This window comes from Varroa destructor, unplaced genomic scaffold, assembly GCF_002443255.2.
Source record: "Varroa destructor unplaced genomic scaffold, Vdes_3.0 BEIS01000004.1, whole genome shotgun sequence".
Classification (NCBI taxonomy): Eukaryota; Metazoa; Arthropoda; class Arachnida; order Mesostigmata; family Varroidae; genus Varroa; species Varroa destructor.
The window spans coordinates 22,879,318-23,023,496 of record NW_019211457.1 but is presented as its reverse complement, the minus strand read 5'-3'; the positions used below and the strand labels follow the sequence as shown (position 1 = coordinate 23,023,496).

The 144,179-nt window shown below is 40.1% G+C and overlaps 4 protein-coding genes and 1 long non-coding RNA gene across 28 annotated transcripts in view; 2 read left to right on the top strand and 3 right to left on the bottom strand.

Moving 5' to 3' along the window:
• Positions 1-2,071, top strand: part of LOC111250301 (excitatory amino acid transporter 3-like) — a 152,352-nt gene extending 150,281 nt beyond the window's left edge. For 13 of the 14 annotated variants that reach the window (XM_086986969.1, XM_086986970.1, XM_086986974.1 and 10 more), the window contains one exon: positions 1-2,071. This exon is cut by the window's left edge and continues 106 nt beyond it. In XM_086986969.1, coding sequence (XP_086843095.1) covers positions 1-42 — 42 coding nt within the window. In that variant the 3' untranslated portion in view covers positions 43-2,071. The other variant, XR_015326325.1, reaches the window with a different exon arrangement.
• Positions 2,072-3,848: 1,777 nt separating this feature from the next.
• LOC111248945 (uncharacterized) lies at positions 3,849-9,883 on the bottom strand. The gene is made up of 4 exons (XM_086986659.1): positions 9,851-9,883; positions 8,410-8,817; positions 5,679-6,010; positions 3,849-5,637 (listed from the first exon to the last, which is right to left on the bottom strand). Exons 1-4 carry the CDS (start codon positions 9,881-9,883, stop codon positions 4,455-4,457), a joined length of 1,956 nt encoding a protein of 651 aa, XP_086842785.1. The 3' UTR covers positions 3,849-4,454.
• Positions 9,884-17,607: 7,724 nt separating this feature from the next.
• Positions 17,608-25,706, top strand: LOC147755972 (uncharacterized). 2 transcript variants are annotated; one of them, XR_015326330.1, is made up of 3 exons: positions 18,562-20,569; positions 21,819-24,971; positions 25,125-25,706. It is a non-coding gene; the product is annotated as an uncharacterized LOC147755972 (long non-coding RNA). The 2 variants fall into 2 exon arrangements; XR_015326329.1 differs by having other exon boundaries at positions 17,608-24,971.
• Positions 25,707-44,990: 19,284 nt separating this feature from the next.
• Positions 44,991-99,533, bottom strand: LOC111250307 (uncharacterized). Of its 5 annotated transcripts, XR_015326326.1 has the most exons (5): positions 99,080-99,533; positions 93,566-93,681; positions 89,785-89,826; positions 51,500-51,943; positions 44,991-46,639 (listed from the first exon to the last, which is right to left on the bottom strand). XR_015326326.1 is itself a non-coding variant. In XM_086986988.1 (4 exons), exons 2-4 carry the CDS (start codon positions 93,679-93,681, stop codon positions 88,824-88,826), a joined length of 168 nt encoding a protein of 55 aa, XP_086843114.1. In that variant the 5' UTR covers positions 99,080-99,533; the 3' UTR covers positions 85,027-88,823. The 5 variants fall into 5 exon arrangements, 2 of the variants coding, with proteins under 2 accessions (XP_086843113.1, XP_086843114.1); XR_015326327.1 differs by lacking the exon at positions 89,785-89,826; XR_015326328.1 differs by lacking the exons at positions 89,785-89,826; positions 93,566-93,681; positions 99,080-99,533 and adding exons at positions 47,063-47,305; positions 73,094-73,847.
• A 22,060-nt stretch (positions 99,534-121,593) lies between these two features.
• On the bottom strand, positions 121,594-143,450 carry LOC111250171 (uncharacterized). 6 transcript variants are annotated; one of them, XR_002673209.2, is made up of 6 exons: positions 143,163-143,449; positions 142,322-142,684; positions 134,388-135,302; positions 130,715-130,808; positions 129,684-129,758; positions 128,796-128,934 (listed from the first exon to the last, which is right to left on the bottom strand). XR_002673209.2 is itself a non-coding variant. In XM_022805001.2 (5 exons), exons 1-5 carry the CDS (start codon positions 143,326-143,328, stop codon positions 122,460-122,462), a joined length of 1,680 nt encoding a protein of 559 aa, XP_022660736.1. In that variant the 5' UTR covers positions 143,329-143,449; the 3' UTR covers positions 122,328-122,459. The 6 variants fall into 6 exon arrangements, 4 of the variants coding, with proteins under 4 accessions (XP_022660735.1, XP_022660736.1, XP_022660737.1 ...); XM_022805001.2 differs by lacking the exons at positions 129,684-129,758; positions 130,715-130,808 and adding an exon at positions 122,328-122,555 and having other exon boundaries at positions 128,795-128,934; XM_022805002.2 differs by lacking the exons at positions 129,684-129,758; positions 130,715-130,808 and adding an exon at positions 125,457-125,693 and having other exon boundaries at positions 128,795-128,934.
• Positions 143,451-144,179: the final 729 nt, after the last annotated feature.

Genomic DNA, 144,179 nt, shown 5'->3' with positions numbered 1-144,179 from the left:
AAAGATACGGATAGCAAAGATACCGTAATCACAGCTATGTAATGATCGACGTCTCATCTATCAGGACGAAGAGGCACAAGGTCCGATTGTGGTGTTCATATGGTAAAATTTTTAGACAGCCGTTAACAACAATAACAATAAAACAATTCGAACGGCAGCAATCACGGAGCAGAAATTTAAATAAATGAGTGAAACATTTGCATAAAAGTACCTAGACAAGTGGGAGGTTGCGCGGCGGATATGGGAAAACTTTCGAAATCGATTATGAGTACCGGTGCGATAGTACGATTCCATCATCTCAATGCAATGCTACTTGAATGATTATAAAGCTAAAGAGTTCCATGATTTGTGGCCTGTTTTCAAAAAGTCATATTCTCATTGAAAATATAATTCGATCTTGGGGTTTGACAGCGTGGCCTAATACAATGATATGAACCTATCGGGCAGGAATAAGTCAGCCAGCAACTGTGAATAGGCATAATAGTTGTAATTTAAGGTTGTCTATCACTGTGCCACCGTTATATTAATAGTGGCATGTGGTCGCTACATAAATGCCATAGTCGATCTTCCTTTTATGGTAAGGTCCTAAGGAAAACGAAGCAGCCAACAGTAGACTGGTACTTCTGTAAGGCCAACTAATATGCTCAATAATATCGAGTCCTTAAGGTGTGCCGCTTTTTTAGAATAGCACAGAATAATAACGTACTTAACATAAACCTTTCGTTTAAAAATCGGTTTCCCCATTCTGAAACTCCAGGATATCCAATTGCCATTGAATTTTGCATACAGTGTTATGTGGAATCGTACACTTCGCTTCGTTAATCAATTAGCGCGTTCTTAACATTCAATCACGAGTGTACATTTTGCTGTAAAAAAACAAATATAGCCTATGGGCACAAAGTTGTCAAAAGTAAAGGTCTTTCGTTGATACAACGCTTTGTAGAAGCTTTTCTCGTAAAATGATCATCGAGCCTTTGTCGGTACCGTTACACGAGCATTTGGACGTTTTTAAATACGCGCTCAAGTACTTCAGACCGATCTTCCAACTTCCAACGCCCATTTGTATGACTGGTATCTGATATTTTACTTTAGAAATAGATCTTTCTTTGTGTCTGTTGATATCGTCAGCGATGTTCAGTATGCGACATATTTAAAAAAAAATTAGACACATCTTATTGAGGCCCCTGCATAAATGGATGCTATTAGTCTAAACAGGTGTATTGTAAATTGATGATGAATATACGTATCCGTATATATATATATGTAAATTTTAATTTCACCAAGATAAGTCCGAAATGATGATACCGAATGTGAAGAAATCTGCAGAACAAATATCCTTATAGGAAACTATCCATGTAGGTTAGAGCAAAATTCATAGGGTTCTTTATTCGAGAAACGTAAGGACACGCGGATTTACTTCGAAACGAATAATTGTTGTGTTTCAAATGACGTTTAAACATAGTTGGAAGAACCAATGCATGCTGGCTTATAGAACGCGACGGCATTTTTTTTTCTAATCAATGGGCGACGCCATAAGCACATGAGCAAATACAACACTAATATTTAGAAGTTTATTAATTTTTTGCTGTTTAGACCGTGCAAAGAGATGGACTCCGTAAGACTACTATCCGTATTGATCCTTACATATAGAAATATAATCTCATCGATTTTCTTTCTTTGTCAGTCTTATTCAGCGACATTCTTACTAACCTATTTTTCGACAACCATATATACATATATATATATATCAATAATAATTATTACCCATATAAACACAAAAAGTGCCGTCAATATGAGCAGGGTCACAACTTACCACATAGCCATGTACCGCCTCCGAAGCATGTAATTATGTGACCCATCACAAGACCCGATTTACCTATGAGTATCGATTAAGTCTAGCAGAAGGTACGCCTGGAACCATTATGAACGACAATCTAATTATCTGTTAATTCTCTTTCTGTTTAACTGTTTACAATAAAAATAAGCAGAAGCACTAAAATGCGACAAAAGTTCCAAGATTTCGAAAAAGAAATAAAATGAAATTGATGAAGAGTGTTGTTCACAAAGACTACTATCCGTAGTATTTACCCAGATTGGTTTACTCGTTTGTGCTATCCCGACCCTTCGAATGACCCATCGGCAGTCGATAGCTCCTGTCTGCTCGTACTTTCAACTACACTACAGACGATAGTACGCAATGGATAGGAGTTCTGACGTATCCGTCCTGCCAGTCGAATCAACGCGACTGAGAAAAATATATTCTAGGTATTTAAGCCCGTTTAAATACCTACGGAAGGTATGAACACGAATATAAGGGAAGGTAGCCAAACCTGCGCGGTAAATCCAAGTTATCGTAGGCTGTGATTTTGTAGGATGTAGTATACGATGGCGCCTTTTTTTGATGGTATAATCTATTGGCCCAGTTACGTGCTAAGTAACGCAGCGATATTTAAATTATGATTAAAAAGAAAGAAGAAGAAAAGGAAGATGTCGTCGTGGTCGTCATTGATCACCGAGTCTGTACATCTTGAGGCCTACACCGTTTCAAAAGCATGCCGAATTGACTCCATAAACCTAAACAACTGGCAAAAATACAACAAAAAGGTTAATTAGATCATTTCATTAACTGTTCCTTGTCGAATTGTGCTTTTCTGAATCGTCGGTTGTCTTATCATCAAACAGCGTTCCGGTAGCCGCTACAGCCGGACCAATGCAAAGGTGTGATAATGACCAGTAATAATAAATTGGCACCCATCGAATCATTGTGTGCATTTGGGCCGCCCATCGGATCGTCCTGCATGAACTGCAATACTATCGAAAGGGATCAATAGCTGTAAAAAGCTGTCTACGCATGTGTACATTCATAGAGTAGACGTACATCCTTGTTCACCAGCCGTCACAACTTGGCTACTGCAGTGGCAGGGCGAAGATTCGCCATGATGAGACCTTAGAATTCGTGATTTACCCTATTATCACCCTGCGCAATTGTATTTGATAGGTGAGGCTCTTATCGCGTTTCCTGCCTATAACTGGTTTGACGTAATTTACTATAAATTACATGTCGTTGGACCTTTGTGTGGGTGGGTGGGTCTTCATACTGAGAGACCTCGATCTTGTGCGCAAAAATCGCTAACCAAAATCACCATAGAACAATACGGTGATGTTCGCTGTTGCTTATTGACATTGCACTAGTATTGTTGCTGGCGTCACGATGAATAACAAATACGTCTTTATACCAGTGAACAGATCTACTAGCGTCTCTATCACCAGCAAATGAGAAAAGCTAATGCAAAATATTATAGAAGAATCCCTTTCAGTAGAATATAATGAAAAACATTTCGAAAACCGAGCGTACGTGTGTGAATTCAATTAAGGAGAGTTACGGCAAATGTATATTGACTCCTTCAGTTACTCCTTCCCGTTACTTACATATCTGGAAGTACCAATGTACAGGGTAGTAATAATATATATTGTATCTAATAACTAGAACCCAAATACAGTGGTTTTCCGCGCCACGCTACTAACAGAGGTCCTTAGCTAATAACAAAAGAGACAGGACAGGATTATACTGTCTACACAATCACAATGAGTAAAGGCAGCGAATATGAGTTAATCTGCTATAGATTCTGGTTGGAACTTACTGGAAGTACTATACCATGGCATTGATATACAATTTAGCATTTCTATGATAGATGATCAGCGAATATGCCACGAACTAATGACGACATCTGTTGTGACAACGGAAACAGACAGCCGCTGAAAAATGATTGAAGTGTTCTAGTTAGAAAGCAGTTAGTCTAGTTGGACACGCCAACTATCTTTTTTGGCTGAGGTAACGGAAAACATAGGGGCTGGAAACAATATAATATTAAGATACATTTAATTAATTTTATTTTTTTTAATTTATTTAATTAAGCTTTAATTGGTGGCGAGTAGCTCGAAAAACGAACAAAAAGTTCAACGACGATAAAAACATAATGATTAAGAACTATCAACATACAGAAAAATTTGAATCGTGTAAGTTTCTCGTGCGAAATTTCGCAGTATTTTTCAAAATCTTCGGACGTAAATCTGGCCGCTTGTGGTGGTCTAATGATGGGATGATCGTGGATGGTAAGTCCGTTAATATCGAAACTTACATGGTTGAACAAACCATGAAACGGACTTTTCTAGAAATGTTTACAGCTCACCAAAAAAAAACGGCTTTATCAATATCTATACAGCTAGTATGATTTTTTGTAAAGTTTATGCAGGATCTAGGAAGCTAACATATCTCGTACACGGTCTGGAAGCATATGTAGTGAACGGCTTAACTGTTCTTATCTGTTCATTATGACTTAATTAAAGGTTCATTAAAGCAGACTGCAATTATTTATCTAGTGGAATTTTAGTCACCATTTATTTAAAGTTTGCCTACGGTAGGATACCATCACTGTTGCGAGGATGCCGTTTGTTCAGAATCTGCCACGTGATATCGCCGACATGAAAGATGATACTGAGTAATACCAGCAAATTGTTAGGAACAGACAGGCAGCAAGCAGGCCAATTATCATTTGCTCAATCTGAGAACGGGACCGTACAATCTCCATCGAGCGAAGAAGGTTAGACGCCTGACCTTGCGGGCAACTATCATCACGGTCGTCCGTATCTGGTTTATTCCCCCTTGACTGTGCTGTCCTGGATTTCGCATTACTCATTCGGCTTTTTGGGGTCTGGGACTTTTTAGGACCAGCTCTTCTTGACTGAGGAGCTTTTGACTTTCGTCCCTGCGATTTTCGTCCTAATTGTGATTTCCGTCCTATTTTAGACTGCTTTTTTACTGCTCTTGACTGGCGAGCGGCAGCACCCTTCAACATACGTTTAGGCTTAGTTTTCTGAGAAGATCTTTTCTTGGACCCGTGCTTGCTTCGTTTTCTTGTTCGTACATTTTGCGGTACAGGAACAGCCTCGTTATCACCACGGCTGTGCAAATCTATGGGGTAATGTCTTCTGCTCACTGCGCCTAGCTTTGACCTTCGTTTGCTAGATTGGTGCTTGGCACCCTTTTTTGAGGGTCTACGCCCCTTCGTAGCTGGTTTTGACTTTTTAGGTTTAAAATTAGCCTCGTCACGAGCGGGACTAGCGTCTTTCGGAGTGACATCCTTGCTTTTTAACGCTTTGGAGCCAGGCTTTGATCGCCGAGTGTTTTTTGATGGCTTCTTTGAGCCTCTAGATGAACTGGTTCTTAGTGACTTGTGGGAAGACTTGGTCCTTATGGACGGTAACCTAAGTAAAGATCTCGATCTTCGTGACTTCACAGTTTTCTTCTTCGAGGACTTTCGTGAGGCTCGCTTGGGTGAGAATTTTCGCAATGGCTTCGAACTTCTTGTTCCAGACGTACTTGAAAGTTTAGACTTCTTCGGTGAAGACCTCACTGCGTATTTGTTGAATGCTGGTTTGGACGTTTTAGACGAAAGCTTAAACTTTTTCGGTGAAAACTTCGACGAAATCTTAGACTTTTTCGATGAAACCTTTGGCTTCTCTGATGATGGCCTAGATTCTTTCGACGATGGCCTAGATTCTTTCGACGATGGCCTAGATTCTTTCGACGATGGCCTAGATTCTTTCGACGATGGCCTAGATTCTTTCGACGATGGCCTAGATTCTTTCAATGATGGCTAGATTCTTTCAATGATGGCCTAGATTCTTTCAATGATGGCCTAGATTCTTTCGATGATGGCCTAGATTCTTTCGATGATGGCCTAGATTCTTTCGATGATGGCCTAGATTCTTTCGATGATGGCCTAGATTCTTTCAATGATGGCCTAGATTCTTTCGATGAAATCTTTGGCTTTTTTGATGATGGCCTAGACTCCTTCGATGAAATCTTTGGCTTTTTTGATGATGGCCTAGACTCCTTCGATGAAATCTTTGGCTTTTTTGATGATGGCCTAGACTCCTTCGATGAAATCTTTGCTTTTGATGATGGCCTAGATTCTTTCGATGATGGCCTAGACTTTTCGATGATGGCCTAGACTTTTTCGATGATGGCCTAGACTTTTTCGATGATGGCCTAGACTTTTTCGATGATGGCCTAGACTTTTTCGATGATGGCCTAGACTTTTTCGATGATGGCCTAGACTTTTTCGATGATGGCCTAGACTTTTTCGATGATGGCCTAGACTTTTTCGATGATGGCCTAGACTTTTTCGATGATGGCCTAGACTTTTTCGATGATGGCCTAGACTTTTTCGATGATGGCCTAGAACCTTTCGATATGGCCTAGAACCTTTCGATAATGGCCTAGAACCTTTCGATAATGGCCTAGAACCTTTCGATAATGGCCTAGAACCTTTCGATAAAGGCCTAGAACCTTTCGATAAATGGCCTAGAACCTTTCGATAATGGCCTAGAACCTTTCGATAATGGCCTAGAACCTTTCGATAATGGCCTAGAACCTTTCGATAATGGCCTAGAACCTTTCGATAATGGCCTAGAACCTTTCGATGATGGCCTAGAATCTTTCGATGATGGCCTAGAATCTTTCGATGATGGCCTAGAATCTTTCGATAATGGCCTAGAATCTTTCGATAATAGCCTAGAATCTTTCGATAATAGCCTAGAATCTTTCGATAATAGCCTAGAATCTTTCGATAATAGCCTAGAATCTTTCGATAATAGCCTAGAATCTTTCGATAATAGCCTAGAATCTTTCGATAATAGCCTAGAATCTTTCGATAATAGCCTAGAATCTTTCGATAATAGCCTAGAATCTTTCGATGATAGCCTAGAATCTTTCGATGATAGCCTAGAATCTTTCGATGATAGCCTAGAATCTTTCGATGATAGCCTAGAATCTTTCGATGATAGCCTAGAATCTTTCGATGATAGCCTAGAATCTTTCGATGATAGCCTAGAATCTTTCGACAATAGCCTAGAATCTTTCGATAACAACTCTGGCTTTTCTGGCGAATGCCTAGATTTATCTGGCGAATGCCTAGATTTTTTCGATAACAACTCTGGCTTTTCTGGCGAATGCCTAGATTTTTTCGATAACAACTCTGGCTTTTCTGGCGAATGCCTAGATTTATCTGGCGAATGCCTAGATTTATCTGGCGAATGCCTAGATTTATCTGGCGAATGCCTAGATTTATCTGGCGAATGCCTAGATTTATCTGGCGAATGCCTAGATTTATCTGGCGAATGCCTAGATTTATCTGGCGAATGCCTAGATTTTTTCGATAACAACTCTGGCTTTTCTGGCGAATGCCTAGATTTTTTCGATAACAACTCTGGCTTTTCTGGCGAATGCCTAGATTTTTTCGATAACAACTCTGGCTTTTCTGGCGAATGCCTAGATTTTTTCGATAACAACTCTGGCTTTTCTGGCGAATGCCTAGATTTTTTCGATAACAACTCTGGCTTTTCTGGCGAATGCCTAGATTTTTTCGATAACAACTCTGGCTTTTCTGGCGAATGCCTAGATTTTTTCGATAACAACTCTGGCTTTTCTGGCGAATGCCTGGACCTATCTGGCGAATGCCTGGACCTATCTGGCGAATGCCTGGACCTATCTGGCGAATGCCTGGACCTATCTGGCGAATGCCTGGACCTATCTGGCGAATGCCTGGACCTATCTGGCGAATGCCTGGACCTATCTGGCGAATGCCTGGACCTATCTGGCGAATGCCTGGACCTATCTGGCGAATGCCTGGACCTATCTGGCGAATGCCTGGACCTATCTGGCGAATGCCTGGACCTATCTGGCGAATGCCTGGACCTATCTGGCGAATGCCTGGACCTATCTGGCGAATGCCTGGACCTATCTGGCGAATGCCTGGACCTATCTGGCGAATGCCTGGACCTATCTGGCGAATGCCTGGACCTATCTGGCGAATGCCTGGATTTATCTGGCGAATGCCTGGATTTATCTGGCGAATGCCTGGATTTATCTGGCGAGGGGCTGCCCGTAAATCTGGACTGCTTCGAAAGATTAGATTTTTTGAACGTAGACTTGCCTGAAGATCTGGACTGTCTATATTTTTCAGGTTTTGATCTTGCACTAAACAAAGACAGTCTCGGTCTTTTGGATTTTCGTGAAGATCTTTCAGAAAACTGTTTCTCAAAGGGTCTTGTTGACTTTTTGGGTGGCTTGTTAGGTTTATGCAACGACGACAGTCTTTTCGATATTGAGGGCTTCGTTAATGCCCTAGACCTACGTTGCTTCAACCTATCGTCTAACTTCGGTCTAAACCTCCTGCGATAAGGTTGTTTTGATGATCCATGTTTTCTCGTATCACTAGGAAACTCAGACGAGCCAGGCTTATGTTTCCAACTCAGCCTAGACGTTTGGGGGCTTTTGCTTTGCAGGGACCAATTTTCAAACTCGTTTCGAGGACCTCTCTTTCCAATTGATCGGATCCGTCCTACTAGGCCCCCAAGTAGGTTCGAGATCTTACGCTCACGTTTCGGTACCTTTCTTATACGCCTATCACTTCGCGACTCTGAATCCTGGTATGCTAGTCGACGCGTCGGCAACCGTGAACGAGGTTTTACGGAACGCTTCTTTGACGGCATTCTTTTTGAAGTGCGTGATTCCTTAGACGGGCTGTGGCTAGTTCTTGTGGAAATGACCGCACTGATTCGCTGGTCATTATCCTTCTGAAAAATTGGTTCAAGTTCTTTAGCCAGGAGTTTGATATACTCCGGATTATCGCACTCTATAATTACTTCTTCCTTTTTTCGGACTGTGGTCGTCTCCGTCGTCTTGCACTCTTCAGGCATCAGACTTTGAAGTGCAGAAGAAACTGAACCTGAACCACCTGATAACCGAGATCCCTGTGGATACACAGTCACATTTAGTTTACTAATAATAAACGCCTGTTCATTATTAATGTTTCTACCGTTGTATGGGTGCTAGACTTACAAATATTTTAGCGACTCTCAGCGGAGTCGCTAAGAAAGTGTTCTGGAATCGACTCATTGACCTTGGAGGCTGTACGCCTGCACTGTAGACATCCCAGTCATCCCTAATGCTTTTAGAAGAAATTGTCACCAAATATAGCTAACATCAATTAATCTGTTAAAAAAATCAAAAATGCTTGATAGGCTTCTTCACTGTTGTTCACTTTAGGGTCACCGGATACAGACCAACCTTCAGATGAAGCGCAATACATGTATAATAGAGACAATTTCGTATTGTTCAACCTTTCTCACTTTTGGCATTACCCCGAAAGCTTCATAAGCACTTCTGTCGATAAGAACTTTTTGAACTTTAGCGCGATAATACTGCTTGCAAACAACCCGAATCGACTTACGCGATGTCTAATCAGCGTCGAAATACCGCCACTTTACTAAAAATATTACCGAGAAATCGCATTGCAGCTTAGTTTCACCACTCTACACAAGCTTAACCTTTAGTCGAACAGTCTCAATGTGTAATATAATAATATAATTCTTTTGAACGATGCATACGTTCTCCAGCACAAATTAAGTATCCCGTGGTCGTACAGTCAAATGAGACAGCTTCTGAATGAGCAATCTCTATGAGAGTTGAACAAATAAAGATGACTTTGATTACCAACCCACCTCATGTGGGCAATAAAAGGTCATTGCATCATCTAATCGCTAGAACAACGCGTTAGGAGCGGAGCACAACCCGAACGGTCGCGGACGCAATTTTTGAGGCAACGGACATGGTCTTCTACAGCTTCTATGTTTGAGCTCGCGAGGAGGTTCGTCTCCGATTGTCGATAGTTATTATTTGATTTTATCTTCCGGCACAACTACCCTGATAGGCACAAAGGGTATCAGCACCTGTTCAGAGGAAAATCCTGCACACTTAGTACTGTCACTATTGAAGACCGCTTACCTTTCGGGATCTCCGGCCCGACCACGATGGCATCCTGCCAATTTCGCTTCGTTTCTACGATCGAATCACGATCCTCGGAATTTTACTTCGCCAGCCCTATATATAGACTATATCTGTATATATCGTTGAATAGTAGAATAGATATAATGCGTTTAAACGTGCGTAAGCAAAGCTGAGTTTATTTTAGACATGGATACCTTTAATGCTAGATAATGCTCTAACGTTAGGAAAAGAGCGTGCGAACGTTTACAGTATATGCTTTTATTTGCCCCCTAAGTTCATCACTGTGTTAATTGATTTTTGACGACCTGCTATTTCCATGTAAAATGTGTGTACTGACTACTTTCAACAGTAATTCGGCTAGTTGTCTGTTATCGTCGGTCACCAAATGGTACCGCATTCAGTTGCTACATGGGAAGGGACGAAATCGATAGGGTCGGTCATGCACTTCAATGGACAATTCGTCATCGGTTACCGATGCCAAATATTCTTCGCCTGTTTTCAAAGCGCACTCATATGCGCGATGTCTAGTATAACCTATTTAGGCTTAATACTATAATTATTATAAAAGCTCCGCCCCTGTTGAATTCTTCATAGACTATATATTATGAATATGGTTTTTAATTCATGTACTCTATTCCCGTTCAGAACATGCCTGACACCTCTGAAGATCTTTATGGTCGAAATCATATTAGATATGGTAAGCAGATTACCCAATGAACTGTTGCCGTTTATGGTGAAATTTTATTCAATTTTGACAGGAAGAAGTAGCTTCCTCCTAGAGAGATATGTAGACATTTGTTGGCGGTAAGGACAATGTTCCGTATATTTCGGGTAATCGATTGCGTTAGTATCAGTTAGTGGTGGTCTGAGAAACCGTACGAGGAGCTTACAAACATCGATAACATCTCTGCCAGCTTATATAGTCAGCATTAATACGATCAAAAGCAGTTACAGCCTAATGATAAAAAGTAATCGGAGTCAGAACTAGTCATTACTTGTTGCAGTGACTAGGTACGTTGATTTTCCAAGTCTCGGATGACTTAGTAAGACGAAGGTTTGTTACGCTGATTAGAACTGGCCGATAGCCCCCACGCGGGGTAATCTGAACTACCGGCGAAAAGACACGTACTCATTCGCTGAGGGCTTATGCGCCATCAAGTAACCAGAGGTACAAATATTCAATGTTTTAGTTTGTCGGGTGTTGTTCGAAACATTTTTCAATCCGAAATACAACAAGCCATCGATACCTGCAACCAAACCAAAAACGTGTCGTTAACTATTTTGACTTAACAAATACACATAATTTCAATGTTTGCCAATTCTCGAGGACCCTTGAAAGGTTATTTTCACCATAATCAACTCATACTTGATTATTCATATTTTACATAAATAACTTCCTTTATTTGCACAAATGTGTAGCAACTGTAAGCATCGTTAGTGGGATTCGAAGTTATGCCCCGTACACCTTTTCACCTAAAGCCTTTGTGTCTCACTAGTATTGGTATAAACGTCTCGAGTATCATCGGCTGTACTTTGTGAGGGGGCTAATGATTTTAATCACTTCCCGAGTTTTTACGACAGCAAAACTGGCGCGCTGTGCCCTTATCGATTTGTGGGCGGCTTGCTATTTTGAATAGTAAAGATGGGCGCCTAATGCGTTGCCGCCATCATGGCAGAGTCTGGTTCGGTGTCTGTTATATGGTGATGTTTGTAGAAGATTTACGTTGGAGAATTTTCACATGGTAACGAAGGTAATATTCGCAGAGAGGCAAACGTGACCACGGTTGCCAGAGCTCGGCAGAGGCTGTGCTCCAACATACAGGTTCTTTCATTTGAACTAAAAGCGGGATGCTGCACCGTATACCCTGTATGGCCTAATTTCATAGTAGCGTTAATATTTAAAGCCTATGCAAGTGCTTTATAAATGAAGGAAAACATCTGCATTCCGTTACAAAGTTTTGTCGATTTCAAACGCCACTCGAGCACTTGATGTTATAAAATAAGAATGTTCCCGATCGCTGAATACAATCTGTGTCTATAAACTACGTGCAGCGTACCCTTCTATTTGCTATTATTTACTTTCGCTCGTTCCGAGAGGATAGCTTTTCCTTGCGAATCCTGGTCTGATCGATGAAATCCTTTTGGTGTGTTTTTAGATCGGCCAGAAATTATTGTGACACATGCAACGCGACTGTCTCTTACATGTAGGCCTATGTGGTCTGAGGACAAGCGGAGTAATATAATTGAGGAAATGCTGGATTGATGCAACAGTATTCATGTTGTATTTCTCTATAAAAGAAGTTTCAAGCAACTTCGCTGGGAAGTTATCTCTTTTACAACACAGAAATAGCCCAAATATCCTGTTGGGACAATGCTAGCTAACGAAGGAAAATTTAGAGTTTCGAAAAGCTTCACAGTTGCACCTGTAAATTATCAGCGGGATGAAAGTCTTTCAAGACAGCCAAACGGCATATTAATTTTTTCCTTTATGGGAATATGTTACGCAGTGAAGGGACAAGAAGCCATGTTGACTTAGGTGTAGTCTTAGAAAGGACTATTTCGCCCACGCATGATGGCTATTGTCCAGTGGCTTTCAATGAAAAATTACTATCATGGGAGTTCCAGAAGCCCTTTAGAACAACGATAAATGTATTTATTTCTCAAAGCCTAAGCCAGAGTTTAAAAACTCTTGAGGTCTTCCGAAGGGAGCTTCTTTTAGAGACAACACTGATTGTATCTTTTCCCGAATAGTAGAACGGCTTGGCTAAAGAAACTTAACAACAAAGAAGTTCACTACTGATACATCGAAACTTCAGCTCAATTTCTTCTTCTTCTCAGGCACCATAGGTTTAGTTGAGCTTTTTTTATTTTGATAAGAGATTGTTGATTGCTGCCCATATTGAATAATGATACCTCAGTAGCTAGTAGTGGTTAGCTAATAACAAACCTATTTCGAAATCTGACTTGTTTATATCTGGACACATCGTTCATCCACATAAAAAGTATTTAAAATAAACTATTGAGCTTTCACCATCATCACTATCCTTATTGCTTATCTCCGTAAGAATCTATATAAGCTACATAAACTTATTAATTTAGAAAAGTTTGTGCACGCAATGATCTAGACGAAATCAAGAGTCGTTATCTGCTATTGCCTAAGACATCATTATCTAATCACACGGATATACATGTTCATATATCTATCTTGAAAAAAATCAGCAAAACCACCTGATAAACTTACTGTTATAAATGAGATATTCATGGAAGCTTCTTGAAACACTTTATAGGCCAATTTTGTAGCGTAAATGCATATGGACATATCTGTCAAGAATTAAAGCAATAGAAAGTTTTATTTTATATTGACTAGTGAAATACATTAAGTCCTTAAACGGAAACCGTTTGGCGGGTACATTAGCCAACGGGAATTATGATTGCATGGTACTATTACTAGTAGCAGCAAGATCATTAACCCAACGGTTAGCGGGGCTTATTGTGATGTATCATTACTAATGTTTTTTAAGGCGGATAGGAATCAGACTTGATGGAATACGTTTATTTTCTATTCCTGGTTTGCCTCAGTAAGCCTTTTAAGAAGTCAATAAAAAAAGAGCGTTTTTTTGTCGTGAAAAATATCTTACAATTAAATAGAAAGAAGGGAGAGTCCAAATAGAGTCCTTTCAGTAAAATCAGGTTTCGTTGAAAGTTCTCAGCGCGCGATTTAGACAAAAATTCTCGAGTTTAGCAGTTATTGCTTTTGTAGAGTAAAGTCCATGAGAAACTCTATGGCAATTGCTATACGACGGCCTGCAATCGTTTCTCGTTAACGGTAAGAACGTAATCGTATGGCTAACTGTATTTATTCTTAATTGCAGGTTCACTAAGTAAAGCGTTGTGATTCAAATAGACAATCACATCTGCCCAGATAGCCTGCTCTGATAGTATAAAGCTCAACGGTGCACGAAGTAAACGTTTGGTTTGGTAGAAGGTTGACTTACCTTTTAAAGGTGACCAATTTAAGCCTTAAAGATGTTTATTATTGTTGCATTAGTTAGGTCGTTCAAAGGAGGCAACGGTGCTCACCCTATCTTTCGAAGTAGTGCCAGCGCTTAGCATTTCGCTTCCTAAAGGGAAGTATTTCCCGTGACGGTTGCGGACGAACAGAAGAAGAACGCCTGTCTGTGAGAAGCGGGTGTTTCATTCTACCCCTCTTTAGACCTTTGTATTCCACAAACAGTGAAGAACGCCTTACTGACGCCTTCTTAAAAAGAATAGTTTGTCGCGGTAAAAATAAAAGGAGAGCTTCTCGTACCTAATAAGAGATTATCCATACACACACGCATGCCAGACATTCGTACGCAAACAACGAGCGACCTATAACTTAGTAGCTCTGGACTACCCAGAGTACGTGTTTTGGGCGGATAGATACAATTAGAAAAATGGTCACCACGATAATGAACGAATTCTAACTGTTGAGTATTCTCTGACTGCTTTGAAAGCCCATTTTGATATATCATGGGTAGAACTGTGACGGGCGATCGTTCCATATCAAATATGCATTAGTCAAGTCAGTACACGAGAAGTTTTACGAACTCGTACCTTTTTAGTAACTGTCTTTGAATGCAACTGTGGACGGCGCGTTTTAAGGTTCTTTTGGTGCTCTACTTAATTAGCATATGCTCAAAGATTCAACGGAAATAATACTAATAAAAGGAAACCTTCAAGTAAGTATAGCCCAGCTCAGAGGAACTATATGAGGCCATCTCTGCCAGCTAACAATTAATAACCTAAGCAACGTAAAATTATATTGTAGTTTAACCAATAGACTATATTTTTTTAATTCGAATCTAAAATTAAATTTCCTCTTAAAACTGACAAGGCACTTCTTTTTAAAGACGGGTTCCTGCTGAACAATCATCCTTCTTCCCTGGGTAGCTTGGATAATGTTTTAGCTGCTGCCTATAAGACGCCCGCATAGTGGTAATAGAAACCGGCAGTTCTTCTTACTATGGACGCGCTGTCTTATTACGACTGTTGACTTATCCATACTTCCCCAACAGAAACCGTTATGTTCTGCTGATTTAGGAACCCTCGAATTCTGCGTAACGTCACGTCTAGGCAAGACGCTTCTCGTTGCTGATAGATCACCGCGTTGGTCCCCGCCAGATGACCTCTATATCGTCCCTTTATCGGCTACTCCCATACAAAGGACAAAGACGCAGGGGAAACTAGCTATTATCCAGATGGCTGCTAAGAAATAGCAGTTACAAGTCCGCCGTTACGGCAGAGTTAAAAAATGCGACCGGGTTGTCTGCCATTGCCGGGTCTACCAGTTCTCTCCCACGACGTATTTAGCAAAGGTCGTTCTTTGGCCAGTTGGCAAGTAACGTAAGTTATCGTTTGTTGATCACTGGAATGGAACCACACGAAATTTGTGTCTAGCCAGTAAAGCGGTATAAGAATCTGGCCGTAAGCGAGCGATTTAGACAATGCTTGAAAGATTTCGAAAAGTTTAGCTAACTTTAGGACTCGACAAGCGAACCACATTTTATACACGGGGGGGTCGATGTCGTGTCTAACTACATGTTCGACGCATGTCAAAACCGCTAATACCTTCAAAGTTGAAACGGGTTTTGGTAATTAGATGTATGTACATTCAGCTTAAGTGGCGATAAAACAAAAAAAAAAAATACTGATATGGAACTTTAGGAAAAACTTGTTATTAACAGTCAGAATATGTTATTCATAACTTCATAGGTCTGTAACATTGAAGTTCCACATTGATGCTAAAAACAAAGCTATGAAATTCCCGATTTGACTGGCTGAAAGGAAAAGGTCCCGCATTAAATACCCGATCCGTTAACTTTGTTAAACATTTGCCCGCGTCATAACAAGGTCTCACCATATTTAAGACTAAAGAAGTCTTGTCTTGTCCCATAGATTAAGCAGAATAGAATTCATTCGCATACTCTGCAAAGATCGAGGACTTAAGGCTCGCCTATATACGACAACATTACTTTGAAATGTACCTAATCATTTATTAACATAATTTAATTCAAATGGCTCGGTAATTAAGGAGGCTTTATAATAAGGATATTGTAATCAAACAGTTTCGATTATCTTTATTATATTTACGCTACAAAGAAGTATTGGCAACATTTTCGCAGTTTACTAGCGTTAACTAAGTATCATGCAGTCAGCGCCCCCACCAGACAGTTCCAAACCAAATAAACGAAGCTGACCACGAAAAGGCTTAATATATAGATGCCACACTAATTCACACAAACGAAAACCGCTTGATCATATTTTCATCAGTGAAACTCCACAGGAACGCAATAGAGCCGCTTCTAGAGCAGTTGATCCTAGGTGATAAAAGTGGGTCAGGCACGATAATAGAAATTAAAAATGTAGTTCTCAATCAGTGGCAAAATCCAGATTGACGTCCCAGAGCGTGATGTCATGGGTTTAGAAGGTACGACAGGATTGCACATTAGGAGTTGCATGCGACTAGCAATACTATCGACTCGGACCTCTACTGTGAGCAATCGACCGGTCATAATAAGTCATAGATGAAAAAAACTAGTGAATAGAAAAAGCATCGCCTTTATTATTAGCGTATTACAATATCAGACCATATGCTTTTTTAGCTATTTGACAAACACTGGGAGAATTTGTGCAAAAAATTTCTATGCATCCGCCATATATATCACCATCAGCCTATACTTTACTGGGATCTCTGCAGAATTTCTTTACTGGTGTTAATTTAATTCCAATGAAAAAATGCAAAATTACTTAATACGATTTTTCATTGAAATTAAATTAACGGAAGTTCTACAGTGACAAAATTAAGGTATTATCAGGAAAAGAGCAGAAAGGTCGTAGATCAAAGCAACACAAATTTAACTTATTTTTTGCCAACTCAAAGAACATATATATATATATATCGTAATTAAAGGGTTTGTAACGACGGGACCAATGTGTGGGTAATACCAAATTACACCCTAAGAAGTATAAGTTCTGATTGTTTAATGGAACTTCATAGCGTATGCGGTTAAAAACGGAAATTCCGTTAAGCTATCAGTACTTATTGGGGTTAGCCTGAGGTTACCTAGTGCTGTTACAAACCTTTTAATTAGCTGTTAGGTGTTAGCTACTTGATCGCAACTCTGGAAACACATATGCATCGATATTCTGGGGCGTAAATCGACTTTAGAATCTATACATTTCTCATGGTATACTTTGTAAACCAAGATAGACAGAAACAGAGTTTTGCGTTTTGCATAAATCGTTACGCTGTCAACTTCTTTAACCCTTTTAGTAGTTATTATAGGGAAAAATTGGTGTGGCTTATTGTTTTACTATTCTATTTATGGTCATTGTCCGTGCCTTTGTATCCGTCTCCATGCCAATAACATTACGCTGCACTACTCCATCCTGAAAGATACCTGTCTGGACGCACTGCAACTAAAAACGCTCGAACTAAAAGTATATGCGCAGAAACAGTGACCGATAAAGATGTATGGTAAAAAAGCATCTGTCCGTAAGGTCGAACTACTGCAAATGTTGGAGTCTCTTCATGCGAGTAAATGACAAGTGAACTACGACAACTTCTACGGTACGGGAAGATTCGATCTTTGAGATGCGTCTGAGGTCAGAACGGGTCTTGAGTGGGTATCTTCCCTTTCATTGCACTTCTTTCACTCGTAACGAGCGACGGATTAGTTATTGATGATCCGATTCATGGTCAGTGGGGGGAGGGGGGGTCCTCTGTTTTCTTTACAGGTATATGCATAATATAGAGGCAGATACGTTTGGATGTTTACCTTTTTCAATTGCTGCCCCCTACTAATGAAGGAATTCTGCAAGCCTACTGGTCCGTTTTCTGTCAGTTTTGCATCTTAGTAGAGGCTTAATATATCGCTCTTTTGTTGGCGGTCATACAGAGTCAGTCATCAGTCATTACCTAGCTTTGCGAAGTAAAGAGGTGAACGGACGTTTGGTAATTTCTGTGCACTCCCATATTACATTGCGTAGCTAAGTACTACCACCACTGCCAACATGTGCTGACGGCTTATAGGGTTGATCTATATGCGTATATGTTCATCCTCAAGCTTTCTCTATATCTAAAATAGCTTCCTTACGGCAGTAGGGAACACGTACCAGGGAACGACTAAGAATTAACTGCTTTCCTTTACATTTTCCACTGCAGTCTCTCATTCACTGATAGTCCACATCAGTCACAACAAGCCAATGCTAGTCTTATGTGTCTTACACTTTGAACCAACTCCTCGACCGCGACCAGCTACGATCGTACGTTATTAGGTTTCTGGGCGGCAGATGAGGGATCTGACTAGCGTGTGTCATTGGCTGGGCCCAGAAGGGACTGCTAGCCGCTAGTAGATCGATTACCCCCTATTGCAAACGCCAAAACCTGCGCTCTAGAGTCGGCCTTGGGCCAGTACCATATTTTCCATGCTGTTGTCTTGGTCTCGTTGACTATTCGCATCTTGTTGTACCCACGCCCTCTCGGTAGTCGCTCGAGCTACTCGTAAGAAACGGGAGTCTCTGGTATGACTGCGCACTGCTATCTGGTCTCACCTGGCCTAAAGGGATAATTCTTCTCTGCTCTTCGTTTTGATTTGCCGGCTACCCGTTCCAGCGAACTCCTAAATAAATTTTGTTTATAATAGTTGGTGTTTCCAATAATATTCGGTACTAGATTGGATGTGAACAGGTCCCAACGCACGGAAAGGCACAAAGTAAATTATCGTATAGATAAGTTATTTATCTTCGAAATAGACCATGGGATTTTATCACAGAGAACTAAGCTGTGAAATGTGTGCTTGAATTTTTTCGCCAAACCATTTTCAGAGCGGCATCCTCGGGAATTAGAAAGTCTAAAATAGAGCATGGCTACCCAATGTTCGTTTTGTATTTTACTGCGTGTATCTTCCTATATATCGTGAAACGTCTGTACCCTCGACGCAGGCTGTTTCCCTAGGTCCACCTGAAAGCAGTTCATGCTAAGTATAGTTTGTATTTTGCCACAAAATCTGTTATATCTAGTTAGGATCTCTCGCGATAGACTTATTATGCCTGAATCCCTTTCGCCTCTCATTCAAAAGCTAGTCTTGTTTTCAGCTCACCCCAGCAAATTACATCCAGAGAAAATCTGCAAACATCTTTTACGATGCTACTTTTCTATGCTGCGGTTCTGTTGTTCTGTCATTTGGAGACGGACAGGTATGTACCCTCATTGAGCTCGCTTGATCCTCCGTCTTCCAATAACGCTTATCTCTACTTTCATCTTTGCCTCTTAGCGATTACTTGTAGAACGCTACCTGAGATGTTGGCCACGCAACTTCTCCGATGATGATATCCATTAAGAACCGCTATTATGAAAAGCGTAATAGACGTTAAGTGTTTTACTAGGACCTAGCAACCTAACGATGTTAACGCTTTCAGAATGCCTCCCAATGGCTCGCTCACGACGTATTAGCTGTACGTGTTGAACAAAATCTAAACTTTCATTGCAGTACTGTGCCATTAATCTAAAATATTTCGAAACAATCAGTAGCTTTTAAAAGAGTTGCAGCGTTAGATTCATAATACGATATAATTTTTCCTTTTAAAATTGCAAAATTTAATTAAAACGACAGGCGAGGTGTTGCGCATTTTTTTCATCAATGTAGTTTGCAATATATATGTAAGCGATCCCGTCCGTCCTAGTTCTACGACCCTTCAGACTTAATGTTCAGGTCGCCATTGAGTAATACTTAAGTTCTACGAAATAAAAATGTCTGTGATTTGAGCGTGAAATCACTGCTAGACTGCTACCTGTCTGTGTGGCAGGTTTCTTGAGCGATACGTAAGTAGAGAACCTTTCTTTATCGACCAAAGCTGTACGTAGATCACAAAATAATTGGTTCTTTTCAAAACAACTTGAAAGTCTACTTCCGTTTCTTTATTATATGTACATATAGAGATTGAATCTATCTGGTGATAGCTTTGAAACAGTTGGAAAAAATGTTCATCGCTAATCTGTATTTCTATGGTTTTAGCAAGCATTATATTTGATATCTGCACTCAATTGCAGTGCAATACCTGACAGGTATATTTCGCTAGTCCTCTAGGGGATATAAAGAATTTGAATTTATATTAGTCTCAACTTAACATATGGGAGATGTTATAAAAATTTTAGTCAGTTTAAAAACTCTCCTCCAAGTATTGCGTATTGGATCTATTGTGGGTCAATCTCACTCAAATCTAACTGGTCTAAACTTTCATTGCAGTACCTTGCCATTAACCTAAAAATATTTTTCTGGATTAATTATATTCGATTCAGAAGTTTGATCTTAATAAGCCTCCCAATGCTGTCCGGTGTTCGAGCAGAATCGACAGCGTAAACGCAGACCGAATCTCGATCAGGCGGTATTCTGCTTCTTCCAATACTAGTCTTTTGGCAGTACATGAAATGTTGATTATTTTGATCTTCCCGCTATGATAGCAGACGACGAGATCGTAGCTATAGGTCCATCCGTTCGGCTATCCGAGCCGTTGTAATTTTTTTCGGACGAGTGATGGGATCTCTTCAGGGTCTTGTTGTGCCGACCACTGAATGTGTATGCGAGCAAAAAGGTTCGAATTCGTCGCTATCACACGAACAGAGTTGCAACTCGTGCTACATGGCGAGATCGTTTTAATTGCTTTCCAAGCAACGTAAGTATCTTACGTGACGCTTAAACACGCACATTTCTTCGTGCTGGAGCATGAACCACATGCCAGATGTCTCACCTCAGAATGGTACGAAGTGAGCATTGCTTGCCGCTACTGGCATCAAAGCTGCTGCCCACGTACGAGGGCTAACTATTCGCGAATAAACTGGACGTGGGCTATGTAGTTCAATCGGAATTGTCTGTAGTGATTTTTGGTGATAAGGTTATAGCTTGATTTTTTCTTTACAGAAACCAGTGCATAGATTGAAGTAGTTGTTCTTGAAGGTACACTTTCTGGTCAACTAATCATATTGAACGCTTACTGAGATCGAATTTTTCTTAAATCGGCAGAAGCAACTAACGGTGTTTTCTTTCTTTCAAGGTTGAGGCGACTCGAACTGATTAATAATTAAAATGATTTATCTGTGTTAGGTTCTCCAGCTTTTCGTATGTTAGATTGTAGTAGTACGAATCACAGATAATTTTATTTATTTCACCTACACGTTAGTAAACTCTAGAAAATTAAATAGGTAGTAATTCTATATAATGATGCAATAATTTCCGGCAACCTGTAGTTAAGAATTTACAAATCATTATAGATTGGTTGGCAACAAACGAAGTAACGATTTAATCAGCATTTGAATAGGCGTACGTATTTTTAATCTTACCGAATATAGCCGTTCCAAAGTGAGTGTATAGCACACTGAGATAATTCATACTGATTTCGATTTTCGGAAGCGTTAACCGCTCGTTCATAACGCAGTGTCTTCCGAGAAGAAAAAATTAGATTAGAAAAAGAAGATTCAGTTACTCTGCTTACATAGCTTTCTTTTCTAAAGAAATGGTTTTTGAATCGATGTAGATTTCATTTCGGTTATTACTATTATTGCATTTATTTCGATACTAATTACGTTCAATCATTGGCTAGCAAAATGTCTCTGTTGTTAAAATGTGTGCCTAGAGGAAACCATAGTGCTGGTCACATTCTGTTACAGATTGAAAGTATACAATGAGATATTTTCTAGAATTTCGTTTTATCCAACATATAATTAAACAGATACATCATTGTTCCATTAACGAATCAGTCGATAAAATCTATATACAGTAACGCTATTCTCAGCAAGACTGGACCGTAAATCTGTTCGCTGTTGTTCTATCCATATAAATAAAAAAAATCTATATTCAATGAGTGAAAGATATCAAAACAATTTTTTAGCGACCTATTTTTTGTTGCTATTTTGTCGTATTAGCAGAAGAAGAAGAACAACAACAACGTCGTGCAGGAACGTCGTGTATTACTATTCTCTGTTCGTACAGTATCTTGTTGAGTAACTTCTCTGTATTTGCACCTAAATGTGCCTCGCGACTCACGATCAAGGCCGACATTAAATAAAAAAGGCCGATATAAATTGTCACCATGAACAACATCTTGTCCTTTAGCGTCAGGGACTTTATGGCATGGATCATATTTGTCACTATGCTTTCCACTTTATTTGTTTGGGGCATTTTAACTAACTCTATATGGTATATGACAGAAAGCCAAAAGGCATTCACCAGTATTGTATATGGTTAGGGCAATATGCAGGCGGTTTTAAAACTCGACGTCAATCATTAAAAGAGCGATAGAATTGAATAACTGGGAGTTCTTATTTTACAACGGAACCAAGAGGCGCGAATATTAATCTACCAACTAAAAATTTAAACTCAGGAAATAAGCTGACTTGGCAGATACAAATTGAAGATTGATTTTCTGGTTAAAACAAAATTGATATATGTGCGGGTAAAGTAGAGCGTGCTTGATCTCTAAGTCATTTCAAGCAATTAAATATAGCAAATACGATTGAAAAATAGATCAGACGATTAAACGGCATTTTATTTTAAAATTCTTTTCAGTATTTTTTGATTATGGTTTTTTTAATTTTAAAGAAAGGGCTGAGCAATATGTTCACGGTTTAGGCCTTTTTCAAACCTTTAAAGGTTAAATCCTTCTTTATAGGATCATTTAAAATCTTTAAAAACATTTATTGATGTAATTAATATCAATTAGATCTCGATTTAACGTGTTTTTAAATAAAAAAAAAGTAAGATACAGAAAACGATGAAACCGTCACGTCTGGTTTTTCTGCTTTGAAAATGAAGCTACAGACAGAATCTTATTATGGCCGGAGGCCCACAAAAATAAAACTTCGCTTTTACATGTTGGTATTATACAAATACTAACCAGGCTAACGAGATGCTGAGACAAGCTTTAGTTGTGGATTAAGATCTCACTTTAATATTAACATTTTTCGGTACAACTGAGTATTTTAACAGAATTCGATAAGAGATGGGCCTTGAAAATCAGAAAGGGCAAAAAAATTTTTTCAAACTAATGACTATACTTGTCCTGATCAGTAGAAATGACATTGGTTAGAAAAACCACCTATTTCCCCGACGAAATTTGCGCACAACTCTCGCGTTCAAATGTATACGTACAGCAATCTGAAAATGTTTTAAATCAGTTGGTACCGTAGTCCAAGTCCTATCCAATGGATTACATTATAGGACTAATGTCCGAAGTATCTAATTAATCTGAGGAACTTGTCCTGCGTTTTAGCTTGCGTCAAGATATTCGCTTGTGTAGAAAAAAAAAGTGTTACTCTTGACAGCTGTAGCTTACTTTATCGTTTGCTGACTCCATTGGCGTTTGGATAGAATCAAGAAAGACGGAGCGGAGTTTTAACTTTAAGCGATGTTTTTGGGCTACCGAGCATAAGTAAATGCTTCAGGCTTTTTTAAGTGAAAACATTTTGAGTTAAAAAAATGATGAACTACAGTTATTTATAATTTAACTCATTGCCAGGTAATTTTAGTCAGTATTAATTTAAGTCAGACAGAAAGAAATTTGCTCACACAAATACATGTTGAAGGAGATACCTCTTGAATTTATTTGCAGACATCAAGCTGCGGCATAAACATAGATACCGAAATATTACGTTCCTATTGAAGATATATCCCATTTGTTTACTTTTATAATGTTATCAAGAACGGCTTCGAGTACTGAAACACTTTGTCTGCAGCGCCTCTCTGCTGTCGGTTATATGGCCGATCAGCATCGTTGCATTAAAACCCAGATATGAGCCAACGCAGACGAATGGCCTCCTCTAGTAAGTTCTTGATTAAGAAAATGTAGACACAGGAGCGTTTTATGCTCTTCAATTTCGCATGCCTCAATTATAACTTAATACGACAGTCAGACATCACCAGCTACATAGAGATGCGATAAGGATGACTATTCTGGGCAATATACACATAACTGAGAAATATTTGAGCTTTATATTCAAATGGGTTGCACTACCCAACTTTGAGGCCTAGGCTTTAATCACTAGTCTACTATAGTACGTAGCTATTTATTGCATTTTTTTTTTACTAAACGTAGCGTGAGCAGAGTTATCTGTTTTCTGGTTTCGACTACTGAGGCATGTTCACAGTAACAGGGACGATGGCCAATCAGCGGCACTGCCTTAATTGAAAACTAAGGTGTATCCGGTGTACGACTTTTCCGGTTCTGTAGTAATTATGTTACCTCAAGTCACTGAAGTACGATGTACTCAATACATCATCTAAGTATACTGTTAACCTCACTAATTCGATGGACGCAATTTACCCGTTTCGGCGACTCCGAAAGTATTCAGTGGGCTTTTATTGGACCTTTATTGGAACGACTCAGCATACATTCATGGCTATCCGTGGAACCATACTAAGGAAATGCAGCCCTGTGACTACCGGTTTGCCGGTGTGTACAGCCAGACTGTGCAGTTAAGATGAGGGCGTCATACGAAATCGGACGTATAGATTCCCACTGTGGCGTGACGTGACGTGCCACCTTCTTCAGCCATTTAGCGGAGCGCTTCCCGTCGAAAATCAAGGGTGTGGCCCTTTCATTTTTACTGCAGACTTTCCACGAAGCGGCAGACGAAGTCCTCCATATTTTCTCCAATGCCCCCACTATCACCAACTTAGTACAAACAGCAAGCTTCGGCCGCTAAGACCCGGCGATTAATCAACCTGCGTGCAGGTATTATATAGCCACAAACGGCTGGAATAGAAGGTAAATTTATCGTAACTGTACAATTTATACAATTATATACTTCTGCTTCGAAATATAAGGAAGGGTGGGGTTATGTGCACTAAACTTTATTTGATCAGGTCTTTGGAAATAATCAATGCCGTGGGAGAAAAAGATACACCTGTACATTCGCTAAAGGCTGACCTATTATGCAACTGAAAGATTCACTACAAGTTACTAATTTTCTAGGAAATCTTAGTTAAAGAAACTCAGATCGTCGGCTCATACTGCTCCACAATGTGACGAGACACAGTGACCACATGCGCAGCATTCTTCAATCGCACCGAAGGCTATATAGGTATTGCTATTATTCATTATTCCGCCATAATGGAGTTATTCTTGAAAAATTCTGATCTATGATCGTGATTACACATACTGTAAGCATATCTCGACAATATCGTTTTGCCGAACGATCCGTTATCTCAACAAAATGACCCATTTATTTTTTCAGAGGCAACGACATTCTGCATTGCCAATGACGACATGCAGTTTAACAAGTGAAAGCCTACAATGCTCCAGTTTACCCTGACATATATATACGCATTTCTGTTACTAAGCTGATTAGTATTTAGAGCTATATAAGTATTCTTGAATTTTGTTAATTTTTCTAAAAATTAACGCCGACTGTTAGTTTCATGCATGCTTGAAATGAAAGGGGCCACCTTATGCTGGCTCATATTTTGTCTTAAGTGATCATGTAATACGATTTAATGCTGTAACTCTTATAAACGAAACATACTTTCAATTTGTTTTTGAAAAGTTAGTTTTAAGAAAGACGGAATTGACAATCGATTCTTGTTGCGAGCGGCAGGTTTGATAAGATGTGTAACCGATACTTAGCCTTACTATATAGTTTCCTCTTTTGCTTAAAAAATTTAATAAGGCGAATTGCACTAAATTTCTGACTCATTTTTCTGGCCCATATAACCCCTCTTCTATATAGTTCTAACTTCCTTTCAACGGAACATAAATTGGAACTTCTTGTAGTATGTTTTTAAGGATATATGTAAATAAAAACATATATTTTGTTGTATGTGCTAGAAGTATCATTTCTGAGGGTCTTACTCGATATGACCATCCTCCACCATGACTTAAGCTTCGATTTTCAACCTAAAGTTCTTACTAGTTATTTCCATTATATCTCCGATTTGATCCGCAAGTAATCTGTTAATGGTTACTGCTAACTTATGTATAAAAAAGAGCTCAGATGTATTAAAAATGGCTTTTTAGGGTATTCTAATGATTTTTACCTTGTCTATGATCCTTTTGTTTCTCTTGTGGAAGTCTCTTTCGAACTTTTCGCAAACCACATGAAAACAGGCGATAAACCAGATTGTCGATTTCCGGCTAAAAAATAAGCTTTTTTCTTTATTGTCTTGATGGAGGTTCCTTTATCGTGAAGAGACTGAATGATTTTTGTTCAAGTTGCAAAATCTGTTCTAAAAAACTGGCTTTTTTTGTACCAGTAATGTCAAATGAACGTATACTCATTGCGACATGCGAAGTTTTGGTTCTATTCAGGTGCCATACCCTGCGTACGCATACATGCAAGGTATGTACGAATCAGAAGCGCTCATATGCTATAGATATATTCGGCGTTTCTCAGCAGTAACTGAGGGGGATGGGAAGCGGTGGTATAACAGCAAACGGCCGACTTATCCTAGCAGTTTGTTCTATTCTGGATACACTCCAACTTATGCGGTACAGATTATTATCTAGGTACGTTTAAATATTCCCATCCTGGGCCCTATAGCAACGCGGTCTACGAAGCACAAAACGTTGAGAAAAACATGACTGTGTTATCGCCGAATACTTCTATACTTTATTTAGCCCGTCGTCGTTTCACTTAAGAATCATAAGTATAGTTCTATTTGTCAACCGGTTTTTATTCTGCATACATTGGTATATTATAATCAAAATTAGCATTTGTGCATTGGCGCAATTTTCCGCAAGAAACGGAAAGTGGAAAAAAGGGGCAGTTGTCAGACTCGAAAATGAAGAAAGGGTTCTATTCGTTCTCGTATGACCTAACAATGAAAGCACAGCGTTATTCTATTAAGAAGACCCCCTAACTTCTTATTAATCGGAGGTGATAAATGGAACGTTTTATTAAAACATGCGTCTCTGGTACGTGTAGCATACATGCAAGCTTTGTCTAGATATAGATATATGTATAGTTATCGTTATCTGTACTCATACTCATTTGCATTTTTCGCTTGTAGTCGCAAATGTCGTATTGCTCTAATGCATCTAGTAGGCTCTATTTTATATAGCCGGTCAGTCAGTAACGGACTATAACTCTTACGCGGCCGCGACTGTCTATTAATACTTTTGCGCTCCAGCTGGCGTCTATGCAAATGCGCGGTTCTCTTATATAATCCACAAAGAAGGACACTTATGGGAGCAAAGCACGCTCCATTTCCATGATAGGAAGAATCAGCTGTTCCCTGCCACAAACATAAAACAAAGTGCAGGCAAGCAGTGCTTTCTACGCACGAAAAACCCACATCTACGTGCCGTTTGCTTCTATTATAGCGATAGTACTTGTTGAATCAATAACAAATGCAGTCCAATAGCCAGTGTGAGGTTCGCAGACTTACCAAGCTCCGATTCTCTCCAGTGCCTGGGCTACTGTGCTAGTATTACTTCGCTACATTGGGTAGAATACATCCGTTCATCTGCCCAATATCACTTATATACTTTTTATTTTTTACGTCACAGTCGTCACGGTATGTAACTAACGTAAAAAGACGTGCATACATGGAATAAAGGACGCAGTTCTATTGTAAGACGGCAAGCGAATCGTAGCTTCATTCAAGCTGAATGATAAGCGCAGATTTTACAAATGTCTACGAAACACAATTTACCATTCCCAAGGTCTCTATAGAAAAATAAGTCAGGCTCCACAACTATTTGGTTCGTCCTTTTTGTCCTGCGTAACATAGATTAATATGATGCTCATGCTGTTATTATTGTTTGTATATTTGGTTAACTTCGATAAATAACTTAAATATATATAGTTCAGTATGACAGGCTTACGTTGTAGAGCTAAATGTTGGCTTAAGTGGCAGTGCATCTCCGTAAAACATTCTCTATTTAATGATCAACTGCCAGTAAAACACAAATTATTTCCAGACTCGGCCAACGAATCCATATATAATGTAAAGCTCTACTAGGTGTGGACACATGATGAAACACAAAAATACATGAAATGAAAAATAATTTCAGATAAGCCAGATGATCCATCATTTATCCTAATAGATTACTATAATTTTCTGTCCTAGAATATATCTTGTTGAACCTTTCGAACCTTCAGATGCTGAGTTGTCATGTCGCTTCGCAAACCACTAAATCTCTTCGGCTGAATATTATCTAATTGTACTGCACCTTAGAAGTTCATTATATCGTATATCCGCGTGCGCATCTATATAGGCCAATGACAGGGAATGGATTAGGTGTTTTACGTTTGATCCCGCATCTACATGCGATCAATCTACTTGTGCCTGCCTCTACGTGCTTGTTGAAATTCACTAGCAAAACGTTGAAACGCCATATAAATTTGGAATAATTAAATTTTTTAACGGTTATCATAGAATCGTTGAAGTATAAAAACCTAGGAGGAGATACGATAAAAGTCTGCAATATACCCTCAACTCTTATACCGGTCGTTTAAGCGTACCACGCACCGGCTTTCACTGAACCCTATTCAGCTCAGATAGAATGGTATTTCGGCAATTGATGAATCAGCCGATTGTTGTTGCTTAAGGAGCTGACTGAAATTCGTGGCACTCTCTAAACAGAACGTATCAACGACCTCTTTCTAACGACTTACCTTTGTCGACATCCCTAATAGTTTAACTCGCTTAAACATAACTAATACAGCCCAGTACAATAGTGTTGTATGAATATTGCTTTGACCATCGTTTTCCTAGGAATGCTTCGAGGATGGCCTTATTGACGCAATACACTGCCAGTGAAAAAATCACATTCGCAATACGCGGTTCCTCGAATCAATAGAGCCTTTTACGTTTGAGATTGCAGAGGTCGTTAGTTGTGCTAACAGTTAGTAACTCGGACGAACCATTGAAAAAACTACAACTAAGATTTCGAGCGACGTATCCCACTTTTCCCATACCATCTTAATATTTGCCGTCGATTTTTTCGGTCGGTCTTAATGCACATGCAATAGAAGAACCTGATTTTCAGGCCCTTTAGTCCTAAGGACGAGAAAGTCCGTTTGTTTACTTCGTCATCGGCACAGAAGCGACACTAATTTAACTATACACATTCTAATTACATACATATTACATTATATACAAGTAGCTCGTTCGGACTTTCATATGAGTTTCGAGATCCGTAAAGTTTACGGTTAAACTATAAAAAGAAAATTCGTTTACAGACTTAGAGCATCCAAGGGAGTACGTGAGGTAAATAAAACTGGCTCACATTTTTATACGCATTGTTATTGCTTTTGTTTAAGAGCAGGCAGAAATATCTTATCGTGAGTAACAGTATGCAATGTAGTTTTACGGCACATACACTTCAAGGTAACTGTTGCCAAATACTCGCTAAAAACACAAAAAAAAAGACTGAAACTTTTTGAAAGATCTCAACTTCAAACAGGACAAATGTAACAGCTCTCCTGGTTTACAATCTAATAGAATGTAAAAAATAGGAGGTATCGCCTACGGGGAAAAGCAAAGGGACACTGGTGGAATCGGTCGTGCTCTACCGATTAGGAAATATAACCAGATACGAATTGAACTTGTCAAAAGATTCCCAAAGAAAAAAAGCCAAAAGAAAAACACCCTGTTTCCTTTGTTGGTCTCAAGGTGAACGCAGGAAATTTATTCTATTAAGGATTAAGGTCCAGAAATCATTTCGTCCCGCTTAAAATTAAACTTTTCGTTCGTCATTTAGTCCAGAAACTAGTATCATAAGGGTATCACTTCCGCAAAGAGCTAAATTTAAACGAATTTAAATAGCCGCCTGTTTAAAACTTCAGTATGAATACAGCGTAAACATGCTCTAAATTTATGTTGCACTTAGCGAGAAACTATTTAAGATGCCCTATAATTGTAAGACGGAAATATTTTTTTAATATTCCGTCCAAATGAACGACGGGTTAGAACACTGCATGCGAGCCATAAAGCCTTACCAGACTGAGTGAAACGCTACGTGTAAATGAGATCTATGTACCGTCGGCGTAGTCCGCAATCACGGTGTTTGTTGGGAATATTTATTTTAGCTTTCTTTCTGCGTCGAGCACTCCCGTATTTTTTCGTTCTCAGATTGTAAGTTGAAGTAACATAAAATATAATATAATAACTTACTTAAAATTATAGGCAGATGTTTCAAATACGAGCAAATTCTAATAGGACAGGATCCGTTAACACAAAGGTTTACCTCTATTTTGAAAATCCTCCAGCTAGCGTCTTAAGCATTACAACGAGCGACTACATGTAAACAGATATTTAGTAAGGCTTTACTTCTTCTGAAGTGTTTTTTTCTGCATTCAGTAGGTTTTGTGTGCATTTGATACACAACTTGAAAGGTGTATTTCAACTTATTTCTGTAATAAGCACACTTACAGCAACGCTGGTGTGATTTCTCCGTTTTTTTTTTTAGAAAATGACCAAGTTAAACAAACATTGTCAAACAATAATCAATAATTATAGTGAAAAAAACAGAGTAGCCCACTTTCCTATGACAGTCATACCCCCCTAACGCGTGCTTAGGTTGTTCCAACGATCACTTCGGAATGGTAATTTCCTGTTTTGCTTTCATATCAACGGGGTTCTGGATGGCTCACGAAAATGCACTCGCTTTAGCAAACAGATTATGAAAGCAGCTTTACCTTCTGTTGTGTTTTTAACACCATGAGGCCTATACGGCTAAATTGATATTAAAAATAGCGACTCTCACAGGTTTTCAAGAAACCGAGGCTTCACGTGCTCATCTATGATATGTAGAAACGATTAGCGTGGGACGAATAAGGAAGGTCGTTAATATATTATGGTATCACAAGGTTCAGAAAACATTTCGTTATTAGCTAAACGATTATTTTATGTTACGTAACTCACCTTTATTATTATTATCATTATCAGATGGAGCGTCACTTGAAAGCTGAGAAATTTGTAACAGGGCGCCGCCACCGTCCTACAAGAGGCTTGCGCGCTCGATCTACTGCGCACCATCTGTTTTTACAGGGATAGTTAGTTCACAGCTTGCATGGATAAGGAAGAACGGCTTCGTGAGCTTTACCGCTAGCAATCCCATAATTTTTTTAAACGCCCATATTTTTTGCTCTTAGTGAATTTAGGTATAAACAATGCTGGAAGGGCGATACGGATGTCTGCGCTGCTTTTCTGCCAGTTTCGCTCGCCTCCGGCACCATTTAGAAGCATACCCTAGACCACGTTTGCCACCTGGAGGATCGAACAACTGTGTAAGATGTCGTTATGTCCTACGTTTACCTGTCCTGGCTAGGCTGTTGAATTGAAATGCTCAGTCGATATTAACGACTGAAATCAACTCATTAATATTGCCACTTGGACCCACTTTTATAATAAAGAAATAGTAGTTTGTGAATAAATAAAAGCAAATATAGAAAATAATTTTTCTAATTGCTTTATCTATTTTGTTAAGCATGTATCGTAGGCGTATGTCGAGGGCGGGCCCGAACCAGTGATATCTAGCTTCTCCAAGGCACCAAATAGCTTCTAGCTAGAGCTTAAATGACCCCTGTAACGACCCATTATTACTACTGCTTAATACGGGTTTCTTATGTAGATAACACTGTATTGGACTAATTCGGGTGGGGCAACACTAATGCGACCGATCTGCGGTTTTATTGACTAGCATATACTCTTACTAAGTGCGTGCAAGGTCTACGTGTCCGGTTTCTAGGTATCTTCTCAGAGGCTCTTTTCATCGCCGGTCTACTGGCCGCAACACGACACGACGGACGGGAACTCGAACTCTGTCATAGCCGCTTTACCCGAGTCGACCGGCTCAATGACAGCCGGTCGTAGCTGGCCAATCCTGTTATATGGCAGGAGCTGAATAAAGACCAGGACTAAGTGACAGTCTGTGCTTTATAATTCCGTGTAAAAGAGCTGTCAGTTTGTGGGGCTGTTTGATCTTTCTTGTGTGGTGTTCCTTGAGGAAATTGATCCATGCGCAGATTCCTTGGCAGAATCGAGTTCGCTATAGTAGGATACCGTGGGCACCTAGGTAACACTCGTTCAATACGGCATAAAATGGAATCGTCTGGATAGTTGGATTTATTATTATTATGCAGATTTAGATATAAATATGCTACGATGAATCCGTACACCAGTAAAATAAATAGTCGTTTGAATAATAAATTCCAGATGCTTGTATTTTGTTTATGGACCAGACCTTAACGGAAATATACATATATCTGTCGATTACGAAGAAGTCGTGTCTTCAAAGTGTTCTTTAAAAAATTAGCTACTTTAGGCATCATCCGCAAACCAGCGTAGGTTTCCACCAAATGTGTATCAATCTACCAGGGAAATAGAGCAAAAAGCTCAAAAGACTGCGTGAAGGTCTCGCAGTGACAAATAAACACGGCGTTGTTATGGAGACTAGTAGGAATTCATGAAGCATCAGCTTCAAACTTTCGCGAGCAGATACACGAGCTAAAAATGAATTATCTGTGAACATCGGATGTAGCTAAGATACGATGGTTTAAAATCGACCGATCTCAGTAATAGTGTGCAGGCAATGTGGATTCAATAGATTGTCAATGCAGTGCAGTATATCACACGGCTCAATGGATGATTACAGCAGCCAACAGCTGATTAACACACAGGTGTTTCCACTCAAGAGGTAACTAATGCAAATTCTGCCAGAATTTAAAAAACTATGGAAGGGCAAATAATTTTTTCAAAGTAAACAAGGAGCTAGGTGTAAACCTTAACAAATAAAAACAACCACTAGGTAAAAAATTATTGAAATTCGCAAAATGCGCATCAATGGTCTATGTTTAAGAGTTCTTAATCATAGAACTGTCAACAATTGGCAACGCAAGCTGAGTATAGCTGAACGCCAAGGACGCACCCGTGTTCGGGATCATACTACCAATCTTTATGCAGTATAGCAAAACAATAAAACAGCGCCCACTAAAAATGCGTCTATAAACACAGCATCGTATAAGCTAGCTCAACAAGGTTCGGCCACAGCTACGGAACCTGCGGTGTGACCACCGTCTGTGAAGGCAAGGGCAACTGTGCGGCGGCCTATACAAACACTTAGGGAACCAAAACCATGTTCCCCCTATAACAGTTAAAAAATGGAAATTCGTAGCAGTGATAGCAGATTCGACGTTGCTTTCTAACAATCATACGTGAGAAAACTATAAGAACTATGAAAGAAGGGATTGAATTGAAATAAAGCGATCAAGAGATAACGAGTAGTCAGAAACCACAGCATATGCAAAACAGTGACTCGGAAGCGATTCACAATTATATAAGAATACAAAAACTACTGCGTAGGATGTACTAAGCTCTATTGGATTCCCGAACCAAACAATAGTGACGGGCGACCGCCAAATAGCATAAACACTCACTATTTCGTTTAAATCTATGTATCCATCGAAGGACGAATTGCTGTAGCGTAGCTAATTACATCCTTCACTGCTTACTGAAGGCCCACTCCAATCTACTGTCCATGATGTAAATGTTATCCTAAGAAAGACACTCAAGAACTTGAAGGAATTGCAGTTCAAAAATAAGGAGACTCTGGGTAAACTTACTTAAAAGGCTCAGAACTCCTTTTACAATTTCTTAGGCGACCATTAAAGGTGCTCTGAGCAGCTACAGTGTGCCGGGTGCACAAGAGGGAACTTAACGTTAAGCCTACCGACAAGAAACCAGTATCGCTAACTGTTGTAGCATGAAAACTGCTAGAAGGCATCATCTCTGCCGCAGTAGATGAAAACGCTAACGGGCAAAAATTGATATCTGATGCTCAGTTCGCTCACAGACCAGAATGAGTACAGATCCGCAGCTACTGGCTACTACGGCTTCGAATAAGCGAAACGATCAACACGTCTCAGTGTTATGACGCAATGTATTTTGACTTCAAATCAGAATACGAACGAGCCATTTCAAGCTTCTTAAGATATTTCCCCGTTTCAGCGTCGACGATCGACTGGTGAGAGAGATTCAAAGTTCTATGAGCGACTGTATCTTCCGTGTTAGAGGAAAATACTTGGATGTAATTATAGCCATCTCCGGTTGTCCTCAAGCCCCAATTCTGGGATCTTTCACGTATATTTTATGTATAAATTCAATAATTTATATATTAGTAGTTGTAAAAATGCATGCAAATGATGTAAAATTATATGAGAGTCGGTAAAGACAATGACGGCCTACTGTAGCAATATACCCTAGACAAGTTCTTCGAGTAAATCAATAGAGAGAATTAATGATTGAAAAGTGCGCTTTTCTACATCACAAGGTACCGAAATTTTAATCATGCAAATTCTATGTACTTAACCTACATATAATAAGAGCTATCTGCGGTTTAAAGGTTTCCACGAGAATCGATCTATGAATAACAGCTATAGTTCTCCGAGCAGTCACTCTATTCTTACGTTCATTTGTTGTGAAAGACTCGCCTTGCGTATCAGGCTATTCAAACGGACGTGTGCAGCGCCCGCCCGTACGCTGTCTACACTTGGAAGAAAACAGTTAAGAATATTGGAAATCCGCATGCAAAACACGCTGCCGTCAATGCTGAAAAGTAAGACTAGAAACCTTACTAATCCCTGAAAGATTCGACGCCATTGATAAACAGACGCTCGAATGTATCAACAACGTACGATTGAGATACATACTATATAGCCCAACAATACTGTACCAAAAACTGAGACCCAAAAGCGTTGTATAAACGCCCTATTGGCATGGAGAACAATCATGAAGCAACATTTGTTTCTATGCACTATATATATATAACACAACATATATAACTAGCGCAGGCCTATTGTTGTTAACAGACAATTTAAGCGAATGTAAAGAACTCTGGAAACAGTGATTTGACCTTAAACAGGTACCGCTAGGCAATCGCAAAGTACCCCGATGTGTTGATGCGGTCCTTCCGGGGAAGTTGACAGCGCTATGCAAAGCGATCATTTCCGCCTCGTAGTACACACAGTCTTACTGAAAGGAGAATGTTTTAGCTTATCTGGGTTTTGGCATTTAATTTTTTCTCTTGTATATCCCTAGTAATTGGAAGTATAATATTCAGACTGAGGAAGCGCAATTTTCTGAAATCTTTCGCAATTCACAACGACGTCACCACTTAACTATCTGACTGCCTTAATGTGCCTCAAAACGGAAAGGGTTTAACGAAGATTGGGGGAGATAACGTAACAACGAACGGATCATTTTGCGTGCGTTCCGCATTTGTTTTCGATGTTTTTGTTGCAGCATATACGGCGTGTACGGCGAGCACGTCTTACGGTATCAGATGGCAAAATGGCATTAAACTTGTCTAGGTTTTTTATTTTCGGAAGCTCTACAGCCGCAAGCCGATATACTTGCAGTTGTCGTAACCTGGCTACATCACAACATACTAAATGCGTGGGTGTGCATATGTGTGCGTACCCTACATGGGTTTGCTGTGAAACGAAGCTTCTGGTCGGCTTCAGACGTTAGGAGGCTGAAAAGCATCGTGTTACGCGTTTATTATGTAACACGAGTGTACTGAATTACTCATGCTGTAGACCTGGGCAAGAGATCGTATCACTGCAGTGGAATCGATGCGTCATCAATGCACCACCATTCTATCATTTGATTTATGTCAGTTAGTACGAAATTTAGCGAGCAGTGAGTTTATACACATCTCTTGATTAGGATTCAACAACGAACACCAAACGCTCTAAATCAACCAACGGATCTAAATACAGTTCCAAACGAACAGGTTTGTCGCTATAGAAAACGCGCCAAATTTTTGAATTTTCAAGTCTTACCATCTAGGTTATTATTGCCTTTATGGCGCTTTTTTTAGTCCTTCGCGCATCGTACGCTGCAACTATGCTTTAGACTAAGCTTCGACCTTCGCCCAGCATACGCTTCTTTCCTGGATAATATCCTTGTTTTACTATCGGTTTGCATCGTGAAAGGTAAAATGTATTGACTAAAGCTTTTAATTCGGCTAACTTCGTATAAGACGAACACAAATAGGGAAAATTATGAACGATAACGGTATTCCGATTAGGCCATCAAATGAACGGAATAGGCTTTAAGCGTTACGCTAGTAGAAAACTAAGGACTAACAAATTCGTCGCCTCTTTCAACTTTGCTAAAAAAAAAACTCATCATTTCAGTCGTTTTTATATAGGCACCTCACAACATTACCATTTATCCTCTCTATCATACGCTATCTAAAACAAGCTTAATTTGGGTATGATTCACTTAGTAAATAAATCGTTTAATCCCTCCTAACAACATGTGCTTGTAATAACTTTAGAAAACGCTTGATACCTTTCAAGGTCCTACAAGAAAAAGAGTGATACTGCTGATCTTGTCTAGCGTAGCTAGCTACGAACGAGCCATTGCAGGGCGTGTCAATCCAATTTGTACTGAGAGCAAGGCAAGGACGCTTCTGATCCTGTTCTTCGTGGCTCAGTGAGTCTTGCTTTGTACAATATCCGACTGCGTAGTATTCTGCCTATGCTACCTGATATAGGAAGATTTTCACGTCCTTTAGGCCTGGGCACAGTATTGACTCTAACTGGCCTATCAGGTCGTTGCTCACTGCGGTAATGAACAGAATCTGCGCTATTCATTTTACCCGTTTTATTGAATTGTTGCTGTCACTATTTAGGCATGTTGTAAATAAGTTTATTAATATTTAAGTTACCTGGTCTTTTAAAATTTACATTTATACCTTATGTAAAACTAGCTAAGCCAAATTTGCCGCCTATGTTCGTCTTACTTTTCCTGCTAAACTGACAAGCAAGCCTTTTGTCAGTTGTCTCATGTCTACTGAATAGTGCATGATAATAAGGATTGTAGCTTGTTTAAAGCCATGTTAGAATCGACGTAAGCGTATCGCCCTGTAGGTATCCATACATCGAGATCACTTATCAGACGTAACAAAGCCTAGTGCATTCGTTGGCGAAACGACGATCAAAGCTCCAAACTGAGATCGTCGCACCTTCGCGCCTGCGCCGTACGCGACATATAACAGACTGGACCGACATACTGTACGCAATTATTAAATCTCGCTGTGATTAGGACAAGCACGACATTGTAGTGCAGCTAACTGAACGTAACAGGTACCGTACAGAATATAGGTAGTTAAGATAAGGCAAAATAGGACAAAAGGTTGGTACTAATCGTATGGTCAATGTTTAGTCGCATACGTAGGCTGACCCTATCATTCCTTGCTTATGAAATAGTAATGCGCGTTCACAAACGATTATATATTATCGATGACATTAACCTCATCGCTGCTAAGAACTTTCAATTAACTTTGTTTTTTAGTCTAGATTCTAAATACTATTAATCATTCTCTATTATTGTCAGTATTGTTTGCTTCGTAGCTAGCCTTCGCACCCATTTTCCATTGCAGTGCTTCATTTCTTCCAGAGGCTTCGTCTATATATATATATATATAGATTTTTTGTTTTCTCTTACCTATTTCGTCATTCGCACTACAATTTTCTATTTTGGGGCTCAGGCAGTTCTATACACAATTAGGTTTGTCTGCGTACTATAGGATACATGTACGTTTACAATAGAGTACAAGGGGGTCCGCGCTATTTTCAAGGTTCTAACAAAGTCGCACCCCTCCTGGAGTCATATTGCAGACGGACCGCGAAACGATGAGGTCGTTTGATATATTTTGTTGATGTGCACGCTAGGGTCATAGTTTCAGCGATAATAAAGATCCATGGAGGGCAATAATGCTTTGAAGAATGGCCACAGCTCTTAGGTCTGCAGCAAGACAAAAACACCACGAAGGAGAGATGAGGCTTGACTAGACAACTTTCAATTATGCTATTTCTTCATTTGGTTTTTCGTTTTCCTGTTCCGAGTACACTGGAGTACATTGAAGCTTGACATTTATTGGTACCTTAGAAGTAATCCCGACGCATTTTTCCCTTCAAACAGAGGGCTATTCTTTGCTATCGACGATACGCTCTTATATAGCGTCTGCGCCCCAAAGCTGGCTGGTCATTGTTTTAGTTCGCAGTTTCTATAGGGTCCTGGGACGAAACTTGAACACACTTCAAGATGATACAGACGTCCTGTTTTAAGTATCTAAATAGAACGTGAGCGCAATTCAGTGACGTTTACGGATGATTACGGACGAACTTGCGTAAAAAATAATTGGGCCTCTTGTTGGATGAGTTGATACGCCATGCATTGAAAAACTGTTAGATAATAGTAGAATAATAAACAGCACAAACTAGCAGAAGCTAAGCAAATCGCTTTTGACCTCTCTTGTATTTACGAATTCTATGAATAACTAGGTTTTCTTTTAATTTTTGAGCTACAATCCACGTCAAATCGTGGCTACGTCTAGCAAAAAAAAACTTGGGTAAATTTCAATGAAAGCGTCAGTCGTAGCAGACGTGAAGGTGTTCTCACGAGATATGCATGCCCCTGGGGCATTTAACAACGTCTAACCATACCAAGCTTTTCTTCTACAAAGAGCGGTTTCGGAAAGGTTCCTGTAACGAATCTGTCAGCTTAACTTAAAATGTTTACTTACCCTATATGCTAATTGAAAGGATTGAAAGATGGCTAGGAAAAGCAACCCAACCATATAGGGCAACCAATGAACTAGAAAGCTTAAACCAAACCTTGCGTGTTAGACCGTTTACCTAAACACAGGACAAGTCACTTATTTCTACTCGTAATAGGATTAGACACATCTACCGGTTCCTTATGAGCACCGTCGAACCGGTGCCGTGTGAACTTACTACATGAGTGCAATTGCGTAGTATTTCTGCTGTAGACATTGCTTTTCAGGGTAAAATGTATTTCTCGTGAAACAGCTGGTCATTGGTGGAGTTGCAAAAAGTATACAGGAAACCAAAACGAAAAGGCATATATAAGAACCATGTTCACCATGGGCTTATCCGGGACTAATTACGATGCCGACATCACACCAACAATATATATATATATATATATATATATATGAAAAGGTACGTATAATCTTGCAACACTGTTAACTACGCGAATAGCTACTTTGATCAATGACAACGTCGCGTTTTGGGATAGGCCCCACAAACGTTGAAAAGGGTAAGCTGTATATCTCGTCTGCTTATTCTCTGTACAAAGACGCTGCCACGCGTTCTAGGTCTTGTCCTACTCAGTATGGGTGCTTGACGGCACCCTTAAGACTTTAGACTAAACCCTCTCTAAGATAACTTAAAATAAAGGCTGGCTTTAGTAGTTAACTGCTTCGTATAGTATATATAGACAACTAGAGAAAAAAAAAGCAGTTTTTACAGCAAGTGGGCTAGTGGACGGCCAGGCCAGGCGAATGCATCGCGAACAAAAGGTAGCGCGTAACAACTAACATGAAAAAAACAACAACAGCTCAGTGAGATTATGAGTAAGGAAAGGGAAAATTCAACGCTCCGTGGAAAAACAAAGTACCCTAGCATCAAAATTGTTTTGAGGTTCGCGCCATTACAGATGCGTCGGTCAGCCTGAGCCCGAACAGCTTACAATAGAAAAAAGCAAAATTTTCTTGTGAAATGTAATGTGTAAGATACACAAACAGACACCGAGTCTACACACTCAAATGCAGTAATAGACACACAGTTCCTTATATCTGGTTAGAATGATTTATTTACGTAAGTTATGATGCTGGCACATCCAGGTTTACCTACGTCTGCGTCGGATTAGATCGGACCTTAGTGTTACATCATATACCAGGTGTAGGGCCAACCGATACAAGTCTGTTGCCCATAAATCACGGGTTTTCTGGCTGTCCCAAATGTCTGCATTCTGCCAGGGTAACCAAAACGTGAACGTGTTCTGCATAAGCCTGTTCCTATACCGAACTGTTCCATGGATCCCCGTCACATTACCTGGGCTGTTTCACGGCTATTGGGTTTCTGGCGAGCAAGCATAAGTCGTTAAGTGCACGAATTTCGGTGACTGCCTAGCAACGTCGGGTAGGATGTCTACACACTGTTTTTTCATATAAACATAACTCCATAAATCAACATATGTGTGCGCGAACAGCAGCCACAGACAGATATGGCCAACAAGCGTGTGCGACAACTATATTTTGGTGTTCCCTGTTTCACATCATCGACGCCTACCGCACGCTCTCTAATCGAGTTACGTCCAGCAGATAGTTAGTCGTGCCGCTAAACAGCCACATAAATGGAAGAAACAAGAAAATGCTGCCTCGTTGAAGTAAGCCCTTTCCCCTGTTTGGCCTACGTACCAGAACCGCCCTAGTCTGCACGATTCATTTACGTTTGCCTTTGCCTGGCCTCTCTGTGCTTTCGTTATTGCCAAACCTCTCTTTTAAGCTAGTCTCCTTTCCTCCAGCCTTCCATTGAAACACTCGCATAGTTTTCGCACATCTATTGCACAAAATAGAAAAATAGCTATGTCGGCGCTTTGTTGTGAGTCGCAGTCTCCAATTGTTGGAGGTAGATTGCCTAATACAAAGGTAAAACACGTAGAGCTTAGAAGGTAAATTGTTTGTAAATATTCGACGGGTAAAATTTCCTTCAGGAATTTATAGAAGTTTGTCAGGACCTATTGGCTTTTCGATATTAGATACCACTGAAATTGAGGACCAGCAGCGATCGACCGAATAAAGGTAGCTTCAACAATGGGTATTATACCCACACAAGACAACTCTTGATGTTTGTTGTCGAATCCGTATTAACCGTTCTTCTACCCAAGTGGCTTCAAGAGCACACATCTCAGGTAATGTCAGACACGTCCAGCTAGCATCGATGCTGTTTGAAGAACGAGGCTTGGCAGTAGTAGGTATGTTAAAAATACATGCGTTCGGACTTCAGATAGAGCGTCTTGAAAAGTTTGCTATGTTTACATCTTTATTATGAAGTCAGGCCCGTAGAAAAATTTGTACTGTTCATGATCAAGATGCATTACTGGAGGAAACAATCCAAAAATTGTTCTGTTTTGGAAATGTTGACCTTCGTTATGGTCGGGCAAATACGGAAAAGTTGAAAAAATTATGACAAAAGTTAAGCAAAGTTGGTATGTGGGCAGTCATAATATCGCTAGGAAACCAAACATTTATTATCAAATGTTTTGAAGAAAGCTTGCTACATAAAAAGCTCAATGTTTAGGTACAAGACGAACTAACGTAAAAAAACTGTTCGATCTTCACAGAAAAGAAGCAATAGTGGGCCATTTCCTAAACGGTTGATCACCGCTAATGACAAATAGATCACATGGAACAATTATGTGTAGAATAAAGAAAATTCGCTTCGCAACCTGTGACAAAGGCTAAACTGACCTCAAAGATGTTAGGTACTCGGTGCCATTGGAAAAGAGTCGTGCACTATGAGTGGCAAAACGATTCTAACTAGCAACTAACAAGATTACAACAAGTTAGTAAAACGTCGTAAAACGTGGAACTAGTCGACAGAAGAAGTGTCGTCTTCTATCACAAGTTAAAGGATGTAACTTCCCAGCAAAATCTGAGAGAACTTGTGTGGCAAATTTGAATATATCCGAAATGTAGCCCGGATCGTACATTACCACAGGATCATCTGTTTCGGTCTCTACAGATCTCTCTTAGTGGTGTTCATTTTGTTCCAACAGACAGATGCAAAGACCGTCAGTGACAATTTTTGTTCCCAGAAGCCACAGACGTTCTACAGCAATGCATTTATGCTGCTACCAGAAAAATGGCAGAAGTTCATTTAGCAAAGTAACGAATATTTAGCTTAGTAGTATTATTTTAAAATACAGAAAATGTTTATATTAATTTTGGCTCAAAACTATCAACATTTTGTCGACGATCCGATATCCCAAACTAGACGACCGTTTGGTTTTATTTAAATAAACATCTTATGCTTGCGTATAAATGCTCTGTTGGCAAAACGATATTATTTCATAGAGACCGTATTGCACTTGTAAATGCAGTGTTCAGACTCGTGCACCTATATATCAGTCTATAATCACTGCAAGTTCCAGCCTCCCTAGGATAGCATTTCCCGTTTTTCGGTAGCTATGTCATTGTTGCTACTGTGCCGAAGCCCAGTTTGCGTAAGTCGAACAGCTCTTAGCGTATTTGTTTAGCTTCTGGAAAGCCGGAAAAACCTCATGATACTGAGTAATGAATATGCTTCAGTAACTTCATTTCCAGTACGAAAGTCCCCTTCATCCTTTGACCCCCGAGCCGGGTTACGGTAAAAGACGCGCACACTTGAAGTGTATTCGAGGGCCACGTCATTTCGAAATTCAGTAGCCTCCAAACTTTTGACGCGCAGGCATTTATCAGTAGATAAACTGATTATTACTTGCAACTATTTTGCGAGCTCGAACAGCAGGTTTTCGTATCGCGATCGAAGGGAAACGCCCATTCTTAATAAACCACACAAGATCAGTCCTTTATACGGTTTAGTGACCGATTACTGACGACAGTTGTAAAGACATAACTCTATATATACACTTCGGTTCTAGAAAAAAAGAACACAAGTCATTGAAATAAACTCCAAGTAAATGAAGTCAATTCAACCAGTTAGGATGTTTCGAGCAAGCAATGGTCTGGCGGAACCTGAAACTAAACGGAAAACCCGTTTAAGTATAAAGGAATTCCTTATTACAAAGGGATATACTGCGTAACTAGGCTTAACTATTTTTGTATATTACTACATGGAGCACACCTGTAGTTCCTGTTTACCTATCTCTAACAAATCTTATGCGAGTAATAGCTTGGAGCCTCACGGAAGTTTCTTCAGGGACCATCTCTTAACGTATTCCATGAAATCAAGCTGCCTTAATCGTTCTCAACCCAAAAGACTATAATCGATGTCACTCGGAACTCTGCCATTCCTTTCCCTCATATATTAGCGCGCTTGTAAATGGCCTTCCACATTGATTTTTTAATATGACTTAATTTTACATGAATTGCCATCTCTATCGACCGTTTCCGTTGAATAGCTTTTATGGATTTGATTTGTTTACCACTATACAAGTTTTGCTAGTTTTCTGTGATCGTGTGCTAAGCAGACGGTTTGAGTCGAATTTCAATTCAGTTTAATTGTTCCTAACCCTCATTTGCCATGTTATTAAGAAACTACTCCTTAGCTCGTTTGCGCTCTTTGTCAGCACATAACTGGGTAGCAAAGGAGCTCAATTTCCAATGGGAGGAAATAGTATAGCTTGGGCACGTGGTTTACTTGCGGAGTGGACTATTTGGGGTCTTTTTAGGACAGAGCGGTGGAAAGATTTGGTGGAAGACGTTACGCAGCAAGCAAAGAGACGAGGACTCTATGCTGTAGTTGATATTTATGAGACGGTACATCACTTGTTACCGATTAATGGCTTATATAAATCCATTGAAAAAACAAAAGAAATTACAGGCTTTTCAAGCTAAACCGAATAACTATGGTTAGCTTTAGAACGAAACAAATATATTACCATCGGGCGCCTGCATTAAATGCTTGTTAAGCCACCTATGACGCGTGCAACCTTGGACTATTTTGTACACTATTTTGTAAATAAAACCTTTCGCGTTTGAGGCTGCACCAATACTGAAAACGGTTTAGCTACCATATTGCAGTAAAATATGGGGACCCGATAGGAAATCCTGCTCCACGGTTTTCCGGAATATTTCGCAGTTCATCAGTAAAGGCTTAACATACTTCAGACGAAATCACATATGTGTTCTAGCATATGAAAAGAAACCTGGAAATGAGAAAAATGCTCAAATATCGTCCTTGTCATACTTGAGTATTTGTTCTTCTCCTGCTTCTGAGCATTTTTTTGCATGCACTACTAAAGGGGCTATGTAGGCTCATATCTTTAAAAAATCTGGAAAACGCAGAAATTTCTAGCGTACGAGTTTTCGAACCAAAATGGAGCAACGCGTAGAGCAGTAACCAAAGAGAGCCACTACCGCAACTGTAGTTCCAACGGCAACAACGAATTGTCTTCAAAAACAGCAGCTGGCGGGCAAAAGAAGGCCGCCATCTGACGGTCATTTCCTACGTTTTGCAGCCTATTCACTTGGAGTCGTTCCTTTGGCTTGGCTTCTTCGGATATTAATTAAAGCCTCTGCTTCCTTCGCTCTTGAGTGAAAAAATAAAAAAATTTTTTATTGTGTTATGCTCCCCTGAGTGTTTCCGGTCTTTCGTGCAGACATTTGCTGCTAGGTCCGTATGGATGAGTCTCTGAGCGCGCGCACACGCTACGCCATCTGAAAACTTTAAAATTACTAGTGAAGACGGAAGTAGTTGGACTGCAAGCCTGCTACATGATTATAGCCGTCCCTGAACAAAAATGACAGCAATAAGAGCGGCGTAAAAACTGAATTAAGCTGTAGTTTCAAGTTATGGAAACTCTACAGGCTTGACGAAAGCAGGGGTCCTTTCTCGTACACAACAAAGCCAGCAAGCATTGAACAAACATCGACAGAAAAGGTCGCTCGCTATTTTTGATCTCCATCTGTGCGCACTTCTTAGCTATACAGCCGGCAACTAATAAGCATCTAGTAGCAAGCCTTTGACGTCGTCTATCTATATTTCCAGGCTACTTACACCCGTTCGTACCTAGCATAAGCTATTGTTGGACCGGTAGTAACTTTTATCAAAACTGCTACCGATGTTAAGGTTCGCGATAATAAGAAATAATTCTATGCTTCCAGAAGGAGATCTCCTAGAATGCCGAAAAGTTTAAGGTGCCATCCTGCATTGGGTCGTCCAAACCGAGTATTCGGTGGAGGTCGCCACTTCAAGAAAGAAGGACTAACCCCCACAGAAGCCTCATGAGTATTCGTTGGAGGCCGCCACTTCAAGAAAGAAGGACTAACCCCGCAGAGGCCTCATCTGGTTGCCTACTCATAATTGTTTCATAAATGCCCTACTTCCGTATCTCAACCTTCTTTTTGCAAGTTCGACATCATGCAAATGCGATAGCTTTAGCTGAATTCAACGGTGTGGACGTCCAGCTTTCTACCTAGTCCCTTCGCGACCACTTGTAATATTGAAACGTTCATATTCCCTGCAGCAAAACGCTCGAAGACGATCCTCCTCATTTCATTCTAGCTTGCGTCTACCTAATTTTAGTGATTATTTCCGTCAAGTCAATACAGCGTTCGATGACAATAACAGCATATTCTTTATTTCCTGTGACACTTTTGCTGGCATGATAGTACCACATAAATATAGTCGACGCCGTGTATATATATATACTATTCACTGCAGGCATGAATCTGTTTGTTCGTTTATTATTGTTATTTGTTTTATTGTTTATTATTGCGTGCCATGTGTATGTTTAGGTGTATAAAAAAGCTAACCCGTGTCGCGTGGGCCTTGTCGTCATTCAGGCTATTACCATTTGTCTCCAGTCTGAAGCTAGTGCACAGAGTGGCATCTTGTTAGGTAAATCACTAAGACATTGATTTGATCGGGTTCTTAGCTTGTTCAGGTCGCGCGCACTCTAACTTGCTTACCGTTATTCCTACTACCCTGAACATTATTATAATTATGCGATTAGCATCATTTCCACAATCTTTATGATCATTACGGAATACAGACCACAAGTACCAGCAAAAGGCTGTAGGGATTTTTCAAGGCAGTGACTTTTTTCACCGTTCACTTTTTCTTCGTCTAGATCAACTATGAGTATTCCATATATATATATATATATATATATATATATATATATATATGTATATATATATATGTAAATGTTTGTTTGTTTGTTTTTCCATTATTAACGTACGGCATTTGTAACGATATTCATCAGTCATTTTAGTTTTCGCTTGTTTTTTTTTCAGATTTCTATTTTTCTGCAATGTATTAGCTACGATTAGTATGAGGTTTGTCCATGTTGGGACAATTTCTCACAATCTTTCTGTCCTTTTCCGCAGCCCAGATCTTTCGTCCATCCAACTCTTCACGAATCGCTTTATCTTCACATTTGCTTATCAGGTTGACGATTTTACGTTGGACGTTTTGCATTAACAAGCTTTCGGCCATAGAACATGCGCGTCATGCACAAGCATGCAGATCTCACACCTGACGGTTTATATCATTCGGAACAACAGCTTAGACCTTCGAACGTCTTGAACGACTGCGAATACCTATTTTTCATGTATCCTGTACTATTCGTTTCGCTCAGTCATGTCATCTCTTGTGTCTGCTTACCCGTATCATGCGTTCTCTGCCCGTTTTTTTCGTTTCATTATTTAGCTCGTACAAGGCGGAGTCATTGCATTAGTGGCGTCACATTTTTTGGTTCGTTTTCCTGTGTCTTACGTCGTGAGTCATGTTTCTCGGTCTGACAATCCTGCTTCTCGGTTAGTCCTTTTAAATATGCCGCCCATCTCTTTAAAATTTAGACCTGCCACATGATTTTTTACGGACCCGTAGAGCTTCGTTTATTTCTAGTTCATTCCCCGATAGCTCACATCTTCCATCCACTCCATCGACTCGTCTGCAACTAAATATAAACGCCGTAAGCGCTTTGCTTTCATCTTTTGCGCTTTCGTTTTATGACAGCTAACGTGTCATGATTTTTATGTTCTAACGCGTCTGATTGTCGATGCACCCAAGTTGCACCCAGGTATTGGGTAGGTGAGCCGTTAAGCCGGAAGCCCCTCATCCCAGCGAGAGCCGTCGCGTCTACCACTACTGTGCTGTTACCGTGTATGATGAATCTGATGACGGGCATGAAGAAAGTTATTATTAGTGCCTATATCGGCTTTTTTGTTCGGAATTGCCAAATCTAGTAAATAGCCCAACACCTAGAAGATAGAAAAGAAAAGCAAACGATCAGGTGAAGATCGATTAACGGTAGCTACTTGGTTTCATACACTATCAACAGTCTTTTTTTGGCCGTTCTTGTTATTTCTTTATACAAAATGTTACAAACTTTTTTCGAGTTATCTTTACTTTTACATCGAGTCATGCAGTACTTAGACCGTCACTTACTTCAATACGATTGCACGTCGTCATTTTTAAAACCATAGTTTTCTTTTTATACATCCCTTTAATTGGCGTCTTGTCAGCTAGGTAATAAGTACAAAAAGTGTCATCTTATCTAATTAATAGGAGAAACATGACAATTTTATATTACGAACAAGTCATTTAGAGTGAATACATAACGAAAATATGGCACAGGTGAAATTTATTCTTACAGAAACAGGCCGAATAATCAACTAGCTTACCAAAGCTACCAGGCACTGAATGCTCCCCGTACGAGCTCTTTTGCACCTCACCAATAGCATGCGCTTGCCCATCCAGCCTATCGGCAGGTGTCGCAGCTTGGCCAAGGCATAATCACAGCTCAAATCCGACAGCGTGGAGGCGATCGATCTATCTATCTATCCTCTGTCCTTTTGACCGGAAACAGCAGAGGCAGCAGCAGGAGGCTCATTGAACCGTGCCTCTAAGGAGAACCTTAAGAACCACTGCAAACGAACGAGACTAGCGGTGGTAGAAAGTCTAGTGCCCCGTATCGGATTTGTTATGCCTCGAGGCAGCAACCAGGAGCTGTATTATGATGATATGGAGGTGTCAACGAAGGGGTCAAGAGAGAGAATGACCGAGACAAAAGACCACTTGACCTGATAGCAAGCTGTCATTTAATTTATGAATCAGCGAATACATGACGAATATCTCGATAAGTCAGTGGACAACGAAAGATATAGGGAAAAGGTTAGCCAAAATAAATCTATTTGGCTGAATACCTGAGGCAGTAATTGTTGTAGTAATCTCTTATTTAATTTGGGGTGAATTACTTTGGAACCACAGAGATGCCAGTCGACCTATTTCAATAATGCGAGTCAATTGAAACTAACACTGGTAGACGACCCGCGGTACACTACACCTTTACATTTGTCCAGTTTCTATTATTATTACCGAAAAATGTTGTGCTAATGATAAAACGACGAAAATCCGTTTTAATTATAAAAAACAAGCTGTAAATGTGCATGCACTCATTTTACATGGTGCTACTTTTCACATGTGACCTGTTTTACTGGGATTTTTCGTAGATCGATAGCTAATCCTGTTGACCAACTTCGAATGTGCGACGCGTGTATTACTTCCAATGGTCTGTTTCGCACCCAAATTTATTACGTATTTTTCCGAACGTAGTCCTGCATAGCGTGAGCTACAGCTTATAAGACGTTACTGACGATCGGTGTTCAAAAATTTCTCGTTCACTCGTTGCGCCACATTGTATTCCTATGCTATCGTATAACGGAATCGCAGCTCTGAGACAGCCAAATTATGATTAGTCCCACATAGGATAGCCCAATTTTACCGACAGCAGTTGCTCGTGGTATGGTAACGATTTGAACCAGCAAACTGCGCCTACCGTTCTCATCTAAATGCCTTTAAGTTACTGCGGAGATCATAACGAAATATGGGTATGTTCTACATACACTTTATAGATTCCCTTTTGATCTTGTGTGTTTTCGTACTGATGGCATGCCTGCGTCGCGTCCATTTGAACAATTCATTTATGCGATTTATACTGACCAACAGAAAACGTTTTTTTCTTAGCACTAACAGCCTATTAAAAAATCATCATCCTAAAAATGGTCCCTTTTTATTGCATGTCTTCCGCCATACACTCATGGCACATCGACTTCGACGGCAGCGAAACATCTAGCAATGGCACCAACAGCCAGACGCTCGCCTCAGGCCGACGTCATGGGCCGGTGTCTCTACAGAAACAATGTTGTGTCCTACAAAAATGAGCTTCTAGTTAAATTAGAAAGCAAAGGAAGTTTCCCGAAAGATGCGCGTGCTACGTACGTTCCCGCGAATGCATCAGACCAACGGTGAGGCTCAACCAGTTTCATTTCGATATCGAGGGCTAGCCTTCCTGCGGGACTGCATCGCCATCCGTTTCTGTAAGTGCCATCGCAGGCTAACATCCTCACACCTCGCTTTGCCGTCCACCCAAGTCAAACACGCGAGCGGCGAATCCCCAAGACGGAACACCTCACCAAAAAGGAGCATTGCAACGGCACCACTATTAACCGCATAAGTGAGCTACTTTGCCAAGGACTTATATGATTCCACACAGAAGACTTTATCCCCCGTTTAGATGCACACAAAAACACATACTCACACAGGAAAGAATACGTACAAGGGACAATTGAGCTTGCTAGTTAGAGGCGTTCCTACGCGGGGTGATGGCCGACCAAACGCTAGAAGACTCCATCACTCAGAAGAACACTGAGGGAAATAGAAGGACGATGACCGTTGATAAACGGTCGATTAGTTGGACCCCCTTACCGCTGGTAGCATGGGAAACGCCCTAGCTAGCTAGTCATGTGCTCCGTTATTCAACTAGTAAACCACCGTGAATGCTGTATAGGAGGGTGGAACAGATATTGGTTGCAGTCTCCTGCATGCTGATATAAGGAACCATATAAGTCGCATATATATATATATATATATATATATTGTTCCAGCGAATTTCGGAATCGATTCTTTTTGCCTTTCTGTTCTTTTTTGTGCTGTTCGCTGTAGATGCATGTGATCAACTTCGCAGTAAACCTAGAACAAGTCTTAAACAGTTCGTCTCGTTATTATTTAAAAAAGCATCAGTAACAGGCCGAAAGGAGCGTTTTGAGAAATAATATTAAGTAGTTTATTACAATTGACAATATAACCAATGCGGGTAGAGTGGCCGGTGCAAGTTTTTGTATGTTTGCGAAGGTGAGCTATTGCAATGCTTGCTTTTGTCCTAAGCTGCTTTAAAGCCCTGTCCTAGTTATAGAATCATTCGAAGATATCTGTAGGTACGGATACGAATTTTTACTCCTGGCCTCCTTAATTGTTTAGAGCTTTTACGTCCAGTATCGCCGTTAGGCATTCCACCCGACAACTGGCCCTCAGGGCGATAAGAACTATGTCCTGGGTTCGAACTTAAACAACAACGTGTCCCTTAGATTAGAAGATAAATACATTACCCACGAAGTTATAACGGGGAGTCTATAATTAAGTTTATATCGTGTTTAGCTTTCCGCGTCCTCAAATTTCTTTACTTGACTTTTGCAGGTATTAAGTATTACGTTGCTATTGTGGCACCAAATCAAGCCCTATGGGAGTTTGTTACAGGCCATTGGCGTCTTCTGCTGCCGTACACGCAGACGTCTTCCATTATGACTATGGTACGCCCAGATACTCTGGCGCGTAAACAATACCGTGCTGTCGTGCAAGACGCTTAATATATGTAGGTTTAGTGTGCGTAAGCATGCCATGACTTTGCATTGACTTTAATAACAATTCTTCTATTTGATCGTCTTGCATTCTCGTTGGCGATGTTGAACCCCTTTTGCATATTTTTGTTAAATTGCTTCTTTGGGGCAGTTCTGCCAAGATAACAAATCCGATAATAGGTATAATAATAATAACTGGAAATTCCTATGACTTGTTACGAATCGTTGCTATGAGACGTCCTGCGTGCCCCTCTGTATTAACACATAACAAGTCTATTATTAGTGTTTGTTTATTCTGACCATAACAGTTATTTCAGTTTTTGTCCATTTCCTTTTTTCATTGCTCTAGCTGTTTACCTTTACGGAATCTGTATATATGCAGTAGTGACTTTGCGTTATTTGTATTTACCTTCCGATTAAATTTCAGCGTTTTCGATATGAAATGTTCTTCAGCTACAGTGATACTATTCTAGAAAGCATGTCTGTTTAGAGGCGCGCCTCTGCCTGTTTGTAATATCCATGACGGTGTGAATGTGAAACGCACGCCCCACTTAATGCTATCTGCCCAACAAAATTCTATATTAATACGAGCAATGCATGTTGATGGATACGACGTACTTGCTTTAATTACAAATGACCCGGTCTCTTTCTGCGGTAGCACACACCAGAGAAGTTCGACGGCTTTATTTCGCTTCCAACGTTTAACTTCGGAATGAAGTTTTCTACACTCGTTATCATGGAACCATCTTTACCTTATCGCGATCACCGCAATCTTTGATCTCGTATTACTGATTTAGATACGATCGCATAGAAGTTAAACGTGTAACCCATGAAATGCCCGTTCCCATTGTGGGTTACTAACACGGACTCAAATGTGATTGGAGACTGGTAGAAATTGTGTGTTCAGCTCGCGCAGTGAAAGCTGAGAGCTGGGAACCTCTATGCACAAAGAAACTTTATTTGACTGGCGTTAAACCTCTAACAAACGTGTTTTGATATCTCTATATATGTTCAGCCTGTTTATTCTGCTAGAGTCGTCATAAACGACGCGCATGTTTATACATGGAAACTTTCCAGTCTGGTTCTAAAACTTTTGTGACAGGCTGTAGTCTTATACCTGATGTTACACCTTTTTGTTGAACTTGGAACTCGAGCAATGGGCAACCGTCAATTGCTGTCGTTCCCATTATAGTAAACTATACAAAGTCATCATAGCACTCACAAACCGGGTTCTATTGCTTGCCTTGCGCCACCTTCGCAAGTTTATAAAAAAAATGCAATTTCAACAGCTGTATGTATAGTTGAATCTATATACTTCCTCTTAACACGACATCAATCGATTGCACTCATGCCGCTATTAGACTACTAAATTATCGTAGTTAACCTCATAACACACACTCTTGATCTACACGTAGACATACGTACCTTTTTCTTACTCGTTCATTCCCACGCAGTGTTTCTCTTCGTGATGTGATAGACGCGCCTGTTAGCACCTTTGTCTTTTGTTTCTTTTATTCGTCCCTAGAGAAAAATACACATCTATCACCGGGATCGGTAAAACTGCGGGGAAAGATCGATTGACATATGGCATGCTCTAAGGCGATCATAAAAAAGCGTTGACGGCGATTGGTAGACAAGAGCCCGTTGTTGATGGTAGTGGTCATGGACCTGGATCTGCCGGATATCTGCTTTGCCATCTCTTGGACGATAACAGCGTTGCCTGCCCAAACGAGACTGTGCAAAAAGGCAGCGGCGACGCGTAGCTATACAATGACGCAGGACTTGCTTTCCTTAAACGGGTTTTCTGACTGTGGCATGCCGTTTACTAGAACGTCTGATTTCTGATGCTCCGAACAGTACTTGATCAAACTGAAAATATATTGTCAACAACAAACGTACAAGCGGGGTGCTTCTTATTATACAATGTTGTCGTAAAGGGGCTGTGCATGCGTATGTTAGAACAAAAATAACGGAAATCTTTACAAATTTTAATTTATGTATATTTTTATATACGTGTCTATAATCCAGCGGTTAACCGGCATTGGGAAATGACGGCTGTTTTTTTGGCATGGTCTGCATGTTTAGTCGCTACTTCTGGGAACCTGTTTTTCCTCTATATAGTTAGCTTTGAAAACTTTGTTTTGTACGCAGGCACAAACAGGCATACACATAATCGCTCCTTAGCAAAGAAAAAACCTACAATGAAGTACTAATGTGTTGTGTGCTAAAACTAAAGTACACCCGATGATAGTATTCGGTTTTCGCTCATTTTCGTGTGTGCATCAACCGCGAACCTCATTAGTACAACAACGAAATAGCTTTTTTGGTAGGTTCTAAATAATTTTTGGCAAGTTCTAACTATCAGCATCCATAAACGTTTCCGTCACTGCCAACGTAGCTGCACATAAAAACAATTGTCCTAGCCAACCCTTCACCTGCAATGCCTTAGTGGCTATGTCTTCGGAGAACTTCACTATTGCGGAAGCAGTGCGCGCGCCTCGTAGCTATACGACCCTCATATGCGATTGCCTCCGGCTTTTCCTCATTTTTTTTTTGTGCTTATTGTAAAGATATCTTCTTACAAGAAAAATCACTGTAAAAATGTTTAGTATGTCCAGGTTCGAACATGCAAAATCAGCATATTGTACAAACCTCGCTACAATCTTAGCTATTAGCGGGATGCATAGATGTATCTAGCTAGCATAATGTTTTACGTCTTCGTATCAAGTCGTGCTACATATTTAGGGTGGGGCAAAAAGCTCTAGGACGCTTAAAAAAGTTTTTCAGAACTTAGGTAGTCTTTATTTCACATCTGTTAAAAGAGGAAACAGTGCGATAATTTCTGCTATATAAAAACGGTGCTCAATTGTAGCGCACACTCTCCAGTACCATTTCTACGGCTTTATATTATTATGTTACAAGGTCATAACGTTAACATATATTTAAACGCAACATGTGACTGTTGTGATCATTAAAATAGCTTTATTAAGTAATACCAAAATACCCTGTAGTATACATATATTTATATATATATATATAGAAATTATATGTATATATAGAAATATATTTATATATATACATATATATATATATATATATATTTAACAACATTTAAAAAACGCGCCGCTATTCAGCTGAAATATACTTCACAATCTTCTAGCAATTTGTAAATAAAAATCGATTAAGTTTACTTGAGAAAAAAGCGCGGAAAGAGAAATATATTTTACTCTGGAATATTAGTACTTAATAATCAAGTTTTTGTCTTTTGAACGCTACAGTGGTGAGTAAATTCACTGATACTATTAAAGATATTGGTAAAAATATTAGCCAAGGGAGCCTTAAATGAAATAGTGTAAACGTTTCAAAAACGAATACGTGTGACTTGCGGGACTATAATTAGTAAGAGGCCGCCTAGAGCGTACGCGCACCATAGATGAGGCATAATTCAGTCTTTACGGCCAGACGAAACAATACCGAGCAAAATAATGGCATCTTCCTGGAGAAAAATCGGTTTCGGTGGCCGTGTCGACTACGTTCGGACATCTGGGACATCTGCTGCTATGAAATACTCGTCGAAAATGAAATAATAAACGCAGTCCGCCATCTTGACTTCCTGAAAAGACTTATGGATTATTAGCACGGTCATCAAAATCACACAATCCGATTACTTGACAACAACGCCAGACCTTATTGCCATCCCCCAATTACGTCCTGGATCGAGTAAAAGAATAACTAACAGCGCTTTCGGTCCGTTTATTCTACCGATCCAACTTTGAGTGGGTACGGGGTACAGAGCAAACATACACTGACTTCGAGAAAGCGTAGATGGATATATTACACAGGAGAACGCGAATGGTAGGTATATGGCTATCCAGAAACTGCTAAAGCACTAGGACAACTATATCAAAATTAAAAAAGAGTACCTCCGACATATATTAAAACGTCATCGTTCTAGTTCAACTAATTCAAGAGTTTGCCGAATTCACTTGTAACAGCCTAATGTTATAGGAATAGGGTTGTTTGTTATAAATGTGTTGTACAGTTAAATCTGGTCCTTATGCGAGTAATTCACGTATCTCCTGATACTTACACAGGTGCGAAATGAAAACTTTAACGGTCAGGAGACTCTTGCTTTACCTTACATACATGTTACGCTCGAACCTGATTCATTTTATTGTTTATAAACAACTTTCTACCCGAATTCTATCAACGGATTATGTGTTCGTTTACAATATTTTCTCGTCCGTCAACCAATTTACTTATTTTTTTTCCCTAGATATTTTTAGCTCTGATATTAAAGAACTCCTCTAGCTAGCCAGGATTTAAGTGTTTGTCCCTTTAATGTCAAATGCAGAACCACAATTTCATTCGCTAATTATTAAAAAATATCGCATTAAAAAATGTGATAATCTTCATGATCGAGGTCTGGAGATTCTAGTAAAGGTGAAAGAACCATCCATATAGGATCTTGCACTATTATGAAGAAGGGGTTGTTTCAATGCTACTCGGTCATACACAAATCTCTGTTGACCGTTTTATTCTTCTCAAATATTTCCCAGTCTCCCCAAGATGCTTCCAGTTCCGCCGAACGCAAATCGTCACCTTTTGGGACAAAGATCGGGTCTAAATCTGGGCTTGGGCGGGTAGCTACTAATACTTCTGTGGGAACGTGGTGACAACAGCTCTTATCATCGGTGGGAATTACACATAGAAATATGTTACAATGGCCGCGTATCGCGCTATGCCGAGCACGACGTTGAAAAGCAATCAAAAGCCGTATTTCTTTGTGATGTTTCTTTGGATCATAGGGCAGTCAAACTCTTAATTTTCAAGTGAAATTCATAGATCCGAAGTGTTTACCCATGATCGTGTAAATGCAACTTACAAATTGTATAATAGCCGATTCCTTTCAAGGTATTTTTAAGTGATCCCTATCAAGCGGGCTACATCCCCTAGTTCCAATCACAAACCAATTCTCTCCATTGGAGGCTTTAATGTACCCGGCACAAAAATATCATGCTGCTTGGGCAGCTATTCAACCTCGCCAAAAGGCTGAATACATTACGTATGGAACAGGCTTTTCTTCACCTAAAGTTTCGAGCTCGACAACGAATCTGCAAAAACCAGACATCTCCTGTAGAAGAAAACAAACAGCGAATATATAAACAGAAAAAGAACATTAAAAACAAACCTAAGCTACTGGTGTTCCGGATCGGGTATCCGGGTCTTGGCGTCGAGAAGCTTTAGCTTTACCAAGACTACGTAGAGTCTAACATGACATTCATGAAACATTTTAAGACATGTTTATGGCTAACTAAAAAAAAGGTAATCGTTAAAGTATGTGATATTTTTGAACGAATATTTAAGAAATATGTAAAGCCTTCTTTACTAATTATTCCAGCTCGACGTATATGCTGCTTTTATAGTATACTATACTTATGTCGTTACGAAATCGCTCACTTGTGAGATAACAAAACCGATGTTCAATCAAGCAAATATAGGCAGAGTGTAAAACAGGCACGGAATAAGTAATATATGGTTACGTCATATAATGCGAGTCATTTCGCTACAAAAGTACCAGCCCAGTGCGGTATTACGCCTCTCTAGCCTGTATAGTCTTCTAACAATAATGTCTTCTTGAATAAGCAAGCACCACTTAACTTCCTAACCTCATTTAGGAAACCTATCACGCCTTAAACTCCCTGGTTATATAATGCATGGTTTGGTTATATAATGCATTTACGGTCAACGACCAAGGTATCCACCACGTACCTGTCATTCAGACGCGGCCAAACAAACGTTCCTGATCGCACCACAGTTCTGGTGTTCCATAATGGAATTACCTATATCCATTATGATAAAGAGCAGGAATCTGCTCTAAACTGAATAAAAGTATATTGAACCATCTTTTGTACTTATCTAGAGAATCGACACTGATAATTGGTATGATCACTGGTCGCCGTCTAGCAACTCGATTAGTAGACCAAATTGTTTTTTAATAGGTTTTTTTTAGACCGATAATTATGGCTGCGTACAAAACGGGCACGCTGATCGAGGCTTATAATTCAAATCTCAGTAACCTTAACTACCAGGGAATGCCATTTGACAACAGAGCTGCTTACCTCTAAATCTCTCTATTTAAAACTAAATCTAAAACTCAGTCAGCTAATTATAAAGTATTACTGGCAGAACGCCCTATAACTATCTGATATTAATTTCATGCAATAATGTAAGGCCGAATACGCGTAGTCAGAGGCCTACGGTTTTAATATCAACGAGCATGAAGTCTTTTTCTGTAAACAAAGAAAGCGTCCTCTGGATAGACCGTCCATTATAAAACAGAATGGAGGTCTCTCTGTTTCTTTCTACTTCGGTAATGTACCTTGTAACAATGGTTTTTTTTCTGTTTTGATTTGAAAATACAACACATTTGTTCATTATCTTAAATATCGGTTTGTCTTTTTTAAAGTGTTTCTCAAACGGTTTACTCAAAATTTACTGCTTTGTACCACTGTACTCACGTTACTTTGGCGCTTAGCCAAAGTCCATTTGATCTGAGAAAAAATGATAAAAAAAAAAAAAAAAAAACATGATATCTTGATTTTGATTAGAAGTTTTCTGTGGGGTTTGGCCGAGATCACAGTGGGCTTGCATTGTATCTATGGTTCTAGCATTGTTTGTTGTTCATGGTCGACTGAAAAACCGTCAACTATTACGTTTACTAAAAATGATACAAAAAGTATGACTTATTATTATAACGGCTACTGATACCGCTTGTCGTTGAAAAAACATGGTCGTTTATGTGGTAAGAACTTATTTACGTTTTCTATGAAGTGCTGCTTTCATCCTGCTCATTAATGTATCAACATTGACACACTGACAGGTAAAGATCGCGCCTGGCCGCTAGTAGAGTACGTCAGTGTCAAAGCCTCACCGCCCTGATATGGGTGCGAATAGATGAAGTCTTCTAGTAAACGTCAACTATTATCAAGTGTAAGGTATAAACGTACATCGTATTTTGTTTCATGTTTCTAGTTAGCCGGATAAAGCCTATGTCGGTTCTCTTTTAGCCGCTCAGTGCAGGCCCGTCTCTATTTGGATCCTGGACAAACGACTAGCGATCTGAAGGTGCTAAGACCAAAGGGGCGGCGTTGGCTATCGACGACGCTTCAGTAAACGTTTCGTAGCTGAATCACAGCAACATTGAGGTATGTCTGGTTGAGACTTCGTCGAGAACCTCTTTCGTTTTCGCTTTGGAATGTCGATGGGATACCGTATCGAAACCCAGATCACTCAATATATTATAACGAATCGTATAGTGACGACAGCAGCTACGCTGGGATGGCATCCTCGAACGATGCGCTCCCAAACGTGTCGTCTAAAAACATTGTATCACCAGCTGGGGCTTACTTTCTATGCTGATAACTCAAGCCAAGCCAGGACCGCTTCAATACGACACAGACGCATATTGTCTTACCGAATGCTTTACGGACGTATATTTGAAGTCAATTTCAAGAATCATCTAAGTATATATGCTATGGTAATAGGTATCAGTAGCTCATCGTAATAGCGTCCTCTTGTTTGACGGTCGTTTTGCACGTCGGTCGAGTTAACAGGCAATTAACTTAAGGGGTGTCACTTGATACAGCATGTCTATGGACCAAGTTCGAAATCGGCTTTTCATATATTTATAGTGTAAGAAGAGAGTTGCTTCACCCCATGAAGACCCATAACTGCCACTACGTTTCGGTTTCGCATCAAATCGCTTGTGAGCAATTTCGTTGTTGATTTATGACATAAAAGCGTCTAGAACATATTTTTGCTTTACTCACGTGGGCCATGTGCTTTAATGGATATGGTCCATGTGTTTAGAAAATCTATTAAATAATCGGTCGCCAAAGAAGCCTTGGCCGAAACATGAACTGGTCTGCCAATGCCTGCCGTAAATTTGCCCGGTTGGGGAGAAGGGGCGCACGTTCTTCAATCAACATACTTTTAGAGATACACATTTATACCGTCCAGATATGTTCTTAATTGCGTTAATAATGAAATATAAATGCATTTCTTGACATAGGGGCACTTTGCTCAGTTATTATTTAACAATAACATGCATTTGGTGTGTTGAATTGTAAATATACAGGTGAATTTGCATATCCTAGGTAGGCGGAGGAATAGGCAACTGCAATAGAGTTTATCATGGCTTCACGACGAGATGAAAACAAATTAACGGAGCGGCCTGAAACGGTGCGCTTCAGAAGAGCCGGCCGGCCGTCCGAGATATTTCTCCAGTCTTTTTTTGTCAAAGGATGTACGTTTTTGCGATACGATGGCGTTGCCTGTTAAACTGGCAAATAGTAAAAGGACACAAAGTACTTACAGAGTTATAAAGCTACTTTGGATGAAACTGTCCCAAGGATGGCGCCCATATTAATAGAACAAAGTAATCTCCAGCCACAGTTTCCGATGAAAACCATTAAACGTTAGAGATCTAAAAATTGTGTCTATTAGGGTTCGCCTTATTCGTAGGACGCTGCACAATGCTGCCGGCTGTTTTTATCTAGGTATCCATAACAGCTCGAAAGCTATGGGTCTACATGTAAATGTCTCCCTGATTGAATGGATTTTATCTTTTACTATAAAAAACTATAGAAACTGCAAAGTCGTGTTTTATAAAACACTCGCCAGATTAGAAAAACGCTACGTTTACGGCTTCGGTTATGTTCACTTAATTCCGAAGTACATCTGATTCGAACTATGTAACACGAAATGGAGTAAGCTAGCCAGACAACAATAAAAAACAATCAGATTATGTAGCTCAACGAATCTGATAAGGATCTCGATGTAGAAGTTTTTAGACTCGTTCTCGTTAGAGTTAGCCCTAATACATACGTGAATATTCATCATCTAGGGCCTGATATTAACCCGTACGAGGATTATAAGGGCCGACACTGTACTCTGATCAAAGCAAATGGCCTTCGAAAAATCACCGCATATTGAGTCGAACTAACCGATCTGCACCGAGTCTGAATCTCCTCATAGTAGTTATTCGTTAGCCGTTAGGGAATGAACTGAAATGCGGCAAGCCAAGTACCGTTACTATTCATTAATGACACTTCCTGTTGAAAGCTGTAGTTGGTCCGATAGAGGCCCAAGCTGTCTGCTACATAATATCGAATTTCTCTATGGTCTGCCCCCTGATCGCTTTGTGGTAACATACTTCCGTGCTGATTTCAGAGCTGGGTGGGAATTCAGACGTGGACAGTATTTATTTTATGCCGAGAACTAGCTGTATAATGGAGTGTTTAACGGCGGTATCGGGCGTAAAATTCGAAATACTTAAACACCTTAGTAAGTTCTGGTCGCGTGGCGGAACTTTAAAAATGAACACAAAAATTCGGTGTCAACGAACGTACAAACTGAGTTTATTCAGGACACCTACAAAATGTACGTTGGCCTTTTAGCTTTAGCTTGACCTAATTAACCTGACTGTTTGTGTCATGATGACACCTCCTGATTAAGTATGTTATAAAGCAATCCCGCAACAAACTTCTGTGAGCCTTCCTGCTTTGCAACAGTCTGGTGAAACTTAAATTTAAGAGTATTTCTTCAGAACTTTCCCTTCAGAACTTGGCGATTTTACAGTGTTCTACTGCAATAGTCGTTTTCGACCTTATACACGACGTTATACACCTATATCTTAATTATTTGCAAGAGTAACATTTCTTATGCGACCATTTGTATTCCAGAATATATATCATCTCATTCGCCACGCTAATATCAGCTACCAAACTAAAAAAGGTATTCCTACCTCTGGCAGACCAACCTATGCAATACAGAACGCAGTACAAAGCAAACTACGTAATTAGGTCGCCTTGTACAAGTAATTGCTATGACTATAAATTTCACAATATCCTGTTAGTCATTTTTATTTAAAATTTTGTCGCAATCGCAGAGTATATTTTTTATTATCCTCACTCATTATCGAAGAAAATTATAGTCAGTTCTGCTTTCTTTGAAATCGTTTCTGTCTCGTCTGATGTCCTATCCGAGTCCTATGACGTATTCCCAATTGGTGCTCAAAAAACATAAATCGGTAATCAGTAGAGACGAGTTCAGATTCGCTGTCATAAAATTAATCAAAATTTTACTACAGGTAGTATATTTAATACTAATCTTACTGACCCTTTTTGCATACCAACCTCAACCGTCCTCCATCACAATGACCGGTGCTATAAAAAGTGCTTTTTTGCTGTTTCTATGGCGATATGATAATGTTAAAAAATCTAAATTTAAAAAACCAACTGCAGAAACTCAATTGACCGCTGTAAGCATTATTACTAATCATATTATGTTACAAATACAACGTCGACACGATGGCAGGAATATAAGCAACCGCTACAAGCGCCGAAGAAGCCTATAGCTTGTTGAATAGCCTCACTTTCTCACGAAGCTGATAACGTAAACATTTTGTTTATCATCACTGTTGAAGCCAGTCATTTACGTTCTGAGAATGGAAGCTAATCCGTCTTTGACCGCACGCAGCTTCCATATTTGTCTCGCCAAATCAATGCCTTGACGGGTCGTTAACGAAAACTACCCTCGGCCAACCGTCAAAAGCAACTTACGTTTGCGTTACTAACCGGAGTTAGTTGTTTTTTGTTTACAGCTGCACTAGCTGACGGCGGTAGCAGAGAAACGATCAGCAGGCGTAGTTCTTGTAAGCGGTAGAGAAATTTATCGCATTGATTCACCTATAAGACGCAGCGACACGCGTCAGAGCTAACAAGAAAGCCTGTTAGTGTAAAGGCGACGGTAAAAAGAAGAGCAACAGGTAAGTGCTTCTCTCCCGCGTGCGCATAAGATGGCCTTAACTGACTGCCCGTTCATTCAACAACTGCATTTGGCCTTGCTTTCAGTCAACAATAAGCATACAAAAAGATATACAACTATGTCATATAGTTGCCCTGTATATAGTAATACTTTTAGTGTATATGCGCACTATTTACAAGTGTCAAGGGTGGCGTAGGCTTTGGATACTGCAAACATATAGTAACCGCGTTACCTAATAATATAATATTGCTAGATCGAATATAACCGAAATGCAAGGATGACGTGGGGAAAACATGTTTCGCTGTCCCGTACTTCCATCCAATACGATTCATTCACAAAGGAAGCCATTTTGTAGAGTAAACTTTGTTTAGAAGAAAGACTCATGATATCTTCTTTTCTCGGTAGCGAGAAAAGAGCTTTATAAGCTTTGTTTGGGTATTGCACACAAACCCAGACGTTCGGTGATGGTCGAATCTGGATTGTAATGAATAATTTTCCATGTAGGAAGTTTTTAACTACTTAGGAATAATACCAGCGATGAGTCAAACCTCTGGTCAATAGGCTGCATCGGGGAGCAGAGGCGGCAACGAGCGATACGAAAATGATACCTATCGAAACAAGCAGGCACACGACATGATGGAGAAATAGAGGTCAACATTTGTTGCATCGGTACGAAACCCCCCGTACAATGAATAATGTTTTCGGTAGGAACAGACGAACGCACATGTGGTAAAGCTGATAAGGCAGCGGTAAAACTGCTACGTATAGCTTATTATCGCGACTATAATGATGAAAACTCCTACTTTTCACTGTATTGCAATAAAGACATATCTACTAGAATAAGGTCACCCACTGCCGGCGGAACGATCGTTGCATCCACGTAACTACATAAACATGCCCAATGTCTCTCGCTCGTCCGTGTCTGTGATGGCTGGATGGGTGTTTTGTGACAGGTCGTATCCTATGTACAGCTAAAAGAACAGATAAGCTCTAGGTGTTTGCAGGGATGGAGGGGATGTAAGGCATGTTGAGTATCTTCCTCTGCGTATCGAACAACCAGGCCCGTATGATCCGCGTCCCTGTAGGGAAGGGAACATCTTTAGAATGGGCACAGAAAGAAATGGTACGCAGCTTCTCAATGGTTAAATGAATGAATGCCGAATGAATCTATTCTATGTATACGAAGGCCGGTTCACAACGTTATATGTCACTTTTTATATGCTAATTCGTATGATGCGTTTTTACGAATCTCCCGATTTCTTATTTCTTCCCTCAGGAGAACAACAAACCATTCTCAAGGAAATAGATGAGGTGTGCATTCGTTCAAATATATGCAGTGACTCATAACGGCGACTTGCAAGTACACGCAGAAATAGCTATGTTTGCTAGGGTGCTCTTGCACATCATGTCGGAATATGTGATTGCGAAGAGCCATTTGCTCCAAGCTTGACCTCAAGGGTTTTATGATGAGGTCTTAGCAACTAGGTGTTCTGTCACCACTATCGTGATCCTCACAAGGCGGTGGTCAACTTCACTTCGCGTTCTAGGGTAAAAAGAGGCCTATTCAAGTGCGTGCCATTATATGCACTCGTAGTAGTAGTTACAGTGGTTCGTTCCGTCAATTTTTACCAATCGTATAGCCAATCGTGCGTTATTAGCACTGTGATTATTGTAGTTACGGCCTCCGAGTATGCTTGGCCTAGTCCAGCAGGCTGACTGACACGGGCGACGCAATCAAGTACCTGAACGCGTCTGGGGCATCTAGTCTACAGGGAGACACAATTTCAAGAACGGTGCAATGGTGTCCAGCCATTATATGAAGCAGTTCTCGACTCTATATCTTCGCTGTTACACGCAGCTGATCTTATGATTGCTAGGTAACGTAAGCACGTAAGAGGAGTGGAGAGAAAAGGTGAACAAAGCCTCATTCGTTCGTAAACAGTTAAATCTCCTATTAGGGAAAGGGACCGAGAATGACGAAGTGCCCTTTTCCCATATCTACCCTTATACACACACAACGCGAAACTAGGCACGTACAACGCCCTGTCCAGGCTCTCAAGTAGCGCTGCAAATGCAAGCGATTGCGCGCATGGTAATTTGTTAATTATTTGCCACCTTTATGAAGGATGCAGCATATGCTGCGGGGCAGGCGGGGACGAACGACAATAACAGCGGCTATACCGGACAGTAAGGATAAACTGGTACTTCGTGTGACTTCCGTCGTCATTAGGGGTGGTGGCCTTAGCTAAGTGAACAGCGAGCACAAACAATGCTACACTTCATGGGGGCTAAGACAGCAGATTGCGGCCAGTAAAATTAGCTCTAGAAAATAGGATACTAGAGGAGAATAAACGAGAAGTTGAGACAATAAGAAAAAAAGGGAGAAATCTTGGTGTAGTAATAGGATAGACAACTCTGCCATCGGCCGTGTTCATAGCATTTCTGGTAGGTAAAGAAACACAATGACAGTACGGCATATTCCCAGCGAACTATGTGCGTACTAGCTGGCTTAAAGTTAAAGCATAGGCTCAATATTAACAACAACAACAAACGCCGTGGCACCATACTGTTACAGTTTATCACAAATATATGCGTACGAATGTTGATTATAAAAGCAAAGATTATTATATTAAAATTGATACAAAAAAAAAACTGATTCCGACACTTCATTAATTCTCCGAACTTCAGCAGTGCCATCATTCGAACTGCAACCGGAGATTCTCGATCTCTCCGTTTGTACTTCGCGGCGTCCGTTATATTGAACGTTTTACTCAAAGACCTCCTCCGTTCCTACCTTTGGGGACCTGCGACCAGCGTTTTGACGTCGATGACTGCAGTTCACAAAGAGGTCCTTTATGTAGCAACGTGCTTACAACATATTAACAAAGACATACTTATATTCAACAAACGGGCTTTCCGAACAATTTTTGTTTTTCCACAGCTCTATAATTCAGTCTTGTTGCCCCTGAATATCCCTTATTGCGCATGAAACCTACCAAACAGTATTATTATATTGTCTAACTGATGACATTGTTTTCCCACATCTCCGTCCGAGTGCCGTTTCTACTTTGAAGGTTCTTTTTGACTTCACCTTCGGGTGACGAGGTAATAGGTTTTCCATATATAGGCGGATATGCCTCGTAGTCGTATGGCATCAACGGTTTTTTTTCGGGCGTAAAAGGCTAATATAATCTAATCTAGGTATATTTCCGGGATCTTAACGCGCGAAGGCGCTCCAAAACCTTGCTGTATGCCTTTTTGCGGTCTTGTGTGGCTGCTTGGTTACCGATTACATGACCACTCTGTACTCCCCGCGAAAATGCTCACGTGTTGTAACGACAGGCTCGTCATTTTCGATATTACTAGCCCAATGAGCTCCCAATTTCACACTGAACACCTGTCTTCATAAACACAGTAATTGGCCACCTGCAACGTATATTCGGGACCTCACTCGTACATAATCTGACCCTTAAGACTCGATTTTTGAACATCTGCTGTAGATTGCCGGACATCTGTCTATGTAGATTGAATAGACGAGCAGCCACTCTGCTATAACTCCACGTGGTATTCACGAACCTATTTAATTTTGATAACTGAAAACGTGTACTTAAGCTAACTTCTATGCATTGCGCTCAAAAACATCATAGTACACTATGAGATATGCGTACATGACTGAAGGCGTAGTTTTAAGCTTCGTCCATCTACATCGCTGTCGCTGTTTTTCGTTTCACTGTAAACGAACGTTTTGTTATTAAAGGATAGTGGAAGTCACCAACTCGCTAAACAATTTATCTTTACATAACAGACATGTTCTTGTCCTCGTTACTGGGGAGTGTCAAAGAGGAGAAGCAAAAAACAAATAAACTGTGCCCTGTCGAAGACGCCTAGTTTTGCTTCTTGAAACACTGATACGCAGTAAAGGCATAGCATAAGTCGAGATATCATAATTCACTTTGAAAGCTACGCTTCAGCGTTCTCATTTCAAATTGGACGGTGCCTGCCTGTACGATTGTCCTATCGATGCATACCTCCAGAGTACAACTGCGATACGGTCGACAGTTGGATCAAAAATCACCCTGGCCATTAAGGTTTGCTTATAAAGAGCGATTTGACGAGAGGCGTTGTTTTGATGGCATACGTTGCGTATTTAGCTGCCACGGATTCCTAACTCTAAATACGTTTGCGATGATAAATATAGGGCTGAATTCACACACCGTCTGTCTAGCCTTTGTCACTAGACAAAAGGCGTTTTCGCTTTTTGTATATATTTTTTTTAATTATGCCTGCTTTTTCGAACCATAAACTTTCTCCTAGCGAGAAAGGGGCGATACAATGTGCTTGAACTTAAAAGCACATTAATCTAAAGTTTAATATTAAAGTAGTTTCGTTGTTATGTCTCATGTAAACATAGCTGATTCAAATTTCTGTGCCGAAAACTAACCATTACGACATAAGATTGTCATGCCGCTTCATAGGTCGGTTGGAGAAGCCGCGGCTAGACCTTTAAGTAGAAGCAAGCTCTTGATGCTATATTGGAGAGACGTTTCCGGGCACGGAAACAGGAAGCGTTGAAGATAAGTAAACAAAAATCATTGTCCCTTGGGCAATTATGTTGTTCTCGATGTATTATAAGTAGATCCTATCATAAACGAAACCTTTCTCTTGACGTTATTGCTTGCGTAAGGCTAGCACTACTTTGTATGCTGTATATATAAGTGCTGAACCCTAATCCGAAGCTGACAATGAGAAGTAGCTCAGTACTAATATAGGCAAATCAAAGGAAGCGCAGGGGCTTCTTAGACAATTATATCTATCCTTGCTACTTTGTGCCAGTGTATTTTTATATTAATTGATTGCGTGACTATAATATTCTTATTGCTGTAAACGAATTACGTATAACAAAATCAATCTATTAGCTCTAATGAACTGCAGCATCTCGTGCTATTGGGCAAGATCCTGATACAAACGCAATAGTGGTAGGATCTCTTGTCTAGCAAATCTGTAGACACAATAAACTTTTCTGTTTACTAGGTTTACACCTATGAGTTGCCGGTATTCATTGGAATCGGAAAGCGTTTTAGATTCATGGAAGTCATACTTTGCAAATTGCGAACACCTCCCAATTGCCAAATGACTCCTTTCATCATCACGATACTGTTTTTGTTAAGTTGCCATTAACACTCTTGCATTGCGTCTGTCCACATTGTTTGCCGCGCAGGTCGGCCTAATTCAGGCTCCTTGACGTCAATTCGTACGATGCATAGCGAACGCACACCAACCAAGTATATGTTAATTTTTACTTGATACGCTACGCTGTATGTTTCGAAAAAATTCTGCAATTGCAGCGTACTGCAACTCATCCGAAGACCGGTGTCGTCGCTTTCACTGATCCCAGTGATCAAAATTCTATTGATAATAATCTATAAATAATAGTTCAGGTAATCATTCTTTATCGATATAAGCCTATTGCTCAGAATAGCTTATTTAGACGTAGTAGGGAAGGCTCGCAGGAAGCTTTAGGGCCATCGTTTTTTACAACTCTGGAATTATATGTGTTAACGAAGTTTACAATATGACCTAGTTAGCCGTTAGTCTAAGTGTCCTAGCATTCGAAATTTTGCCTTCATATTAAGATTTTGCTACAATCCAGTTTGTGGGCCATAAAAACTAGGCCGACAATCTAGAAAATAAACAATTCAAATGAAACTGCTTTATTGTGGGTCAATCCGATGCTTTCAAACATATTGATCCTACTTTTAGTAAGAGAATCTGACTTATATGCCCGCTATATTACTGTAAATAGTGTCAGAAATGTAAATGAATAAATAGTAGAAAATGCTGCATATTAATGTTTCTTTATTAGAGGTACGTTGTGAGACTTCTCTACCATATAACTATATTGTAATTTTAGCACTTAGACTTTTGAAAAAAAGTTCAAGTTGTCCACATGGTGGGTCTTCTTCTCTAATTAGAGGCCTGCTCACTTATACCTTAGACATTTAGTTTAGAAAGGATACAGGTATCTTCTAAAAGCTTTTAAACTTAAATTTATAAATAAACTCATGTGTGTATATTAACAAATATATGATAAAAACGCAACTTTAACAAACATTTTTCGTATCACTAAATAAAATAACCAATACGAAGCAGATGTTCATACAGTGTACTTAACGCCCCATAATAAACAGAATTTTGCGATTGCCCATTGCCGATATTATATATAATGCTATAGGAGATGACGAGGTGTGGCATCTACAGAGCCAGACACGTGTCGTCGACTGCGGACGATGATACGAGTGTATTCTGTCAGTTTGCATTGGTATCGTAACTAACTGTAGTAATTTGCGCTTAATATACGCAGTGTAGTACAGGACGCATGGTGTGGGGTGGAGGCAAGTTTACAATAGACGAGGTAGCCAGGACTTGTAGAGAACTCTGCTACTAGTCCACTTTTTTCACCTTTATGTGGTAGCTTCGAAAGGGTACAGTGTGAAATTTTTCAGGGAAGCTGGGGCTATCAGGTGGACAGACGGGTAGAAAACGGTCGAATATAGAAACGTTGCTTGAAGAATCCGAATAGTCTGAACTTTGTGAAGTGGGAAGGAGCAACTTCGAAAATTCACACACACACGCACATTCGAACGCAGGATCAAGACTGCCGCTGCAGTGGCGACGGGAATAAGTCGACAGCCGCCGCTGTTACCTACCCGGCGTGCGGCTTGTTAATAATGTAGTAATAAAAGAAACGTCTTAGTGGGGCTGTACAGGCGGTGGTAGCTGCACAATTTGCAGCCAACAACTAGGGCTAACGGTGGCTGCAGCAGCAGCAAATGAGAAAGGAGTACCAATAAACCATGGCTAGGAGGCCATAGGAGGCCCTGTGACAAGGAAAAAATACTATTCTGACTGAAACTGGGTGACGAGAAGCCGCCTGTTCCTTTCGCTTTCGGCTCAGACATCGGCTAGTGGAAAAAGTAAGTTAAGCGGCGGGTTGTTTGTAGGCCTGCAGGCCTGACGGGCCACCAGGCCAAGGAGCCGAGGACCATGGGAACAAGAGCAGACTGGGAGGCTTCGCGGTCTCCAGTAGACAGAACGCTTACTCGTCAAAACGTGACCACCGTTCCTTACTGTGGTCGCTATAGTAAGCCGCCTGGGAGTTTCGGACCAAAATCAAGTCGAAGAAAAGACAGTTGTGAAAGTCGCCAGCCTGTCTTTTCGGTTCGTTTGCCTGATGCCATGATGAATTGGGTGTTTAATGTGTTCTCGAAACTCCGAGCGCCATAAATGCTCATCTTCGTGTTAGTCATTTACTTGTTCTCATTTCACGACAAACTGCGGAACTCAGCAACTCGATTCTCGCATTCAATTTTTAGAGACGTCTTTCCAGAGAATCCTTCCATTCGGCTTCGTGCAATTCTCCGATGGGATCCGCAAAAATAGCTAAGATAGCTCAGCGATAGGAAGTCCAGATAGGACCTGGGCTAGACTGTCACAATTCGCTAAAGCAAAAGTAATAAAAGTGAAAGCGTAACAGGAGCAGTAGCCATAGCCGAAACAATAACTACGTGCCGTATAAATAGAAAACCCATTTGAGGTGAGTGGTTCTACAACAAGCGGACGAGCAGAACGGGAACGAACTACTTTGAAAGAGTAGTAGCGAGAGCAGCAGAAGACTGTAGAAGCAGCTGGCTTGAACTGAAATTAATTTATGCAAACTATCAGAAAGATATGTAGTGCGTGAATTAGCCCTTGGATATGTTTGCCTAGGGCTTACATGATAATATATTATCCACCTCAAGTTAATCGTTGTAGTATCCGCCCAATTTCAGTTGTTTAGGGGTTGGGCAATAATAAATAATGCAGATTTTCGATAGAGGAACCCTTTCAAGTTTGAGATCTATTCACCGTGGGTATATAGATGGCAGCAGAGCAAACCTGCGGTGGACATATTACCATTTTACAGGAAATCGAGGTAAATTATCTGGTACTAAATCCTGTTGTTATCTTCGCGACAGAGCTACAGCAGTAACATGTTCGCCTAGCACTAAATCTAGGTCCATGTGGGCAGTCTAGGTTCCAAACCGAATATAGACACACAATTTGTTTCGTGCTAGGAAGGACTGCTAGGAGCCCGAATCTGTACTTAACGCTACTGGCACAGGACGTAAAACTTTTTTTTTTCTAGATTTCAGACCACTTTCTATGGTTAGAAGACTATGAGATTAAACGCTGAGTTACCCGAACCGAACAGGCTGCCGTAAATGGCCCGACGAAACTTCTGTCGAGTAAAGTCTAGAAGCAGCAGGGATCAATCCCATGGGAAACCTCGCACTCATTAAGAGAAACGAGCGATGTATATGTTTTAAAGCCAACGCAATCTATTCGATAGAACAACCAGCTTGCCTATGTCCTATTTTCTCTAAAGAAGGATTTGCCTGTAGGAGACATTCGACTGCCAGCTGAATGGTCTGTGCCAGAAGGCTGCCTGAATGTTTAAGAAGTTCAAATACCTTCCGTCTTACCAATTGCTTAGCCTAATGCAAAGGTTCTATTTACTACATATAAAAATTGAGCATTCTGGCCATTGTATGGCGGGTGATGAAGCGACACCATGATATGTTCCAACAAAAGTAGTACTTAAATCAAAGCAAACCTTATCTTAAATGCTCAACAACCGTATTGCAGATTATTATGTCCTTCGTACATACGGCTAGCACTAGACCTCTAATGAAAACAAAAAAAATATGATTTCTTTTAGACGAATAATTTGATTTATGTAATATAAAGGAGACTGTTGAACTGGAGAAAAAAAGACGTTCGTTTCAAACCAATAGAACATAGCAGTCTTCCGAAAGTTTTTTGCAGTTTTAATGTTTAACTTAATGAATATGCCTCACTATGAAGTTCCCGACCAAAATTTCCATTTTTTCTTCTCATACCGACAATGCCACTTTAAAGTACGGTAGGCTAGCCTATTTAGTTCGATAGATTAATGATAAACCCATTATGGCTACTTCACGTTCAGCGTTATTGATTCGTTTGGCTGGGCCATGAAAGTTATTTGGCCAGTCGTCACCAGCCAAACAAAATGATAAACTTAGTCGGGTTAAAAAATTTCTTTCTTCTTTAGAGCTTTATGCTAAACGACAACAGAAAATGCGTCCGCGATACGTGCATCCGAACGCACCTGGCAATGTTACACAACAGAGATGTTTCTCTGTTTGCAATTTTTTGCCACATCGATACGATACCTAGTTGAACCGCTTGGAACAGACTAACAGTAAATATCATATCTGAAAGCGTACTCCGAAACTGGTTACCTTACCCAATTTCCAGCCCTTCTTGATAATAGGAAAAATAATGTAAATATTAACAAATGGAGTAGTTGTAGACAAGCAGCGGAACAGATTCGATGACAGGTTTACCTAGAGGGATTTTATGCTGGCCTGGTAAAGTTTCATCCTAAATTGATGAGACCTTGCTTTCAGCAGAAACAGAATCGTTTGATAACGAAAAGAAATTCTATTTTCTGCACGGTGTCTCTTTGATGAGCAATAAATTGAACCATGGGCATTTGAGGTGGTGACGAAGCCAAGGAAATCTGAGGATAAAACCTTAATTTTACGAATATTTACTAAAGACATATAATAATGCCTCCCTTCCTTGCAGGTCTGTTATTATTCTGTAACGGTTTTATCACCTCTACTCTATTACCCCTATGAGCCGCTTTGCTAAATGAAAGGATAATTCCATCACATCCAAGTAGCTTCGCAACGAAGTCCACTGTATTAAGTAGGCATTCAATAAGAAAAAAAATTCAAGGCTAAAAACAAGAAAATTTAACTGAAAGATGCGAAACGGGCAAAAACCACAGCCGGTGTCTTCGTCGTCTACAGGCAATAGATAGTTTGCTTACTTGGCCTCAGCTGAGTCGACTGCAGCCATTTTGTGGGCGGCAGCTGCATCTCGGTCGTTGAAGTTCAGCAAAGCCACGAGAGATAATAGTCCGATTGGTACGAACTTAATTTTCTCCATTTCTGACGCTAGCTGCGTAACTGTCTCCGCCTGTACTTCGAGACCGGCGGACTGAATTATACACACGTCGTAGAGACCGGATTTGCATTTTGCGTGACCGGAACATTGTACAAGTCGCAGTTGGCGGAATTTGCGGTTCTTATTAAATCTCGTGGGGCAAATGGGTCTATTACCTTTGCCATAGTCATGACTTCAGTAAACTCGTTATACCACCTATTGCTGAGGATTTTGGAAAGGTCTTCGTTCAAAGTAGCTAAGGTGTTTTTTGCGCGTGTGCGAATTCGACCGTTTTTATAACAGCGAGTTATACAAAGGCATGCGTAAATGGAACTGAGCATTTTAGCAAACTTTAACTTACACCTGTAAAACAGCAATACTAAATTATGTATACTTTTTATTAATTTCTATATTTCGCCATTTAGTCACCTTTTTACGTGTTTGCTATGCCAAATGAAAACGAACGAATTTACAGTCGTCCCTTAGTCATCTTAGGTGAAATGTCCTATTTAAAGACAAGCATAATATCAAGGATTCTAGCCTTCTACAGTTCACGCCAATTTTTCAGACAATCTAACTACAGACTAAGTGTTTTACGAAACTGCACTCATTCTATGCTTTAAATTAGATTAAATGTTCGTGTATAGAAGGACCTGGGAAAATAGTTTGCAGGGAATCCAGGCACCCAGTGCAAAACTATGATTTAGTGTCCCTAAGCGAACGTATTGTCAGAGCAAAAGTGTCTTTGATCGACGCTCAGTAGCTATAATCTAAAAGTGGCGAACGGCAAGGTTTTTAGGACGGCATACCTAGCTTTGCAATATACAGTGTCCCTCAGAGTTCATAATCCATCTTTAGCGGAAGCTGCTAGATATCTTTGGTCAAAACAGCTGAGCACGTTTCAAATTCCTTTTATCTCAAGTAGTCAACACTGATTGGCGGGCGTTAGCATGTTCAAGGCGTAGCTTGAAACAACTCCAAAATTAGACCCAGTCTAGACTTTACCATCGCATCAAGCACTGGGGAGTAAATACCGTTCAAACTGATGCTGACTAAACCAATTTCTCTGATTTACTTTCGGTCTACAATGAGTGTCAATGCTGTTTGAGTGCCAAGTTCCGTTCGATTAACGAGGTAACCTCTTCTTTCTGCTTCTTAAAATGTTCGGTAACGTCCCATCTTTCCCATTCTTGGTATATCTACAAGGAATTTTCATAACAGAGCATCAGTCTATCTGGGTTTTAAAAACGTCCTAGGAGTCTTTTCTAACTAATCTTACATCAGCGACAACGCAAAAATGGGACGTAGTTTTGGGTTTATGGTGCCATAACGGACTGATGAATGAAACAGACTCTTGTTCAAAAGCATTATACTAGTTGACGTGTATTACAATCCTCCATTGTACTTATTTGCTCCTGAAGAATTTTCGGTGAAATGGTACAGCAGATGCAAAATGGATAACGTTATACACTAACGATCGTTCGAGTAGATCACCATCTTACACAAGTAACGATTCCGTGTTGTCTACCATATTCTTTTACTTCGACAAAATTACGTCTTTACACCATTGTCTATATGTACACACACCTTTGTTATATTCAAGAGATGCCTGTCCTTATGCATGGTTGACGGTTGTCGGCCGTCCCGATAACATAGTGTATGGGAAAAACACTGTTGACGTTAATATCGAATTGAAAATAAATAAAAATAAGCGAGTGTCTGTTAATCAAATGACACGAAGCCTCCTAAAGCAGAGGATCGTATCGAACGACACATCAAGAGAAGCAAGAAATCACGCCCGCACATTTGTATCATAAACGTCGAAAAGGAGTTTTTCGAATTTTATGTTCAGAACCATCATTGATTCACGCGTCTCATTACCAGTATCGAATGAAGTTCGTCTACGCTCGATTTAAACTTCGACCACTACGTGCGTCTAAACGTGATACGCAAATACGTTATCTTCTGCGCTATAACGGGGACGATTCATCTACGTTCATATCCATTTTCATATATGCACGATAATGTAAGAAGAAGCGATGCAATCGAATAGCGGAGCGACAAATAATCGTTTAAAACGAATTAACAAGACTAAATCATGAACAAGATCGATCTAAAGCGATTCCGATACAACAGCTCTTACGGATCTTAACATACCTTGCCCGGAACAATCCGCTGCTGTGACCATCAAAAAACGCCCTTCATTTTGCAAAACCAAATAAAAGTTAGGTCGACATGATCTCGGTGGCTATAGAAATTAGCCTTTAAATATAGCAATGAAATATCTTCTTGGGCCTTCGGTTGTGATCTTCGAACGAGTATTGCAAGATATAAGTTTGAAGGTTCTCAAGACATTTTTCGCTTGATGGTTTGCATGATTTTCAGCATATCTCCTTGGTGCTGTTTCTACTGATATCCATTGTTTACACTTTTCACTTCGTACTCTCTGAGCCCTTGTCGTGTTTGCCTATTGTATTCCACCAGCTCATCCTAATGTACGGCAGCTGACTTCTTCGGTTAACTGCTGTATCTTTATATTCAAGTTTTGCTTGCTTTCGTCAAGTGTCAACTGCCTGCCTTTAGGTACTTATTCAAGAACAAGCACATTGAATTCGCCTGCGCCTTCTGCCGCTTCCTTCTATCTTCCACCAATTGTGTGCCATTTCTGCCGTCTGCAAAACAGAATTGTTTGCCGCTAACAGCAGACAGCTGTGTCCGCCAAGCTGACATCTGAAATGAAAAATGACAGCTAGGCCCAGATAGCACGAGCCGGTTTGAAGTGCATTGCATAACACCGGCAACAGCAAAAGATAGCTGCTGTAGGGAGGCGTCGATGAGGAGCCTCGGTGGCTGTCCAAGCAAGAACGAGTTGAGATGTCTTCGCACGACACTTAAAAGCTCGATCTGCCTTGCCAGCATCTCTCACACGAGCCCCCCTCCACTGCTTCTACAGCGCGGGAATACGTTGAAATGTATAATTTGTCTTGGTAGGGATGTTTTGGCGGCGGCAGCAGCAGCCGACCACCAGGGGTATTTATCTTGCTATCGCTGAACTGGTCGTACTATACATACGCGTATCAAGTGCGCACGCCTATGTGCGCCGTCGTCTGCGAAACTTGCCAAATCGCATCCCTCATATTTTCATCAGTCCAATAGTTTCATACCAAAACGATTACGAGTTGCTATCCGTAGCGCAAGAAATTTCAGTAGCAAAGACGTTTTTAGAGCTCGGTAGAACGCAGCGTATTGAAACAAATAGAGATTTTGACTTCGACGCTCCTTTCATCTGTGCGATCTTTCTATTTAATTTATTAGACACATCTTTCAGTTTTAGGTAGGAAGGATGTATAGAATAGCTTTGTTTCGCCTACTTCTTTCATTTTACAGCAATACGTTTCTCTAACGTATGGTCTCGTGTTTTATTTTTTTTGAAACCGTACTAAGGGGAGTACTAAAAACCGTACTAAGGGGAGATGTGAGGATGAAGAGAAAGACTCAGATAAGTAAAAAGATGTGGAGAGGAAAAGGGAGATGCAGGTACGTAAACCCCTCTTTGGTAAACCATCGTGATGAAAATGTAGCAATATCCTATTGAATGACAGCATATTGAGACAGCGTATACCTCTACATATCTGTACATTCAATGATTACTTGGTTTCTGACAGCTCGAAAAGCCGAGAGGTAGCGAGCACTATAAGACTGCGAGTCGAAACTTTCAATGTGGGCTATAATAGACCGAGATATTGCTTAAAAGTAAGCTGGACTACCTACCACTCGTGTGAGGCAGTCGATTTTTAAAAAAGACCTTGCCACTACTGTGAAATGTCTTTTAGCATTGATCCCTTGACATACAACAGCACAGCCCTTGATATTCCGTAACTAAATACGTACTCTTTTTTTTACTTTTTTTTACTGATACAAAGCAAATATTAGTAATTCTTTGAAATGACTCTTAATAAGCGGCCATAAATATATAGTATATATATACTAGCTGATTATATACGACTACTAGGCATTCTAATTTCGCATGTTCTTTCAATGCGACATTCCCGTCATCCTATTACAAGATTAAGCCACTTACTACACACTAAGGGCCATGTCGGCGTGCCAAATAGGTTCGAGTCTCGGGTATCCTATCAATGTCTATCTCCAGTCAAATAATTCGAATGTGAACAGCGAGTCCCCGTTACTGATAGGATCCCTCATGCTAAACTTAAAATGCACTTTGCCTTAACGCCTTGCAAACGTCACAAACCTAATATATCTAATTCCATTTAGTTGTATTCTTTTCATTAAGAAAAATAAAAAAGGTGTTTGATAAAATTCTCATAGTACGCGACCAGAGAACTCTCTGCGCAAGAGACGTAAACGGCACTTATGGCAATTTTTTTTCTTGGGGACTACAGGGGCCAGCGACGGGACACAAGGTCTACGCAGATAGTGCACTTAGAAAAAAATACATCATATACGGTCTCCTTCCTTTCCTTTCTCGCCTGTTCAGGCGAACTTTTCCTTTGGACAACGTTCCATCTGGCGATAACCGTATGTCATATTAAGAGCTCCTTCGCTGCCCCTTTTCCTCGTTGCATTACTAAAGGTTTCCACATCTTTTCTTAGGTTTCCATGTCTTAGGACGTAAAAGGTACGACCGTCTGTAATTCCTTCCACTTCAACCGCCTCTAGTCAGCCGAAACTTATCCTGCCTTCAAACACGATAAACGGCAATGGAATTGAAGAAGTGGACCACTTTCGCTAGGGTACTGGTCGACTTAAGGGAACGCCGAGCGACACCAATCCTGACAAACGAATATGGATTTATCATCATTAGTACCCTATATGGTTGTCCCCGTGATAGGTTAATGGGTAGCCTGCAAATCTTAGGGCCACGTTGTGATCTAGGTGCAAATCCGGGCAGAGACACACTTCGTGCCTAGTTGGAAGCCACCCGTCTAATGAAATGTCTAACCGCGATACTAGACATAAAACTCGAAATATAGAGGGAGCACATAATTGAGGACTAACAAGCTATTCCAGCAAGTGTTTATAGTCTTACCGTAGCTTCTTTGACCGTACTCTCGTTACGTACGTTTTGTAGTACTACATAACATTAAGGTTTAAGAGCGATACAGCCATGGTTATTATTTTTAAAAAGTAAAGCATCGCAAAAACGTTAATGACAGTAATAGCAACAGTGATAGAGGGCTACCACGATTCGCCAGTGTATACATATATGTACATACATATGTATTATCTAAACAACCTTTCCCCGTATTGGCGTGTTAAGACACTCAGGCGACCGAAACGTACTCAAGTGGAGTCACCTATGAACTTTCTGAACGTTGTGTTTTTAGCTTACATAACAGGATACGTGCGTAAAATGTACGCGCACTCATCAACTCATTCAATGCTCAACGTCCTCCCAATAACGGACGCACGCTGAAACAGTAGAGACGTCACGTCCTCTCGATCATAACACGCTACTCATGGATTTGCTGTGCTAACCGATGCCGAAGCGGTTACTTTTACGAGAGAGGAAACCATACGGTGTTTGTAGAGACGCAAAATCAGAGAGCCCACACATTAGCGAAATGGGAAAAATAGCTAAGAAAATACACGAATCTGAAGTTACCGCTTGACGCGTAGACGATAAAAGGCAAATCCGCCATTTAGCGCATGACGGCGAGTGCACGCCGTGTGGTAAGTAAAACTCAACAAACCTACGATAGTGGGAAGACGTGTATAGTAAGGTTAACCAAGGTTGGACGCCAACCCAGCAGTTTATAAGAGCAAATATTACCTATATTTCATGGCAAGTCGACTGTTTAGATAACACAAGATTTGGCAAGTATGTATAAAATTGATACGGTCGAGACTCTACCTATTAGTTGTAGGTAGGTGGTGGAAACCGCTACCTAAGGTAAGACACTTCTAATTGGACGGCGCTTGAATTCACTGCGCACATCCCAAGCCAGTTATGAATTCCTCCATGCACAGTCCTAAAGGGTAGGACATTACAATAAGCGAGCTTCCGATATGTTGCTTATTAATAATTATAAATTTCATTTTGATCGTCATTATTATTACTTCCAACTCGCGAAGGTAGAATTGAGACGTGTCCCTTTTAGGATTTACGGAAAGTCGCTTAATTTAAACCGATATGTGTAAAACATTAAATCCGAGTAAATACGCATCCAAAATAAGGCCCAGTAGAAAAATTTCAAACAAACTCTTTATTGGAATAATTGCATCACATACTCTGAATTTGTCCTTAGTAGATCTTTCCAAAGATCCGTTCGCCCCAGCATTAAGGTCTAGGTTGAAGTGAGCCGATTAGCAGTCTGCCTGTTTTTTAATCAATAGTAAACGATATGCACGACGATAATAATAACAACAACAACAACAACAGCAGCAACATAATCCTCACTGTCCCACTAGCTAGTTTATGAGTATGAGAGAACTGCCGTGCCAGAAAGCGTCCTTGAAGAGAAAAGCCGTCATCTCGTCTCCTCTTTGGCTCATAGAACCTTTGGGATAGAAGATTATAGTTAAAAGATTAAGCTGGCAGATGTCCTTAGAGATGAAAATAGATTATGGTGTTTTTTGGGCCTTAATCTTCTCTTCCACGGCACACCGCCCCTTCTTTTTTCCAATAAGCTTACCTGACTTATGTTGTCCCTGCGACAATAACTACTTTCTCATTGAGCTGATTCAATTCACGCGGAAACATAAGGAGACATCTATTTCTTGTCATCTAACCAAGGGAAGCGTTGGCTTGATTACCTCGTAAGCGTCTATCTCCTCTGCCATTCATATTCCATGCGAGGCATAAATTTTTGACTGGTTCGGTCGAAAGAGAGTCCAGCAATGGCAGAAGATGAACGACATAAGCAGTATGCTGAAATTGATTTCTCTATAGTAGCATACTATTGTTGCTTCATTATATTAAAGCATCGGGGTTATATATTTCACAATAATTGTGTTGAAGCTGTCTCTTGATAGATGAATTTAGTCATTAAATTAAAATTAACAAGTAACTAAAAATTGAAATTACCAAGATCTCTCAACAATAGTTTTAGCATATCTATCACAAAACTTTCCAGAAACTGAGGTCAGGGCCATTTCGATAAAACTAATTTTTTGTATTATGTCTCTCAGTATAAGTGTGTCCTTGTTTATTAAGAATTTAGATTAGTAACGCAGTCATTTATACTGGATAGCTTGTTACCAGAATTGAATTATTCTTCCGTCAAAGGATTTTGCTTACTGTTGTATTAAGTAGTTTACCTTCGTATTGGATATCGTGGCTGACAAACCGTTTGTTGAATAAAATCTTGTTTTTTGACATCGACACATAAATAAAAGGAAGCTTATTCTTTTATATTAAAGTCAAATTTACTATTTTTCTACAAGTACAATTGCGGTTGATAATATTTAGAATGGCAGTATAAGTGTGTTAATATGCTACACGCTGCTTAACGATCTTGTTGCTACTAGATACGCATGCATTTTGTCAATCACCAGTGGTGTTGTTTAATCAATAAACAATATACTTGTGTGGCTAGCAATTCCGTAAAACAAAATTTAAGTACATATATAGCGTGCTCGTGATTGAATTTGCCGTTGAATAGATCCAGCCAAAGAAATCTTGCTGACTAATGAAACAAAGGACCATTTTGATAATGCGAACAAATCCCAGTAAGCAATGTGACGGCACAATCACCTCACGAAGTTACCTTGGTGGAGATAAAAGCTAGCCCCCCACCTGCACACCTCACAATCATATAGGAATACGGCGTAGAGACATGTGGCACAGGTGGCCCTATTAACTAAACTACAACGTTTGAAATGCACCAACGGGCGGATTAAAATGAACTTACACCTCAGTTTATACTGTTAGAACGATTGCACTTCCTTATCATAGCTCATTCATGGTAGTAACAACATAAGTGATCTCCGTGATAACTTAGTGGATAATGTATTTGCCCGTTAATCTTAGGAACACATTGTGGTCTAGGTTTAGACATAGGCAAGCTTTGGTTTGCCTGTTGTTTGACTGAATGTCTAATGGCGGTACCGGACGTAGCGAACTCGAAACACGGATCAATAACACAAGCGGTCAGTCGATAACTTCCAATTACTGAAATCAAACAGCCTTTTGGATTTCGAAGTTATGCGGCGTCCGTGCATATATTAGTGCGCGAATTTTCCCCATTTCATGATTTAACCAATTTCACCACAAAGCCTGGACTTGTCTCGTCAGTTCCTCTGTTAAGTACCCCTTACCGCGCATCATTTCTCACTGAGAAGTAGGTAAACAATAACATCTCACATATTCTTTTTTATGCTTTAGCTGCCATCCGCTTGTCTACAATTATGCCATTGATTGCAGCCAATGCATCAATAATGATGATAACGATAAGGAGGTGACGACTACGGTAGCGCCTCTTACTGAGTGATTACTTCCATTAGCTCTCATATTTAAAGAGAATAAGCTATCCGGAATCCATCCGAGACCCTTATTTTGACCCTTATGCTTCCTTTTTCATCAATTCTGACAGTTGAAATCGCGGCAGGGCTAAGACATGCAAAAGCTACTTCGACAAAAAGATTGGTAACTTTTGCACACATCTAACATTTTTTATATTAAAAAATGAAACGGGGTTCTTTTTTAGTTGTTTCCTAAGGACGAAAAGCAGCTGTTGTGCACTCTTGCCCTCTGGGCTTGTGTAAATTCAACTTGCTCTTGCTGGCTGTTACACCCAATAGCAAGCCAAGCTCTTGCTGCTTTACAGAAACTCGAATGCAAACAACAGTTACTTTGGTGGAGTTTGATGCCTGCATGTTAATTGGATTCTACTTTTCCGATTGACTACAATTACTATGTTATTTTATGTATTTTTTTTAAGTATGTAGAACCTTGACCATGTTTGTAAACCTTGCCGTCAGGGTAGTCTTTTCAAAAATGTACGTCAAGTTTAGGACAAGCTATGTTTATTTATGCTCAAATAAACACGATTTAACGTATCTGCTAAAAAGAACCCCAATTACGAACATTTGAAGACAGATTGTTATAATTAAATGCCACCCGTAGAGAGATTATCGTCAAGTCGATATCGAGTTATCGTCTGGATAACTGGAGCTAACCCGTGGATAAGAGCTAAAGCATTGTATGACCATAAAAAGGAATTGTACGTCAGAGGACACAGATTGTATTGGTAGCATTTTATTAAGTCAGTAACGGAATCCATAATCTCGACTTGCTCGAGGATGTAAACCTGGGCCATTTGATTGTCAATTAGATATTTAATTGTGAAAAGACCTCTTCGTCTGACTAGATCGAGCGTTGATCTCGAAACCGAGTCGATTCTATATTAGTTATATAGATTCTATATAGTTGGGTCAATACCGGGCTACAAATAGCTTTTTGCTTTTTTGAGCAAATACGGGAAGATCAATCTTTTTTTGCTGGCTAACTTAAGCGTCAAAAAACAAGTTTTCATATATTTCTTTAAACATCTCGTTCTTTTCTTGCGAGGAAGAGGCTAAGTTATGACCAAAATAATTCCAAAAGTGATTAATATCTTTTGATGCAACATAACAGATGTGCCTTCAATTAAAACAACAATTACGAAAAACAGACAACTCCACTCCCTGACAGTATAACAAAACTCTGCTATACTCTGTCCTAAAAATAGGAAAAAAAAATAGAAAAAAAAAACAGTCTCTTTTTCTAGCTGGCATTTCTTATTCATTTAATGTTCGTTTTTTAAATTATATCTGTGTCGATAGTTTGGCTTACCGGTTTTGCTTAGTGAGCCGCAGGACAACGTTCGCGTTTTGTAGGCTTCGCCGTGACCTAGGTACTCTTCTGGTGAGTCCTTTCGATATATACGTCGAGTTCGTTTGCATATCTGGATGACACATACTCATTTATAAATAAGTACTTCCATCTGAAGTACTTGGCCAGGCACAGACGTTTTAGATGTTCATTTTCTCATGGCGTCAACGATTTAACAGAATAACTTCCACAATCATAGCAGCAGGATAATCCGTCTCTCAACCTCTTATCTGTTTATTTTTCGGTTTATCTACACGTCGCTTCGTACAGTCGTAACACAGCAGCCTGGAGACGCTACTAGCTTCGGTTCCATATCTTCATAAATTTTTGTTAATGCCGTGCAAAAAAGACAGCTCGATCAGAATCAGACTGAACAGTGCTACTGTCTGGATCACTTCCGGCCCTCTCGAAACAACTGCTTTTTTTGCTAGCAATCGCTAAGATGTGGCTCGTTTGTATTCCCTCCAGTAGCAGGATTAATGATAGTTTTCTTCAGATATGTGTTTCAGTGGATCTGTTATGGTCAGCCTATAACTCTCGTTACTCCTGTGTGTCCTGGCACCAAAACTCAAAATTGAATAGGAATAATACCGATCGGTTGAACCTGACTTCGGTTCAGCGGTTATTTGATTGGCCTTCATGCGCGATACATATACCAGCAGGCCATAAAAGTCATAAAAAGTCCATGAAAAAGAAGGGTAAATTCGCCACACAGGAAACAGAGAACACTATAGTTTATATACTTAAATACAACAGCTACTCACAAAAAGATCTCCACCCGAAACAATTTTCAATGACATTAGCACAGAACACAAACACAAATATATTGCATCAGCAAAATTAGCAAAGGTGCATAGAATGTCTTAATAGAACCCCAATTAGAAAAGGTCGATGTCTGAATGGCAAAATCTGCACGCATAGAGCACGCTATTTTTTTCTTTCGGGAAAATTCACATATCACTAAATGATCAGCATATCAGCTGACTATTGCTGCAGTGGCTATTATCTAGAAAGAAAACTATTATCTAAAATGCATCTGCATTTTGCAGTCACTTTTTAGTCCTATGCAATCGCAAACAAAAAATACACAGTCTACTATAGTTTAATCTTCACAGATATCATTCAAATGATCTTGGTCATCAATTTAAGACTTGCAAGACCAATATGAAAATGGAACCAATGAGGCTGGGTTCTGGAGAGCTTTTTTGCCCCATGCTTACGCTTTAAGCGGTTGGTTTTTACCAACCGCTTTAGGCGTAAGATTAGGTCGCTTCCTACGTGAAATTGTTCGTCGCATCGGTGACGTAAAAATATATAGGGGGTCTGGAATACATAGTGCAGTACACAGCTTGTTGAATCCTAGGAGCTTTCAACAGGGCTAACTTAAACTGTAGCATTGCTGGAGTGAATACAATATTCAATCTATAGTAATGACACCTTGTACCTGCTATCCATTAAAACCTTAGTAATGCTTTTAAATTATTCAACTTCTAAATATGAAATGTTTGCGATTCTTTTACATAGTGCCTTCGTAGACCGAGAAAAAGCAGGTTAACAGTGTCCTATTGATTTTATATGAAGGATTCAGCGGCTTCAGCATGCGTCATAGGTGATAATAGTTATCAATAATGAAAGAAATTCGGAACTTATGTCATAGATTCTTGTCTATCCTAATGATAACCATAACTTTCCGTTCTCACAAGAAATATGTAGAACTTGCACATAACAGTCACGAGGCTTTTAGTTAGAAGCGAAGTTATATAAGTACGCACAGCCGACGTAGACCCGTAGTCTACCATCGGAAAGATGACCAAATATTGATTTCGCCTAATATGTTATTAGAAGGTATTATAAGAGTAATTAACTAGATAGGCTGACGTCGTCCAACCAGTGAAGCTTGTGTTATTGACGGTAGCAATTATTATTTATCGAGTTTCTTTTTTTCTTAGCTATATTTACGTATGAGTGTAAATACAGGAAGTATGTATACGCGGGAGTCGCTTTAGCTCTTAGAGCTCACTAAATAAAAGGTCCACCGCCCACGAAATACTTGTGGTCCTTCATATGCATCAGAGTTCGTTTTCAGATTTCAAGTATGTTTCTTCATAGCGAATGCAAAGGTTGTTTTGCTGCATATTAGCTTCCACATATAGACCATTATAGTCCGTTACCCCTTTTAGAACTACCTGCTTCACGTAATGGTAAAGTGGTAACGTGCTTGCCTATGAAATTCGAAAACGACAGTAAGACAAGACATAAAACTCAAAACGTTTACTTTTTCAACAGCTTTAAACATTAAACTAGCGAAGTTAAGCATAAACAAGTCGAAGTTCAACTAACGGCAATTTGTGGGTAAAACTTTTTCAGATCGATCGGGTCCCTTCGCTCGCGAATTTTCAGCGCGCATTACCCTTTTATCGCATCCTAGACAAACGTAATACGAAACAATTCAACTCTAATGCGTTTTTCTAACACATGAGCCGACCCGAATCAAAAGGTGCGCTGGTACTATTTTTTCAGTTTAAGCCCGCAAAGCCAGTAGAGTCCTTCATTCAATAGCCTCAATCAGGCCACCCACAACAGTAGATTCTTGTTTGCTAAAATGTCTGGTTCAACCCGGCTTCTGCGACTCCTGCAACCGTTTCTGCCTCACGTCAGTTCACTCTGTCAACTCCAGGCAGGACGACGTGGTTCGCAGACAACATCCGTAACGACAAGAACAACCATTCTAAGAAATCTTTTCTGAACGCTCTTTCTTCCTATTTTATTCACTTTGGATCTCTTCTTCCCCATTAGATGTCAGTACGTCAGACCCTCCGAAGTGAAAGACTCAATCGATGGACTATTGAATTCATTTAACACTCGGCTAGATTGAAGGTACGCTATAGCAAAGAACTTGAAGGTAATAGACGTTAACGAACAGCCATCTTACGAAACGTTATTGGAGAATTACAAGGTTCTCATATGGCATCGGGACTCGAACATGGGATGTACCTGTCTATTGGAGAAGCCTTTCCCTTTAAAAGGGGGCATACTGTTGAGATTTGAGGGGTACAGGGTAGAGTGCCCGCGCATCGTTTCGATATCGATGCGATAGCGAAGGATCGGTGAGATAAGCTTTCTTGGCAATTCAAATCTTTGTCCCAACACTGTTTCTGAGTGTTTGTGTAGAAAATTCGATTTAGTTCATTGATATGCTTGATTCAACGTCGGGTTCACATGTTAACCTATTGTTACTATCATCAGACTACTCTACCTGAAATGCATTAAACGACCCTCGGTTGAAAAGGAAAGACTGAACTTAGAACAAGTTTTTTTGCAAACGGAACAATATGTAAGGATCATCGTATATGTCATGATTATGGACCAACTCTAGATATTAAATCAAACCTTTCTCTCGATGTCGGACACCGCAGACAGGGACTATCCGGAAATCAGTAGTCAGATATTCTGCCTTGAATCTCTCTACCGGATAGCATGAACGGTTGACTTTTTTCTCACAAGTTCGTTTAGCAATTCCGTGTTCTGTTTGCTTATTTCAACCATACACCACGCATCCCATGTTTTTCTATGCCGTGTATCATGATGATGCTTACTTTTACCGTACCCTTGGCTTTCAGTCGACGCGATGTTCATAGCAATGAAAACATTGGACACAAACTCGACGTTATAAAGGGCGAATTACCACTAACAGCGTCTAAGGGGCAAACAGTCAGCGTTGGGTACAGCGGAATATAACGTGTTACAGAAACAAACAGATAGAAAAACTGTGTTGGGCGAAAAATAAGCCTACGCTTGAAACAGCGTTCGTTCGTTCGTTCGTTATTTAAAATTCCCTCAGTCTTAGCGTACATCTACATAGGTATGTGTTTAACGTAACAGTAACACTCATAAAATTATAGTTCTATATTTATTTCCCGGAGGGGTAGATTCTTGAAGTTTAAAGAAAGAAGTACTTGTTTTGGTCAACTTGTCTACAAATCCCTACTTAACTAACCCATTTCTGCTCTAAACTGTATGTATCACGTAACCCCCAGTGGGGAAGACTAGTCGGTTCATTTGTTTACCCGAGACATCAGAACATATTGTAGAACTTCAGATCTTGAAACTGAAATAGCTGAAGGTGAATAGTGCACGGACATTATGATATATAAAAAAAAGTCTCAGTAGTAATAAATCTACAAAGTAAAACTCTATACTGAAATATAATAACCATATAGAAAAATAATATTTGAAAATAGGAATAATAAGGATTGGACCGGTGCAATAACTTTCGATATATATATATATATATATATATCGTCTGGGTTCGACTCCGAAAGTAGATAAATAGGCAGATTTCGTTTCGGTCTGATAGAATGCCTAACGATAATACCGGACGTAAAATTCGAAACATAGAAATGTATAAGCGAAAGAGGTACACATAATTATGGAGTAGTTTTCCCTAACTAACAACAATACAACGAAACAGGAATGCAAGCTAGGTATATATATGGAAAAATTATATCACATAATATCAAACTTGCTGAGAGGAAACATCTATTTTCAACACGTCTTCCTCGTAAAAAAAGCTCTTTTGCTACATTACTGGAAGTGCGCCTGGAACATTCAACGGAAATATTCACCGGCCACGTCTAATACGGTAAAGATCTTTTGTAGCCTCCCATCGTAGTTCAAGTTTCGAAATATCTGCCTATGGGAGAGAAGCTTGACTCATAACAACGGCCTTTACAAGAGAAGTTGTATCCTTCAGGTGTGACTTTAGTTTTGTTGAAAAGCCTGTATTTACTAAAATGTACACTCGAAGTCATGGTTTTGAACTTTAAGAAAAAAATATTTTATTGCATGAGTTTTTAGATAAAAATAATAATAATAGTCATCATCCATTCGTCACATTAGGCATTATTGTGGCATGCTTGGTAATTGAAAATGGAAAATATGGAAATTTCATTCAAATTTCAAACAGAGAATCGTAATACACAAAAATTGCACTGATAAGTTCAGAATATAAACTAAAATATATAAAATAAAAAGTATAAAACGTAAATCCGTGATGCTGTGACGAAAAGTGACGCACCTTTCATCCGAATGAAATGACTCAAATGAAAAAAAATATACCTTTTACAACAGATGCACTACACCGATTTCTGGTTATAGGTAAAGTTGTCAAAATGTATTACGAACTTGTTTGCCGAAGCCAAAAAAAGTAGAGAGAAAAAAAAGTTTCCAGTAGTTGACTGCGTATACAATTGTAGGACTCAGCAAAAAAAGATGTCGAAACGGATGCACGGTAATGGATTGAAAGGCGGAATCATTAGCGAAGTGACCGGGTTGCCAGAAGCGATAATGCACGAAATGAGACAGCTCAGCTCGGAAACTTTGACAAAGGAACTTGACAACAAACTTCTTCCTCACGGTATGCATCAATGGTCCGAACATCGTCAAGGCCCGGCTTCAAACAAACCAAGACATCGAAGCGCGACAGGAATCCATATAAGCCTCTAAACGCTATCGAGTAAGCTAAAACCGTTAAACCTAACGCTTTCGACCAAATGGCTACGTCACGGAATACAAGAGAAGCATTTGGCCAAAAGCCAATTCGCATCGTGTTCCTATGGATCCTAATCTGGCAAAAGAAAAAGCTTTCAGCTCTTTCTCAAGTGATATTTTAAGGCTTGCATCAAATAAGTATTTGTATAGGGCCATGTACATCTCCGTGGATGTTATAGATAACATCCACGGAAATATACAGGACAAGCTAACGGAACCTCGGCTGTATCGAGAGCGGGTCTCAAAGCGCAAAACCCGGTGTTTTTTCTGTTACTGGTTTTACGCAAGCGCTCCAGGTGCTATACTGGGGCAGGTGTGATCGGTTTGATTACGAACTGACATTTACTGGCTGCCATCCTACATCAATTAAACCTTATATATCTCTTCTGATGATTATACCCTTCTGATTACACAGTTAGACTTGGAGCTAAATACATCGTATAAATGTACCCAATAAAAAAAATAGCGGCCTATGATATGCCGAATTACCGTGTAACAATATGCGTAAAGCCTTTTAGAGCTGGACAGCATCGAGAAGGAACGTTGTCCTTAATAGCATATGCCTATTACAGCTTAGTCACCGAAGGGTATGAACATGCAACAACGCGGATAGTCAACGGCCTATTTTGAAAAAACGACTCGCCTATAACCTCTGGTTACGCCACAGCATTGAAACTACTTGAATCATAAAACGCTTTTAAACGATAACAAAGATACGTTTATTACGACACACGATCAACCGCTATGTTTTTTCTGTAAGATGGATAATACTTTCCCTGCAGGTGAGGATCGTGTGCGTACGGCTAAACACAGCCTGGCATCTAGGTCCGGATGATAACCTCGAACTGCCATACTTGAGCTTCTAGTGTACGTACTGAACACGAAAACAAGTCTTTCCCGTGATATCTCTGTTAATAACATAAAATACTCATTGTTGTAATTCGTAAAGATTCTACAAATCTCATGACGACTTTTCTACGATTTCTTGTGCTGTTCGGACTTTAGTTTATCTGTACATAGCTGTAGTACGCTACACACTGCGCAGCCAAATAGACTTTACATTTAATTTCAGTGGAAACTTTGTGGGCACCGGTACATGAAGCCTTAGCATACTGAAGACCACCCCTGAAGTCGATAGTGCTCACAGTGTTTAAATCGTAACTTGAGCAAATAGAAACAAAGAGCCTATTACAGATGTTTATTCGACACACAGATAGCACATCCGTGCAGGTTACGTAGAAGATGAGATATTGAGAATATATATTTGGTACACTAAATGTAAATAAGTGACAAACACAAGAACCAATAAGAGGCCTTAGAAACTAGATTGTGGTGCAGATAGCCGAGAAAGTTCGGCCTGGCATTGACGTAGGATTGTCGACATCCAGCCAAAGACCACAAACGCCGCAGCGGATACAATTAGGAGACTTGTTTAATTAGCCAATCCATTAACAAATGCAGAACAATCAGCGAAAACATGACCACTGGTATTCTCTCTTATCTTGTGGTGGTAAAGTACAATTAATATTCCTATTCGGGCTAAATAATAATCAAGTTCCTTGGCATCTGCCCAAAAACTTCTAGGAGTCCGAACGTAAACTGTCATTCTTTTATCTTAACACACCGTGTTATGCAACCCAGTTGGCCGAAGTAATGAGCGAACCGAGTACCGCTACGCCATCGTCAAGAGCGTTATTGTTAAAGCATATTCACTGCTCGATTTTTACTAGAGAAGAATGCTCACTTTAAAAACGAGGGGATTTGGGGAAACGACCAGTTATTATTCCAAGGATAAGACCAGATTTAACAAAATTTTATGACAGTACTGGCCTGTGTCGCTTTAACGAAGTAATCTATCATACTCGGCCATCTTCTTTAGGTCCTGCTTGATTTTGCTTCTGCAAGACATAAAAAACGTCAGCGGTAATAGGGACCTCCGTCATTTCCTGTACTAGGCGCTGTACGCTTTCCGCCAGCTAGTAGAATATTGAATTCTTTTGGTAATATTTTTCCATAACGATAAAAGCCATTTCTGATACCGACTTAGCATATACACAGCTGTCTTTGCTGTCTATGGCCATCCCCTACTCCGGTGTCGACAGCAGTATCGCCGTCATCATGATTCCAATACTGCATTTTGCCCTGCTGAAAATCTATTTATCTTTTTATACTCTTGAGGGTACTGTTTCTCATGACAAGTCGTCGGGCAAAACTGTTAAATGGTTATCGAGTTAAGTGAAATCGTCCAGAAGGTTAGCTTAGCCGTTCTAGCTTGTCGCGCTTCTAATTAATCCTCAAAAAACTTGACGTACTTGTTCGCTGTTATAGCACCCATATGCGTGACACTGGAGATGGAAAAACAGTGGCTATTGCCTGCGGTAGCCGGCAGGAGTCACCACCAGCGGATGTTTATATACGACTTTGAGAGGGTGGAGGCCCCTTTCAGTGCAGCATCTGACGCTTCTACGGGTCTAGTCCGTGGCCGACGATGACGCAAAGTCAGGCAGAACTGGAGAAGTTAGAAGAGCAAACAAAAACTCGGGTATATTAAAGGTTTCAAAGTGCCATCGGTGACGGCCACCGAATAGCGAGCTCTCAGACACTGGAGCTAGCGGATTAGGGAGAAAGACTTTGACGCAGCTCCCTTTTTACGTCTCGCCAAGGCTTCGGGCAGAAACAGCTGTTTATGATCACGTTCGGAACGGCCGTTCCTCTACCAGGCCACGTTAATTTTTCACACATCGTCCATAATAGAAGAAAATGACTCAAGTGACTAAGTGTTCATTCAAGTAATGACAGAAGATTTTAGGTGAGCGTGGGCACATGGCCAATAAAAAAACATTAGTCATTATTATTATTACGGTAGTAGATCAATAGTGCTCCCACGGAGTATATCGTAAAATAATATGGGGGCAACTTTGATGGGTGAACTTTACGCAACTATTGCATAAGCATCATCAGCAAAGGTTAGCCAGACTAAAGGGAGTTAACGAAAGCAAATGTGGCAGAATTTAGACGGTGACTGCCCTTCGGAGGTTGTTTTGACGATAGATACAGTCAAATTATAGGTAGGGAGACCTACGTACAGCGATATTAGCGAAAGCCGTGAGTTGCGTCTGCGTACAAACATTACGTTTAAAAGTACCCTTAAAATAGTGTGGTATCAATTCCTAATTAGTATGTCAAAGTTGACCCCACGCAAAACAGTTTATAAAAAATAGGCCCACCGTATCTAGCTAAATTTGTCATTTTTTTTCTATCACAATAGCCGTGTAAATTTCAATCTATAATTCTTTGATCACTCTTTTCAACAGGAGTGACAGGTGAGATTTCCTAAGGAATATTATCGTTGCTGAGCACAAAACCTTTCAGACATAATAGCTTGGTATTTGACATGCGTAAAAGATAGGAGTGCCGGACAGATAGTATGTGAAACAAAAACGATACTTTTGCAACTCACAGGGTAACAAACGGTTGTTCGTGGGAGTACCATGAAGTGCACCTGTAAAAAGGCAAGGAATAGTTCTGTCTATATTAAATATCTGAAGACAATCGTACGAGCTCCGGGTCGAGTAAGGGTGCCCACGTTCGTATTGCACCTCCAATGCTAATCTCAGTGTGGCAGCTCTTCTCAAAGTCTTCCTAGCATTAAATCATGCTAATACAAATAACAATCGATAAATTTAGAGGATTTGAGTTTCGCTCAATAGCGAGCTGTGCAGACTTGTTCTGCACCAGGCGCCAAATGCAGAAGACATTTAGTGCGTCACAATAAACACATTCCTATTGATTATTTATGTTTTGTCAGTTTGAGTAAAAATAACTCATTCGTTTGTAACGTGTCGGCAGTTTTCTAGATAGAGAACAACGACAAAAAACGAAAAATTCCGGCTATACGATTATATGACAATACCGCATGAGCTTTTATACCGGTTGCTTTATGGCCTACGGCTTCCAGATTTTTCAGCACAAATCTCCTACGATGCTGCAACCTCTATGTGCCATCCCTTGTCAGCTTGAAATAGCAATTGAATTTCGGTGAACGGTTGTCTTATCCAAGTACGTATTCGCAGAGGGAGCGTGCAACGTCTACATCTGCATGCCCATATCATAGGGGTTCTATTCAATTGCATTGCAAACAACTTACTTTTTTTTTTGCGTTCGACGGCATGCTAGTGTTATCGATATATTCAACACGCAAGGTATTTAAAGTTACTACTTTCAATGTTGTCACTAAAACGTGTACTCCATCTTTGCGAGTATCTTTGTTGGGTTTTATTTTGTCATGGTCGCTACTGTTATCGTTGTAACAGTTAGTTACCAACTTAATCTCATGGACCAAACTTAATTTTCTAAGCGCTAACTTTCGTTTATGTTCAGAGACAATTAGGTATAAGTCTAGAGAAAAGTGCACATCTTAAGCTTGCGATGAAGTAATTTTTTCTTGCGTCGAAAGATCGTGCGAAAATCGTGAGGAATACAACCAGATGGCGAAATAGAGATAGACATAAGTAAATGTTTCGAGTTTTACATTCGGACCTCAGGTCGTCTTTCATTTAATCTTTCCCCGTAGATTTTCTATGGAAACAAACCCAGTTAGGTATACGAAACCTAGATATGCGCCTCCTAGATACCTAAACGTGGTTCTAATTTGGGGTTTCTTCCACAGACTGGTGACCAATTATTATCTGAATAATAATTGTTAATTTACTGACATTTTATATATATATTTTTTTTATTTGTGATGATTTTTCTTGATTATTAATTTTTGGCTATTATTTTTAGCAAGGAGAATTTGAATTGGTGTAGAAACGTATTTGTTGGTTACAGTTACCAGGGCAGCTATTGAAAAAGGAACGCCCAGAGGATGTCGCCGTCTGAATCTGAATTGTTAGGCATATTCTATGTGTTCATTATGGGGTTTATAGTACGTTCTAAATGCTTTTCACCCCTTCATGGAGCAAACGGAAGGGGGTGTTTGCGAGAAAAACAAAACTGTACGGGAGAAACTACGAAAATCTCTCAACAGGGTTCGTTTGTTTGTTTGTTCTGATTGAAAAAAAAATTAAGTACGGTAATTTCATGAAATAAAAACAGAGCTCTACAAATTAGTTAATGTTAAGAAAAAAAAATTGCGAGATTTTGTGACATTATTATACTCAATAACATATCAGAGAGAATTTAGCTGTTAAACTCTAGGTTGTGATCATCAATAGAAAGCATACGTTGCACGCAACATATGCTATATTTCACATACATTTACATCGTACCATTGTAATACATACCCTTCCAGCAAAACAGATTTATTTCTAGGAACAAATGCACAGTGTTCTATTTCAGGATCGTATGCGCACTTCTACGTTCTTTTTTGGGCCTTTTTTTGTCTAGAGAATTGTTTGTCTAGAGAATTGGCCTCATCCAAAACAGACAGCCTCAGCGATTGTACGACGACTATGCCAGATAGTGGAATCTAAACCAGGCCCATTTCCCAACTTATCGTCAATCTGGCAAACTTCGTTTGCTCGACAGGTGTCACAGCGGCAACTTAATTAAATGAACGACTCGCTAAAGGTACCGAACATTTAGCCGGTTACCACTTCATGAGTCTTCCTCGCTGATCAGTTAATTTAACACATTAACTATCTTTCCGTATGCAACATACACAGAGCTCTTTTACAGGACGGTGGTAGTTTTTTATTGCTACCATTGTACACTCGTACCACACTACGTGTGATCAATTCACTGATTAAAATTCGTTCTACAATTGACGATTGAGTCCTCTATCTACGATTGAGAAAAATTATTTTCAGCTATTTCAATGTACCGCCATCGTTATCATCGGTGCTGACGATGAGCAACAACAAACTCTTGTATGAAACTTCCCGAATCGTAGTTCCTCTGGTCCAATATCCAATTGACTAGTTTCTGAGTCAATCTAGCGAAACTCACAAACCGAACCAGCGACTACATTAGTCAAACATCTCCGGAAGTGAATGTACCTTCATGACGAAACTGATTCCTCGACATTACATGTACATACATGCACGCTAGGGCCGAGTTGGCGGGCACGTTAACTGCGACACTGCGGTAGATGCCAGGAGCGTCTAACCCTTTATCCTGCAGAAAAACGAAATCTGTTCAACCGCCAGTAAGTGACGTGGGAATAGTAACAGCAGGACATTAGAACAAAAGCTCACATCCATTGTTTCAGGAATAAAAAAAAAAAGTGTAGGATCCATATCTCGTAGATTATCGCCAACAGCGCTAGCAGCTGTCGGGTGAACGGGGTGTATTAGTTGCCTGGCACAAGCACACGCAGCCGCAGTAGCGGTCGCCTTCGGCGAGTACGCGCGAGCCAGGCACGCTCCGTCATCGCGATTGGCAGCTATAGATTGTGCCTATATTAAATCGAACGTTTCCAAAATTAGCCTTTCGATTTTCTTTAGAGATGCTATCTTTAGATGTTTTAATTAAGTGCACGTTTGATAGCGATCTATTTAGAAAGCGCGTCTCTATGAAATTACACAGATCGATGTTATTAAACAGAGCCATATACCCTATATCTGCTTTAGTATTTTGGTAAGATTTCGCATTATGAAATATAATTGTTTTTATTACAGTTTATTATATCTATTGAGGCCGTTCGAAATGCAAAAATAATTCAATGGACTGTGATTTTGAAAACCTCTTCCTTTAACAACTGCACTTAAGCCCAGATCTCAACGTAAAAGGACGAAATACATAGGTTTGACGTTTCAGTAGTCCTCAAAGCAAACCACAGGTCTAGTTAGTATCTGTACGGTGCCTTGCTAAATTTGTCAGCTTCTCCCAAAGGTTAACGTACTCGAGTTTAATAGCTTTCATAGCACACAATATTACTCCATCTTAAGACAAAAGCAAGCATTCCCGTCGGAAAGCGGGAGGGTACTTAATTTCCGTTGTCCTCAGCGGAATATGGATGGCACATGGAAAGCAGCCTGTTATATGAGGTAAGAGAACAGACATTCATCACACAATTCATCCGCAAGCTTTTTGTGCCAGATAATAAACACAATTTACACTGTATTGTAAACGTGATTTAACCTTAATAGCAAAACAAAGCAAGCTAAGCTCACTTATCACAGCACTGATCACAACAGATGCCTTCAGCGAAGACTATTGCTAAAACAGCCAGTTGCAGATATACCTTCATTGCTACTGATTAATGCTGTTATTATCGTCCTGCACAGTGTGATACTCACTCGTCACAGGCGGCGGACACGGTGATACGTTTCAGCATGGCCTCCTGGCGAAGCTGTATCACCCGCTTTTGCATTGCTACGGTCTGTGAAATCTGTGACTGGATCGCTGTGGCCATCTGCGAAAGAAATGATAGCAGGCAAACATAGACATTTAATAAGCCTATATCGACCACTTAATTAGTTAGTAACTGACCTTAGCGTTTCAATAAATAACTCAAATATCGTATTTGTGTTTGCGAGTTTCCAGTATAAGTTGAAAGCAGGCCGCGAAGGGAATGAGACTTCTTTTTGGCCAACCGGTTAGGGAGCGGTATCTTTATATATCAGCACGAACGAAAGCAATCCACCCTTCCGATTCGATAAAGCCATTCTTATGGGTACAGCGCAAGCGACCAACACCTTGATCTACACATAAGCTATGAACCTTCGCTAAGAATACTGGTACTGATGAGTTTTAGCCCATGTTCGATAGACTGTATGACTGGCCATAACGTATACAATACATAATCACAAGTAGGGCCCACTCGTATTTTATCCCTGCAAACGCGTGAATAGCCACCCTCGGTTTCTACTATGTAATCGCTCGAAACTTGCATACAAGCCTCTTGGTTTACCCCGGGGTATTCTGTTGATTGGAAGCAGGTGAGTAAGCTGCCTCCCAGTATGTGCGAACAAACACTGAAGATGAAGTTCTTTCAATACTAGGCACTGGCCGCAAGTAGCTATTTCTCCTATGAATATGCATCGCGCGAACGAATCTTGTTTGGCCAATACAGGTGCCTGTACGGGATATCGGTTCTCAGGGCGGCCTATTCGCGTGCCGTTCGAAATGTAATAGAGCGTAGAACTGATGATTAAGTTGATGAAACCATCCACCAGATAGAACTGCCGTATTCCATCGTAGATCGATCAGCAAAACCCATATATTCGTATTCAAGTCGAAATTACTCAATTGTTCATAGTTTACATTGCACTGTATGATAGTTTTGAAAAAGGAAGTGACCGGTCTAAGAAGAAACAGATGCAACCGGCTTTAACACGGGGCAATTCATCGAATCCTCCGAATATCCGCCCAACGTATATGTTTCTCGCTTACGGGAAAAGAAAAGGTACTTTCTATTGGCGACAGCATAATTAAGCTCACCGGCGCGGCGACTGGGTGACAGCATCTATCCAAAGAGGCACCAGTGACTATCCGTGTTGCCCGAAAAATAAGTACTGTGCATGTGATGAGTGACGCTGACAAATACGTGAATATCGTAACCGGCTCGATACCAATATTCGTGGAAACAGTACGCTATGAATGAGTAGAACTTGACAAAACACATCTCGACAGTAGAGAACCTCGCGAAGACACTAGGACATGGTACGAGGTACACAGATTACCCGTTGTTCTATTCAATCAGGACTGTAAAGTGGCGAACGATATTCTCGCGAGAACCACGGCCCAAGGGAACGTCGCCTTATATCATCACTCAACGCCCGGTTGTCAAAAGCGACCGATACAGCGACCTATGCGAGATAGCCAGAAAAGTAATTTTCACCACCGCAAGGAAGATCGAATCTTTTCTTTAGACGTGAATACCACAAAGGTCAATAGAATAAGATGCAGAGGAAAAACAGCAAATCGAAACCAACGACAACTCGAGCAATACCCAAACATGATCTCCAGCAACACAATTAACCATCGAAACCGAAGCGAGCAAGGTCAGATTTGATGGTACCCGTCAGCAGCAGCGGCATCGGGCCGCGTCCAGGAATCTACTCATGGCATCCAGCGTCGTATAGACGATTCGCCGATTAGTAAGCGCCCTATAACGGAGGGAATACCTGGAAATGTTGAAGAGTTGGCAAACAGTAGAGGTAGAACAGAAGCAATACAGATAGTTAACATGTCAATCCTATATTTAATAAGCTGCGGTGATTAATTCGCAAGTATGTTCCCGACGAATGATGCAATATCTCATCCGGTGCCATTGTTCCTAGTGTTTGTCGATGAGGAATTCACGACAGAGCGCAGCTTGTTCAATCACAAGTTCACCACTTTCATCGTGCTAGAGGTCCTGCAGACCTGCAGAACAAACCAGCAGCTTGGACGGAGTTTACAATAAACATCTCAAGAGCCCCATCGCTCTGCATTATTTAATGAGTGTTTACGTTCCTCCACCCTGGCGAAAAGCGCGAAGATAAAAGTAAGCTTACTCTGCCAACCTTATGGCACAGAACCACTACGAATGTATGCTATAAGTTGTTCCTCAGTCTGTCCGCCTTAGAGCGTGTAAGCTATACCGAAGGAATAACGTGGGTCTTGGGAAGTGCTCAGCAGAAACAGAATACAGTATGCTGATGACTGACAATAAAAAAGCACTCAACAATTTAGCGAATGCCAATGCGGGGCATTTGTTGATTCTGAGGCCGTATTCGGCTCCACACTTTGAGGTATGGTTCAGCGTATTTGGGTGTGCGTAAGCATATCCTGTGATATATTCGTTCTGTTGACTGAGATCCTAAGGTAGATACAAATTTAAACAAAAATAAATAAGCATCGATGACAAAGTGATGGAGCTTCCCCCTTCTCCCAAACGGTTAATGTAGCTCCAGGTGGTAATCTGAGCCCCTTCCGTTCTCAGTTTTACTTAGAAGTTTTCCTAAGGAAACAGGGGCCAACGGAACCTAGTCGAAGTTGTCCACATGCAGCAGGCTCTGACTAGGCTTAACATAGCATTAACGGAACTAAGATAGATGGTCCACTTAAATAAATCTGAGACCCTAAAATTTAAGAAAGGAAGCAAAATCATGCCTGGCGATATTGTCTCTCGCTAGGGCTTCTATGTGATAGATTAACAAATGCTCGTATCTCAGGCTGCTCATCTTCTTTAACGGTTACAGCTTCACCTTGCATGTCACAAAGATGCAGACAAGCGTTAATCGCATTCTATGCGATCAAGTCCTCAAGTCGTGTTTCTGGCATCATTTCCTCAGCGTTCCGCCCATTTGACCTGAAAGCGGCACCGGTAGTGGTTTACGAAGTAAATACCACTTGAAAGAACCATACAGTAGTAAATCTCGATCTATTCAACCCAGTGAAAGCCTTTTTCTTGAAGCGTTTTCTAGGCTCTGACCGTAGAGCAAGAAACCGACTCGTTCACTTTTTGCCCACACCCCGCTGTTCATTGGGAATCTGAGACCGCTTTGGACTTCTGGCAACCGAGGCTTCTGCAGATGTCTTAGTAGGTAGAAGTTCGCTGGAATAGACCGTGAATTTTCCAACGTGGGCGTGGTGGGAGGCAGTGGCTGGAAAAAAATCGTACTGAACAAACCGTCACGTAGCCACTTGTTTCACGATCCACAGCTTCCTCTCCAAATCATATACGGATGGGCGCCTAGCAACGGGCGTATTCGTAATAGGAACAAGTGGAACGGCGCAAAAAGCATTCAAGCTGCTGCCCTTTGATGCCTTCGCTCGCAAACCTGGCACTTGAGGTGCTGTTGCAGGCCAAGCTACTGTGCCGCAAACTTTTAATCTATCTGAACTTTTTAAGCCTATTATTATTACAACTTAGAGGCCATACAAATAAATGATCATTGGTGGCCCTATATAATAACGCGTTGGGTATGTTCTATAAAAGGTGGATTAATGTTATTCTCTTGCACAACTACAATAAGGAAAAACACGCGTTAAAATGTTCATTATTAGTACGTGCCCACATTATCCCTACATCTGTAGTACGAAAATGCTAATTCTATAATGTGTATTTATTTGTGCTTTGAGTTCAATATACTTTCCAGCCGTGTCTGTTACCAGTGAGGTAGGCTAAAAGCAGATCACACTTGCGCACTCCATCTTGTCGTTGGATGTAACCTTCAAGGGTTATCTGTCTACCCGAGTTCCTGCTTGCTTGCTTGCTTAAAAACGCCTAGATGGCAGAACTATGAATATGTTCCCCCTTAGCTGGCTAGTTCTTGCTCAAGTTTCAGCGAGCGTTTTCCTAATTATTGGGAGGAAAAAATCAGCGGCAATAAGCCGAAGTTCTAATCCTCCAGACCCCAAATTCTGGCCAGTAAGCTGGTCTGTGAATGGTCCTTGGTATCTGAACCCCTCCAGCACATCTCGCACTAGATGAGAAAATATCCATGCTATATTACAACCAGTTGAACCGACTGGCCAATCGCGTAAAGGTGAAGTCTCGTTGTCCGCCAACTTGTTTAATCTGCCGCTAGTTTGTCGAAAACCGGTCCAGCGGACTATTTTTAGCTAGTCTCGCACCCACAGTGTGTGATTACAGGTTTCACTTATGAGTCGACCGATACATCGTATTCGCCTAGATGAAGGGGGTTCGACGAATCCGCATGGATTTCAATGTGGACGACAATCCAGTAACGAACTGGGCAAGCTATTCTAGACTTGAAGGCTGAAAGCGGTAAGAGGACGGCAGTAAGGCGTAGGTCAAATAATAGGCCAAGCGTAACAGTTCCATGAAGGGGTTTAGGCCATTAAAGCTAAGACTCGAACATGTTTATTTGGAACTAAGATACCTTCTTCGACAACCACCGTTTTTCATCGCCCGACTAAGCTAGTTCTGCCAGAGCGGCTTCAATTCAGAATAATGTAAAACTTTCATTTAAGCCTTTCGATTTTTCGTATATATACGCCTATATTCATTTTATCATTGATATTTCTATTAATTTATTGCAAACAAAAATAGCTAGGATCAAGCCCACAGAAGCTAGGATTAGTCCCAATAAAACATGTTATACTACGTACTCTACCGGAAAAAAGCTGTGAGAAGCGACCGTGGAATCACATAAACACGTATCTTAATTAGCCATGGCAGAAGTTTGGTATCAGATACATTAATTTGAACACTTCGATCATGTCTGTCCACCCAACATGTGTTAGGTATAGGCGATTTTTAATGCCAAATTTTGAAAAACACATGACAGATGCTGTTGCTGTGCGAAGTCAAACAAACCCTTTCCATATTGGAAGTGTGGCACAAAGGACCTTTAGGTTTGCAGCAACAGGAGACGTACAGGCCAATGTTAGTTGGAAACAAGTTAGTTGAAGTTGCTGAGGATGTTTGTGAAGGCTGAATGTGGCCGATGAGTAATTTCATCTCTTATCGTAAATATGACAAGCATCACTGTGGTGGGGTTCAGATACAAGGAGGCTTCGTACGAGACAATTCAAAGGCAGACACGAACGAAGTACACGTTCCATTCCACAGGTGGCTGGCTATAATAGCTTGAGACAAATCACTCATGTGCCTTAAGTATTCATGCAGATGTTCGTGCAGGGCAGAACGCCAGGCTTGTTGGGCCTGTTTCGGTTGCGAGCAACTATGCATGCAATCCGATGGACACAGGGAGGCATATTATCCGTGGTTAGTCACATTCAATCGTTCAAATGTGAACGGAATTAGCATCATAGTCATTGCCAGGGTCGATCACTGTGTTAATCTTGTACAGTGTAGAAAGACTCGATCTACATTATAACAAGACAAATTCACTCACAATGTTCTTTCTCCGCGTATCGTTAACGTTGATACCACACGACCTTTCCAGTCTTTTGTTTGCTCTTCTTTTTCCAACTGTTTTTTTTTTTATTTTATATCCACGTCGTTACTCGTGGCAGTACCACTTGCCGTTTTTTTTTTTCAATTATTTCTATTGATCACTATCACAGGCGCTATTTTCTCTTGTCACTAAGTTCTGACTTAAACCTGTGTGTTTTCACTTATGCATGCGGCCGCTTTGGAGCGAACCGACTAACACACTTTATTACAGCTGCCGCTGTTAAAAGTTAAGGGCCTTTTCGTGCGACCGTTTCGTTTCACAGGTTGGATTTCAGAAATGATGCTTAATAGCGGTAAGTTGCAACGATTGATTAGCTACGAAAGGTGTACTACTATCGGCTATATATGAGTGATTCGATATACACTCTCGACGCCATCCGAACGGGATGAAAACGCGGGACAGTCGGCAGCAAGGCTAGATAAAATTGAGAAAGGACCGCAGGAGAGGAACGACCATAGCGCCCCCTGCGCGGGAAACGCTTGTGGGAAAGCAGAGCTCTGCCGTATTATCCGGCCCTGCCGGCCGAAGACCGCCGCAGTTGCAACCGTGGCCCCTATTAACGTCCCCTAATGCAGTCACAGGCTGCACTGTTCTAGCCGAATGAACATGGCAGGATCAGCTTGTTGGCGGCTTCGTAGCTGTTAAGAACTCGATAATAGCGAGCAACGAAAAGCGGTTGGAAGTTGACAAAAGTTCAAAAACTTCCGATGGTTCTGGTAAAGATGTTGGCTGTTCGTTTCAGAGCCCCTGCCTGAGTTACTGTTATCGTCTTGTCCTAGTCTATATTCCTGGTCCACATTGGCCGCCAGGATAGTAGCCTGGCAACATCCGAGAAATGCGTTAGCATGCAGCATTGGATAGGCGTTCCGAGATCGTCGTATACGTTGCCAGGACCCTGGTGCCCGCTCATCAACCCAGTTTTCCAAGGATGTAGAGGACATTATTATTCGCGTTGTCCTTTTTCGCAGATAACATTTCCACACAGGGGTTTCATTCCATCACGAGGACTGTTCTATTGGGAAAAATAATGGTCAGCGAAAATTCTCGTAATAATGAAGAAATAGTAAGAAGGGCTGCCGATGTGATCGAACTAAATCAACGTTTTTTTGTAGTTACATATAAACAAAAAAACGAACAAAGACGAATAATTTCATCCAAAAGTATCCTCGCAGTTGTAGCAATACAAAGCTTACCTAAAATAAAGCGACAGCTTTATCTTGTGCAAGCTTAGTCCTATGTTAGAAATCGTAAAACAATTCGTACAGGATGATGCAGGTGATTGAATGAAACGGCTAAGTAATCGATGAGGACGCTGCAGCGGCATTAGCTGTGGAGCTTCAGTGAGCGCCTGGAGACTTCAATGGATGCGGGAAGAGGAGTACGTTCCCTTGGCTTAGTTATCAATAACACGTGAAGTCTTACACGTCCTCGATCTGGCTGAACTGCTGTACGAGCCTGTTGAGGCTAACTAGACTAAGAGACGATCAGCCCTCTACCCCAAATGAATGACCGAACTGAGTGGGGCGACTGAAAACAAGATAACACAACAACAAATAGAGCGCTGGCAGGCAAATGGCCGCGCCTGACCTGGATCTCGAAGGGTGGTCGAGGAGTAAAGAGAACAAGCCACCAGACGGCAGAGTAGGCCAGGATGCCTAGGTAGGAGGCAAAAAACCTGACCATTAACGAAAGACTGAAGCACTAAACGGGACACTTACCATGCAAGAAAGACAATACCACTGACAACGACGCCGGCAGTAAGATGAAGCGCAGCCGGCTCGAAGCAGCAAAGGGAGTCTTGCCTTCATCCGCGTCATCTCTTCTTTTGGCTCTCGTTCGCCTTTTCTACTGTTTCCTACCAATTATTCCGTCTTTTTTGAAACAGACCTAATAATTGTATCAAAGCGATTCACCACAACTACCTGGGTCACTTCAGGAAATATATACGAATTTACCCAAACAAAATACATCTAGCTATATATATTCAAGGTAGGGCACTTGAATTGGGACTGTTTGTCGGGCCGCTTGCTTTAACGGGCATGCGTACATCCGCTACTACTGCTACAAAAAGGCCAATTTTTTCTATAGCAGTCGTGACAAATAATAGTGCATCATTTTCAGAATTAAAACAAAGATCAGCTAATACCCAATCTATTTGCGCATGGTAAAATATCAGTAAAGAATGAAAATTTAGTTTCTTGTTCGAGCATTTTTCATGCGACTTCTAAAAAATCGAGGAAGATTTTCTAAGGGCGGATACTTAATAGGATTTAAATTCGAAGGGCTTCATAAGATTCACCCAAAAAGCTTGAAAAGTCAACTTTGGTACACCTGCATCTTTCATACGAAAGTTAACGGCCATTTTGATAATACAGTATTTGACAATATCAACTACTAATAGGGTTCTAATACTACTAATAGTAACAAATCATAACGGTTGGTCTTTTTGAGGTTTTTTGCGCCCTGTTATGCCTTCAGCTATATATATTGAACTGTTAGAACGTTTTGACTTGCCAAAAATTTAATTTTGCTAATTTTTTTATGCCGTTTATTTAAGCAACGTTTCGGCGAGTTTATGCATCTCAGTACAGCTCAATGCACGATGACCATTAAAAATTATATAATACAAAATATATAAAAAAAAACGAAATAATTTCAAAAATTACCAGTGAATGATTTAACTGTTAAGTTGAGGCTGTAATCACGATCAATGATAGCTGTATACGGGATAATTATGACCGCCAGAAATGACACTTGTAGCACATGCGAAAAGCTTCGGAAAAGTCTTCCGAAAAAGTCTTCTCAAGCTCACATCGTCCATTAGGTCACTAGCTAGCTAGCTAGCTAGCTGAGGGCAAACGTCAAACACCAGCAAAAAGCGACAATACTCATTTATAATGCTCAGAGCTTTAGCCTGCTCTAGCCAGTAGCAATAGCGGTACTGCGGTCGGCCCAAACAACAGTGTACAGGAAAAATCTGAATTGCAGAATAGATAATATTAGATCTATATATCGCTAGATGAACCCTTGATGTTAGGATTTGTTTGAGGGTTAGTGCAGGGTAAATTTTTCATGGTCAGAGATTTAATCTGTACGCATATACTCTGTCGTGCCGCGAAACCAATTACAGCTAGCAGGTCACAGTCAAAAATCAAAGAACGGAACTTAACAACTATAATGCTCTATTAACAAACCAACGAAATCAACAGCTAAAAAAAATTAACATATATATATATATATATATATATAATACAAAATGATTACGTTTGACAGCTAGAGTTTTACGCCAGTAACCGTGATCTCCTGAACTCTTTCAATTTATCATTATCAGACGGTACACGATGCATATGAGACGATTTTTCAATCGTTACGCTTCATAAGGAGTCTACTTATAAATAGGGGTCGAACAGACAGCAGGAGAGTCATTTTTACAACACTGTTCAACGTTTGCGTGGCAAAAATCAGCGACCTATCTCGAGCGGTCCTAGGACGTCATCACTCTATTCGACGACTAAGTATATGCAACGGTTCGATACCGGCACAGCCAACTAAATTTAGAAAAAGTTTTGCAGTGTCGATAGATCAATTGGTTTGTCACGACCAGATAAATTTTATCCTGACCACACAAGCTCGTTTCAGAGAATATCTATGTAGGTTATCCCATGAAAACGTTACTATGGGCGAACTTGTAGGCCTTTATACTGACGACGAAAAGCTGTCCGGTTTCTAGCATACGAGACGAGCTTCGACGAGAGGCGCATGAGTTGGCGTTAACAGCGTGATCACGGTCGAGCGAAAAATTAAACAGTGATGTTACAAGTTATTTGGTCCCAGCAGCTACGTCTCATAGTTTGAAAGTTTCAAGATCTTTTGCTTAGCGCATGCGCACCCCAGTTCAGGCCCAGACGATTGTCGTATTGGCGACTACCTCCGGCTATAGATCGGTTAGTCGGTTCCAATCCAGGCTCAGATTGTGAAAAAAGAAAATAGTAGCAATCAATACTCAACTTAAAAGTTAATTAGTCGCCTATTGCTAAGACGGCACAGACAGCAGCCCTAAAGAAGGCTTCCGACTTCAGTCTAAAACGTTATAAATTAGGTTTTTAAAATACTAAATATAGATTTTTTTGGACGATACCCACATACATTTTTTGCTTGGAGAACTTTCTTCATCCACACAGCTTATATTTAGTATTGCATAACAGGTTATTTTTAATGTTATACTGGAGGCAGATTTTTTGACAAGTCATTGTAACTTACTGATATGTTGTTGAGAGCACTTTTATTAGTTAAGCGTATTTATAGTTGCAGGCACAGGACGGGCTGTATCTAGCTAATTTGTACTGCATGACGAGTCAGGTCCACTCTCGAGCCTGGCGTCTATAGTACTCTGATTAGTTACGGGGCGTTTTAGGCATCTATTACAGATACTTTCACATGGAGCCAATCTAACTAGGTCAATGAGGACGGTCCCCGGCACACGAAATACACGAGTTCTTATAGGAAAGCCAGTATCTATCGAGAAAATATACATGAAGTGTACGTAACCTTATACGTATGCGCTAATCATTGGCCGAAAGGATGCTACAAAAGCAGTTTTTTCAGCGACAGCAGGGCTAGCTTTGCGGATGGACATCCGCGCCGACATTGCTGGCTCCCAGTTTGATAGCTAGTACATGTATCATGACGCTTCGTTTTACTGCTAACAAAGATTCATTGTCTATGTATACACCATCTTACATTTGCATTTTTACAACCCATAAGATGAAAACTAACCACTGTAGGAAATGCTTATCCTTCATATTAATTTTGTATTTGCACTCATGTAAATACTCGTATTTTTGGTATTACTAATGGGCTTGGAATTACTAACCTGTGTCCTAAACGTGTCTCTTATGTGTAAAGAGGCTGCTTGAAATAAACACGTGGCAGAGTTTTGAAATTTCGCTCCCCAAGAAAATAGCATCACAAAAACGAGTTAGGCTTGAGCGAGCTAACCGTCTTTGGGATCCAATCCAGCAGCGTCTGGTGGTCCTTCCACCACCGCTGGTTAATCGGCAAACAAGAGAAATTCGGACGTCTCAAAAAGAAAACATGATGGCAATGTAAATGTACGTGCGAATATCCAACAAACAGGGATTCGAATCTCTTGGCACATAGTTACAAAGTCTGACTTAAGGTCTTCAAGCTTGTTTAAGGCCTTATTTTTCTCTAATACTTATGGACACTCGTCTTTAGCGAAGCCTTCACTCATTCCACGTCGTCAATAGGGTACGACGAATGTTTTGAATGGCCACCAGGTTAGAAAACATGTCAACAGGCAAATAGGTCAGCGACATGGGCTTTTATGTTCTTATGACTAGTCCAAGCTCTTTTTAAACGAAAAGAAGATAATACACTTCTGCGTTGCCCTTCGCTTGTAACTGAACATTATCACGAAGTCTGTGCCAAGAACTTTCAGCTAATCAGGCACCGTTACGTACTAACGGTAAACAACAACTCTCCGATGCGTCAATTTTGTAACATTATGCTGGTATGCCATATGGCCTAACTTTCCATGACAATATATTAAAAGTGATATACACTCATATATATATATATATAGGTGTATGTGTCTGATAGCATTTACTGGAACAGCTAAAGTAACTTGCCATTTTGGCATTAAGCTATAAATAAGATAGCTTACAACTTCCATGAACTGCCCTTTTAGAAATGTTTAGTCTAACTTGGGGGCTTCACTTTAACTTAGACCTATGTAATGTGTTTCCGCTGCTCAGGGAATACTTATGCGCAACTTACGCATCACTTTTTGAACCTCAAGAAGCTGAGCAACTTAACGCCAGTCTAAATAATTAGTAATAATTGATGATGTATTAGTTGATCTGTAACGAGAGGTTATCGCCTTCTGCTAAAGGAGTACGGCGGTACTACTTCTAGATATTTGTCATGGTGACTATGAAATACCAGATATCGTATGCTTGTTTTGTTACTTTGGTCGTCGCTAGCAGTAGTGGGTTAATAATTAAATGATAATTGGGTTTTACGATACACAGTTGGTCTTCAGTCGAATAGATTTATCAACCCAATCAAATAGCTTTAGTTTTCGAGGCCGATTGCGGCACTGAAGTGAGATACGGTCAAATGGTTTCTAACGAAATCGGTATTATTGTACATTACAATATGTCAATAGAGAAATCGGCAAACATTTTCAAAATTTTGGTAAACGATGGGATACTGTTGCGAGTATCAGTATCTTATCGCGCTGTTTTTTTGCAGCAAAACAACCGCCATTCTTTGGGCTGTGCTTATGGTGTAGTCTAAGCTATGAGTCGATCCTGATCCCATAGACATTAATTTTTTTCGTGGAAACCAAGATCGTCTGCGATTTCCTGTCGTGCCAAACTTGTGATGTTACGATTTTTTGAGACGTTTTCTATGCGATTGAGATCTGCTAAATTAGCGGGCTAAGGCAGCACCTGAACGTCAGCCTATAGCCTATAGAGCCAACAAGTAGCCTGAAAAGATCATGAGCCCTGCGACAAGATGCTACATTGCGCGTGAAAACGTAGTCACTGTTCAATCAACTCAGCATTTCTCAAATATTCCTTGTTGGAGATGTATCATCACAGTGCCTCTAGTAGAAATTATAGACCATATCATAACCTTTGATAGATGCTTTATCTTCGGCATGACGTACTTTTCGGGAAATCGTTTACCCACACATCTAAAGGCATGGGGGAAGTTTTTCTGAGAAATTAAAAATGAGATTCATTCAGATTTGCCCAGTTGTTAACGGTCGAATTTTTGACTTGGTTGATTGAAGACAGGCTCGTTTCATTCGCGCAATCAAGGGAGGTTTGTTGGCAAGTTTACCGTGCTTGAATCCAGCCTCTGAGTCGCCGACGAAGCGTCAAGAACGAGTGCATGGTCTTTTCATTTGTTTCTGAAGACGTTATACGAAACGAACATGTTTTCGTTTCTTGTAATTCGTAAATAATCATCACACGGTCGTCCCGCTTCATAATTGACCTTTTTTTATTTCTGTTACTGATTTTACGCGACACCAGCGGGAGGTTTGCCCTCAGTTTCCTAGCAATGTTAGCGATTGCAGGCTGCTAAATCTGAAACATCTCAGGGGCTGTGCTCTGTGTACATTTATCTCAATGAAGCAATTTACTAATGAGTGTTCCCTTCTCTTTAGCGATATCTATTTAGTACCCCCTTTCGACACTTTACGTATAGGGACGTAAAAAATCAGCAAAGAACACGCAAGCACTATATATACACCACTTTGCCCTTCAACGCCGACAACAGTCTTGACGGGTATAGAACGTGCTAGCTGTATATAGTGCGAGATATCAGCACGCACTGCGAACGCTGGACTCGCAGAAACCCGATTAAAATAAGCTACTACACCTGCAATCGCTGAAATACAATATATCAGTTTTTCGACGTCGGCTGCCTGTAGTTTGAAAATCTCGATACCGTTATCGACATATAAGGTTCCGTAAAGTAGAATAATGCCGCAGCCATAGGCCAAAAACCATTTGAAAATATCTCCCTGTAGTGTTAAGAAATTAGCTTTGAAAGACGATGCTATTTAGTAACTTTGTTTGATCGAGCACCCACTGTGCATACGCAGGCAACCATAATGAGTCAATATTTTGTTTACCTTATAAGTTATGGTGCACCGACCACACCCACGCATCTTTAAAGGAATACCAGAACTTCCGGGTCTTTTTTAATGGCTAGTTGATTGTCCTTCGCATCATTCTATCCATTCAGTTTCTTTATTTGTAGCGTACCTGAGCAACTCGACGTAAAAAATTTTGGCTGCCACCGATCGGGCCTTTTAACACCTAGAAACGACAGATCTGACATGGGCATCTGTCCACAGAGACCTAGATCATATTCTTCAGTACTGACATGTGTAAGCTATAACTAGGGACGCCTTTTCCCGTTAAGTTTGATGTGAAGTTGTCGAACATATGTTATTAATTGCAGTTTTCTCGGTAATAACTTTCATTTCACGACCAATCTTAACTGATGGATGCTTCTGAGTCCATGTCTCATTCCAGTCCAAAATTTCCGGGTTTATTTACAAGTAATTACACAGGAAGCGGGCTTCTTTACTAGGTAACCTTGTATCTTTCGAAGTAATATCAAACATATCCCGAACGATGGCCCAAGCTGATAAAGGGGTCCGGGGTTTAGTGGATGAGAATCCCGCAGTACTGGACAAAGCACAGACAATGATGTCCGGTCTGCATAATGCATTTGCCCTTAACCTCAAAAAACAAAAAAAAAAAAAAAAAGGTAACTTTGTATCGTTAAGTTCCTACCATAAATCTGCGTGTTTGATCGAACCAGATGGACATGCTGTTCTCACCAATCTTCAAGCAAATATAGCAGTCAACTGGCCGAAAATAAAGAACAGCTTAAAATACACTACAATTTTAGGCAGTAGGTGATTTTATTGCTTCGAAACTCATTATACAAGTTCGCTTAAATGAATATCACGAGTTCATGAACGAAAGTTTGTGTTGAGGCAGGATGTTGACACCGTCGGTCGCTAAAATTTGTCCCGCTAGCTCATCATACTTCCAAAATCAGAGTGTTCTTATACGATTACAGGGCATTGGTGGTCATTGCTGCAAAGCTCTCTTGTGGTGCAAAAACCCTCCACTATGCCTCCCGATTACGTGGGAAGTCTGGGCAACCCCCAACAACATCGTAAATATAATATATGTCATATTCAGAATAATGTATATCTTGTATGCCAGTGCGAAACTTTTAGTTCCCAGAATCAATAACAGAACGCTAGCGGCTCTCAAATTCTGGTATCTACGGTAGGATATATTATAAATTATCATTTTTACTATGTTAATCGTACTTTGTAGGATGCTTACAGGTGGGAAGTAATTGATTCAGCTAAGTGGCGTGATCATCAGTTAATGTCAACTTTTGTGTAACTTAAGCTTCGTTAAATTTTACTATCAGTACAGAGATATTATGTTGAAATAACTACATATCTACTAACTGTCAGCCGATAATGTTAACCGTTACATACAGGTGCATAGCTTGAAGGGAAGGGCTTTAGTGCGAGTCATGAGACTTCTGTGATAATTCAGTTACGATAAGGGCACAGGTACTGTCCAGGTCTACCATAATGTGTACTCTGATGAAAGTGCTTTATCAAGGAGATTTCGACGTGAAGGATACCTCTCGTAATAATCAACCAATCATGGAAAAGGAATAGATAAACTAACGAAAAATTCAGTAATTGATCGACACGTGAGTAACTATGGCATTGCCAAAAGACTGAATATCTACCACCAAACGCTTTGAAGAAAGCTGGCTATAAAAGAAGCTCGATATTTGGGCATCATATGAAGTAACATAAAAGAATTCGCTCGATCGTATTTTTATACACCAAACTTTGTAGAAGCGCAAGGACATCAGGCTATTTCTGAAGCGGTTGATATTGCTGAAGCGAAGACGATAAGATCAAAACGATTGAAGATGGATAACTTCACGATATATGACGCAGCCCCGACTGACCCCCAAAAAAAGGTGATGCTATATGTTTGGCAGGGCTCGAAAAAAACTGGGCGTTCTGAGCTGTTGTCGCCTCGCACAACAACTGATTCGGGAAATGAAGATATTTACGAAACTAGTAAGCAGAAGAACTACTACGACAATGCTACACCATATACGCTTAGCTACCAACATAAACAGTCAACATGGAAAACTTTAATTCATGCGCGATCAGGTTATCGTCTGTTCCGGTCTCAGAAGGATTCTGTTAATGATATCAATTTCAATAGAGGGATGTAATACTTTCTATCGTTTTTTGCCCAGAGACCATAATGATGGCGTTATGGCGCTACCAAAACAACTCTCAGAAGGTCACCAATCGTAGCTTTAGTTTATTTCTATTGCTTTAAAATGTACAATTTTGCCTGTGTTAACTTGTAACGGTCAACACATTTCCAACAAGTCAATAACACGTTTTACTTTGAGGCAGAATTGATGGGAAAAGTTCGTTATAGTTTTTTTTTTCCTTTATATTCTATTAAAGGTTCGTTGAAGTTTGGGGTAATGCTGTTTCAACAGCTATAGATCACTGTACTAACCAGAGCATTTTTGGTTCGTCTGGACCAATTTCTGAGATTTCCGTTTCGTTTTTCGAGAACGCTATGATGAATCGGAATCATTATTGACCTTTGTATCTTTCAGCTCAGCTAAACGTCGTGGCTTTGTTTATCATTCTGATATACACGATATGCTCTCATATTATTCCAGTAAGTTGGTTAGGACAATATAATAACTTGGCATCGAAGCTATTGGAAAATGCGTAGCGAACATTTTGACGCCAATTCGAACCTAACTTATTAAGTTATGCAGTTTTGTGTTTAGTACGAAGATGCTTAATTCTTTTAGCATTCTCAATACTTTAAACAATGAACAAGACTCAGCTACAAAAACGTGCACCAATATGTACATACTAGGGAAAGAATACTTATCGGAGAATCTAATAAAAGACAGATCGCAGCTTTCTATCCGATTTGGTAATGCTAAAGATAGAGGAAAACTGTGCTTGTGATAACGCAGTGGTGAGGTGTTTGCCTACTGTGCTTCAGGACATGCGGTCGTGTGGGTTCGAACCCGGGCGTAGACCTATTTCGCACTCTAAACCAGTGCTTAATAGCTACAGTACAGGACGTAAAACTCGACAAACGACCTAAGGGACAAAGCGCCAAGTAGTGGTGTTTTTCCGGTGGTAGTCACTGATCTTTTCACACAAACAGCCCAGCCAGGCCAGGTACCTACGACATTCATAAGAACTGATAGATCAACAACCACATAATAAAATAGGATACCTATCGTACGTAGAACACAAATTCGATAGTACCGCAGATGTAATATGAACAGAATTTCGGATCAAGGTTACAACGTATGTATTTATATTTTATGGCATAGTCTACGCAAGGTATAGCTCAATAAGACGCCTTGACCCCCAACTCGAAGAAGCGTACATAAAAGTCCGAGACATAATTAAAAAAAATCATAATCGTGTCAATTAACCAGTATGGGTAATAACAGCAGTATAGGTATTAGTTGAGTGCCTCTTTCATCACAACAATTCCTGCCTATGTTTACGTGACACGTAACGGACAACGGACGGACCGAATAATGCATTACCTTCCGGAACTGGGTGAAATAGCCATCGGAGTTTATAATGCATTACCGACGGGGTAACACCAAGCTTCAAAGGCTTCGTGTTGCGTTCGTATCCTTTATTTTTTTTTTTTTAGTATACTTGATCACTATACGCCTTTATGTCGTGTGTTTGTCTCTTTTTCGTGACACTGTTATCTATACATAATATACAGTTGAATGCGCCAAAACATCGTAGACGCCGTTACATTGAATTTCGTACGCAGTCATTTAGCCTAAGTGACTATATACCTTGATTTCAAGATTCAACCGTAAATCGCGTCCTGATAGCGCCAGTGCTATCATCCAGGCTACCAAAGCGCATAGGGCGTTCCCCTGTTGGACGTCAAGGGATTGTCTTTCGAAGAAATATCCTTCAAGCCATGGTAAAGGTATGTGACGCGAAATCTCCTTCACTCGCCTTCATCTCGGTTCCCTTTGGCCTGTACTTGGATTGTAAAAGACCAGAGGATATCTATAACGTCTTAGAGATCGGCTACGGCAATTCCGACGCTTGCTCGAGCAATTTGAGTATTTCAATGATTGACGCCATCTTCAATTTGATCTATTCGCTTCTGGTATTCTTATTTTCGAATGAAGGACTCGGCGGTAGTTTAGACAGATACAGCTATATTGTGAGGTTGCATCGACGTGACAAGGTTATTCCTTCATACCAGTACTGTCATGAGGGGCTATGTTATTGCACTTCATGAAAATAGCAAGATAATATTAACTTGTAATGCAAGTCGGCGTGCCTATTTTGTTGTAGTGTTTCAGTCGTTAGGTCGAAAATCAATGATTAGATAAAATAAAAACGATTATTTCGTTGTGCAAACAAGTATTCCCTGCTATGTTTGCTAGTGATGCTAGTATCGATCGCATTGGGACATTAAATAGATAATACTATAGTGAGAAATCAATGTTGTGCCTTCAATGGAAGCTATTTTCTGCATCTGCTAACGTCGAAACCTTTTCCACCTAGGGGAATAGCGGTAAAAAATACGCTTACTAAGTTACAACACGGCTATTGGAACAGGGTATTTAACAAGCAGTTCAGTCTATTCTATTTAAGCTATTGTCATAATAAGGATGCTCTAAAAATCAGGAAATTCTCCAACGTGTTCTCCGATCCTGTCTGTGAACATTGAAAGCCGCCCTGTTTAAGCAAGCTACTCCTCAATACCGACTTCAAGCGTAAATGTTTTGAGGTTTATTCTATTGCAAAGTACAGGAAATCCGGAGCATAGAACTAGAACACAGGTACACGATAAAAACACAGGGTGATATGCAAATTATGACTAGCATGACCTTCAAAGGGCAAACTCACACTGTTATTCCAGCAACTAGCTCCGCTCCAATCTGCCAACAAAGTTAGAAGTTATGTTCAATGAGTCTGGTTATTAATAAGTAGTCTCGATTTAACTAAATATTTTTAAATTTTGTTGTAAATTGAAGATATACCATACAATTTCTGCGAAGGACTGTACATCTAAAATTAAGTTGGGACAGAAACAGCGGTAGTCCTATGTTAAACAAGGCATCAGAACAAGCTTGATAACTGCGCTGCCTAATTTTTGCAGACTTGAGATTAATCAGATCGTCTCAAGCCAGTTTCTATGGTACAGCACCATGACACCGAGCCGTGAGGTAGTCACCCCTCATGTACATATTTAATCACGTGGATATTTAAACTAAGTTAGTTCGAGGGCGAAATTCTCGTTAATGATAATTTTTTTTTTGGGACTAACGTTCTAGCTGTCAGGAGATTAACTTGAAATTGATCCGGCGAAGGTTTCTATTAAAAAATTAGGAGTTTTCTTTTGTGGAAAAGCTTTTTCAACCCAAGTAACTCCCATTTTGTTACACATAACATTTGTAGTTTGCCCTTTCGAAAACATACTGTGTATCCTTATGGGTTCCATGACCAATTCAGGCCGGTGGCGATTGGCTACGAAATTCAATGTATTAGGTCACGATAATTTAGAGGAAATGTAAAAATATTAGATGCTTGAGCTATTCGGGTCTATTCTTAATCGGCCTGAGAGGCATAATATTGAAAACACTAAGTGTAAAAATTATAGAAGTGATAGAAATAGGCAAAAAATTAAACGATAACTCCATTATGAGGTAGACAGACTGTGCCTATACCAAGATTATAGAGAATTTACGCGGAAGCTTCTTTTTAATTTATTTTGACTTATTAATTTATCTTGTTAACTTATTTTGACGAAATTACCGTGGACGAAGGAACGTAACAGTTGCGTTACAGTTATAGACTTGGCATAAAGTTTTTGCGGGAACTATAATAACTGATACCCTTAGTAAGCGGGCGTGTCACGTTCACAGCACCAAAAGTATTCCAGCGATTTTCGTGAATTTAAGCGATGTTGTGTACTACGTAACTTGAAAACTATAGTTTCCAAGTTCATCCGAATTTGAGTGATGCTCGTATGAAAAACAATATTGCAGTGGACGCTTAGCTTTTAGATACGGTAAAAAATTAGCGACTAAGTGGTAGAATTTGGAGAAAAAAGAAAATCTTTTGTAGAAAAGATCGAAATAGTTTACGTCAGCAGGAGATGATGTAAGTTCTGACATAAATAATACTCTATTAATTGAAGTTGCTAACAATATGAAGAGTTCAGATTCTTTACTTCAACTCCTCATAGTTGCAGCTGTAGACGAAAGGGGTTTTGACCGCTTTATCTCAACCATTGCGTGAGGTAGCAACGAAATTACTTCGACACACTTTATACATACCGTCCTTTATACATATTTAAACGTCTATCGTTTGCTCTTACTATTGCTGTTCTTCCGCAAGTTTTCGTCTAGTAATGATCTAGCTTTTGAATTTTGTGTAGAAGCCCTTATAGTGCGAAGCTTGCGTGATCGTGCCCACCGGAGTGACAGAATCTTACCTGAAGCTCGAATTTCGATGGCGGACTACATCAACCGTTCGTGCAATAAAAGACATTTCCCAATTACTACCAAAGAAACACCACAGAAATCAATAACAATAAACAGAAATCATTGGAAAAAAGGCTAGCTTTTTGTTTAAATATAGTATTATTAAAAGGTAATCGCATTTGTTGTTGTCATTGTTTTGCCCTCCGATATATGGAGGATATAAGCGTGGCCATGAGCGGCGCGCTCCAAGCGGATCGGGTTATTCTGTTCTGCCCAATAGCTCCGTCTCCTCTGTAGCTGCAGTCCGTTTCTACATCAGTAAACTAAAACACTTTATATCGCCGTATGTAGTACGTTTTCGAACTTCCTTTTGCATCGCTTATATTGCAGGTCACTATACTTGGTAAACTTTCGGAGATCCGAGTAGATCCTACGATTACTGATATTCTGCACTTAGACTGAAGCCGATCCAGCACACTCAAAATAGTCCCCTGTCTGAGTATGTCACCCCGAAGCTTACGAAGGGTACTCATATTTACTTTGAAGCGAGGACGCTGACGAAGATTCGCGTTCTACAAAATTACAATACTATCATTGCGATACTTACTTTGTTCTAAGCTAGAAATCTAGGTGTCAACTTAAGTTATGTAGCAATTGAAGCTATCTAACCGAAAGTTCTGTTTTTATCTGGATTCTTGTATTACATACAAATCTGTTTACAGCTAGACATAGAAATGTAACTTACCCAAGTGATAGACACAAAATAGGATAAAGAAATGTAGTTTGTGCTACACATCAGTTCTACACCCTAAGAACCCTACTGTTACAACGATAGTCGACAAACTGAAACAAGAAGAAAGTTCTTGCAGTACAAACTGCTGCAAGCTTATCAGGCCCGTTCAATTTAATGACACTAATTTTTTTTCGATAGAAAGCTTAGCCTGATACAGATAAGTCAAGCTGGGAAGACCTAGCACTCTGTAAAGGCACTACACCTGATGCCTATTGTTATCAGGAACACAATTTTGTTCGAAGCAAAAAACATCTAGAAATAAGCTAGCGCCAGCGGGTGCAAGCGTGCCATCCTTCTCCACAAACAGTCATTCTGACATGCTATTTCGGCCTTTCTTTCGAAACATCACTCCATGGGCATTTGCATAGGATTTTGGCAAGGTGAGAGCAACTAACGCGGACTGTTTATCTACCTTCATGGAGTAGGCTTCTAGGCTGGGCTGTTCATAAACTCCAATTACAAGCTCATGCATCTTAACTCTTTATTTCTATTAAATTGAAGAAATTACCTTGCCCTGTTTAGTATGTCCAGGAAAATTACACTCCAAATAGATTCTCTTCAGTCGCACGTGGATGAGATTAGGATTTCGCTCATTTAGTTTATTGTTTATTTTGAACTTTATAATACTAGACAGTGAGCCAAGCATGGTCATCAAGCCAGTTTGTACCTTGCTAACTTCTGTTTCTGGAAACGATTGAAAGACTGAGCCTACCTTTTACAGTACCGAATATATAGTATGCTGGAAAATTGATCAAAGGATAAGCTTTAGGACACTTTCCTATTTTATAAATTACAGGCAACATGTTTACTGATTGGACAAGATAGATTATTTACGATGTATATTCAACCTTGCCTCTTCCGATTATGAATGGCGTTTTCCTCTTGAATCACTCTTGGGTCACAATATTTCATACTTCATCTATGATAAAGTTGCCTCATTCTCATCTTAGTAATAGTTTTTTTTTGAAGTCTCGCCAAATCCTTCCGGGCGCCAATTTCTCAGAAGCTGCAACTAAGACCACTCTTCAGACTTGTTTTCTATTGAAGATGTTAATCACATCTCTGCGGCATGACACATGCCAGTCTTCAGTGAGTCTGTGCGCAGTTAAGCAACATGTGCATTTACATTTACATCAGGCAAATTTCTAATGGTACTTTGGAATAGAATCGGCTATTGCTCCCTTACAGGACACCTTACGGAGTGATTCCTCAATTTCAAAAATGGTCTCTATGCGTTGTTTCCATACCCATGGGTCTGCTACAGTCAGTTCTGTTATTTCTAAGAACGTCTACTGAAACACGTTTACCTGGGTCTGATGTAAGAGGGCTTCTGCAAACGCTTCTCCAATATTAATTGGCTACGCTCGTAATCGTATGGCATCATAAATAATAAATCTAGTTAATCTAACTATCTAAATAATAAAACAATAGAAATTCTAAGCAAGTAAAAATTAAACTTAACTAAAAGGTGGATTGAACAGCTCGTATGTTTCGCTGGCTTCGGTACCGATCCAATATAATCTCTGATATATGACTATAAAATAGTTCGATCATTACCACATATAAGCGATACATATACCTAGCGTATAGTGTCGCAGTCAATAATAAGTGTTGCAAGAAACGCATGAAGTTAAACAAAGATAAACAGGGCAAAAATGTCCACTGCCTAATTTCGATTCGAATCCATCGTCCTTCCAGGTGACTGCAGATTTTATATAAATCTGGGTATTTTATACATGGATATCCCTTGAGATCGGTTGGTTCTGTATATTATGTTCCATATGTATATAATAATAACGGGTCCGAGGATCTGCCGTTCAACGTAGCAAGGATACATGTAAAATATGTATGTTAAAGTAAAGAGTAAATTTGTTTTGCCTGACAGAGCGAGCATCAGTGAATATCGCCATATATCACTTTCGATGCGAAACCTATACCTGTTTAAGTTAATCAGGTATTAAGATCTTTTTTGACCCGAGCAACCGGTCCTCTAATATCTCAATTGTGTGTTTGTTTTATTGACTGAATTTTCCCACCAAACAGGTGCAGTTATATTGATGATAAAGGAAGAAAAAGAAGCTTGTAGTTAGTTGTTTTGGCTTATTCCAAATGGCTTTCCTATTATATAACTACTGCAATAGGCTCGTTACTCGAAGAATGATTTGCGTAGCGCTGAAATATCAAATTGTCATAAATACATTAACCACGTGATAAAACCGTCGGCCACATCTAAAGATGTGCCTTTCCTAATTTGTAGGTTATATCTAGTATGTCATTTCACTAAGGAAAAGCAGAGCATTTTGCAAACTATATCAAAGTAAGCATATATGTATATTTGCACCTGGCCTTAACCCCAGTTGTGATTTCCTTAAGACACGGTTAATTGCGTATATACAGATTTTTTTAGAGCAAAATTAGACCTGAGTACCGTACCTAAGTGGGATTTATGATATGGACCTAAATTAGCATAATAAAATCATCTTTTTTTTACTCGTTTACGTTGTTTTAGTTAAATTTAGTGGGAATCTATTTAGCGCAGTCGGAAGCCCCTTACGTCTTTACTTCAACCTCACTCATCCAAGATATCGTGTCACCCATAAACGCAACTTGGATAACTTTTTGCCTAAATGTAATCGTCGAAAAAAACCGAAAAGCTCTCTTTTACTTAACTAACCTTATTATTGATTTCTTTAGGACATGATACGCTGTGTCAGACGAAGGAGAGCAGGGAACGCGCAGTGACTCAGCAAATTTCAGCAAATGATGCGTCTAGTGGCTGTTTCGTGCCCTACTGGGTGACATTCATTTTGGGTCGCACCTGACAAACCTACACTTCACTCTCAGCTAGCTGCCCAACACGATTCCTCTAAAGCGTTCATTGATTCTACATTCTAAGATAAAGTATGCGTGTGATGGGTCAGGGCAGAGCAGACCGTTTTGCTATAAGGTTGGTCATGATCATTTAATGATGCCGGTTTCTGTTAATGGGTAATTAATGTATTAAGCAGCATATCTGGATATTCATGTAGAAGTGCATTGGGGACTACACTGGTCAAGGAGGGTTTGTAAAACCTGACTGTGCTTGCTCGCTGACCCTTCTAAAAGCTGTTCATTGATCACATACGGCTTTTACGTAAGTCAAGTAAAGAAGTACATTATTATTACCGCCTAGAGGCTCCCTAACATCATTATTAGGAAACTCAATATAAATAAATAAGTAGATCAGAACGATCGGACATCAAAGTTTCTCGAGTTGTCGCTCTAATTAATTGAATACGAAATAAATGATCTGGTAAGTCGCCGTTCGAGGTTCTACATGGTTTTTTTTTAGAAAAAAAAAAAAGAAACGCTTATGCACAGCTATCTATAAACACAAACATCGAGATAAGTCTCCCGGAAAGTGCGCATGACACTAGAAAGTGCCGTAACCGTATGCAGGATGAAACGTGATTACAAAAAGAAAACCGCATAGTGGATCTAGTCGTCCTTTTGAGGTGATCGCATCGCATTTGCTGCCCGGCTAAATTACTGAACAACATAGATCGTTTAACTGTCAAGTTACATTAATCGCAATTTCTTTCGCACAACGTAGCCCCAAAACTCAGTGGGAGCTGAAAGGCGAGACGAAGCGACCGTCAGCTCAGAGGAACTTGAAACGCCGGTAACAAAACAGGATCTGCCAGCCGTAAACATAGACTGACAGATCGCAGGACGAGGGGCGTGGGAATCGCACACCAGCTAAATGCTGCCAGCCAGTGAGTGTATAGATTAGCATTCGATTCGGTTGAAGCGGCTGCTAAATCGCCATAGAAATGATGCCCCTCTTGAATGTGTTTTATGATAGTTTTATTAAGTTTATATAATGGAGATAGCAACTGTCAGACTTCGTAGGGCGATGGCTGGGAGCAATCTAGCAATTCGCCTGATGGAAAACCAACTACGATACCGGATGTAAAACTCGAAACGGAAATGCTAATTATTGCATAGTGACGTATTGTAATAAGTAAAAAAAAAAAACAAAAAAACAAAAAAACCTTATGACAGATAATGCGTTTGTGAACAGTACCTGTAATACTTATTGAGAGACCCAGCGGTAAATGACGACTATTTTGACGCTTCGACAAAGGCATTACAATGACAAGTAATAATAGATAAGTAGGAAATTGTCAGTGACCATCATATTATTTCTGAAGCTATTGTTCCGGCCTGGCTTTATTGTAGGCGGCAGGTCACTCGCTCCGTGTTTGTTGCTTAATCATAGTTGTATATTGCAGCTGTCTGCTGTGTCCTATGGGGTCGCTTATTGCGGCAGATACACAGATTAGTTTTCGATGGAATAGAAACAATCGTACGTTGTTGGCAAACCCCCCATACATCGCAGTCGCTTGCACACATACACACTATGTCCATATCACCTTGTCCGGAGCACACCATCAGACGTCCTATGCCTTTTTACGTCTGGATGATCCGATGACAGGTTGGAAATGCTAAAGCCTCGGCTGATTTTGGCAGGGCTGATTATTACCCTCTTGGATGTATAATGTGTCGTTGTTGAGAGTGGGCTTACTGACCGTCTAACCTTTCCGTAACACTCGTATTACCACCATTCATCCGAGAACTAATTAATTAATAAGCCTTAATATACTGGTATCTTTAATAGCAGATATTAGTCTAACCTCCACCCCGTTACATTGCTGCAATGTCACGAATTGCTCCACAACGTCTCGGAAATTAATCCTATTGAAATTACACACCGATACAGCAGGAACACCTTGCAGTGAAGGAGGTGTGACGATGCACGAGAAGAAAATGGAGGAAGTGAGCAACGCTTCACAAACACCAATAGCTACACAGTTTATGTATTGCCCTTATAGATGACTGACTATATTGTCTGGGCTCCAACAATATCTCGTTGTTGTTATTTCCCGTTTCCGTGCACTATAGATGCGATCCGCAAATCAACCGCAGGATCCTGCGGCTGTGGCTCACACCTGAAGATCTCCATCAGGAAGACTTAATGCAGACTGTTGCGTTAATTAAGCCACAAGCATAGATTAGTTACAAATAAACGGGACAGATGCGCAGTGCTTTATCATGGCTGTCTGATTAAGGAACCACATCTGCCGTACTCAGCGCACCCCAAAATAGGTCGATAGCATCTATGCCGCTTCAAACTAACAGACGCCGTGCGTAAGTGAATTATAAGTTTGAAGATTCACATTGCTAACAGGCTTGGGGTTCGCTATCATGTATTGGCTTGCTTTAAGAACCAAGGACCGCGGGTTGATATACGCTCTTTCAAAACAGCAACAGATGTTCCTTTTATACTACTGGGAGCGGGTGTTCGGTTCTCTAGCGTATAGACTCGATCCACTCAAACTGACAGGAATTGGCTGCTGTGATAAGTGCACAAAAGTAGCCGATTCTACGATTCCACAGAGGCTAGCCGTAGTAAAGTCCTCCAGTTAGAATTGTTTGAGCGTCTTTCCATACCTCCTGGACCGACAAAGGATGCGCTTGAATGACCCGGCTTTCTTCAAAAGAAAACGGTCATAAAGTGCATTTTTAAAGCCGTCTCACACAGTCGTGCCCCTCACGCAAGGCGAGCCACACTCGCAACGTTTGTCGTAATGCGCTCTTTGTATCATATGGTAACCTAGACGTTTAAATTGTTCTACCCGCTTCTTTGGCCGGGCTTTGTTGAACACCGATCCCCAACGACGCCCTGGATGATTACTCAGGTCCCAAAAAGTCCGCTCACCGACGTATTCATATCGTCAGTGATCCGAACGCTGCCCTCGAACCACTGCGCCGCCTGTCTTGCCGTAACTGTGTATCTACACATCAAGGCTCTCCGAGATCTACATTTCAAGCAGATATCATCCAGTTCGGTGTCAGTCACAATTCCACTTTTATGTTATCAGTATCCAGTATATTCACATAGCGTAGTCAGTTAAACTAACGACTATCCATAAAGACAAAGATGACGGAAAGAATCAGTCCTTAGCTAATGAGCCATGAAGGAGGTCGCAACGATAATTAAACAATTTTTTTGGACGCTTGGTAGCAGTGAGGATCCACCAGGCGACCAACCCTGCGCCTCAGTGAAAACACTAGTACAAACACTATCCAAAAGGTAATAATATCAAAGGAAGTGCTACAGAAATGTCTTTCTTATCTAGGTGTTTATTCCAGATGGGGAATCAGAGAGATGCAGACGGTCAAGGCGCTTTGTCGATGCATGAGTTAGCAAACAACGAGGTACGCATACGAGCATGCTTAGGGATAAATTGATCTTCGGAATACGTTCAGCGACCGCCAGAGAGGCACTCTCTCATAAACGAGACCACGAAGTACTCAGATCACACGCATACTGAAAATATATATATATTGCTTAGAGACGATGAACGTACACTACGAGTAATCGAACGCTATCGATAAGGACCAAGTTGTGCAGCACGAGCAGGACGGCGGGACAGAGGGTGACACCGCACAAGGGACGTAGAATTTTACCGAAAATAATATTGTAATGCAAATGTCGAATTCTGGTAACGAAGGGAAAAATTATAATGAATAGTTTAGATTGTTCGATTTCGAAGAATTTGTTTACATAGATAACAGTACAGGGCTTTTCAAGTATAGAGAAGTACATATGGCTTTGATCATTTAGTTATTGCCGTTGGAACGCTAATTAGTAGCGCTGGTTTATGCTACGCCGTAGTGAAACGTTACGGGATACGGTCATTTCAACAGGCTCTCTTGAGCGCACTAGCGATTAGTCATTCCCCGACCTTGCCCGCAGGGTTCTACGGGGACGCCTTGCATATCGCGGTTCTGCAGTAACCGCTTGACTCTGAAAATTACCCAAACTCTGTGCTGAGGGTATCAATAATAAAAGTTCTAGATCTCGATTTGTTGTTTAACAGCGACAATTGTATTAGTGTGAACAGTGTGCAATGGGGCCAAGATAGTACTGCGATCGAGTACATTTAGTTCTAGACATAAATCATTCGCTATCTCCGACAGCTCCGACGTTCAACATTGCCTGCTAAAAGAGTTCCGGCATTTCCTAAACCTGCCTTTGTTTTCGCATAGTTTACACCTGACATTGTCTTCAGTTGTCTTTTGCGGCGAATTTCGTTAACTCTTTCCGCAGTAAATGCATAAGGAGAAATGATAGACAAGGTACTCAAGCTAGACGTTTTGAATTTCCCCAGTTCAGCTGTAGGAAATATTTTTAGCCCATCGACAGCAGTGCCCCATTTTTTTTTAGAGGTAAGAACCACTGTAAATCAATCGCCTTTTGTCCACGTTTTCTTGCCATTGAATCTCTCGAATCGAGAGACTTTTCCGCTGATTGACGGTCCATAGCATCAATTACAGAATTTCAAGGCGCCCAGTTTTCTGCTTCGAAAATCGAGATACATTTGCGCAAGTTACTACTCGACGCACCGTGTGCTATTCTACCTACCGTCTGTCTAGCAGAAGTATTGCATCAGTGAACACAATACCTGAAGCAAAACTAGTGATAGGCACTGTATCCAAAATATTGTCGGTTTATTAATTTTGTCTATAACTGTGATACAACAAATTCTCGGTGCCAACATACCTTCGGTACAAGCCACTGGTTATCTTCATTCATGAACTTGTTTTCGTTTCGCCACTTTGACGCCAATCAGGATTGAACCTTTACGACTCATTGTTTTTAGCGTTTCCTGCGAACCACTCGCGGGGTGGGTTTATGCGGCATACTTTGGAAAATTCTGTTAAGACTATTAAGGACTCGGACCCTTTCATTTCTTGAAGATCCGTAACTAGTCTTTCCAACTGTGATCGGCTGATTCGGTGCGCTATTGCTTGAACTACTATCGTCGTCTGACAGTGAGCCTGATCGACTGATCTCTTCCTCATTAAGACTCTTAGTTTTTTTTGAGAACCTTGATTTGGTTCTCCTATTCTTCGACCTGGTGCTTCTAGCTTTTTTAAAATGTGTCCTTGCAGTTTTCACTTTTTTACTAGATTTGTCCTTTTCCCGATCACCACTACTCGCCGATCGTTCCACTTTACGCGTGATGCTCATAGTTTGCAATTTCGTTTTCTTTGTTCGCTCCTCATCCCTTCCTCCACGGTTGGTCCCACTTTTTTTAGTTACCCTATTTTCTGTTAGTAGCTTACCCTTTTTACTACCCTTAGTAGTATTTCCTGCTCGCTGTTGGACACCCTGAATTTTGCTAAGGTGTTCGGTCAAGCTTGTACTATCTCCGGACCTGGCGAGAGCCTGCTGCTTCCTTACACAAAGATGGTATCGTTTGAAATCCAATAACTCTGACACGATATCTGTAGACCGGACTGGTTCTTTCGAAGTTGACGTTGCCAATGGGCTGACCCCATCCGATTTCAGTGGTATTTCCACACGAGGTGTCTGAGTACCAAGAGCTTGAACGCGTATGAACTTCCCTTGACTATCGTTTTTTTGGAAAGGTTTCGCCATACCTTAACAGCAAACGGAGAACATCGGATTAGAAATCTAATGTATGATTTAGTAAAAAAAAAATTAAAGTGAAATGGACACGGGGAATAGTATCAATAGAGTTCCACAGTGACCATTTCAAGACTCCACCATGTGCTGCAATAAAACCTAGTTAACAGGAATCTTGTTGCGCTTACTTATGGGTCCGACATTGCCGCTTTTCTCGGAGATCTTGCGGCCATTGCATAACCCGGCCCCAACTCTTTTTTTCTCACCAAATTTAGCTAATATATATGTATTTCATCACTAACGTGCAGGTTTTAAGTCGTATGTTATTCGAAAATCTCAACGATCAATATCAACGTGCTGCCAATGATTACCGATAGCTGTCTATGGGAGAACAGTACTTCGGGTAACTTTGGTTAGTTAATCATGTGAAGCGAGTCGTGTGTAACAGCACGTAATCGTGTACCGTCTTTTCTAGTGGATAGTGTAGCTTTACTGAGTAAATTATGCTTATGTTTAGGTCGCCGTATACTGATCCCTAAATTTATCATCCCCTGCAACTAAAAACATGGGATAGATAAACTAAGCTGAAATGGTGCGGGATGGATCCCCAAAATGAACCAATGAGTCGAATCGTAGCGTTCAATTCGGTTCGCCGTGCACGGACTTCAGGACGTAATAAGCAGGAGGGCACCTGTTATGGAAACATTCAGGCGCATAGCGCTTTTATAAAGGTAGTCATCAAAGACTTAAGCCGATATTGCTACGAAATTTAGCTTAATCGTATCACAGGCCGAAACGATTTCTTTCAATGAAATTGGTTATGATTATTCGTATGATTAAGTTTCCGGGATTACTTCTCTGCTATAAGATCCAGGACCTCTACTGCCTGCTAGTAGAGCTCAGTCAGGGTTTCTGTAACAGGCCTACGAAATGGTTTATGAACTATATGGCGTGCTAACCGTTTGCCAAGGTTGAACTTCAGCGATTACCTTATCATTGTTCATCGTACGACGTTTCACACCTTCACTCATTTCGCTCTACGAACTAGTCCCGCATACCCGAAGTTACATTCTTAGATACGCTTGGTTCAATATTTCGCTGTTATGTTACGTACACACATTTTTGAAGTTATTAATTACTGAATAGTATTTTCTCCTTAGCAAGTTAGAATATTAGACGAAGCAGTACAAATAACTTCGGGTAGGATATTCCTAAATGAACTGCGGGGCCTGAAACGTTTTCTTATTAATCGTAGTGTCACAAAGTATAGAATAAAACAATCAAGGACAACGCACGAGGCAGGTTGCTCGCGTTAATAAACAAATGTATTTCGATGATCACACAGAACTACTTCGAAAGTTACTAAATACCGAATATGGGACAACTATAATATCTCGAGGCAATATTTAGAAGCGAAGCGAAAATACGCACCCCGTACGTATCTATCGTCAGCAAGCCCAAGTAAGCTTTACAGTAGAGTAACAATGTACTACTACTAGTATATTATTAATATGTTAGGCTTAACATTAATGTAAAAGACAGCTGTCTTGTTCAAACAATGCATAAGCTCACATTATATGTACCCGTATACCATCCAGACAAAAAACTTACATTCAGGGATCCATATACACAGACATTTTTCGATCCAAGTAACCGTCTAGCAGATCAAACTGCTTCACTCCGAAATAATCGATGTTTTATTTTCAAAAAAACTATACAGTAATTAGATAACAGATACAGTCTACGGTAAAGGATAATTTCCTTTGAATTTGTTACCTAAAAGCTAAAAAGCGGAATTGAGAAACCACTTTATTGGATGATCGTTTAATAGAGCATAATGTCGCTAAAATTTATTGTTTTAGCGACATTATGTTATGCACGTGATAACAAAAACAAATAAATATTAAAATAACTTTTTTCGTTTATTACTACTAAATGTGCCCGTTATTACGAGAGCTCGATTCGAGTTAATTCGGAAGCACCAATTAACACAAAACTATTATTTAAATCTAAAAAAATAAAATCTACTATGTCTAATTGTCGATAAAAATATAGAAAGTACTTTACAACGAGCAATCGACATTCTGATAAAACTAATGAACATGAACCAGGGAAAATGTTCTCAGGAAAAACTAAAAAATATTTACAGGTTTTAAAGCGGCTACTGTTTTATCAACAACCACTAGAAAACGGCAAAAAAATGTTGTGTGCAAAAATTCTCTATAGGAAAACTTCATGCAAGAGTTGGTATCTCTGAAAAATTAGATCATCGAGGGTCGAGGATCAGCCCCCTTTACGTAACCATTTCGATGGTATCTCTGTTCCATGTTCCGGTGTTTGCCCATGATGCGGAGACGATACGCCATTAAAGCACGACTTCTGAAATCTTTCTTTTGTGTATGTACGCGACAGATTTTTCGTACGCAGATGTTGTCATAAAGGTTTCTTCGTCTATTCAGATACGACGAACAAGTTTACTCGAAACTTGTAACATTACTCGAATGTTAAGAAATTATCCTACATAAGAAAACAAAGGACGTGGACTTTCAGCTAGTTTGTATGTACCAAGGACTTCTGAAGCCATATTTTATCGACTGTTTGACGCCCGCGTATAAAATCACTTTTGAACTTCATGTTTTGTGAAACACCGATCCATTGTATCCAAGGGCACCGGTAGGTGAAAAAATTCAGAAAGTTCCACGGAGAACTTATCTCGATTAAACCTACATGACCCTTGTATAAGACAAGTGTATTCAGACTGCCAAGTGTAGTCTTGTACATAAGCATGCAAACCGTTACCATATACATGACTGCAAGACGTACGTGGACAACGTGTTTATGGTTCTGAAGTTTATTAAACTTAAATTAAATAGACGTCAAAAACGTACTTATCCTGTTTTTTAGGAGCAGGTGTACCCTTTCTACAAAAAATGTTGTCTAGCTACACTTATACGACCTAGCAGAATACGAAGCACAACGTTTCGAGTCGAACAAAGCATTACCGCGCAGTAAAAGAACGGTTTCTATAACCGTTACTAGCGTTAGCAAAATCCATGGATGAAAAATGAAGCGCCTGCTTAACTGACTGCAGTAGCTTTAGCCAATGGAAACAGCAGGACGGTACGGTGGTGCAATACAGAGATTCACGTGTGCTGAAACAATGAACAATGAGAAAAAAATGGCGCCCGATGTTTAATACACAGGAAGATCCGAATGTCGTTGTGTAATTGAGAAAAACCTACTTCCACTAAGCTACTAATGTACTCACAAAAAGATTACGTACGTTTTCTTATCTACACACTGTATTCTTGATCGTTCTGATAGATGCGTTGTGAGTCCTGCCACTGCTTAATGTCTAGATCTACTCTGCGGCTAATCAGCCTGGCCAAACTACAACTTCGGCATGTTCTAAGTTCTATAAGCTATATAAGTTCTGTTCAAGTTATATGAGGTCGCAAAGTGACGACGGCCGACGAGAAGGCCGAGTCAACAAAAGCAAACCCAGCCATTCATTCATTATACCAATTCTTTTTCTCTTACCGTACTCTGACGTACCGGCAAGCAAACAGTGATGACCCTTCCGCAAAGTGTAGACTCAAAATTTTAGCTTCATCAATCATTTCGCAGGCGCTTGAATGAATCGCCTTTCAGCAACAATGGCAATTTTCATTTTAAGTAAAGAAAAAAAAACATGTATAAGTAACTGACAACAATTGACACTATCAAACATATCCGTACCCATTGTTCCATCTACAGCGGTACTAGCTTCCGAAGGATATTCGAGTACAGAACAAAAATGGGTTATCTGGTAAATTGGTACTACGAACAAAACAGCAATCTAACGAGCTTTGCTTCTTAACTAACAATTTATTATGGTCACAAAGGGTATTTTCTTGTGAAAATGTACCATTTACATAATAAATGCTGTAATGCTACCGCTTGTTAAATGAACAAACGATGAAAACTAAAAAAGGGTTGAGGCCTTAACGCCAAAATAGTCCAGCTAAAGGGAGCAATCCTGACGTCCAATTTCAGTTCAGTAAACTAGAGAGGCTTATGAACTCTGGCCTGTTGACGATCACTCCTCGTAAGAATAAGGCATCTGCGAAGAACAACCTTGAGAAATGGATACCAGCTATAGAGACAGCCAAATGGGCGCGAAATTGGCAAGGCTCTTCCGTCCCAGTCAGGTCTAAAACTCAATCGCCTTTAAGCTCTTTTCTGCACGGGTTTTTTTTGTCTTAGAATATAGATGAGCCAAAATTGGTAGCAAAATGCTAAGTAGATATTTTTTCTGCTCAGTCAGCCCTAGCAGTTTGCCAACGAGGTCTAATGATGCAGACGATCAGGCCGGAAGATTTTCTCATTTCTAATTCGAGTCTCGTGGCCAGTACCGTTACGAAGTACGGATTTACACGATTGGTTCCTTTCAGTAAAATCAATTTGGTGTTTTAACATGTACACATAAGCTAGTCACATTAAGAACAGAATTACACTCTTTTAACAGATGCCTGTTAAAGTCGTCTAAGATACCGCGATTGTACGAACAGACCTCGGTAACTTGAAATTGATGAAAGATCACTTGACAAATACCAGTGAGAAGTATTCCATGAAGGAAACGACGTATGCTACAGAAGAATACATATTCAGTTGTAATAACAAATCCAATCGAAAAGAGATCCAATCCGTTGCTTTTTTTCTCTGTCATTTCGGGTACCCGTGTAAGGCAGTACCGTGTTTTTTTTTTACTTGGTACCATGAAAATGCCAGTAGTGCTAACAAACCTATGTTGTGGCAAGTAATGATGATGTGACATTTTTTTAATACCTCAAATAAATTCCAGAATTACGTTTTAGCTACTTTAATCTGTTGATGAAGTACTCAAAATGAGTATAGCTAGTTTTTATACAGCAAATGCCGATGATATATGTTTTGAAAAACGTCGCCTTTTTCTGTGTTAAATCTATGGATCAGATCTCAAGCGAATAAGCCAGCAGATACAAAGCATTGCGGTTCGCCTATCCGAGCGAAACTGAGTAACCGAAGGCGGCCTGTTGCATATCCTACCGCATTCATTCGATTTAACAGGTTTCCTTTCTATTCTGCAGGGAAAAACCAAAAGCCCCGTTTAAAAAATTTCTGACAGTGAAAATCGCTTCTACTGAAATCATTCGCATCAGATCGCCATACCGATATTTCCGAAAATATGTTTTTGTCCTTACAATTGATGCTCGCGATTTCGATGACTTTTTGGTACTTCAGCAGATACCTTAGCTAAAGGTTGCTTCTTCCCGAGTCTGCCAAGATGCCCAATTTTGTTAGCAGAAACCTACGCTATTGCTATCTGCAATTAAAACTAGCCCCGCCATTTTATCACTTGGTGCTGAAGTGATACGTGTATATAGTTATTAGTGGATATTGCTAGGTTTTCAGCATTAAAGCCCTTGAGAAAATTCCTTTTAAAACCAAAACATTTTTTTGGTTCAACACCAGCCTATAGCTGGTATCTTCTGTGTAGCCCCATCGGAGTGTACAATGAAATGCTTTGAGTCTATCCAAGCAGAGAACTTCTCAGGACCTTGTGTGCAGAGTACTTGTAGAAGCACATGAAAGATCCTCGAAATGGCCGACATCAGATACTCCCCGGCTTTAAGGAAACATGGTTAATTGTTCTTGCTAGCGTCAAAATCACGTATTACAGGCGCTGTTACCGTGTAACACGCAAGAAATCCAAGCACAGTAAGAACAGATCGTCGTCAGTGTTTACGACGATCTATTTTACTAATTTCAAACAAAACATCACTTGCGTCCACTAGAACCAGATGCTTGCTACGAGACTGCGTGGCTTAGGGATATGGTCAGAGGCGAATGCCGTTCCTTGACAATGGTCACTTTGTAGTGACGGAATAAACAAATAGGTACGACTACGAGAGCTGGCTCATATGGAATTTGTCTACCTCTCGCTATGCTACATTCTAAACAAGTTGCTTAACGAAATACGTTGAACGAACGACTCAAACAGGAAAAGGCAACACAAGAAAGTTATGGGAAATAGCAATAACTTAGGAAGCGAAAACAAGCAAACCCAAATGATAGTGCTTGATACGGGGAAAGACACTTCAAATGTACGTTTAGGCTTATCAGATGGTCTCGTATTCTTCGATTCGAGAATTTGTCAGCAGTTTTGTAATACAAGCAGTATCAAATATTTCTGCGTCCCATTTGAAAATACACGATAAGGTACTTCTCTTACCATGGAAACAGATTTCACGTCCGACGATTGTGGTCTATTCAAGACTCTCAGTAAGTTGCTCAACAATACGGTTTCCTGATGCCTTAGCTTGTGCAACACCTTCAAATCAACGTCGGCAAACCGTGAAGGCTGCAAGTAACCTGTGAGAAAAGGTACCGTTAAAAGTTGTATTTATACAAACATTACATTGCGATTCGCCTAATTCAGGCGCTGGATAGCCTGAATACATGTCCCAAAGATGTAGGTGATGAACGAAGGCGCATTCGTCTAGCGTTCTCACAAATGCTTACAGAACGTCGGAAGAAATCCGAGTTACCACACGGTCATTTTCCTGTTTCCTACTCCATATAACTTCAGCAGGTCAGCAAATATGGCGCACCATGAGTATTATAGATTCATTATGCATTAATTATCACTGTTTGACCATTTTTTAAGACGAAGAATTTTAGCATACTATTACACGGCATAAATGATAAACTAGTGGTAAATAAAGAATATGGAAAAGTTCCGTAAAATCTTCGAAAAAGCTCTACTAACTTCGCAACTTAGTTAAACTTCCACAGATAGCTTACAATAACTGTAGACATTGAGCGTGACTCAGACTAAGGCCACAGTGGTGTTGCTTACCCACCTAAACAACCCTTAAATTGATTCATAGCGGACGTTAGGAACAGTGCTCACATAACGGCTTACACATGACCTTAATAGGAATAGAGCAAGAATTTGCCGTTCACTTGTCTTATTTCAGTTAACAGTGATTCATGAGAACCGGTCCCCTGTTAGGCCTGTCTTAGGCGATATAGGTCATTAAATTTTGTAGCCCCGTGAGATCTGCTTATAAAGGAATCAGCAAGGCAACAGCTAACAGAAAAACATACGCCTTCCCTACCTCTGCAAAGCTCTCGATGTATGAAATCGACCAGTGAAGGCTACCCGGCTTCATATAGAAATGTAGCACATTTAACTGCAATTCATAACTCACAGTAAAAATATTATAGTACGAATACAAACATCCATTATAAAAACTAAGCATTGTGTTACAAATCCAAATAGTAAATTCACTCTACAGTAGTGTTCTTTTACTGGAAATAGTTGCTCCCATTGCTTCCCAAATTTGTTCTTATAAAAAAATCAGCGATCCATATTAGGCCAGTATATTTCGTCGCATATGACTTGCCCCATATAGTCGTACCCTTTGTTTCTGTTTTTCTTACCATTAGATACTCAAAATCGACCCTTTACCTGAAAGGACGCGCTAGAACGCGACGATAATATTTTGATAATTTATACTTAGTGGGCAATAAAGCTTGACGATGAAGTACCTTTGACTAAAAATATTATAGGCAACTTATCAGACACTGCAATGAATTCCCTAGACGGCACCGTTGAATCAAACACGTAACAAGATCTCATTCAAGCGAACCCCTAAAGTTCAGACTTGTCTCAACTTGTACTGCAGGATGCACTTAAATTAGTTAACCATGGCTGACGTAGCACTGCTGCCATAAAAAAACTGCACTTGAATAAAGAAGAAAGCGCATTTAAATTCATAGGTTATACATTTAGGCCATTGCATTTCATAACTTATTTAAAAATAACTTTCCAGCAGACGACACGGGCTTCTGGTGAAGTTAATGGAAATAGAAGCAAATAAGTGCTAAACTACAACTAAAAGTATGTGGAGTCGATGGGAACTTCCATTTCAGGTAGCAGTGAGACAATATCTAATGGTTAATAATAGTGCTTACGTGTTTATGTAGTAAAGGTCTGAAATGTATTCGAATCGAGCGCCAAAATTCAGAAGTTCCCTCCTGCGATTGACCCAACAGTTTCGTTCAATATGAATTATGATATTTATGGCATTAAACTAGCTGAATTTAGCTTTATCATAGCTAAAATTCTAACAAAGGTTTTTCACACCTTGTTGTGGGGCTCTCAATTACGTCGGACGAACTCCTCATGACGACGAGCTCTGCCTCTGAGCTTATAATGCCTTCGCCTCACTTCGCCGTGTCTGTGTACTCACAAGGGTCGAATTATTTAGCTCTAAGATTCACGCACACGGAAGCGTTGCCTGACCATTTCGAGGACTCGAATGAACGAATTCAGAAAAATCTGACTTTTCACAACCTGAAAGTGAATATAGTATCTATCCCCCCTGTATAGCAAATATAGTTAAGGATCGACAGAAAGACATCAAAATCGACAGGGAACAATGTAGCATAGCGACTGGTTCGGAAGTCATTTAAAAACTAGCCAACGTCTTAAATTATGTGAGTCATAAAGGTAATTTCGTCTGCTGGAAAGTCCACTTCCTGACACCGATCCGATCCGATCCGATCCCCGGAAGTGGTTCATCCTCCAATGAAGCACTATCATGACCATTATCATCGTTTGAATTACAGGCTGTTTCACCATACTATATAATAGCATGTTCTTTATTCGTTAATGGAAGCTGATTAGATCTGACTGCAGCTAAGAGCAGGTTTATGTAGTCTCTTAAGCATAAAAAAATGTTAATAATTTTCAGTTTCAGAATTGATTTCATTCAGACGTTCAGAAGATTATGCGGTCGAATGGACGGTCAGCCGAAACTCCACGGTTTCTGAGCTAATATTACGTACGCGTAAAAATTTTGCTCTTTTTGTCTTTAACTGCATTTTTAGATTACAATGTACGCTAGGAACAAAAATGAAATGTATACAAACATGATTTTAGCAGACTTTCAACGTACATTACATATAACGGGCTGATTGATAGGACCTTCGAAGCTTTTACGAAACTTCCTGCTTTTTTTTTCGGAGGGATTTATTTTCACTTAAACATACACATACACTAAGTATTACACAGAAAGTTAGCTTTGATATTACACGGCCAGTTTCAAATGAGGCTGCATAACTCCAAATACCAAGTAAATAGAAAAAATAAGCTTAACAAAAAGTTTAGGTCTCTTAGGTAAGGGTTCCGCAAGTATATACGACACTTGCAACACGTGCAATCCACAGGCGGCTACATGCAAATACGTTCACAAATACCACGGTATCTTAAATATGACGATTTATTAAGCTTATCAATTATTAATCATTGATTTTTATGTCACTCAATAAGAATTAGGGTAGGGAAAATAGAAATAGGGTACACCCCGTTTTCGGCTATTCAGTTTCCGTGTTGCCTATAAAAATTAAAAACAAGTTTTTTTTATATTCTTTCAATTGTATCAACTAAATCTATAGCATAACAACTAGACAAAACAAATAACAGGTCGTATTTTTTTCACTAATTGACTCATGCTATAGTTCCGTAAAAAAATTACTGTTAGCATTGTTAGTAGTTCGCCAAAAGAAGCTATAGTTGGCAGTCGATTTTTATTTACGTTGGACTTCGAACAATGTAAGCACCTACCTTTTTTAATTAACCAAATAATCAATTAATTCAAAGAACCATAATTTTGCAAGGGAAGTGATTCATAGTTATTATTCTGTATCAGCACAATTTCCGCCGATGAAAACCAACTATGGCTGTATATTTATAGCTTGATCTAGTTGAATAGAACAGTTTACAGGCACGGCTACTTGGATCGAAATTTAGTCTGGGGGACACGATAAATTTGCTGGAAATGGCCCCTTCCCCAAAAATTACCCTTCTGTTAACCGAACAGGTCGTAGCGACACGTAGAGCAAGTTGATACGCTAAAGCATGTGTTCTCGGTAAGTTACCCGTCCGTTTAACTATGCGTCTGGGTTCCTCAGTATAACCCTTCAGCAGCAGGGGGGTTTCTCTGCAAACGAAATCGCCCCTAAACCTGTACAATCTGGATATACGATATATAATCACCACTCTACTCAAAGGATTTGCGTTATGTACAGGATAAAGTTCAGTCTCAGTATACAAGACGGATGTTATGAAGATAGATAAATTTAATAATTGCAGTTATTATATTGTACTAATTTAACGTAGGACTATACCTATATTAAATAGGTCTATATATACCTAGACTATATATACTACCAATAGTTTTTCGGATAATCTTGTTCATAGCTGCAACATAACACATGATCACAATAAAAATACGTAAAATCTCTTAATGCATTTGCCGCAAGAAGATTCTAAATGCGTTAAAGACCTCAGTAAACCGCAAGGTAAAACGCTTTGATTACAAGCGTTCAGTTTTGTAATACTAAGCGTTTAGGCCTAATGTGACAAATGATTTTTGCTACAATTGGCGATGCGATATTAAAAGTAAGGTCGCACGACACAGCACAGCGTTAACCTAAAAAGCTTCCTTTTTAAATAAAATGGTATATTTGCGGATAGCGATTAGCACACTAAACCTAGGAACACCTCACGTGGTCTACGTTCAACGGCCTAAAACAGGACGCAACTACGCGGTCTCATTTCAGCCGTGTGAGATATTGCTTTACGGTAGTGTAGGACGTAAAATATCTAGTTTGTATGTAAATCCAACCGGGTCGTATGACCCTGTGCCTTCACACAACACCTGACCCAAAAGTACCTGAAGTACGTAGCTACAGTAACGCGCACAGATGAAGTTTTTAAAATAAATTAAATTAAAAAAAATTTAATATTTTTTTTTGATTCAATTTTAATGCCGGGTTGAGTTTTCAATAAACAGGTTATAACGTGCTTTACCAAAGATCCCGGAAAACGGAAAATGGAAAGTTGTATTGACACTTTGAAAAAATGCCGCAGTCATGAAGCGAAAACTCGGCTTGTACCAGCACTTAATTGTTAAAATTAAGTGCCGGTACAATTCAATAGATTCAATGTTAAATCATACATTCGCTCCTGTTTGTTTAGGTAACCGTTAAAGGCTATTAACATTCGTTTGTACTCGACACGAGGAGCAGCAGATTGATATCAATCGCAATACACGTTTTCTACTTTTTTGATATGATGGTGACGACTGTTTATAAAGATTAGAATGGAACTTATCACGTTGTAAAACAAGATGTCGCTGAACATCTTTATCGTAATGAAGCAACGCATTAGGCCAAACTTGTTGAAGTTTATTTAAAGTTAAAGGATAAAACGATAAGGATTCACGAATTAGAAGGTGCATCCATAGGTATCCATAGATTGTACAATTCTAAATACCAATCGTCTGTGAATCCGGGTAATACGTATGAGTAGCTAGAACGTTGTGCCTAGTTTGAGAAGTTCTGACTCACTAACCAGAAGGGATAAGGTAGTTTATCTCGGGGCAGTTCTTTCGCTTTTGGTTCATTCTAAATTGAAAGTTTTTGAAGTATCCGCTTGCCTAAATTCTATCGAATGGATGACCATTTTCTTTCTTTTATTTTTAACTATTTCATGTGTTAGATTTCCGCAAAGTTAATTTCAACAGGAATTATCAAGCCAGTGAGATTTTGTCTTTGAGAGTCATTGCTCCTTACTATTCTGCACTGGCTTTTTTTTTTTATTTAATTTAGTAAATAATTTACGGACTACGGTTACCACCTTCATTGGTGGCCCCAAAAATTTCATTAACAACTAATAAATATGACTACTAGTTGGTTGCCTTAATCAACTGACGTGACTCTCAGAACCTAATTGTGATAAAATTTCCACTCACCCTTTGTGACCTCAGTCTTAATTGGTGCGAAGTCTGTCATTTTGACAGTAGGCGTGCCATTGGCATGGCCAGCTAGAACGCGAAGTTCGGTATCTGTAGTAGTATCTACAACTTTACCCACAACGTCCACTTTCGTAGGCGACTCTATTTGTCCGGACCGGCTTGCTTCTACTTTTGACAATCGACTAGTACTCAACGACCCGCTTTTCTCAGCTTTCAGAGATACACACTGAGCTGTGACTTTGGATATCTCGGGTTTTGGGGTTCGGCACGCTGTTGAAGCTCTATACTTATCAGGTTTCGAAGATAGGCCTCCGTTTTTTAACATGTCTTTTTCCTCTTGGTGACAACGGGCGACAGGTGAAGACCTACCTTTCGTATCTGTGTGGACCAATTTCACAGACAGGAGCTTCTTCATAGCTGTCGGAGATGGATCCACAGATGAAGGCTTGAATATCTCATCGATATCAGCCGACTCAGACTTCCTTATTCTCTTTTGATTGCTCAGGCGTAAATCTGTATTAGTTTGCTTATCCTTCTGACCGTCGAAGAAGGCGCTTATCTTTTCCGTCATAGCTTTCGCAGGATTTTGAGACGGCGGTGCGATTGTAGTCTTTAATTCCGCATCTTTCGCAGAGAGAACAGTCCATCCTGGCTCAACTTCCTCGCCTTTTACCGCTAAAATTGTGTTGGCAGTGCTGATTTCGGTATACTTCTTTAGTGGAAAATGCGTCGCAGACCTTCTCTCGGTCAACTTTGACACAAGTGGAGAGACTTCTCCGCCTGACTTCAGCAGAAGAAATTCTTTTGGCGAAGATTCAAAGTTGGATTTTAGTACAAAAGTTTTGCCCGTTGGTGAAGCATTGCCTGGTGCGAATTTTCCCCCGATTGCGAATTTGTCAACAGGATCAGTGACTGTAAAAGAAACGAGCGTGCTAATTTAAATTGTCGAATAATTAACACGACAACGTCACCACCATTGCCACATCGGACATATTCTTTCTGCAGATCAGGCAAGGCAAAGAGAAGAAAGGAGGGAGACAAGGGTATGAGGGATGTAAAAAACAATTCACGTTACATAGCATTATGCGTCCCCAACTCCATATGTAGATTACTAGGATATTAGATGAAAAATTACCTATACGCAGTTCATACACACTAGAATGACACTGTTTTCGGATTATGCTTCACCATTCAATCTGACCCTGAACTCCTCCCCCCTGAGTCTCCTATACCCGGACGTCCAAGTAAGTTGCTTAGAGTAATCCCCAGTCGGTCGAAGCTAGTGCTCTCTAAGTTCAAGGATCTGTGGTGTCTAAGAGCGGGGTGAAGCAAAACAGCTTTGTGACTTTCTCGACCAGTTTTTCTTTAAGTTTACTGCTCTGTCGTATTAGATGCTCTGCAGCCAGAGCACAATAGAGTTCTCCTTTCGTTTCCGATCAAACACGTGAACTTTCTGACTGTGAGCTGCGCAAAATCACTGGGTGACATTGAGTGCAATGTTTCCGGAGCTGACAATTACTTAGCCACTTCTGTGCTTCATGGCCTTCAATTTGCCACTGTTAATTCAAATATCGCAATTGTTGCGGCTGTTGGCGTTTGCTAAGGGTGGCATACCTACATAGAGACAAGTAAATTGCATTTCGAACTTTTACCTTATTCAGGAACCTTCAGTCGTCCCTGAATTTATCCAGGGCCAGCTTTTCAAATTACCATAAATATTTTATAGTATTGAAAATTCTAAGTCATTTTATAGCCTCGCATACAGGATGTATCCTCCATAGTGTCAGTAGTAAACTACCTTTTCTTAAACAGAAAAATAGGAATTAATTCGGCTTCACTTACTAGATCTCAAACTGCCTGTAAATATACTAGCACTAGTTAGAAAAAAAACGAGATAGAGATTTGTTGAGCGGGATTAGTCCTAATAAATCTTCTATTGATAGGCTGCGGCTACGTCAGATACTACAATACAAGTATATATAGTGAAATTAGTATCGTCTAGAATAGGGTAAAAATTTGGTCAAGCTGACATTGTCGTCATAGAAAATTGAATTTCCAGCCGATATTCCATTCATGGCTTTATTGAAAATCCGATGTAGAGTATAACGCGATGTTCTACGATAGGCTTCCCTTTCCTACATAGATTTTTCTTTCGATAGAGATCTACGCTTATTTTAATACTAATAAATAAGCCTTAAAATGACAGATGATATCCAGAACTGAATCTATAGCTCACCGTACCCGAAACCAAAGAACACTACAAGGTTCTTTCAAGTTTTTTCAAAATAGATACCTCCACAATCACGCATTTGCGATGCATAAGGGTTTTTCCGATTGATTCGACTGGATCCGATGATCTGGTTGATAAAATGCCATAAACAGATTACGATGCTTCAGATTTTGTCGCTATGGATACGACAATCCGGGTATTGAGCCTTCTAGTCGTACAGCCTTTACCCGTATATGAGTACATGATAGTACCATAATACCTAGAGCAAACCTATAACTAACGGCGAGACATCTTCCAGGGAATTGCAAGAGCTTTATGAGCTTAAACGCGCCTAACGCGATCGTCAAGAACAACTCCTCGGATAAAAGAAGTTACGTTCGCCAAATATGTCCATATCCCCTTGATCAATATAGGAATAATAAATAGTTTTCGATAAAATCTTAAAGACAACCTCAATGTAGAGTTGTATTTGCTAACACTGGGGTTATGTGGTCCTTTCATAATCTCGTGCAAACCGAAAAGATTTTCTCAGAGTGAGCTGTCATGTCAACTATATTCTGTAGTATTGATGAGTACCGTGACAATGCGCTCATCAAAATGTCTCTAACGCCATCGATGTTCTAGCTAAGTTAACACATATACACGTATGTATGTACCCTAAAAATTTTTATCACGATGCAAGTTCAGAGCTAGTGCCCTTAATGTTAGCCATCGGTGCTATCTTGTATTAGATATGCCCCAACCACTGTGGGCAGCTATGTAATATAACTTAATACAGTGATTTTGTTGAAAATCACTGAGTAAACAGTGAATATGCAGTTTATAGAAACCCGATTTTTTTTACTGTTTAAAAAAACATCTCTGAAACAAGCGAATTGTGGTTGAATAGTAAACTAGGTTCCACTTCTTTACAGTTTAATAATTATTATTCGACAGACTGGAGTTTTAATATAGAGAGAGATAATTATATACACTCAAACAGGCCCGCCTCATAACTTTTCCATCCTACGGACTGCAAAACGTCTATCTCAAAGCTCCTAAAGCGTTTAACTACTTTTCACCAACACAAGCGAACCTATCTCGTCTACAGACCTTTATCATATGCTGCATCCTCGAGTACAAGTAATTATTAATCAATCATATTTACATTGTTTGTTCCGTTATGCCAGTTCATAAGAAACTAAGGTTTTCCTGTTTCGTCTCGTTCCAGTAACTGATGAGGCCAGAGCTTCGGGGTCTCGTCTGGGTACTCTTCATATTTTACGAGGGACTGAGCTCGCAGCTTCATTTCGACTTACGAGCTCCGAGCCTCTCTACAGCCCAACTACTGTCTATGCGTTTCGGTAGGCCCTACATAGGAATACGTTGAGGAACTAAAATCTATGAATCATCTCAAACTCCAGGTCGGGGGCCATCTCTGATGGCATCTATTCTCGGCTAGTTCTCAGCAGCAGGATTCTGAACGAATCAATTCGATGTGTTTTCGAGAGCTGCGTTTTTGCTACAAAGATAAGTTTCATACATGTCGATGCTACATGAAAAATAAAAGTTACTTTTTTCTAGAAAAGAAGTTCATGGCTAGTAGTTTGTTCAATTAGTCCTGGTTCTATGGTTGTGTTCAACTTTCGAAAACCTTTCAAATAAAGTGAATTATGAACACCTCATGAAAGAACAATTGCCTACAAAGCCAACGCTACCACAGCATTTCCAACTTAAGCGTCTATCAATGACTTTTTTAAAAATAGCATATTAATTTTCTTAAATATATTAAAAAATGTGATGTAAAAGCTAAAACCAGCGACTTTTTAAACTGTAGATATTGAAGGTATTTCAACAATATGCTAGAAGACGTGCCTATATTTTTTGCAACACTGTCTAATATGGTAGCACAGACACCACTGACTGTCCTGCTTGGACAAATATAAGAACCACTATACCTACATTTTGATAGCCTCTGCTTTTGTTCTATACGGTAAGTTTTTTGGGGCGACCCGGTATTTTCACTGAAACTGGAGGAGTTTTTTAGATACTTTTTAGGTACAACAGGCGATTTAAAATCTCCTGTTACGGTGCCTTAGCAATTGAGCCGGCAGGACAATGCCCTCCTCGCGCATCAAGACACAATGCGAAAGAAACACATCGAGTGTTCTAGTTTTAGGCCCACATTACCAGCGATTGATTATTATCAGCATCAACTAGTACATTGAACATTGTTAATGGTGCCTGCTGAGAATCGTCATCACAGATGTAAAGGCAAACAAACGGATTTCTTCTGTGTCGGCCGGAAAGGTTGATATTGACGATAAGCCGCGTCCCCTACATAAGGAAAAGGATAAAACTGCCCTGAACGATGCCTTATACTAATTTTTAATTTGGACAGCTTTGTTCTCAATAGGTCGATTTCGAAGTATCGAACCGGTTTCCTTCCTCAAGATTCTGCCGCTCTGTGCTCCCCGCTATTTGCGCAACTTCATCGAGATCTCACAGAACTTCGAGATATGCGCGGTGGCAAGCCAAGCTTATGCCTACACTGCGCAAACTGGTTCTTGATCATGTTGTCCCAACCGGAGGTAGTTGTGGAGCTAGTGCAGGTTCCTGAGTGAACTTCCGACCATGAGCGACGGGGCACCGGTGGAGGACGTCGGTTAGACACGCATTCTGCGAAGCGTAACACGAATAAAAAGGACCGCTGATGATGACCGAAGCTGATAAAAATGTTCAATTGAAGCCCAAACTAACACTACATAAAAAAGCAAGCTCTGCAAAAACAGATTTATAATATTTAAACATGATTGTCATTACACAGTTTGATCAACGTTATAATTTCGTCGAGCATTTTAGAACGCAAAACCCACTATTCAAGCTTTCTTAATAAAGCTAGATCAATTCTTGGGCTAACAACGCAAATAGCCAGGTCACTTTTCCAACATATGGCCAAGACAAGACATCTTGCCAGTTATTTTTTCCGAATCACTAACTCCCACATAGATTTCGAGCATCCGTAAGCAGTACCGTTAATAGAGATCTCGGAACATGCTAACGTCAGTCCTGTTAAAATCAGGACACAGATCAACACCCCAATTTTCATGTGTCATTTATTCGCTTGCGGTAGATTGGCGCCAAGGGCTCGAAAACTACATATATGTTTTCAACTTTCAGATTCTATAAATCTCGGAGTTAAAATGTTAAAAGCTCAACGACATAACGCACAATCAAATTTCGTTCTAGCGATGGTATAATAGTACGGGACAACTTAGATAATAATATATTTTATAAAACTTGTGTATACGCGCTTCTATAGTGGACCGTTCGTTACCGCTTTTTTGCAATAGGATTGGCTAACAATCTCTGCTTTTTTCCGCTTACGGAGACTCATTGAACGGAACTCAAATCTGAACTCTTCGGCGGAGGGCAGTGTGTCCATGAGAAAATTAGGCTTGCAATTTTTAGCTCATTTAGGTACTGCACACCGTACTGTTCGTAACACTGTGCTTTATATTATAGGCTGTGGCCCTAAAATTTCTTTGCCACCTTGCTCCAATGCGAAGCGATTTCCGTCGATAATTTTCTTCATAGTTTTCATAATATTTTCAAAAAAAAATGGAAGACCGAGAGGCCACCTTCTTTACTACACAGCTACAATTTTCTTCGGTGTATATATCTATAACGAGCAATGAACTGCTTGTTGCCTGCAACAGCGCTTCGAGTCAACGCCGTCGTTTGTATAGATACGTTTGAAAGAAGCTATCGTCACCTAGTACTAAAAAAAAACAGAAAAAGAAAATTTGCCATCACTATAAATTGTACTGAAGAGCTTCCTTGAAAAGTCTGCTCAAATGTCAGTTACTACTGGACCTTAAGTGACCTTTGAACAAACCTGACTTTGTCCTCAATCAACTTTTTTTAAATATAAAAAAAAATTATCAATGATACAGGTATTACAAGGGATAACGAGACTGATTCTATGAACAAAGAATCATTCCAATCATCTCAGCAGTCGTTACCCACCATAATAGGCAAACTCGACTAACGTCTGTTTAAAAAAAGCCAAACAATGAATTTGCAGTTACCAGTAATGCATTCTCTGACAGAGTGGTATCTGGACCGACGCCTTTTGTCCAGGCGAAGCAGTTCCCTGCCGAGTTGACCCCCGGGTCAGGCCACTAATACCAAAACAGACTGGCGAAGAAGATGAGCAGAAGCTTGATCGCGTCCTTTCAGCCGAGAAACTCACGACAGAATAAAAAGCACCAGTTTGTTGCAACGGGACCGTTCGCAACACAGACGGTAGTGAATGTCCTATTGAATGCACGGAACCTCTACACAGTGAGGAATATGACACTCTTGGATAGGCCGACGCATCCAGCGGGTAAACTGCCATCGACAGGCAACAATTCATGCAACGCACACCGATGCGATTGAGGGTCGTTATATACCAATGAATGCCATGATTGACAATACATATGAGTGGAACTTAACATATCCGGCAGATTTTAAATATGCTCGGGTCCCCGACGGGACGTCAACAAACGTTGGATTAAAGACGTTCCCCCAATTACGAAAACTAAAAAAAACGTAGACCCCATATTGGCTAAAATTCATTTTGCAACATCAGAGAAAATTTGCTCAGAAAACAACCCAGGTCAACTTCCAAATAGAACTTACATAGTCGCGCGGATAGTTCCAGAGGGCTTTGAAGAAAATCACACCGTGCTCATTAAATAATGCATAATGGTTTACTAAACAATATCAAGAATTGATAGATGGAGTATTTGCCGATTGTTCATTGTACCTGATCTCCATATTTTATATTTCAGAAATTTGTATGTGTTCAACCAAGACAACATTTTCGATTCGTATATGTCTGGCAAGAACTATTTACATTGCAAGGTAACGAGCCAAATAGAAAACGGGTGCTATTTTATGAAACCAATGGAAGAATCACTCGCTGCTTGGTGACTAGTTTTAGTCTTGACCCGACAGTCAGTCTAAGGTGCACGCGAATGAGATCAAACTTACTGATTATGCGTCTTCCAGGTTTAGATCATGTTCTGGTAGCTCCAAACGCTTACAATATCGAAAGTGAGAGTGGCTATACCCGGACATAATTAAAAGGACAGGGTACGCCTAAAGTTGTTAGCGTAAACGAAACCGATTAAGGATGACTGTCTCAACTATGCGGCATTGTGGTACGCCAGTAGCTTTTAAGCATTTGAAGACCTCAAACCTGTATTATTAAATGTAATGAGCGCTTGATCTTTAGGTTGTCACATTATGTAGTACAGAACGCTGCACAGTTGTACGATGGCTGCTTCAGGCTGCAATAAGGAACTCATGCTACCGCGAAGTATTTTTCGCCTAATATAAAAATGTATGCGGGCAAGCATACATACGATGCCCCAAAGCACGCCGCCGGCAAGCTTCAATCTCTGAGAGGCGCATACACAACCGAAACAAATATCTCACGCAGTGGATATGTTAATCGTTTTTAAGAAAATACAGGTGGCGCCACAATCGTCTAGTCTATCGGTCTATTAGTCGGGTGCTTTAATTACACAATCTACGATTCTTTGGGATATAACCTTAATTAGTCCACATAAAATTGACTACCGTCGCAGCTACCAGATACAAGAACACAAGATCACATTGCCAAATATCTATTTTAATTTTATTTATTCTAATGAATTTTTAATTTTCTTACCTTTGGCATAACACTCTACGACCCTTGGGCGACGCTGGGATCCACTGTCGCTTGCGCATGAACTTTCCTCGGTAAGCAAAAGGACGCCAGCGCTGGCGCGGTGACTTTGTAAATCCCCCCGGTTTCTAGAATCTCTCGCCTGTCCACCAAAATCTATTTCTGGATTGTCAGTGGGTTGACGCGTTATTACACGTGAGGCTGATCTGCGCGAAGCTGAGTCGTGTACACTGCATGAGCCTCGTAGACAGCAGCGCGGTAAATACATAGATAAACCTGGCCAATAAAATCCAGAACGTCCCTCACGAAGACCAACAAGACGATAGTTTCCTTGGTGTGGATAATTTTCGCGCACTGAAACTCGATCTATCGAAGATTGCGCACACATACAAATTTATTGCTATACAAACGCTTTGCAGAAGGGTCAAGAGCGAAGCAGTAACCCATACATCTATGACTGATGAACTAGTAGTTCGCTCCATATGTGAAATATATACAGCCAACAAAATTTGTCAAGTAAAGAGAAATTTCAAGAAATCGAGGGATCTCGTTCGTCCATGAAGGCTCTCAACAATAGAATATATTGATTTTATACATATTAGCGTCACACTACAGTCAAGATCGCCGGATAATATTAACATGATCAATATGAAAAAGTAGCAAGAACAGTACTTTTTCCAATATTAATCCCATGAGCTGAAAGCATGACTAAGCCATATCTAACAGCGTAATTCAAACCAGCCGCCTTTGGCTAAATTCAGCAGATGTGTCGTTTTGCATCTGCTACCCGCAGTTGAACTCGAAATTAGTTGATACAAATACAGTTGGATTCGTTCTTGCGTACCTTTCAGAGTTGTGGAATCTGCTGTAGTATCTTGCATGGCCCGTAGCTCTTCGCCGGTAAAGGCCAAGTCCTGCTGGGTAATCATATCATTATCTATTGAGCTCAAAGACCGAATACCAAGATGGCGACCGCCAGTGATTTTGCAGCTGTCTTCGCTCTCGTGCATAATGTTGCAATCGCAAGGTTCTCTGTTGCTTTTACCACTTCGTTGTAACAAGCCAATTCAACTGTTACAAATCATTGCTAAGATTGTCCACGCGATGATTTCGAAGTCCTGGGAAATATTGACAATAACAATTTCTACTGCAAACGGAAATGCGCCAGAAAATATGCGCTTCGGATAATAGCCACATTCTAGCAAGCAGGGAGCGTAAACGGCAAAAAATGTAAGCCCGTCATACGTCAAAGCTCATAAGCAATACAAATAAATGGATATGACCTACAAAATCTGGTACTATGTTTTCGTTGGACGACGCGTCAAGGAGCATATCTAAACGCGTGAGGAGCTCTGCCAACTCCATCGATCCTTAATTGTATCTACTACCTCGAGTTGATACTAGGTTTTTGGCGGACTAGGCGATAAAGATGCGTAATTTGATGTTGTCTACCTGATTATGATAAATTATTTTGAAGTATTATGATAGGTCTAGTCCTGTGTGAGGGGCATACGTGAATTTTGCTGGCGGTTTAAGGAGCCAACGTTGCCCATTGTTATTTTAATCACTTGTTCTATGCGCGTAAGTTGCAAGCCTAAATTAATAAATATTTTAAATCTGATGTACGATACCGCATTGTTTTGGACAAGTTACAATGCCAATAGTTCTCATGGCATACATATGCAGTCGTCTTCAAAGGTATTGCAGTATTCTGTTGAGTGCCCAGGTAAAGCCCGTAGAAACGATAAGGGATTGATACATGCTTTGCATGAAACAGTACAGGCTTTAAAGTTGCGTTTGTTTTGTCCTAAACTCTACCTAGTGGCCTTACACTGTCCCCACCACAGGCTCAATGGAAGAT

Excerpts from the sequence above, each read along its gene's own strand:
- LOC111248945 (XM_086986659.1), bottom strand. The coding sequence starts at position 9,883 with ATGCCATCGTGGTCGGGCCGGAGATCCCGAAAG. Across the intron at positions 6,011-8,409 it reads CGAACCTACTTGGGGGCCTA|GCCATCATCGAAAAGTCTAG; the intron begins GTAGGACGGATC and ends GAAAAAGTCTAG. Across the intron at positions 5,638-5,678 it reads CCATCATTGAAAGAATCTAG|GCCATCGTCGAAAGAATCTA; the intron begins GCCATCATTGAA and ends GAAAGAATCTAG.
- LOC111250307 (XM_086986987.1), bottom strand. The coding sequence starts at position 93,681 with ATGGCCACAGCGATCCAGTCACAGATTTCACAGACCGTAGCAATGCAA. Across the intron at positions 61,984-93,565 it reads GTGTCCGCCGCCTGTGACGA|GGACGCGGATCATACGGGCC; the intron begins GTGAGTATCACA and ends CCTTCCCTACAG.
- LOC111250171 (XM_022805000.2), bottom strand. The coding sequence starts at position 143,328 with ATGCACGAGAGCGAAGACAGCTGCAAAATCACTGGCGGTCGCCATCTT. Across the intron at positions 135,303-142,321 it reads CGTAGAGTGTTATGCCAAAG|TCACTGATCCTGTTGACAAA; the intron begins GTAAGAAAATTA and ends TTTCTTTTACAG. Across the intron at positions 122,556-134,387 it reads TAAGACTGAGGTCACAAAGG|GTATGGCGAAACCTTTCCAA; the intron begins GTGAGTGGAAAT and ends TTTGCTGTTAAG.